General features: G+C 39.9%; 1 pseudogene; it reads left to right on the plus strand.

The window, feature by feature from the left end:
- Positions 1 to 35648: 35648 nt before the first annotated feature.
- Positions 35649 to 100006, plus strand: LOC149245378 (large ribosomal subunit protein uL16 pseudogene; annotated as a pseudogene).
- Positions 100007 to 144179: the final 44173 nt, after the last annotated feature.

Raw genomic sequence — 144179 nt, forward strand, 5'->3', positions numbered from 1 at the left:
AAATGATTCAGGTTTAGGTTATCCCCCTTCAAGTACAAATTTCATCCCAGGTATGGAGGGACATTTGTTTGTAGTACGGTTATCTGCAAAAATTGCACATTTATTAGTTTCTTTAATATCTAGAGGAAATTCTCCTAAAGGATGCTTTCTTCTACATCTAGGACAAAAAATAGACAATATCTCTTGCTCTTCTACAAGTTTTTGATGAAACTTCAAAGAGTCTATTTGTTTACTAACAATATTCATTAGTTCAATTTTCATATTGTCCATTTTTTTTTCTAGTCCAATAATCATAGCATCAGTAGATTCGGTTTTCCTATTTTTATTCTGAATTCCTTTACCGGATCTATATTGGTTCCTCGAGAATTTCCTGCACAAGTCACAATTTTGATCAAAAGTTTTTTGAGCAATATCCCCTTGCCCTAATAGATTTAAGTTATTCGTAGCATCATTAGTAAGCCCACATAAGAACAAGGTTCTAATGGTACTTAGATCAAATTTGTGCTTTGACCTTTGGAGGATGTATAGGAATCTCTCCAAGTAGTCCTCTAGCATTCACCATCATTTTTCATAAGAGTAAATATATCATCTTGAATATCTCTAGTTTTACAATATTCCTGATATTTCGATAAAAAAACTCTCTTCATTTTCTCCCAATAATTTATAGTGTTTCCTCCTAGTCCCATGAACCAGCGGAGTGTTGCATCCTTGAGAGTTGCAGGAAATAACTTTAACTTCTGGGCATCAAATGAGTAATTATAACTTCTACACAAAATATCAAACTCAAATAAGAAAGAACTTGGATCTTCATGTACCTTACCATAGAAATGAGGAAGAGTTGATGGTGAAATATTTTTCATTTGTACTTGTATATTAGGATTCACAATCGGGAATCCGAAAGTGGATTGTTGCTCATTTACCTATTTTTCACCACTGCTTTCTGCATGGTCTTCCATATCTGCCATTGTTGTTCTTCTAGGCGAATCACTCTCAACAGGTCGAGAAGGATGACTATGGATTCCAATAGTCCCCTTCTTCCCCTTTATGGGCTATGTCACACCTGAACCACTCCTACCAGAGCCTAGGTGGACAGTTCCTGCGTGAGGAGTCTAAGTTTATTTGGACTTTATGCCTAAAAAATAATTCCCAATATGAGGTTTTGTTTCATATTTGTCAGTATTTATTTGGCCCCTAGTGGGCTTCAGACCCCTACCTCTTTTAGGCATTCATTTCAAAAAAATGACAAAACGGAATTCAAATAAAAACTACAATTCTCAAAAAATAAATTGAAACCTATAAATTCCCTCAAACAATAGAACCAAACTGTAGGGAAAAATAATATCAGACTTACCCCTATTGCAAAAAAAATGTAAAATTCTTACCAACTGAAATCGCCTCCTTGACAACGACGCCAAAATGTTGGGTGCAAGAATTGCGCTTAAGCAAACTCCTCGACACTTAATTTTCAACCCGAGGGTTTCATAAACTTAGAGATGAAGCACAGGTAATGACAGAAGCGGTATGAAATTTTCCTATTCATAACCCTACTTCTTAAGGGAAATGCTTGCAGAATCAGACAAAATAATCGTAAAGGCAATTAACATCAAGGCAACTCTAGTGCTGGAATGTAAAAGACAATTTGCAAGTAAATGAAGTAAAGGATTTTTCACACGAATGAAACAATCTTAGATGTTGAAATGAAATGCTATGTTCATCTTCAGATGGATGGCTAATAGTATGAAAAGTGGGCCCTTGCAGAGTTCTGTCCTCCTCGTGATCTTCCTTCCACACAAACAACTTGTTCTTGCACTATTGTAATCTGCTTGCACTAGTGCATGTACAATGTCTCTGTGTAAAAGTATATTTGACCTTCCTTACTAAAGACTTGTGTCTTAGTGAATGTTCTCTAAACCTCAGGGTTTAGAGTACTATGTTTCTGTGACAAGAGACCAGCTCTTGCACTGAGGCATAGTTTCCTTTACCCAGTTTCCAAATTACTTTCGAAAGGACTCAAAGATGTGATGAAAAAGAATTGCAACTGTAAATGAAATCCTGAAGTAAATTATCTATGGAAAAGAAAATTCTTTAATTAATTAAACCTTGCAAAGTAAATAAACTTCATGAAATAAAAGAAATTCAAAGGAATCAAATAGTAGTCTAAGTGTTTTTCATGTGTTAATTAACTTTGGTAATGCACTAAAAATGCTTATGTTCTTTGCAAGTATAACATGGTCATGATAATTTTATGCAACTACTTTCATATCCTCTAAAGATGTACTTTTAATGATGAAGACAGTTACTAAGTTAACAATTCATTCACTTGCAAAATAAATAGAAATAGTATGTAGGTAAGTAATTCAATGTTTTCTACAAAACAAATAATTGAACCAAAATGCAGGTAACCACATGCACTGGTGCAGGAAAGAGTTTGTTGCATGATCCAATCGAAAACGAATTAAGACAAGGATTTGGAGTAAAGAAAATGCGAGAAAGGAATTTCATAAATGAAATAGACTGAGCTAACTCTCAAATCACAGATCCATTTCACACTTTAACTACAAAAGAAATTTACATCAGAATCTCAGAAATAAATATTAAAATTGTAACATCACACAACTACAAAGGAAATATTCACAGTGTGTTTCTGAAAAACGAAAGTATGTGGGGTAAATGAGCTGGGTTGGCTGGGCCCTAGCTAACCATCTCGTTCCCCTTCTAAGGAATGAAAAATCTTAGCACTTCAAATATACATCAAAGATAAATTAGAAGTTCTATATGAGAATCATGGCAGTTCTCTTGTATTACTTGATTCAGAAAATGTACATATTAGAGCAAGTCTAGCCCCAGAGCTGAGGTGATAACCAAATTACATAGAACAAAATTACAGTTGATGGTTCGCTTGCTAATCCTACCTATGATCTATATCTTATACATCCTTTCGGCCTTAGCCATTTTCACTAATTACAGAAATTTTTCTATCCAAGCCTTTCGGCCGAATAGACTAGAACCAAAATTACAAAATCAGCGAGCAGTTATAATGCACAGGTATCTCACTTGGCCGTAACCTAATTTTGGAAAAAATTCCCTAATTGCGCACCAACGATTATCCTTCTTCAGTTCATCAACAACTAAACTCAGAGTCAAGGATCGACACCCATCCTCGTGGAAGATTTGGCTCTAGGAAATCTCGGACAATCTTCGTGGCAGTGTAGGGATCTACCTGCACTAGTCATACTCATTCATAATTAATACTAAGTTCCATGATTACTTTAGGAATTTAACATGAGTTACAAGAGGTATGTAAACATGCATGAAATCCATATAAAATGATTAATAAAGTGTTGTAATAAATCATAATTTAAAATATGAGCATGTACAGGAATGGGTAGCTATCTTGGACTAGTGCAGGAAAGAGGGGTATTTATTGAAATAAAACAGAAGCTAATATTTATGGAATTGGGGTAGAATTAGGACAATTTGGGACACCAACATAGTCCATCTGCTTTGTATTGAAATTTTTCTTTATCCATTACTGATGATGATCACAGAACTGTGATGGAAGTAGTAGATTCAGAGGATGGAAAACTCTGGAAAGAGGCCATGGTTGATGAAATGGCATCTTTGCACAAAAATGAGGCTTCAGATCTTGTGGAGTTTCCAGCTATAAGGAAACCCATTGGAAACAAATGGGTGTTCAAGAAGAAGATGGATGCAGAATGCAAGGTGGATAAATACAAATCTTTGTTGGTAGAAAAAGGTTATTCCGAGGTGTCAAGAATTGATTTTCGTGATATTTTTTATCCTATTGCCAAGGTAGCTTCTGTTAGAGCTTAGATTTGTCTCAGGCTGAAAAGACAAGGTTCTAGGTCCACATCAAACCAAGCTCAGCCTCGTAGCTAGCCCTATGAGGACAAGAGAGGGCTCTCTCTGAGTCAATCTCAGAAAAGATAATCGATGGGGCTTGAGACGACTGTAATAAAAGCTAATTTTAGGCTAGATATTAAGTACAAGGATTTGTTTTGGTTTTTGCGGGTTTTGTGTTGGAAACAGGGAAAGGAAAATTAGGCTCAGGGATGAGGCACAGTTTCTGCAGAGTTCTGATTGGGGCAAGGAAGGCAATCTCTTTGATGCTTTAAATTGAGTGAATGAATAGATCGGACTGGTAAGGAGCTAAGGAGAGCAAGAGAGTTTCAAGGATTCTCCTTAAACAGATGAAAACATGGAAATTTAAACAAATTCAAAGGCAGAGCATAACAATTAATGGATTCCACCTCAATCACTCATTTGTTCAAATTCAGAAGAAGAGATAGGAAAATGATACACATAACACTAATGAACTTACAGTTACTTATAGAAGAGCACCATCAAAACATAAAGCCACATAGATCCCAAACAGTGCTGCAAAACCCTGGTCTTTCCTTAGCCAAAAATGAAGAGATAGAATGTACATTGATATGCCAAAGCAATCCCAAGTGTCCAACCCTGAAAATGACTTAGGAATTACATTATATAGACTAGCCCAACCCATTCCCTTGCCTCTAGGGGTCGAGCTCATCATTCTAGGAGCTGTTTCAACCAATTCTAAACAAAGCACTAAAATCTATGCAATCAAAACAACTTGCCTCTATAAGGTAGGAAATTGATTCATTCATTAAATTTTCACTTTTTAGACAATGAATCCTCTAGAACAAGTAACTAAGTGCCAAAATTACATCATGTTCATCCAATTACATCAAGATAGGTCAAAAATAACATCACAAAGCAAAACTAGTCAAACTGACCGAATTTCTGAGCTAGAAGGTGAAAAATTGGGCAAAACACCTCTGTGCCCCGCACCAATTTCTGTATGCGTCGCGCCACTTTGATGCTAATTTTGAGGCACTTTCTAAAGTCCAAATTAATCCCAAGTGTTCTTTTCGGAAATACCTTCCTATCTACTTTCCAACCCAAGTGGAATTTCTGAATTTGGTGCCCATTTACCCCTCCAAAACCTCAATCTCCCAAGACTGCTTCCTGTGTGTGAAAATAGGAGCAGAGAGGTCATTTTTAGGGTGTTTCTGACCTCCTGAGGACTAAAAAATTGCCCAAAATTTTTGGCTATGCACCAATAGTCATGATTTTTCATGAAAAATCAAAAACTATAAACTTTTTTTCATTTGCAGCCTCCAATCATAAGCGCGCGCCACATGGTGCGGCGCATAGTGAGAAAAACATTGTTTTTTGGACAAAAATTTACAAAAAAACCAAAAATGCCCCAAATTTCTTGAAATTTGGGCTGGAGCTTCTTCATTAAGTGTTTTTTTGGGATAAAGAGGCCTTGACCAATATCTGAAGACGATCGAGCTTCCTTTGCCTCTTTTGCTTCTTGATTGCCTTCCTCAATTTCGCCTTCAAATTCTTGATTCGAGCCTTGCACACCTTGTTTCGCGCCATGTAGTGGAAAGCCATGTGTCTCAGCAACGCATGGTCTTTTTCAACCTTGTCCAAAAGCCTCTCTAAGTGCGTGTTAACTCTCTCGAGATTGGCCTCCCGATCCTCATTAATCTCTTGCTCCAATGACGTGAGCTCAACTCTTCTCCTTTGTGCAGCTTGGCGATGCTCACGAATGTTTTGTAGCTCCATGATTGCCTGCTGATCTTCAAGCTATTTGTTCCTCTGCTCCAAGTATTTCATGGTCCACTTAGCCCTCTCCAAGTCATGGGATAACGCTTCAATCTCTGTTTCTTCTCCTGGATGATCTCTCTAAGTTTGGCGCTTTGTGGACCCGTGTCAGTATCATCATCATGAATGAGAATGAAGTCGGTCTCTCGTTCACCTGATGGCTCACCTGAAGGCCCCTCATCCTGCATTTGCTTCTTTCCATTGTCCTGTACCTGTGATGCTGATGGAGGAAACGAGGCCCCTTCCAGCTCGGGTGGAGATAACACTCGCTTTTCTGCTGCAAACAAATGTCTGGTGCCTCTCGGATATGTGATGAATACCGGCACACTAACGGTCTCATGGCACTCATACTGATGAGAAGGTTCACCTTCATGCTTGACCTCTGATAATCCCCGTGAAGCCCTGAAAAAGTCACGAGAGATGAAATCATCCCAAGTGATGCCCTGCAATCCAAGTTGATGAACCACCAAAATCTTAATAAGAGAAAAATGATAGACACTGTTAAGTTGCTGCTGAGGTGTTTTTTGCTGTATAAAGGTGGTCATCCTCTCTATGTTCCAGCAAATGAAATATGGAATGTTCATCATCCGTACTCTGGTGAAATGCATGAGCAACCTGATGTGATTAGCATAGAGACGAGAGAACCTTCCCTCACAGCTGAAATATTTCATGATCAGTCCCATTTCAGATATCAGAACGGGAATACTATCTTGAGCTGCCTCACGAAACTGCTTTTAATGTATGGCTCATAATGCTGCTGGTCAATCTTCTGTTTCTTGTGCCATGGTTCACCAATGTTCGGGATACCGGTTGCTAATGAGACAGATTCTGGTGTAAGTGTGAAGGTGAGACCAGCAAAGACAACTTGATCTCCGTGCAAGTGCAGCACAAAAAGACGAGCCAGCTCATGATGAAATTGGACACTAGCCACCTTTTGACAAAACTCATAGCATGACTGATGCTGAAAACACTGCATAGCAAGAGGGCAGGCCTGGAATTCTGTAAGGGTGATCGGTTCTTCCTTAACATGTCTGCCACTCTTATGAGGCCTCCGAGGTGCCTGTTCTTCCAAGGGTGATTCACTTTGAGTTTCCACTTCGTAGTCCAATGAATGCTCAGATGCCATGACTGTTGTACAATATACCTTGAATAAAATATGTTGTTGTATAGGAATTGTGCTTGGACGGCATTTTAATGATGTATGAAACTGCTGTGTTATAATGCACTATAGTTGGATTCTGCCACCAAGGGGAAAAAACAAAATGCAACAAGGGACTGTTAGGAAGGGGAAATAATAATGAGGAATGGGAATTATAGGGAGAATTTTGATAGGGAAATATGGGAGAGGGTTTGAGGGATTTATGTATGGGAATAGGGTTTAGGGTTTAGGATTGTTGTATAGGTTTAGGAGATTTTATAAGGGCTAGGGTTTGGGATTTTTACATTTGGAAATGTGTGGTATGGAATTGGGAATAGGAGTTTAGCAATTTTTTAGGATAAGGAAGAATGAGATTAAGGAAAAATGGAATAAGGGAGAAGGGAATGATGGAAAGAAGGTAAAAATGGAATGGAGGGGGAACCTTGGTACCAAAACAATGGATTTGCAACCCTAACAACAATTGGCTTGAGGACCTTTAGAGGTAGGGTTTGAGAGTTTTTGTTGCAACCTCTATCACCCATAAATCACCACCACTTAGCACAAAATTTGATGCAACATGAAGAAGAAGGGCCTACCTGGAAAATTCATGCAAGGAATGAGAAATTTGGTGAAATTTGAAACAATTTCAGGCTTTGGAATGTATGCGCCGTACCAAGAACCCAGTGCGTCGCGTGCTCCCAATGCACCACGCTCGTTCAGAATAACACTAAGCCAAACTCCCAGTGTGTCGCGCACTTCCAGTGTGCCGCGCCACCTATTTTGTGTGTCGCGCCAGCTAATTGCAACTAATTTCTCTCCAAAACATGCACTGCTCACCCAATTCGCTTTGAAATGCTTTTCTCCAACCTTGGCATGCAGAATTACATTCATCTTCATGGAAAAACCTTTATAAAGACATCAATTTGATTTTTGGTTCTCCAAAACCCATTTTTGTAATGTTTTGCAATTGGCACTTTTTCACAATTAATAAAACTCTGACATTTTGTTTCCTCCTTGATTTTTGGTTGAAATGACAAATTTTTTGGCAATTTTTTTGCAAGAATAGCTGACATGGAATTTTGCAAAGGAGACCAGGGCTACGCCTGAAGAATTCAAGAACTGAAAATTTTGGAAAATTATTACAAAAAACAAAATGTCGACTTGTCTTCAAAATAGAGTTTGACGATAAAAATATTTGAAATAACAAATTATCAAGGACCTCCCTCCGGCCTGCTGGCTTTATTAGACTTTGTTGAAGACCAAATTGACTAACCCTAGACCTAATGACTAAAATGACTATTATGACCTAGAAACTGAAACAAGACTGCAAATGACTTTTAAGACTTGATTTTGATGAACAGACCCGAGCTAGCAGTGTAAAGCATGAGGGGAATGAATGACAAAATCCCTTCCGATAGATTCATGGCATGCTCCTAATGAAATGAAACTAATCAAGCGAAATGGACACCTAAACATGAAATGAAAAAAGAGTTTTGATCTCTGACGAAGGGATGACCAGACCGACTCTAACAACTTCTATTTGATTACTTTTATCCGTTGCTGCTGCTTTTGATTTTGAGGTAGAGCAGATGGATGTGAAGCAAAAAATTCTTCACCAAGATTTGGAATAAGATATCTACATGAAGCAACCTGAACAATTTGCGGTGAGGGGTAAGAAAGAACTGGTATGCAAGTTAAAAAAGTCTGTGTATGGGTTAAAACAGTCACCAAAGATGTGGTATCAGAAATTTGATGTATTTATACGAGGACTTGGCTTCACCAGAATTAAAGCAAATCATGGCATATATTTTAAATTAATTGGTGACCGTGTTATTTCTTTGGTCTTGTATGTGGATGATATGTCGCTGGTTGGAAATGACAATAAAATTATACAGGATTTGAAGACCCAATTTTCCTCCAAATTTGACATGAAAGATATTGGTGCTGCAAACTATATTTTGGGCATGGAAATTAAGTGAGATCGGGCAAAGAGGAAGCTCTGGTTAAACCAAAGGAAGTATGTTAAGACAATACTGCAGGGGTTTAATATGCAGGATAATAAACTAGTGAAGGTTCCTATTCTTGTAAGTGTAAAGGTATATGCTGAACAATGTCCTAAGAAAAATGAAGAGGAAGACAATATGTCTTGTGTTCCATATGCAAGTGCAATCGGTAGTCCGATGTATGCAATGGTCTGTACTAGAACAAACATTGCACATGCAGTGGGGGTATTGAGCAGGTTTATGTCAAAAATAGGGAAGGAGCATTGGACAACAGTGAAACAGGTTTTTAGGTATTTCCGTGGCACTAGTGATTATAGTTTGTGCTACCTTGGAAGAACAGGATTGGATAGACTTTTGAACATCTATGGGTTTGTTGATGCAGAATGGGCTAGAGATCTGGATCAGAGAAGATCTACAAGTGGGTATGTGTTTAAATTATTTGAAGGTGTAGTTAGTTGGATGAGTGTTGGCCTAGGGGGTCCTGACCCAAGTTCAGATTTAGTTGCACCAAACAAATCCCTACAATACAGGCCCTTTTGGCATCAATCCGCGATGCATGGAATGAAGTCTCACCCGAAGTAGTACAGGGGGATGCTAGAACCAGGTTTCTGTACCCAGAGATAAGTGTGATGTCCCTTTCTTGTCCTAGATATGCCTTCATGCAGATCTCTAAGCCCTTATGGCTTATCACTATAACTTCCCTTAATCGGCCTCTAGATGTTTGCTAATGTCTATGACTAGCTTTTGCGGACCGTGAATAAGAAAATTATCTACTTGCACACACCATAGATTCTCCTTAGATCATTGTTTACTTAGATCTACCTAAGTGTTTAAGAAATTTAACAGGAACTATTATGATCTTCACATAATCACTTAACATTAATTGCATTCAGATAATAAGACAGATCAAGTAAATTCACGCATCAATACATCATTATTTCATATATACATTATTCATCACAACATATATCACATTCATACATGACAGAAGTAAAGAGATAAAACACAAGACTTTCTATGACAATCTTCTTTATTGATCTTCAGTAAAGGCTTATAGACTCAAAATTCCCTTGCCCACTCAGCTGTAGATGTCCGCGCACTCAGCTGCAGACACTACTCTAGGCCTCTGCACACTCAGCTGTAGAGCCTTTCTCCCATCTAAGAATTACTTCTCTGTGCTAGAATTCTTTGCTCATACCCATAGACAAACTTACACCTCTGCCTTAGACTCTCTAAGACACACCTATTTATACAATTCCATGGTCTGCGAACCATAGGTACGTCTCAAAAGCCAACTCAACTTTACATGACTAAGGGTAAAAACCCTTTTTAACTCTTAACTAACTCTACACTCCACGTTCACAATTTGCAGAGACTTTACATCCTTTTACATTAAAAATTGGTCTTTTTCCCTGAGACTAACCCAGGGGACCCCATCCCAACGGGCCCCCAATGAAAAGGTCGTGACTCACCCTCGAGTCACTCGGCTAGCATAGTGATATTGCTGCAAAGATCCATCAACTCCACCTACACAACTGCTACGTTAGTCACGCTCTGCGTGGCTGTCTACTTCACCCTTTCCACCAACTACTTTTGTGGCTGGTCCTTCACTGGCTCGCTTGATCTTATACTATGTAAGCTGTAAGTTTGCCAAATTTTCTTGTATGTTGCCAACACTATGTAAGCTTAGTCCAACCAAGGACCCAACCATGCCTTAAGGACTGCTTCCTTTTTCTGCACTGCTTCCACTTGTGCAAGAATTTTCTTTGCCTCCTGTAACTTGGCGAGGCACTATGCTATAGAAATGTTGCGCGTTGTCACCCTTACTTTGTCGTAATACTACTAGAGCTCATGGATCTCGGTATTCAATATTTTCACGATGGGATATTCCTTTAGGCTCATCACCACTTCCATGGCCTATTCCAACAAAGTTGTATAGTTAATGACCGTGTCATTCATAGTAGCTATCTCTTCCTTGACAACAGCTTCATGTTGTTCCCTAAATTCAGGAGGAGTGGAAGGCTGTGACTTGTGTTCCAACTTTGTGATTTTCATGTTGAGTTCAAACTGAACTTTATCCACCACTAATGTAGCATTGTGAATGCTCGTAGTGAGTTTTTAGATCTTGGCCTATAGTTGCACTTCCATAGGGATGTGCAACTCCGACACTATTTGGCACACCTCTGCAATTGCTATGGCTAACTGTGCGTTCTACTCCTTGATTGTATCTCTTGCTTTCGAGCCTCTGTTTTCTTAGCAAACATTTGTTCATTGTTCACCCTGTACTCAATGATTAAACTAAGAGCATGCTGCTCCTGCACTCTTAATTCTGTTTTCACACCTATCTGCAGTGTGTGAAGATATTCATTAGGAAGCGCTACAATGTTGAGGCCGACGTTCTTCAAAGTGCTCATGACGACCTTGTCATCGGCCGATTTCGCACATAGGGATCCTTCTGGAAACATGATTGTTCTAAGATCCATTATCCTGACCAGATCTATAGCCTAACTGGTCCCTGGTGCTAGGCTCATTTGCGAGGCAATTCCTTGTCTTGTGGCCACCTGAATTCGGCTTGTCTGGATCTGCAGTTTGAGTAGATCCTTCTGAATATTTCCCAAGGCTTGCAAGTGTTGTTGCTCAAACTTCTACAATATTTCAATGGTAGTATCATGCACCTTGTCCCTGATCTCATCGAGATCACCCTCTGTTAGCGTAATGGGATCCAACGGTGGCTTAGTCGCCTTTGATTTCTTCCAGGGCCCCTCCTTCTATTGTTCTTTGTACCTCTTTACCTGGAATGGAGCGCTCTACACATCATCGCCACTACCGCCTTGCACTGACTACTCTTCCTCCTCAGTCTAGGGTGAAGGGGATTTACCACTTTGCTCAGAGTCGCGTTGTTCATGTTTGGCCTGCTGCTTTGTAGCACAATCCTTTTCCAGTTGGGCCTTCTCCTCGGCCTGCTTCCTTTGTTGTGCAACCAACTTTGTACCGCCTATTTCACTGCATCCTTTCTCTTTTTCTCCACTGAAATCCCAACACCTTTGTTGGTACCCATGGCCAAGTCGGACGGATAGTTCCAATCTACTGGCCAGTGCTTGATGACTTCTTGAATTGAATCATCCATGGCAAGATATGGTAGATTGAACCACTTCTGCTCTGGGTCCTTCCGCACCCTGATATAGAAGCGGTGGAAGTATTCCTTCAACTCTATGTACTTTGATAACTTCTCACACATGATCAGGGACAAATGTGGCCACTGGTTGATGGCCATGCCAATTCTCACCTCCATCAAAACCAAGAAGATTTTTGTTTATGTGACCCACGCGGGGTCATTCGTGGCTCAAAGGGAGGAAAACTATGTAGCCTCCAACAAACCCGCCTCCAATGGGAGGAGATAACTGTCCTCCGGAAACTCCTAAACAACCAACACAATAGAGAGTAGAAACCACGCGTAGTGGAAGGTCTTGCTCTCATCTCAAGCCTCATGACAATTCGCAAGGAAATCACTACATAGATAACACACCTAGTTAAACTACGTGCCCTCCACGCATTATGTAGCTAACGAGATCATGGGCGTCGGAACCTCATCCGCGTGACACTCCCTCATGAACTTACTAGCTAGTATCTGCATGGAAATTTTCACTGTGGGGTCGATCATGGATGTTATGGAGTACTCGGGTGGCTTCTTGATAAGTTCAAATTTATTCTTGATCTTTTCTACCAAATTGTGCTCACTTGTCTTTCTGCCAAACTCCCTGGGAAGATTCAAGCCTTCGTGCAGTAGGAGCGTGATTTTGTGGATGAGCATGTCTATGATGGGTATAGGCATGCCAAGCCATAAACACCCATCATGCACTAGAGTCGACAATTTCCTTATATAGTTGGTATTGATATTGAAGTGGTGGTAGTGGGGCACCCACAGGAAGTTCAAAAACCCTTTTTTATTTACTCTGTGGATCCACTCAAATGGCTCCAACCAAGTCATTCTGGAGTCTTTGTAATACACCCATTTCATGTAATTATCCATCGCAAGGTGGGGGAACCTTTTATGGTCAGCCAAATCCCAATTCTCCATCTTTAACAAGGGAACCCGCGCCAGGCACGCACCTTCGAAGGTGATATTTTATGGAAATAGGGGCATATGAATGATGAATTTCTCCACGTTTGGGTCCTTGGTGACCTTCACCTTTCCTTTACGTCGAGGGATATGCTCCAGAAACTTGGAAATGGGCTCTCCACCCTCATCATGTATATCTTCAACGCCCTCTTCGGCCTCTAAATCTACAACCTTCTCAGGTTTCTTTTCCTTCTTCTGGGCCTAGGTAAAAGATTGCTTTCTAGGTGACTCACGCAATGGCATTGACCTCTTCTGCTTGTCTTTCTTTGGCTTGTGGGTCTCACGTACTAGTGTAGGCTTCGGCCTAGGTGACCTTGGCACTGTAGGCATAGGAGCCAGAGCCTCCATGCTCATCACTTCTGGGGCCGCTCCTTCAGGGGCAATAGTTCCTCCGGTGCTTGCAGTCTCACATTGGTCCTGACATAGTGCTACAGATGAACTGTCGGGTTTCCTCAGGTAGAGTATTAAACACATAACTTGTGACCAAATCCTCGAAAAACTTTTGATTCAGAAGCGATGGACAACACAACTCAAAAACTCTAAGGGTGCAAATTGTTCTCTGCTAGACTCGCACATGAAATTTATAGGAGAATTCAAATTCAAATTCAACTGTTCCCCCCAAAATCCATCCATTAATGCTGAATTGGTGACAGATCTCCAAACATTTCAGCCTTAAATGCCACCCCCCTTCTCCTCTTAACCATCTCCTTGCTGTCAAATCATGAATAGTGACCCTAACAGCCATTTTTTGGTTGTGTTGTGCAATATCTCCCTCCATAGCATAACTCCCTTCACGCGGTAACTGCTATAGTGACATCACCCTTTTCCACATAGCTCCTCTGCCACATAGCTCCCAAAATCAGGCAGTGTAGTTTATAGTCCCACGCTCCCCTATAATTACTTGGAGCACTAAGACTATGTTATTGTCATGTAGTCATTGAGCTAGATCTCCTCCATAGGGCTTCAACCGAATTACATTCACCCTTCTTGGAAAAGGCTCTCTATTCATTTTCGCAAGCTGAAGTGCGCCCCCATCTATGATTTCTTTGATGACATATGGCCCCAACCAGGGCATTTGAAAATTTCCTAGAAACTTATCGAACTTGCTATTATATAATAATACCAAATCATTTACCTTGAATATGTTCAGCTTGATGTGTCGATCGTGCCATGTTTTTTCACGTTCCTTTTGTACTTGTTGATGAAATCCAGCCAAGATTCTCTCTTCTTCGAGCTTCATCAACTATGCGAGCCATTATTCCAAGGCTTCGTGGTCCGCTATCCCTATGAAAGCTACTATGCATAGACTAGGCACGACATATTCCATAGGCATCACTACTTCTATGCCATAGACCAGTCGGAAAGGTGTTTGACCTGTTAGCTTTTTACATAGTAGTCCTGTATGCCCATAATACTATCAGTAAGCGCACATTCCAATCATTTCATTGCACATTGCAAATATTTTTCAGCGCATTCTCCAAGATCTTATTGAAGGCCTCAACTATACCATTAGCTTGAGGATGATATGGTGTACTTTTTTATGATACACCTGGAACTCTTCTGTTAGCGTGCTAATCATTTCATTGAGGAAATGCGTACTGCAATCACTCATCAATACCTTTGGGAAACAGAACCTGGTTAACACATATTCAAACAGGAACTTAGCTGTTGTGCCCCCTCTATAATCCTTCACAGGTTGTGTCTCTACCCATCTGGTCAGATACTCTATCATGGTGATGATATAATGCGCACCTGTTTTCTTCCTAGGGGCTAAATTGGACCTACAAACTCAATAGCCCATTTCTCAAATGGCTATAATGACACCTAAGGATTCAGAGGCATCTCATTGCTTCACAATGTCTTTCCAATTCTTTGACATGCATCACACGCCGTACAATATTCTTTGGCATCCTTATGTCATGTAGGCCACCACAACCCAGCACGCAGAATCTTTTGCGTCGTTGCGTTTCCTGCATAATGTCCTCCTACAGCTCCTCCATGAGCTTCAGCGAGGATGCTATTTCATTCAAAATTTGGCACATATCGTTGGAGTATCTCATCTGATCCCATCTTATACAAATGTCCAGAAATTACTGAGAAATTTATTGAGTGCACTACCAGCTCTTTCTTCTGCTAACTAGTGTACCCTTCTGGAGCTGTCTCTGTAGTCAAGAAGTGGATATATAAACAAAGTGGTTATCCACTATGTGCATCATGAAGAGCTGTGTGTCAGGCAACCATTTCTCCAAATTAGTAGGCTCTTCCCCTATCTTAATGCGCGACAAATGGTGAGGTCTTGCATCCAACCTTCCTGGTTTCACAATTACCTCAAAATCATATTCTCGAAATAGAAACAACCATTTGCATATTTCCCCCCCAACACAAGCTTATTGACTAGATACTTCAATGGAGAATGGTTTGTATACATCTTGAAATGTCCGTCGAATAGATAGTGTTTGAAGTTTTGGAGCGCATATACCATAGGCAATCCCTCGTGCTCTGTCGTCGAGTATTTCTTCTTATCCTTTGATAATTTCTTGCTCGCAAAGGCTATAGGGTGATCCATCTCTCCTTTGACAACTTGTGTTAGCACTGCTCCCAACGCAATATATGAGGCATTAATGTTCACATGGAATTCCTTCTTCCAATCCGGGAAGACCAAGATCGGTGCGGTGACCATCCTTTCTTTCAATACATCCATATTGCATTGACATTGTTCATCCCAATAGAATGTAGTGTCCTTCTTCAGTAGCTTCTCCATAGGCGCGGTAATCTGCACATAAGTATTAATTAACTTTTGATAATACCTAGCATGGCCCAACATTGTGCGCATCTATTTGACACTCCTTGGGGCCTCCAAATTAACTATCACTGCGATCTTGGCAGGATCCACCATTAGTCCTTTCTTGCACACCACATGACCCATCAAAATTCCAAAGGGGACACAAAATAAGCATTTATTCAGGTTCAAGGAAACATGGTATCTTTGGCATGTATCCAACATTAAGCGCAGACTCGCTACATGGTGCTTTACTAACCCAAACACTGTTCAATCATCAAAATATACCTCGAAGAATTTGTGAATGAACTCTTTGAACGTTGCAATGACTACGCGAGATAATATAGCCAACGCATTCTTGAGTCTGAATGGCATCACTGTATACTGAAAACAATCCCATTCTATCGCAAAGGTTGTCTTACTCTTGTCTTCTGGTGTGTTCTTAATATGATGGTACCAGAGAACCCATGAGTGAATGAATAGGCCTCCTTCCCTCCAACATTTTCCAGTACCTCATCAGTAAATGACGCCGGGAAAGGATCATGGGCATAGGCATAATTAAGCTTTCTTAGATCTATGCAAATCCTTATCTCTCCCTTCTGCTTCTTTTCTTGAACTACCATTGGGCTCACCCAATCAGATTCCTCCACTGGTTCGATAATGCCCGCTTCAAGCATCTTGTCCAATTCCAAGCAGACCTTTTCCTTATATTTTGGATTAAGGTGATATGGCCTCTGATTAATGGGATTCACGTCTGGTTTCACAGTTATTTTCATCACACCCAAATCACCTATGATGCCTTTCAAGTTCGAAAAATTTGTAGGAAAAATGTCCTAGTACTCATGGAGTAACTCAACAACTTTATCCATTGTGGCATCATCCCAGTAATCCCCAATCTTCGCAAATTTTGGCTCCACTTCAGTACCAATGTTTACTTGCCTAGTCTTCAATGCTGCAGTGATATCTGGGTTTTATATCTGCGGAACTTTGACATTGTGGTGGCCTTTCATTTTTGGGATATTGATATTCCTTAGATCCTCCAAAGGATCCTGCAGCATTCTGAAGATCACTGCCTTAACCTCTTGTAGTGCCTCATCAGTGCTTTCGAATCCATCTTCAAAACTGAAGGTCATCAAAAAGCCTTCCCTTAAGATATCTCACTCTGGGGTGTCGTGGCAGAACTTTGTTTCCAGGTACCAATTCATAGGGATTATATCTAGAGTGTGACAGAATAAGTGCACCCACTCTGGCTGCGGCTCTGTTCCGTATACTTTAGTCCACTTTGCTAAATGATCACGCAGATCATTCCTCCCATCATATTTCTCAGTTAACCGCACTTTAGGATGACCAAATCACATCCTCATCATCCTCCTGTAATCACGTCATTCATCAAATTTGTCGTTGTGCATACCCCACCATCGAGCGGGTATAGCGCGCAGTGCCAAATCCAGAGCTTGAGAACGATGATCCTCCAGGACATCTCTTTCAAAAGCATCCAAAACTTATCTACATCAGTGAAACCATCATAATAAGGTAAATTTCTTACATCCAAGGACACACAGTGCAGTGATTTAGCCATCATATTGCAGCATATCATAGGTACTTCATGCAGCCTATTCTGCCAATGCTCCAATTCTTCATCTGAGTCTGTTGTACAGGAGCTTTCACAGTCCCTCGCAATTCATCCATCAGCTGTTGGATTAACCTAGTCTTGGTCTCGCGCTGATATTTTATAGATCTGATCCAAATCATCATTACTTTCCTCATAGTCATGGATTGGTTCAGTATAGGGTGGTCCTTTAGCAGGGTCCAATGGTACTACAATGCAAAGCGATTTCCTTTCAAATGACATTGTCCACTTCTTCAAATTGATGACCCCATTCATGTGGATAGCCTAATCAATTCCTAGGAGTGTGGGGTATGGATTGTTGTCATAAACAATATTTGTCACTTTAAAATCTACCAGTGTGCTCACACCTTCTATATCTATGGTCACTCCATGCAATCGTCCCAGAGGGATAATCTTCTACTAGTTTTCCATCCTCAATTGAATTGTAGGTATTCCCATTCTTTCCCATGTCTATTTAGGAAAAGCGTTCGCATCAGATCCTAGATCCAGAATAACCTGGTCCATCTCATAGTCTCCTACTTGCACAGTGAGCCTCATCTCGCACCCTGCCCTCATCTTATGTTTGCTGATATTTCTGACTGCATGGTGTCTGTCAAGGGAATTTTCCTTCCCAACGCACTTATTTATCAATTCTTCTAGCCCTTTCACAACCTTTCTATCGCGTAGTATCTTCATACAAGTCTCCAAGAAAGTGGTAAGCACAGAGGGGTCAACCTCTATAGGTACACCGATTGCTAGAAATTTGTCCTAACTTCCTGAGGTAGAGGCCTCAACAAAGCTTTTCTTCACCTCCATAAGTGTTTCCTTCATGTGCTCCAAATCAAACCCAACCAAATTTTCTGGGGCCTTGCAAACCCACCCAGTTTCTTCAGGTTGTTTTCCTTTATCATCACCAATCGTTATTCCACTTCACAGTACGATATTCACATTTGGATCCTCCTCGCATGGCTTTACCCTCATCATCTGTAAGTTCTGCGTAGGATGTTGAGGATGCACCTTCTTCTCCTGCTTCTTGGATATAAATACAAGGCATTGTTCTATTGTATGGCCAAATTGAGTGTAGTATTGACATAACGGGCGTGTCTAACTCATAAACTCCCATGCGTAGTGCCCCAGTATTCCGCAATTATAGCAAATGACCTGTCCACAGCCCCTACCAGGTCCTCCTCCTCAGCGACCTTATCCACGCCCCTGATATCCTTCACGCACTCCCCGAGTGCCCTGATTTGGAGGTTGAGTTTCTCCTTGCATTCGATATGTAGGCATCCTCTCCATCATTAGTTCATAGCTATGGCAGTGGCGCTCATCGTGGCCCACCGATTTATAGAAATCACAGAAAAATTGGTGTGGTGTCCACACAAAGTTTTGCAACAAATGATAGTTATTTGTTACATGCTTTCTAGCCACCTGACAAATAATGCACCATAGTGCGGGCCCCATACTTGGTCCTAGTCGAGCTTCCTACCTAAGGGGCATCGCCTCCCGGGAGATATAATTCACGAACACAAGGAAATGATCCTTATCATGCCCTTGGCTCTTACACTTGAGGCACTAGACTTCTTCGCGCACCTCTGTCCTGGCACTTCTTTCCCTCCTTTTCTATGGATTCAGAACAAGCTTGATTACTGATGAGGGAAAAAGAAATCTACTCTAAGAGAAAGCTTGTCTACTGCAGTATGGAAAATGACTGAAATCCAATGCTAGAACACACCAATTCCTACCTAACTGCTAAGAGACTATGTTTGAGAAAGAATCGCAGATTAACATGTATGAAATTCAACTGTGTTAAGCATGCAAATTCAAAACATCAACATTCTACTACTGTGCATGTAAATGGCTAAAATAAATCTGTTTTTTTCTTTCTTTTCTTTGTCCTTTTTTGTGGAGAAGTGTGGAAGCTAATATTACTTGGTGATGTGGCAGGTGGATTAGGGATGTTGGTGGATGGTTGGAAGGTTTTGGGGACCCTTAGGTGACCTTGTCTGGCTTCCTAGAGGTTTTCCCTCAATTCGGTCTCAAAACAGACCACTATAGGAAAACCTACAAGATGTCCTAAAAACCTATAGGATTCCATGTATTTCTACAGGATAGAGCTGAGAGAAAAATGGTGGGTGCTGAAGGTGATGGAAGGCTTAGGGAAGGTGGTTGGTGGATGGAATGAAGTAATAAAATTGCTAAGATCACTCAGAACTCAAAACCAATTTTGAGAGATGGTTGGATTTTCTCAACATGCTTCGAGAAGTTTCCTTGTAAAAGGATGAAATTAGTGAGGGTCTTAGTGAAAGAAAGGAATGATCATGCATGGATGAAGCTTGAAGGAGGTTGATGGTTATGAGATCTTTCTTTACTTCTAAAACACCCGCGCTGCATTAAATATTGATATTTGCCCAAAAAACATGTAAACAAGGAGAATTTCTATAAGTTAAGAAAACAAAGTTTAAGGAGCTAGCTGTCTATTTCATGAATTAGGAAAACTTGCAGAAAATATGGAGTCACTGATGATATCTACTGTAAGGCTAAAGATGGAAGAAATGATTACTAGGTCCTACTCTTGCAACTTTATCAAATGTTGGCTTAAGTACAGAAAACTCTAAATTCTATGAGAAAGTAGAATTTTGTTCTTTTGGGGCTGCATAGGGGTCCTTTCCTCAAATCATGATCCCTGAAGGGACAAGTGAGGAAAAAACATCTATTGACAATTCTTTGATGGTCCTTTATCCCTTCTAAACTACTGCTGAAGTAAAGCACAAATGGAAGCAAACTAATAAAAAACTAATAAAATCTATGCTACTTACAATGAAATACTTCTAAGGACAATCTAACCATGAATCTATGAAATTAATCTAGCATACAGATACAAGAAGAGGAGCCTTTGCTGGTAGGTTTGAGCCCTAATCCAAGAGCTTCAGCCCTTTGAGTTAACTCAGTGTTGGATGAAGAAAAAGCTCATTCTCACTTCCAAAACAAAAAATTACATAGCAATGTCTTCCACAAGTCTGGAGCTCAAAAGGAACTAGTGTTTTTACAAGAAAAATTTGAATCCTAATGAGGCTCTAGGCATCTTTATTTATACAACTGAAGTCCTCAATGACTGCCTTAAATCTAGTGAGGATCGGCTCCCAAAATTGAGATAAACTAACTCTTTGACTATCACTTGCTCAGCTGCCTTTTGATCTTCATGACTTGACTGCTTGTACTTTGAGATAGTGTGATTGATGGAGGAATATTCAAATGAGGGAGGAGTAAGTGAGGAGAATTTAACTCCTACAATATCTCTTCCTTGTCCCATTCTAGTTTCAGCCATTAATCTTGTGAAAAATCTTTGATTTTCTCTCACGAACTTGTATTCAATGCACATTAGTCCACTAGGCATAATATCTCACTTTGACTCATCTCATTAAACAAAATATGGAAGCTAATATTTCTTGGTGATGTGGCAGGAGGCTTAGGGATGCTGGTGGATGGTTGGAAGCTTTGGGGGATCCTTAGGTGACCTTTCCTGGCTTCGTAGAGGTTTTCCCTCAATTCCGCCTCAAAATAGGCCACTACAGGAAAACCTACAGGAGTCCCTGTATTTCTACATGATACAACTGAGAGAAAAAAAATAGGTGTTGAAGGTGATGGAAGGCTTAGGGAAGGTGTTTGGTGGTTGGAATGAAGTAAGAAAATTCCTAGGATCACTCAGAACTCAAAACCAAGGTTGGGAGATGGTTGGATTTGCTCAACATGCTTGGAGAAGTTTCCTTGTAAAAGCATGAAATTAGTGAGGGTCTTAGTGAAAGAAAGGAATGATCATGGATGGATGAATCTTGAAGGAGGTTGTTGGATATGATATCTCTCTTTACTTTTGAAACACCTGCATTGCATCAAACATTGATATTTGCCCAAAAATCATGTAAACAAGGAGAATTTCTATAAGCTAAGAAAACAGAGTTTAATGAGCTACGTGTCAACTTCATGCATGAGGAAAACTTCCAGAAAAACATGGAATCATTGATGAGATCTACTGTAAGGCTGAATATGGAAGAAATGATGACTAGGTCCTACTCTTGAAACTTGATCAAATGCTGGCTTAAGTACATAAAACTCTAAATTCTATGAGAAAGTAGAATTCTATATTTTTGGCGCTGCATAGGGGTCCTTTCCTCAAATCATGATCCCTGAAGGGAGAAGTGAGGCCAAAAAACCTATTGAAAACTTTTTGATGGTCCTTTATCCCTTCTAAACTACTGCTAAAGTAAAGCACATATGAAAGCAAACTAATAAACAACTAATCAAATCTATGCTACTTGCAATGAAATACTTCTAAGGACAATCTAACCATGAATCTATGAAATTAATCTAAGCATACAGATACAAGAAGAGGAGCCTTTGATACTAGGGTTGGGCCCTAACCCAAGATATTTAGCCCTCTGAGTTAACTCAATGTTGGATCAAGAAAAAGCTCATTCTCATTATCAAAACAAAAAATTACATAGCAATGCCTTGCACAAGTCGGGAGCTCAAATGTAACTAGTGTTTTTACACCAAAAATTCAAATCCTAATGAGGCTCTAGGCCTCTTTATTTATACAACTGAAGTCCCCAACAACTTTCTTAAATCTAGAGAGGCTCAGCTCCCAACCTCGAGATAAACTAACTCTTTGAATGTCACTTGGTCGGCTGCCTTTCGATCTTCATGACTTGGTTTCCTGTACTCCAAGCTAGTGTGATTGATGGAGGCATATTCAAATATGGGAGGAGTAAATGAGGAGGATTTACCTCCTACAATCTCTCTTCCTTGTACCATTTAATTTTCAACCTTTCATCTTGTGAAAATTCCTTAATTTTCTCTCACAAACCTGCATTCAATGCACATTAGTCCACTAGGCATAATATCTTACTTTGACTCATCTCATTAAACAAAATATAATAAAACATGTAATAAATTGTGAGAGGAGTTGATTTGAATAAGCTAGGAGGTGAGTTAAGGTCCATATAGTTACCCAATGATGAGGCTCATTACCATGTCAACACGCGATATTGCAGAGTAGTAACCAACATTGCCTTCTTTATATTATCATCCGTAATATGTTGTGTTGTCCACACAGCCTTCACAACAAACCAAAACTGATATGGATCCTCACTTCCTAAGCCCTTGAAAACTGGCAACTTCATGTTATTCAAAATGTTGAATGGCGACAGCGGTGGTGGTGGTGGTGTGAGCGACGGTGTATGTTGTGGGGCTGAAGGTGGAGGTGGCCTGGACGATATCCCTAGAAAACCATGTCTTATCAACTAGACAATACTCTGCGGTGAAGCTTGTGCTACTCCCTCATCATCACTCGTAGGAGGTCCAATCAATGGGCTATATTCAGGGCATGTTCTTCCAAACATCAAGGAATTGGCATAACCTAATTCTCACATAAAAAAAATCTTAATTCAAGTATTCAAAGATCTTAGATACTTACCTCGTGGTCCTTTGAAGAAGCATCACTTTGCTTTACTGTAACTGACTGAGGTGTCAACCGTGAATTCTGTAACAAATCCTCTTATAACCCAATCAATCCAATGGTCAATAGTGCGCACTATGTTATATTCGGAGGCTTCCAACCTTTGTACTAGCTTCAGAGTCCACACTATTGGACCGTCGAGTCTCCACCTTCCTTGGATGTTTGCCAATTTAGCTATCCACTCGTATAGTTCAATCAGGAAGGTGCAAAAGAAAATTTCATGTATTTATGTGTACAAATATCTATCAAACCACTATTCTTTTGTCAAGCACGAATTCTTGTTATCCAGTGCCGTGAATTCGTGGATCTTTCTATCAAACCACTTCTTGATTTCCTTCTTGGTAAGATTCCTGTGATGCGACATCATAGATCCCTTTATGCAGATCCCAGTCCTGGAAACATAACTATTTGTTGGCTTAGGGGGTCTCGAACCAGGTTCAGAGTTAGTTGCACCAAACAAATCCTTACACTACTCACCCTTTTGGCATCAATATGTGATGCACGGACTAAAGTCTCACCTGAAGCAATTTTGGGGGATGCTGGAACCAAGTTTCTACACCCAGAGATCAGTGTGATGTCCCCTTTTTTGTCCTATATTTTCCTTTGTGAAAATCTCTAAGCCCTTATGGCTTATCGTTGTAACTTTCCTTAATCGGCTTCTAGACCTCCGCGAAGGTCTACAACTTGCTTTTGTTGACCTTGAACAAGCAAATTATCTAATTACGTGCACCATAGATTTTCCTTAGATGAGTGTTTACTCAAATCTAACTAAGTGTTCAATAACTTTAATAGGAAGTGTTATGATCTTCACGTAATCACTTAAAATTAATTGTTCTCAGATAATAAGATGGATCAAGTAAATTCACTCATCAATACATCATTATTTCATAAAGACATTATTCGTCACAACATATATCACATTCATACTTGACAGAAGTAAAGAGGTAAAAGATAGGAATTTCTGTAACAATCTTCTTTATTGATCTTTAGTAAAGTCTTATAGACTCAAAACTTCCCTGTGCACTCAGCTACAGGGGTCCGCACACTCAACTACAGACACTACTCTAGGCATCTGCGCACTCAGCTACAGGGCCTTTCTCCCCTCTAAGACTTACTTCTCTGCACTAGACTTCTTCGCTCGTACCCATAGAAAAAATTAGATCTCTACCTTAGAACTCTTTAAGACACACCAATTTATACAAATCCATGGTCCGCGGATCATGGGTAGGTAAAAAAAGCCAACTCAACTTTACATGACTGAGGGTAAAAACCCTTTCTGACTCTTAACTAACTCTGCGCTCAACGTTCAGAATTTTCGGAGACTTTACATCTTTTTACATTAAAACTTGGGCTTTTTCCCCAAAACTAACCCAGGGGATCCCATCCCAACAATGAGTAAGAGACAATCTGTAGTGGCACTATCAACGCAAGCAAGGAAGCATTTTGGTTGTAGAGATTGTATTCAATTATGGGGTTAGTACAACGAGCTATAAAGATAGACTGTGACAGCCAAAGTAAAAATTTCTTGCCAAAGAACCCTGCTTATAATTTAAATACAAAGAACATTGATGTTCAGTATCACTTTGTGAGGGATATGGTAAAAGACAAAAAGGTGTTGCTGGTAATGGTGGACATTTTGATGAATATTGCAACTACATTAACAATGTCCGTGAGCACTGAGAAGTTCCCTTGGTGTAGAGAAACAATGGGAGTTGCAGGGCCGGATCAATAACTAAGCTCTCCTATGCCCCCCTATGGAAAGAAAACAAGAAGTGGGAGAATGTTCAGATTTTGGACCCTATATTAGGTGGGCGGACCCACCTATGGTTTTGTGCATGGATTTCATAAATGGTTTTGGGCACAATGGTTTGCGGTCCATGGTATTTTGTAGATCCAGTCAAGAGAACTACGATTATGCTCTAATCTAGGGTTAATGGATTGGGGTTAATGGATGCTTTGAAATGTATATATATGTATTGTAAAATTGAAAGGAACATAATGAAAAATCAATCTGGTAGTCCTGGTTTTGGGATCCAGGGGAAAATATTTATGTATATTTGTTTTATGTGTTATGCTCTTGCCATTGCTTATTTTCTATTTTTTGAATTCGTATGAAGGTAATTTTTGTATGGGGTTAAAACCTACACTGGATTCACCACACTCTGGAGTTGGTAGATATCAATCATGTTGGATTGTCACAGGGCTGAAGTGGAGATTGACCTGACAGTCCTGCATTGTATGATTGAGTGAAGCTCCGTGTTGAGGCATTAAGTCTTCCATGAGCCCCATACTGATTTACCACTCCTCCATGCCTTCATTTAATGCTGAATTTAATGCCGACCAATATGCATTCAGATTTTTGTACCATACCACCAGGACTTTACTACATCAGGACTTTTACTCTAAAAGGCGCTACAAAACAATGAGTCCCGATCTCCTTTGGCTTTCTTTGGTTTAACACCTTTCTGCATTTCTTTTCATATGACCGGGGGTTGTGACTTGATGCTTAGCCTTGAGGAGCTAAGGCATTTTGTTCTATATCGAGGGTTAGTTTTCCTTTGTGATTGGTTTAGCACCCATGTAGTTCTTTAAAATTTAAAGATTGTGTTCTAATTCCGATATCAGAGCTCCCTTTATCGAAACTTTAACATATGCCACTTTATACTATGCAAGGTGTGAATGGCTAGGACGGGGGCTAGTTATTTAGAATATTGTGTGATAAAAAATCATCACATGGTGTTGAGAATGCAACAAGATGATGGAGCTTAGTGGAAAGGAGTCGCCTTCACTAAGTGGGCCTGCAGGCAAATTATGGCGCAAAGTCTATTTTTCGACTATGTCTATTTTTAGACATATGGATCATGGTCTATGAGTTGCAGGACGTTGTTTATGGATGATTGGTCATGTTGGGAAAAATATATGGAATTCTATTTCTGGTTCACAGCGGAGTGATCAAAGTCTATTTTTAGACTGCAAGGCTAAAAATAGAAAAGTCAAATATTATTGTCTCATAATAATATTTAGACTATAAACTTTATATTATCCTCTTGGAGCACTTCAGTTTGAGCTATAGATGTGGCACATGTAGCCGTCAGAAGGAAATATGCTTTTCTTATGGGTCAGTTGAGCTATTGCATGCATGACATCAGTTAGAACTCATGCATGTGAGTTCTGTGGAGATGGATGGAGTTGTGTTCAGTTTGACTTTGTTAAACTAGTTGTAATTAGTCTAACTGCAAATAGACTAGTGATGAGTGATGTGAATTAATTGATTAAATTAATTCACTAATTATTAACTCATAATGCAATTGAAGAATGCATCAGTTAACTCAGTGCATGTACAGTTCAGTGGAGACAAGTGTTAGAGGTTGATATTGCTATCATTTGTGAATATAGTTGTGCATGAGATCTTGCACAATCAATGTATTGAGTATGCCCATGAGGATTTCCCAGTATATGCCCGGTGAATAGCCTGTGCTCATGTGATTTCCAGGGTGATTGATTCTCAACAGGTATTGTGCAATAGAGGCAGGCAAAGTAGCGGAGGAAATTTGAACCTGTGACTTGGTCAAATCTGAGCTAGTTTTTTGTGTAACAAGTGGAGATAGTGCTGGATACTTGAGAGGAGTATTGTACTATGTAATGTTACATGTTCTCAATCATTAATATATAGATAGTGTGGGGTTTTCAGCTGTATTCTTTCCCCAGGTTACATACTGTGTTAATGTGTGCATGTGATTGATGTTTCATTGTTTTTTATGCTGCTAAATTGATGATCAATGTAGAGGAGCTTATGTATTGTGCATGAATTTCACAATAGTGCATGATCAGGATAATCTCGGTTGAATAAGTGTCATATTATTCAAAATTTCTACATGGTATCGGAGTTGTTGATCATCAGATCTACTATTCAGGAAGTGTTTACATTCTATTTCTTCAGCTAGAGTCTGTAATCGGGCCAGGTAGCCTCTGGATTCATCCTTCCTTTGGAAGGTGAGATATCCGGTAAAATCCCATACAGTCAATCTTTGTATGAGAAATAATTTTTTCTCACGAATCTTAGATCGTAGGCAGTTGAGTTTGGAGCTGGTGGAATTCGAATTTGTAGCAGTGTTTTCTTGGTATCAACGTGGCAATGTCTTTCAACGGATTGCGATTGGAGTATGCTCTTGAGGGAAACTCTTACTATATTGCAATGGAGGAAGTGTTAGATGATAATGGGCTGAAGGATTTCATAGAGGCTAATGTCCCAAAGCCTACTGATGTTGCGCAGGTTGATGCTTGGCAAAAGAAGACAACAAAGTGTCAAAGGATTCTGTTGGAGGGCATGAAGGATCACATTGTGTCTAGCCTGCATGGAAAGGATTCTCCATACTTGATGTGGAAAGCATTGACAAATCTATTCCAAAGAAAGAGCGATAAGAGGAAGCTGGTGCTCAAGTATAAACTCAGAAACATCAAATGTGAGAAGGGAGACAGTATGCCTAAGTATCTCACGAAGTTCACTTAGTGCAGGGATGAGCTGGGAAGTGTGGGGGTGACTGTCAATGATGAGGACTTGGTGAGCTTGGCTCTCCTTGGTCTTCTGGAGAGTTGGCATTCCTATCAGGACTCTGTTAATGGTCAGGAGAAATTTCCAGGATGGGAGAGACTTTGGTCACATCCTGTGTAGGAGGAGATCAGGCGGAATACCAGGGATGGATCTTCATCAAAGGGAACTCATGAAGAAAATTACACTTTGGCTACCAAAGCAAAGAAGGGGAAGAGCAAGAAAGCTTCTCATTCTGGTGTGAAAGGCAAGAAGCAGGACATGTCCAAGGTGAAGTGTTTTCACTGTCACTAGCACGGACACTATGCCACTAATTGTCTGGAGAAGAAGAAGAACAAGCATGCTACTGGATCTGCAGCAGGAAAGGCTCTAGCCTCACAGTTTGAGCTTGATTTTTCATTGATCGCATGCTTCGTTTCAAGTGTGATGGGATCAGTGTGGTTCTTGGACAGTGGTGCGTCTTTTCACATGACAGGAGATCGAGATTTGTTTTCTGATCTAGAGGACAAAGATCTTGGAGTGCACATCGAGATGGGTGATGATGGTAGATACAGTGCGACCAGTATCGGTACCATTTCCTTTGAGAGGGAGTCTGGTAAACCCTTCGTATTAAAGGAAGTGATGCATGTTCTAGGATTGAAGAAGAATCTTATCTCAGTGGCGATGTTAGAAGACAAGGGATATGATGTTGTTTTCAGCGAGGGAAAGGCTTTCCTACGTAGTAAGACAATTTGAGAAACCCAGAAGATAGGCGTTCGAGTGAGGAACCTTTATCAGTTGCATGTAGATGGATGCGCAGCAATGGCATGCAAGGCAGAAGGATTGGTGAGCTGGGATGATGGCGAGCTGTGGCACAGGAGATTGGGTCACCTTCACCATGGAGCCTTGAAGATACTGCAGCAAATCACTATAGGTCTTCCTAAAGGCACTCTTGCGCAGTCTGATCAGTGCAAGGGGTGTACTTTGGGAAAGTTTGTGAAAGCCACCTTTCACGAGAAGGATAGTCATACCACGACGATCCTTGAGAGAATTCACACAGATGTGTGTGGACCTTTCTCAGTAGCTTCGACAACAAAACACAGGTATTACGTGATTTTTGTTGATGATTTCTCTCGTAAGTATTGCATCTTCTTCATGCAGAAGAAGAGCGAGACATACTCAAAGTTCTGTGAGTTCAAAGCACTGGTTGAGAAGGAGTCAGGGAAGAAGGTGAAGGCTCTTAGGAGCGATAATGGTGGTGAATACATCTCTGGCGAGTTCAAGGACTTTTGCAGTGCAGAAGGGATTCGAAGAGAGCTCATAGATCCCCATAACCCACAGCAGAACGGGGTTGCTGAGCGAAAGAACAGAACGATCGTGGGTGTTGCACAGGCGATGTTGCATGATCAGGGCCTACCCGTTCACTTGTGGGTGGAAGCATGCAATACAACAGTTTATGTGAAAAACCATTGTCCTCACAGGATACTTGGCATGAGTACACCCGAGGAGGCTTATTCTGGTAAGAAGCCTGATCATTCTCATTTGAGGATTTTTGGTGCTAACATTTACATGCATGTGACAAAGGATGCCAGGAAGACGTTGGAGCCGACCGTAGAGGTTGGGATATTTGTGGGGTAAACTGATACACCCCACAACTATCGTGTGTATTTGCCAGACAGTGGTAAGACTTTTGTGCGACGGTATATAAAATTTCAGGAGGAGAAAGCCATGAAGTGATCGCTTGAGAGGGAGTTACACTTGCATGCAGATGAGGAGCTATTAGTTCCTAAGGATGAGCTTCAGGACGTGGATCAGCCACAAGACGAGGTTCATGGAGTGGAAGAAACCACTCATGCAATGCCAACCATCAAAGGGTGAAAGCGGTTCACAAAAGCTGAGCGACTAGCTCAAGATGCAGAGAAAGTTGTAGGACCACCTACAGCCCAACGCAGGCAGAGACAGTCACCTGATCAGTACATTGGATATATGAATCTTGTGAGCAAATGTGTTGTGACTGAGCCATCCTCTTTCGAGGAAGTTGTGGAGGATCCTGCATGGGTAGATGCCATGGTGGAAGAGTATGATTCGATTGTTAGAAATAGTGCATGGGAGATTGTTCCTAGACTGGAAGGGAAATCAGTGGTGGGTTTGAGATGGATCTACAAAGTGATGCAGATGGGGTGGCACATTCATCAGGTGGATGTGAACACTGCGTTCCTTCCTGGAGGTTGGAGGAAGGAGGATGCTACTTCAGTGGAGGTAGTGGATGCCACTGTTTATCGACAGTTGGTGGAGTCACATGTGTGCAGGCTCAAGAGAGGCACATCGGGATATGGATCTTGGTACAGACAGGAGGATGCAGATTGGGCAGGGAGCCCAACGGATAGAAAGAGCACATCAGGAGGGGTCTTCAGTATCAGGTCGACAATAGTTTCTTGGTACATCAGGAAGCAGAGATCTGTGGCACTCAGTTTAGCAGAGGCCGAGTATATGGCAGCAAGTTTGGTTGCATGCGAGGCTATATGGATGAGGAAGATCCTGGTCAGTTTGTTCGGTTCTTACTTGGAGCCTACTCTAATTTACTGTGATAACCAGAGTTGCATTAAACTCTCGGGTAATCCTTTATTTCATAATAGATCCAAGCACATTGACATCAGGTACCATCATATCAGAGATTGTGTGCAGCGGAGAATCATGTTACTTTCATACATTCCAATGGAGGATCAGGATGCTAATATCTTGACAAAGGCTCTCACTAGGAGAAAATTCGAATACCACCGAGGTAGGATAGGGGTTGCTGATAATCCATATCTTGTTAAGAGGGAGTTTTTAGAATGCAACAAGATGATGGAGCTTAGTGGAAAGGAGTTGCCTTCACTAAGTGGGCCCACAGGCAAATTATGGCGCAAAGTCTATTTTTAGACTATGTCTATTTTTAGACATATGGATCATGGTCTATGAGTTGCAGGACGTTGTTTATGGATGATTGGTCATGTTGGGAAAAATAGATGGACTTCTATTTCTGGTTCACAGTGGAGTGATCAAAGTCTATTTTTAGACTGCCAGGCTAAAAATAGAAAAGTCAAATATTATTGTCTCATAATAATATTTAGACTATAAACGTTATCTTATCCTCTTCGAGCACTTCAGTTTGAGCTACAGATGTGGCACATGCAGCTATCAGAAGGAAATACGCTTTTCTTATGAGTCAGTTGAGCTATTGCATGCATGACATCAGTTAGAACTCATGCATGTGAGTTCTGTGGAGTTGGATGTGGAGTTGATGGAGTTGTGTTCAGTTTGACTTTGTTAAACTAGTTTTAATTAGTCTAATTGCAAATAGACTAGTGATGAGTGATGTGAATTAATTCATTAAATTAATTCACTAATTATTAACTCATAATGCAACTAAAGAATACATCAGTTAACTCAGTGCATGTACAATTCAGTGGACACAGGTGTTAGAGGTTGAGATTGCTATCAGTTGTGACTATAGTTGTGCATGAGATCTTGCACAATCAATGTATTGAGTGTGCCCATGAGGATTGCCTAGTATATGCCCAGTGAATAGCCTATGCTCACATGATTTCTAGGGTGAGTGATTCTCAGCAAGTATTGTGCAATAGAGGCAGGCAAAGCAGTGAAGGAGATTTGAACCTGTGACTTGGTCAGATCTGAGCTAGTTTTGTGTGTAACAAGTGGAGATAGTGTTGGATACTTGAGAGGATTATTGTACTATGTAATGTTACATGTTCTCAATCATTAATATACAGATATTGTGGGGTTTTCAGCTGTATGCTTTCCCCAGGTTACATACTGTGTTAATGTGTGCATGCGATTGATGTTTCATTATTTTTGATGGTGCTAAATTGATGATCAACGTAGAGGAGCTTATGTATTGTGCATGTATTCCGAAATAGTGCATGATGAGGATAATCTCTATTGAATAAGTGTCATATTATTCAAAATTTCTACACATGGGACCAAAACATATGCGCCTAGGCATTTATCATATCGAAACTTTGCAATTGGAAATTTCATAACATTGCATTCAATTGCACCCTCTGATATTTGCGATCGCCGAAATGCACAATCGCCCTTGGTTCCTGTTAGCTCTGCGATGCAATGCTGGTTTTCTATGGTCAGAAAAGATCATGGTCTGATTGGTTACGTTTAAAGGGGCCCCTCATGGGTCATTTTCCCTTTTCCTTCTACCCCGCTTTCTCTCTGCCACCTCCATTCCCCTATTTTTCTCCTAAACCCGACATATTAACCCCCTTTGGCCTTAGCCCTAAGTGCCAAACCCCAAAACTACCATGAAACCTTACCCATATGCCCTCACGTGCTCGTAAAACCTGTCATCACTTTCCCACCATTGATCTCCCCCCGTTGATCCAGTGGCTCCCACTGCACCCGATAAAGGCGACCCACTCTACCACTCTCCATCGTTAGATCATCTCTGCCAAGATCTGACGATCTTCGTTCTCATTGCACCGACAACTTGATCGAATGATAGCGCACGATGAGAGTGGTTTTTCTCTCTCATCTGCCGCTACGTGTCGATCACTGAATGGAATCACTCGGCCCCAGGCTTTTACCACCTTACACCCGAAAGTAGTACGATAAAAACCATTACCGCCCGACCATTCCACCTCGCATGTTAAACGTCCATGCAGCTCTGTAGCCTGATGACTGTCCAATCTGTCTTCTGATGATCCGACCACCCTAACTCACCCCGCTCTCACCTCGACCGATAGCCTCTGCCGAGCCATCTCTGCCATCCATTTTCCTGTTCCGATGATCATCTTTCCCTCTCATCCCAACTGTCCATTTTCCCATGCATCCCACGTCCTTGACCACTCTGTTTGCCCAAAGAAGGAGATGACCAACTATGTTAGTATTGGTCACTGTCAGAACCCCAACCACCATATTTAATAGAAAGAATGGCTGAAAGGAGAAAAGGACGAGCACGACCATGTAACTGAATTTATCAGTTATGGACTCGATAGGTACGAGCACTCCAACAACAAAAAAGGATAGCACAACACCTTAACAGATCGGAATCACCCACTGAAGCAAGCAAACACATTCAGAGACTCCATCAGGTAGTTAAATGCGGTTGGTGGTCAATTATGACCCCTCCATACCTAAGCGACCAAGTTCCCTTGTAATGTGAATCTATAAATACTCAGAAACAAGATGTAATCAAGGATGGAATTTGATGTAAGGTTCAACTTTTGGAGACTGTAGACATGTTGTCACTTGCAGCGTCTCGTCTTCATTTTCAGCTAATACAAGATTCTTTTGTTGTTAACTGCTCACTTTCCATTTTCCTCTGTTCCAAGCTTGTGCCCGATATGTTGTTTTCTTGGTCTCTTGATGTTTAACACTAGATAACTATCATCTTATCTCTGTGTTAGAATCTTGTATGCATCACTAAATAGGTTGCCCAGATTTCTTTCTATCTAATGTAGGAGAGCTATCATCTTGTCTTTGCATTAGTAGATTAGATTTATAGGTTTCTTTACTAGTTGCAGCCGACCATCACATGGTCTTGTGCATTTGCTGGTGTGATTATTATTATCCATATTCACCTAATATCTAAAACTCTGAGCATTGGTGGTCTAAAGCCTTGTAGTCTGAGGGTGTTCACGCATGTCTAGAGTGAAACAAAGTAGAAGTGGTTATCTGGCTTGAACCAAACCATCATTCCTTCCATTAAGGTTGCAACAATAGTTGAATTTATGTGTTACCAGGCATCTCAAAGCTACAACCAAGGAAACTTTGTTGGAATCCCAACATAATTGGCACCGTTGCCAGGGAGAAGAGATTGAAGCTCAGCTTCCCTGGGAGAACAACATAGATCCAACTTTGATGATAAACAAAGTCTAGACACATTTTTGGTTGTAATCATCTATCTGTCAACTCTACTGGAGGACCAACCTTTTGGTGACTCCACATCATAGTTCTAGCTCAATTTGTGAGACATACTCGTAGAAATCCTCAGAAATCACCAGCTGACCCAGTGCCTGACCCTGAGAAAATGGTCAAGCAAAGCAAGATATCACGAAAAGGAGCATCAGGATCAGGTAAGCCTAAACAATCTTATGTATCTATGCAAGAAAGGCTTGTAGCTGAGTATGCACATGTTGAAAATATAGAGCCTAGCACTATCAGTGAAGAAATACTCTCAGAGATTCATAGAGCTCCTTGTTCAATAAGTTCCCCTTTGGATCTCACTCCAAAGGAAACCTCCCTTCCAGTCCATAATATTCCTTTAGCCCCGTCAGTCATTTCTCAGCTCCATGTCTTTCAAACTACCAGTACCCTTCCATCTACCCCAGTCATGGTGGGCCCCCAAGCACCCACCAAAATGGAAAGAATCATAGCTGCTAGGTATGGACCCCTCGTCCTACCTATTCCTTTGAATGCCATGCTTGCAGGGGAATATTAGAAATACATGCCTAAGTTCATTGGTACAGAGGAAGTAATAGCCGAAGAACACCTTGAGTCTTTTTATAGTTATGCTAATAACCTAGATATCAGTGAATATGATGTGTGGATGAGAGTATTTATCCAAAGTCTTGATGGAGAGGCTAAAAAGTGGTTTAGAGAGCTAACCCCTAGGTCTATAGCAGACATTGAAGCATTAGATGATGTGTTTTTAAAGCATTGGGGAGATAAGAAAGACATGTTATATTACCATACTGAGTTTGGCAACCTGAAAAGAGAAAATGGGGAGTCATTGTTTGACTTCAATAATAGATTCAATCGTATGTATAGCAAGATACTGGCTGAAGTGAAGCCTACCCCCACCTATGCCAAACTCACCTCTGCCAATGCCTTTGATTCTGATTCTTGCCTGCTATTAAGAGAAAGAAGATGTGCCACTCTAGCTAAAATGCAAGATGTAGCCTTGGAGGTGGAATCCAATATCATGGCTGCAGAGAAACTCAAAGGAGATGCTGATAGAAGGAGGTAGAAAGGTGAGGCTTCTTCCTCTTCTTCTTCATCTTCAGAGCCCAAGATAGACAAAATGAATAAAATGATAGAGTCATTGGCTACTGAAATATCCAAACTGGAGGTTTACCAGAGTCTGGGAAAGCAAGGCTTCCTAATACATTTGCTCCTACAAATCCAAATCCATTCAGAAGAGCAAATGAACAATTGCAAATCATTCAAAGGGGAAAATAGGCCAGTGAAGAACAAAGGGTTAAGGGTCCTTTTCAGAACGTAGTCATGGAGGAGGAGCAGTTGGATGAAGAGGATGAGATCCACTGCATGGAAGACAAGAGCAATGCTGCCTTTTTGACATTAGCTGCCTATGAGGAGTCATTACTCAGGGACCAGACCAGTGAAGAGTGGGACAGAGAAGCTGTTCTATAGACTAAAGATCAGCAGAGATATAACCTGAGGTCAAGAACGAATAATGTCAAAGAAAAATTTTCCCAAAGAGTTGCTATCCCCACAGAGCAGCAGCTCAGCAAATAGAAGAGACCAGCAAATGATCCCATCATCCTCAAAGCACCGTCTCAAGAGGTAAGAGGCCCTGACAATTTCCCTTCCCCTTTCAGTTTTGAATCAGAAGTCTAGAAGCTAAAAATATATGTACCTCTAATAGAACTTGTAAAGAGTGAGGTCTTTAGGAAGCCCATCCTTGATGCCCTTGACCTGAAAGCCACACAAGCATGCAATGACTGTGTGAATTTACAAGATGATAAAGCTGCAGTTGTGCTTAGCCCAATGACTGAACTTGCTTATGATAATTCCCCATCATTTTATGTCTCCTTTACCATTCATGACAAAATCCTACACAATTGTCTACTAAACACACGCGCCAGCCATAATCTGATGCCCAAAGCTATCATGGAAGAGTTAGGCCTTGACATTACCAGACCTTATCATGATTTATTCTCCTTTGATTCAAGGAAGGTGAAATTCCTGGGGTTAATCAAAGATTTGGCTATCACCCTAACTTAGTTGCCCCTGGAGAGCATGATGATGGATATTGTGGTAGCAGATGTCCCCCCTAAATTTGGTATGCTACTTTCTAGAGGGTGGGTTAAGAGGTTGGGTGGGACATTACAAAATGACTTATCTTATGCCACTGTCCTAGTTTTTGGAGGAGAAAGCAGAAGACTATACGGGGAAGCCTAGCTGGCCTACATCATCAGCGATGAGAAGAATCCCACTAATCATCCCATTTACGCTGTGTACATTGATTTTGGAGCATGTATTCTTCAAATTGAAGAATCCCATAAGGCCTCAGTGTAGCTCAAGAAACCAGTAGGCCAGGACATGGAAGCAGTAGGCACACAGGCTTGGGAGATGTTCTTTGATGGAGCCTGTTCAAGGGAAATTGCAGGAGCAGGAGTGGTGCTGGTGTCTCCAAAACAAGAAAGCACACTTCTGTCTTTTAAACTAAATTTTCAAGTCACCATCAATATATCAGAGTATGAAGCTCCGATATTGGACTTAAACACTGCCAGAGACATGGGAATGAGAGACATAAATGTGTTTGGAGATGTTGATCTCATCATTCAACAAGTGAACAAAACGTTCCAAGAAAGGCACCCAAGGATGAAAGCATACAAAGATGAGGTATGGAGACTCAAAGAATCTTTTGATAGCTTTTGTATCTCATACATTCCTAGAGTAAAAAATCAGCTTTCTGATTCCCTTACTGTGTCTACTAGCATGTTCATCCCTCCCATGCCCCCTAAATTGGTTTATGAAGTCCAAATAAAATATAGACCATCCTTGCCTGATAATGTCTATCACTGGAAAGTCTTTGAGGATGATGATGAAGTAAATAGGTTTCTCCAAATCATTGATGAATTCTCTGAAATGCAAATTGATCAGGAGAATGAAACCTTGGAGGAAAGCCCCCAGCCCCAGCTAAGGAACAAAATTGGCCAAGACAAAATTGTTCAATTGCCTAGCAATCATATACCTAAAGGGCTAGTCCCTCTAGAGAAGCTGTTTGACCATAATGATGTGCCTCATAAGATTGCCCAAAAAGAAGATCGGTTTGCAATCCATAAGCATAACATTGGGAGTCTAGATCATCCAAAGTATATAAATCTGTCCACCCATTTGTCTGCTGCCCAAAGTTCTAAGTACTGCACCTTAATGAAGCAATTTGCTGATGTCTTTGCCTGGGAATACAGTGACCTAAAAACCTATGAAAAAAAGATCATCCAGCATAATATCTCATTGGAGAAAGACACTATGCCTTTCAAGCAGAAGCTGAGACCCATAAACCCTTTGCTCCTCCCTCTTATTGAAAAAGAAATCAAGAAATTGTTGGCTGCCAAAATCATAGTTCCTCTGAGATATTCAAAGTGGGTAGCCAACTTTGTAGTGGCGAGGAAGAAAAGTGGAGAAATCAGGCTATGTGTTGATTTCAGTAACCTGAACAAATTCTCTAAGAAGGACAACTACCCCCTGCCAAAGATGGAAAATTTGTTGTAGAAAGTCTCAGGGGCCAAAGTTATGTCTTTCCTAGATGGATTTTTAGGGTATAACCAAGTTGTTGTACATCCAGATGACCAATAGAAGACTGCTTTCACCACTTCTTGGGGCACTTTTATGTACTCTAAGATGCCCTTCACGCTGATGAATTCTTGGGACACCTTTCAAAGAGCTATGGATATAGAGTTTGTACGAGAGAAGGATAAATTTGTTCTTGTCTATCTGGATGACATAACAGTATACTCCAGTAGCCATCAAGATCATTTGCAGCATTTAAATAAAGTGTTTCTAAAGTGCAAAAGGTTTGGGATATCAGTTAATCCCAAAAAGTCACAATTTTCTTTAGAAGAGGGCAAGCTTTTAGGACACATTGTTTTTGCTACAAGTGTCAAGATTGACCCAGAAAGACTGAAAGTGATACAGACCTTGTCTGTTCCAAGATCAAAAAAGGACATCCAATCCTTTCTGGGGAAAATAAATTTTGTAAGGAGGTTTATTCCTAATTTTGCAGAATTGGTAAAACACATCGCCTCCATGTTGAAAAAGGGATCAGTGATCAAATGGAATGATGTAGCAAGAAGATCTTTGGAAGCCATCAAGAGGGCTATTATAGATGCTCCTCCTTTGATCAGCTCAGATTAGAGCAAGGAGTTCCATATCTTCTCATTTGCTTCAGGTGACATCGTTGCAGCAGTCTTATTGCAGAAAGATGATGACGGTTCAGAGCATCCAGTGGCATTCTTCAGCAAAACCTTAAGGGATGCTGAACTAAGGTATGATAATATAGAAAAACAGGCTTATGCTCTGATCAAATCCTTGAAAGCTTTCCGAGAATACATTTTTCACTCCAAGGTAATTGCATACGTGCCCTCTGCTTCAGTAAAATATGTACTAATGCAGCCAGATGTTGATGGAAGAAGGGCTAAATGGATTGCAAAGCTTATTGAATTCAACATAGAATTAAAGCCCACCAAGCTTGTCAGAGGTCAAGGCCTTGCCAAGCTGATGGCTGAAGAAAACTACAGGATGCTAGACATGAATTGGATAAGCAAAAATTCAGAGGATGAACAGATAGAAGAAGCAACAGTAGGACATGACCAGTTGTTGGCTGAAAATCTGTCCTCTTGTGAATGGTATGATAAAATAGCCCATTTTCTGATGAAGTTAGAAGTCCCTCTAGGCCTCAGTCCAAGTTAAGCTAGGACCATTAAGCTCAGGGCAGCCAAGTTCTGTATTCATGAAAATTTGCTCTATCGGAGGAATCCATCTGGAATCCTTTTAAGATGTTTGGACAAAGAACAATCTATGGAGGTCATGCATCAGTTCCATTCCAGCATCTGTGGAGGACATCACTATTGGAAAACCACAACCCAGAAGATCCTCAGAGCTGGGTATTATTGGCCCACTCTGTTTTCTGATGTCTTTTCATTTGTAAAATCTTGTGACAAATACCAGAGGTTTGAATGAAAACAACAGTTGAAATACTTACCGTTGAAGCCAATGCATGCCAGTGGCCCTTTTTAGCAGTGGGGTTTAGATTTCATAGGGGAAATTAATCCACATTTCTAGTGGCCAGCATAGATGGATCTTAGTAGCCAATAACTACTTCACTAAATGGATTGAGGCCATCCCTACTAGGAAAGATGATCATCATGTGGTTATGAAATTCTTGGCAGAAAACATTTTCACCACATTTGGCTGTCCACACAAATTGGTTACAGACAATACAATAGCCTTTAGGGAAAAAGAGTTGGTGGACATGTGTGACTCAATGGGCATTAAGCTAGTTCATTCCACCTCATATTACCTTCAAGGTAACGGTCTAGCAGAATCATCCAAAAAGAGCCTGATAAGGATAATCAAAAAGCTGTTGGAGGACAACAAAAGGAGTTGGGATTCCAAGTTGACGTATGCATTGTGGGCAAACAGGGTGGCCACCAAGAAATCCACAAGGAATTCTCCGTTCAAATTAGTCTATGGTACTGAGGCTGTATTCCCAATTCAGTTGACCCTCCCTATGGCCAAGTTCTTGCAGGAAGAGCAGAATGAGGAAAATGACATGGCAAAGCGGATTAGTGACCTAGATGAAGTACATCAAATCAGAGATCAATTGATTGACAAATCTGCAGCACATCAAAAGAGAATCAAGGAAACCTTTGAGAGAAAGGCAAAGATGGACAATTTTCAAGTTGGAGACTTGGTGCTCAAATGGGATGCACTAAAGGAAAAGAAGGGAAATCATGGGAAGCTCGATGCTCTGTGGACTAGACCTTTTGTCATTGCTTAGGTTCAGGGGAACAACACTTTCATGCTGCAAAGTATGGAAGGAGAAATAGTTTTTGATGGCCCAGTCAATGGGTGGTTTTTGAAAATTTATGTTAATTAAGGCTTCTAGGCCTCAACGTTGTAAATATGTTCTTTAACAAAGTTTTAGTGTAGGCTTAATTAGACTCCATGCCCAATGGAACACTAGGGATTATTGTTGACCTTGTTTTTGTATGAAAGATAGTGGTCTACGGTTCTTGAAACCTCACAGGGAGGATTTCATCCCCAAAAGGAGCCATTGCTAGCTCTGCTATGCAACGTTGATTTTCTAAGGTCAGAAAATTTCATGGTCTGATTGGTTACATTCAAAGGGGCCCCTCATGGGTCATTTTCCCTTTTCCTTCTACCACGCTTTCTCTCCACCACCTCCATTCCCCTATTTTTCTCCTAAACCCGACATATTAACCCCCTTTGGCCTTAGCCCCAAGCGCCAAACCCCAAAATTGCCATGAAACCTTACCCATATGCCCTTGCACGCTCATAAAACCTCTCATCACTTTCCCACCATTGATCTCTCCCCGATGATCCAACAGCTCCTATCACACCCGATAAAGGCGACCGACTCTACCACTCTCCGCCGTCAGATCATCTCCGCCAAGATCTGACGGTCTTCGCTCTCATCGCGTCGGCAACTTGATCGAATGATAATGTGTGATGATAGTGGTTTTTCTCTCTCATCTACCGCTACATGTTGATCGCTAAATGGAATCGCTCGGCCCTGGGCTTTTACCACTTTATGCCTGAACGTGGTGTGATAAAAACCATTACCGACTGACCAATCCGCCCAGCCCGTTAAACATCCATGCAGCTCTGTAGCCCAATGACCATCTGATCTATCTTCTGAAGATCCAACAGCCCTAACTCACCCATCTCTCACCTCGGTTGATAACCTCTGCAAAGCCATCTCTGCAGTCCATTTTCCCGATCCATCGGTCATCTTTCCCTCTCATCCCGACTGTCTGTTTTCCCATGCATCTCACGTCCTTGACCACTCTGTTTGTGTTAGGCCCTATACTACTAGTGTAACCCCTTATTGTTATTAGTACAACCCACTTATTATATTGATGTACCCATGTAGTGCCCATATTGTTACTAATGTGCCCCATAGAAGCCCACTATTGTTATTATTGTGCCCTTACATTATTATTGTTATGTCAGCTCTGATTATGTTATGACCCCTTAGACTCATATATCTAGAAAGGAGGTCTTTTCATTTGTATCATCCAAGAATTGTTCATTTATGTAATTTAAAGGAGGTTTCCCCTTCGAAGAGGCTGAATTCTAAGGCGTTGATCTATCTTTTCTATCTTTTCTTGAGCTGGTTTCATAACATTTGGTATCAGAGCTTTGGATTCTAGGGTTTCACTGCTCCAAACAGGTCATCATGGAATTTTCACTATAACTTTTTTTCTGTGACATTTCAAAAGTCGCAAAAACAACCCATTTGAGAAGAAATCACGCTGAACCTTGAGTCCAAATTATTTGCGGAGATATGATCTGAGGAAGTTGGTATTTTTGCAGACTCCTGAATTACATTCCAAACATGTGACCTTGGGAAAATCGTCATAACTTTCTCTCTGGGGGTCAGATTGAAATTTCGTTAGAAGGTATAGAAAGAGTATGGACTGTAGTTTCTTGTATCTGTTTTTCAGATCCATAGGTCGAAACAGTGACTCGTGGCATGTCGTACAAGTTCGATTTTCTGGAAAGGTCTATAATCAGGTCATCTTGGGCGATTGTGCATAACGCTTTCTTAGAGAATCCAATTTGGATCAGACTGGTGGCATTGGAAAGAGGACACAGAGGGCTACTATAGTTCAAAATTTTAGAACTTAAGGATCTGAAAGTACAAAGGTACAGTTGTTTCAAGGTCGAGCTCCTAAAATCAAGAAAAAGCAAGATGAGGAAGTTTGATGGCAAGGATCCAGTAAATTGGATACTTCATATGGAGAAATATTTTGATCTACATGGTGTACAACTGTTACAAAAGGTATGTATTGCATCTTCATATTTATAACCAGATCAATTTTTATGGTATGAAGGGCTTTGTTCTCGTAAAAAACTTGTTACGTGGTCAATTTTCACGGAGGAAATGATAGCACATTATGAGGATACAAAGAGCAACACCTTCTTTAGAGAAACACCACAAAAATTGGAAAGAGTAAAAGGGCTTTGTGACATAATGGAAAGCAAAATTATGGAAACCAGGAAGCATACTGCTCACAACTATAAAGATGGAAGTGTTGTTTCTCCCAGCCTTCCACAACCTACAAGGGTTACACCACAACAATTGGAAGAAAAAAGAGAAAAAGGGCTTTGTTACAATTGTGATAGCAAATGCACTAAAGGTCATAGGTGTGCTGAGAAGAAATTATTTTACATAGAATATGAAGAGGAGGAAGAAAAGGATCAAGAAACATCAAAAGAAGTGGATATACGCCAGGACACCACCCCAGAGAAAGAAGAAATGAATCAGACCATATCTTGTAAAGCATTGGCAAGAATTACCACTCCTCAAATTCTCAAGATAGAAGGACATATCAAGAAGAAAGAGGTGCAAGAAGTGAAATATCACATCGAGAAAGAAGAAATGAATCAAACCATATCTTGTAATTCAATGGATTAAATTACCACTCCTCAAACTATCAAGATAGAAGGACACATCAAGAAGAAAAATGTTTAAGAAGTGAAAGATCCCATCGAGCATCAAGAAATGAATCCGACCATATCTTGTAAAGGACTGGAAGAAATTACCACTCCTCAAAAGATAGAAGGAAATATCAAGAAGAAAAAGGTTCAAGCAGAGAAAGATCACATCGAGCATCAACAGCAAGTTCTCCAACTTTTAAAAGATAACGCCACTTCGGTGCAAAATCAAACGAAACAACAGGTAGATCAACATCATAGTGAAAAATGTTTTGATGTAGGTGATTGGGTATTTTTACTGCTACATCTGAAGCAAGCTATTTATGAGAAGGAAATGTTGGCAATACTACATGCACTTAAAAAATGACGACCTTACCGAATGGGAAGACTCTTCAAGGATGAGGATGTGGAAGCATTGTTTTTTGCTATTTATATTATCCAACTAGATTGGATAAACGAAGCAAGGGATGAATGGAAGAAGGACGAAGAAGTATGGCCACTTATTCAAAAGTTGCAAAAGATCCCAATTCAAGCAATATTGCTAGAAATTGAAGAGGAAGGAAAAATCATATTGGAACCTGGAGCAGTCATAGAAACAAGAACCCAACAGCTACGAAATCGATCAATTTCAAAGTATCTCATCAAGTGGAAGAACTTACCTGCCGAATATTCCACATGGGAGGACAAGAATTTTATATAGAAGCATCAAGAACTACTCAAGCGTTTAGGACAACGCTTTTTGAAGGAGAGGGGCATGTTAGGCCCCTATACTACTAGTGTAACCCCTTATTTTTATTAGTATAACGCACTTATTATATTGATGTACCCATGTAGTGCCCATATTGTTACTAATGTGCCCCATAGAAGCCCACTATTGTTATTATTGTGCCCTTACATTATTATTGTTATGTCGACTCTGATTATGTTATAACCCCTTAGACTCCTATATATAGAAAGGAGGTCTTTTCATTTGTATCATCCAAGAATTGTTCATTTATGTAATGTAAAGGAGGCTTCCCCTTCGAAGAGGCTGAATTCTAAGGCGTTGATCTATCTTTTCTATCTTTTCTTGAGCTGGTTTCATAACACTTTGCCCGAAGAAGGAGATGACCAGCTATGCCAGTATCAGTCATTGTCAGAACCCCAACCACCATATTTAACAGAAAGAATGACCAAAAGGAGAAAAGGACAAGCATGACTCTGTAACTAAATTTATTATTGATGGACTCCATAGGTACGAACACTCCAACAGCCAAAAAGGACATCACAGCACCTGAACAGATCATAATCACCCACTGAAGCAAGCAAACACATTCAAAGACTCCATTAGAAAGTTAATTGCGGTTGGTGGTCAATTATGACCCCTCCATACCTAAGCGGCCAAGTGCCCTTGTAATGTAAATCTATAAATGCTCAGAAACAAGATGTAATCAAGGTTGGCATTTGATGTAAGTTTCAACTTCTAGAGACTGTAGACATTTTGTCACTTGCAGCATCTCGTCTTCATTTTCAGCTAATACAAACTTCTTTTGTTGTTAAATGCTCACTTTCCATTTTCCTCTGTTCCAAGCTTGTGCTTGATATGTTGTGTTCTTGGTCTCTTGATGTTTAGCACTAGATAACTGTCATCTTATCTCTGTGTTAGAATCTTGTATACATCGTTGAATAGGTTGCCCATGTTTCTTTCTATCTAATGCAGGAGAGTTGTCATATTGTCTTTGCATTAGTAGATTAGATTTACAGGTTTCTTTACTAGTTTCAGCCAGCCATCACATGGTCTTGTGCATCTATTGGTGTGATTAGTATTCTCCATTTTCACCTAACATCTAAAATTGTGAGCATCGGTGGTCTAATGACTTGTAGTCTGAGGGTGCTCATGCATGTCTGGAATGAAACAAAGTAGAAGTGGTTATCTGTCTTGAACCAAACCATCATTCCTTCCATTAAACCTGCAACAATAGTTGAATTTATGTGTTGCCAGGCATATCCGAGCTACAACCTAGGAGAGTTTCTTGGAATCCCAAGAGTTCCTAGCCGTGTGCCTTTCTTGCTTTAATCTATTTACAGCTATGGACTAGCCCCTAGATCGGAGCTCCTCTATTAGCTAATTTCAATCGACGATTTCATTTTGATACATACATGCTACCACCTCTAATCGTGATCTCCAATATGTGACATCGTCACTACCATGTGTCACCTTGTGAGTGGTCACACGTGTCACCTTTTTTTGGCCTCATAAGACCCTTGAAAATTATGAATCTGTCTACGACGTATCCATCATACTACCACATCATGATGACTTCAACCACCACATGGCCCTTATCGGAACCAATCATGTGCTACCTAGTGTCATGCATCAGAACCAATCATGTGTAACCACGTTTCATTTATCAGATCTAATAATATTCAACCACGCGGACCCCTAGAGAAGAGAGAAAAGGCCAAACCTCTTTTGGTTTTGTGACTGATTTCCTTTGTTAAATGTTTCAAGGTATTCATGGTGCTTTAACACTAAAGCCCCAAATCTCAGTGATTTAATGTTATTGGCATTCGACAATCGGAAGTTTGTTAAGGTTGAAACTTTTGAAAATGTAGATCATCGTTATGGCCTTGACCTCTGACATTGTGAGACCTTTGATGTGCAACCCTATCGATATTCCATGCTTCCTTGGACCTCTGATATGCGAGATCACCAATATGCATGATCGCCAATTTGCGCGATTGCCGATATGCTGGGACCCAAGATTTTACCATTAGGCATTTTCTCCTTCATTTTTTGGTTTTTCAAAGGGAAACTTCAATCTGCTCTAACGTTTGATTCTGGGGTTCATTTGGGGAGTTTCACGTGCCATTGGAAAGATAATTCCAAGCAATATCTGATGGAGGAGGTTTGATTTAGCTTTGAGTGCTTCTGTGGATGGGAATATGGTTGTAAACGTTTCTATCCTATTGCACCTTTTTGACATCTTAGGACAATTTTTGCAGAGGGTGACAAAAAATGTATTGGATGCTTATTGTGGATTAATATAAGAGTTTATTTTCTAGTATACAACTACTTTTGATCTCTTCCTACTCTCTTCTATATATGAGATGCATGTATATCTTTAATTAGTATCTCCTTTGTGTTGTACCTCAGGAAAGAGTTCTTTGCTATGGGGGAACCAGTGCCTGAGACATTTTGAGATTGGATAAATATAATTTGAAATCAATGAAAGGAAAGACAAGTCATAAGGGCTTCGAAGAAACAATTCTTTGTCTAAAAGCCTATCCTTCTAAAGAAGAATGGTGAGAGAATATGAGAGTTGCAAGGTGGAGATGTAAAGTAGAAAATGAAGGAGACAACATTTTGGCACAAGAAATTAAGAATCTATGCTTCAATTTTGTAGAAAGAACAATGGATGAATACGAAAACGTATGAATGAGATTCTCGGATGTGGAGCACTTGATTAAGGGCCTCAAGATTAATTTTTAATGATTACAACGAAATTTTAATGAGTACAATGAAGTAAATTCATTAAGAACATAAACTAAAGTGCCCATGCATCTTACACTATCTAAGAGAGGAAAAACACAAATGAATGTTGGGACACATGAGAAAAACGATCACTGCAACACCAATGCTGGAATGAAACTGCCATATCCTATTCATATTTTAGAAAGAAATTTGACTACATTGTCAATCATGGGTGATTTTTCCCTTCCGAACCCCACCAAATCCAATTTTTGGGCTTTTATTTCTGCCTCATAACCTAACTATTCTCATTGAATCTTGAAACTGTTTCAGGAACTGTTTCTTTCTCTTTGTAAAATGCTTTTTGAAATAATTACAAAAAGGTAGATTTAATATATATATATATATATATATATATATATATATACCTCTTAAAATAAACCCCCACCTCCTTTTGAAAATTTACAAAATGAATACATATATGTCTAGCTTTTAATTATGGGCAAAAATTACAACATGCTAATGTACTAAAAATTAGTGTGAGTCTAGCTTGGCTAACGTACATGAATGAAGAGAATGCAATTAAAGTTGACAAGACGCGAGTCCCAGCTATTTGTATGTGTCATTATTAATCCAAATCCTAAAAATGCTTATGGGGCACCTTTGGTGGTTTCTGAAAAGGAGAGGAGTGCTACAATAATGAATAATAAGCGTTGATCTTATGATGGGTGGTTTTAAAAAAAATTTGTGTGACCACATTTCGGTGTAAATCCTGTGCAAATTGTGCCACCAAGATTTACCGTTGATTTGTTGATTAGCGATACACTAATATAATCCTTTCATGAATTTATCACCCATTGAGCATTTTTATCAATATCCCTCATAAATTCTTGTTAAGGTTTGGCCGTGTGCTCCTCTTCCTCTTGGTTCATCATAATATGAATCCTCACACGTTCTTGTCCAAAGCATGCTGTTGGAGTAGACTTGGTGTTTAGAATAATATTAAAAACTTAACTTTTACTACCTTCCTTTGTGATGGGAATTTCTGATAATTCCAGAACAAAAACCAACAGAGAATAATGCTCTGTTTTTAACACAGAGAAAACAAAAAAAAATGTTTCCAGAGGACAGAGTTTTACACACACAAAAGACTTCTATTCATTAATAAAACTGACTGTTACAAAATTCGCTCACGGAAGCTGCAAATCAAAAACAAACATCAGAGCGTGCCACGCCTGTGTAAAACTTCCTACAATCACTGGAGCCCTCTGCCTCTGCACTGTTGTGCATTACAAAAACACTTTGTCTCCTCTGAAAAATTAACACTGTTGTATGTGTAATTTTTCTTTTACTTCTTACATACGCGTTGCTGCATATTACATTACATTCCAGAACAAAAAACATTACGTTTTACTTGTGCTGTAAAAAAATGACTCCCGTGAATAAAAAACAATAAAATTAAAAGTCTTCACCTACATTTACCAACCGCAGTAAATTTCCATTAATTACTTCACATGGCGATAAATTAATTTCTCGTCCTTCACCTCTGGTTCGAGAGATCCATTCCCTAGATCTTCGACGATAGCAAACGTTCCACTTCCAAAAGCCTCCAATCGTAGCAGCTACTACACCCACAGTTATCCCACGCACATTAGATCTTTTGGGCCTGGAGGTCCTCCCGATAACAACAAAAAAATGTGCCGCCGCTACCATATCGCACGACAATATCGCACGGTCAAACTATACGAACTTTACACGCTGGGGAAAGTTGTTTTGCAAAACTGCTCAGGGCACATGTCGGCTGATGAGTGTACTCGCTGCCCCCGGAGAATTACCACCATTCAGCAAAAAGCAGTGCGAGGAACTGGCGGTTTTGCAGTCGCTTTTTAATGGCAGATTCCGGAAAATGCTGCAGTTGAAAGTAATATTTCAACACTCCTGTTTAATTTCAACTGTTGGGTTATCAGACATACCCAGAAATTTCCTCAAAAACTCAAAAATTTTCTGCCCCAATGGTTTGGTCAGAATATATGCAACCTGCCCTTGAATTCTGCAGTGTTCTAAAACAATTTCTCCATTGTTTACCAATTCCCTGATGTAATGAAACTTTGTGTCAATGTGTTTCGTTCTCTTATGAAACACAAAATTCTTAGATAATGCAATAGATGAGCTATTGTCACAAAAAATCACAGTTCATTTTGATTTCTCTTGGCATAAACTCCTTAACATCCTTCTCATCGAAATTGCTTGACATGTTGTTGCTGTAGCTACCACATATTCTGCTTCTGCTATAGACAATGATACAATAGGTTGTTTTTTAGAAGCCATGAAATGGCTCCTGAACCCATGTGGAAAACATAACCGGATGTGCTTTTCCGATCATCTACACTTCCAGCCCAATTACTATGAGTGTATCCAATTAAATCTAAACATTTTGAAGCAGTATATAAAATGCCAAACCTTTTAGTACCTTTAACATACCTCAAAATCCTTTTTGCTGCCTGCCAATGTGCTTCTTTTGGCCTCTCCATGAATCTAGAAATTAAACTAACAACGTGCATTATATCCGGCCTAGTTACAGTCAAATACATGAGGCTGCCAACTATGCTCTTGTAAAAACTAGGATCAAAATCCTTGTTGTTGTCCTCTTTGCTGAGTTTTAATCCCATCACTGTGGGAGTCATTGCTGCCTTGCTCTCCTGCATATTAAATCTTTCCAACACTTCATTAACATATTTCTCTTGTGAGATAAAAATCCCATTTCCATTTTGTTCTACTTCTATTCCTAAGAAGTATCTCAGCAAACCCATGTCAGTCATTTCAAATTCTTCTTTCATGACTGTTTTGAAATTTTCAATAAGGTAATCATCATTACCTATGAAAATAACATCATCAACATATAACACAACAATTAGTATTTTACCATCCTTTTCTTTGATGTAGAGGGTGAGTTCTCCCTCACACTTTTCAAATCCATTTTCCAATAGATAGGAATCTATCGTACTGTACCATGCTCTTGGTGCTTACTTCAACCCATAAAGAGCTTTCTTCAATCTGCGCACTTTGTGCTCTTGACCTTTCTTTTCATAGCCTAGAGGTTGTTTAATGTAAACCTCTTCCATTAACAATCCATTTAGGAATGCTAACTTCACATCCATTTGGTAAACTTTCCACTTGTTTTGTGCTGCTATGGACAACACTGCTCTCATGGTTTCCATTCTAGAAACCAGTGCAAAAGTTTCCTCATAGTCTCTCCCATATTGCTACTTATATCCCTTGACAACAAGTCTTGCCTTGTGTCTTTCTATTTTGCCTTCAGCATTACTCTTGGTCTTGTAGACCCATTTAACTCCAATGAATTCCTTTCCTTTTGGTGGTTCAACTAAATCCCATGTCTTGTTTCTTTCTATGGCATTGATCTCCTCATCCATGGCTTCTATCCATTTCCTATTTTTAATTGCTTCTTTGAAATGAACAGGGTCATCAACATGACAATATAAAGAAAACAAAGAGTTCATACTTTCATTTTTTGCCTCTTGTTCATAAATGTCACTTAAATTTCTGAACTTCTTACCTCTTTCATTTGGTGTATAAGTGCTTGAAGAAGCACTTGAATTTCCTCCTTGTGGTGTGCTTGGAGAAGCACTTTCATTTCTCCTTAAGGGTGTCTCTTGCTGCCCTTGTGTTGGTGCTGCTGTTTGGGGATGTATTTCAACCATCTCCTCATCATCTTCATCATGAGAAAAAGAGTTTTTAACATTCACCGTTTTCTCTATACTTCCATCCCAAACTTCCTCCTCAATGAGCTGAACATCTCTACTCACAATAATCTTCTTGGTGGATGGGTTATACAACCTATAAGCTTTTGATTCCTCATTGTATCCAATGAAAATACATTTCTCCCCTTTGCTGTCCAACTTCTTCCTTAGTTGATCTGGAATGTGTGCATATAAGCCACACATCCAAAAACTTTCATGTAGGTGACTCATTTCTTTGTCTCACTCCATGCTTCTTTCGACACTCTGTTCATGACTGCTTTTGTAGGGCATCTATTCAAAATGTACGCTGCACAGTGTACAGCTTCAGCCCAATAATCATTTGGCAAATGCTTTGCCTTTAACATACTTCTCGCCATATCCATGATTGTCCTATTATTCCTTTCGGCAACTCCATTTTGCTGCGTAGTGTACCTAGTGGTAAACTGCTTATGAATTCCATTTTCTCTACAAAAACATAGAAATTCTTTGGAGATATACTCACTTCCTCTATCAATTCTTAGAACTTTGATATGCAGCCCACTTTGATTTTCTACAAGTGCTTTGAAATTGCAAAATCTTTTAAACACTTCATTTTTGTTCTTCAGGAAATAAACCCAAGTTTTTCTAGTAAAAACATCAATAAATGTTAGCATATAGTGGTTTCTTGCAAGTGATGGAGTTTGCATCAGTCCACACAAATCTGAGTGGACAATCTCTAAGGGTGCTTTTGCCCTTATGCTTTTCCCAGATGGAAAACTTTCTCTGTGTTGTTTCCCCAAGATACAACCTTCACAAAGGCTATCTGGTTTCTCTATCAATGATAATCCTCTTACCATTCCTTTTCTATTCAACAAGTTAGGACCTCCAAAGTTGAGATGTCCAAATCTCAAGTGCCACAACCAATTTTCATCCTTTGGTTTGCTTTGGAAAGCCTCTTGTGTCACTTCTGCTATTTCTTCTCCATTTTTTAAATCTTCTTTCATTCTAAGAGGGAACATCCTGTTTCTTGTCATCTTCACTTCAACAATACATTGTTTGCTGGGTGTTTTATCCATGATGGTGCATACATCATCCACAAAGAAAACATTGTACCCCTTTTGAATAAGCTGCCCAATACTTATGAGGTTACATTTCATTCCAGGAACATAATAAACATCTGCTATGGTTTTCTTTTCACCTTTCTTTGTTAAGACATCTACTTCTCCTTTTCCCATAACAAAAACTTTATTATCAGTCCCTAGTGTGACTTGTGACTTCACACTCTGATCTAACATAGAAAATAGGGCTATTTTTCCTGTCATATGGTTACTGCAACCGAAGTCTAGGAACCATACATCTTCACTCTTTGCTTCAATCATATTATAGGCTAAAAACAGATTATCTTGGCTGATATTTTCTCTAGTGAAATTTGTGCTAGTTCTATTACTCATATCATGTTGTTTATTCCTACATTTATTTTCATAATGCCCATATTTTTTACAATAGTGACATTGGACATTTGATTTATCATACCTTTGTCCTTGAGCATGATGTTGTCCACTTTGTTGGCTACTGCCTTGGCCTTGGTTCTGGTTTGGATTACTGCCTCTTCCTTGAGCATTTGCTGGACTTTTCTTCCACTTCTGTTTTGGCTTCTGCCTCTTCCTTTCTTGTTTCCTCTGCCTTGACCTCTTCCTCTTCCAAAGAGCATCTGGGTCTTAAAGGCATGCTCTAGAGATGAGTTTTTATTTCTACTCAATCTTTGTTCATGTGTTATCAATGATGCATATAGTTCATCAACTGAGAAGCTTGTGAGATCCTTTGTCTCTTCTATGGTGGTGATAATCACATCGAACCTTGAGGGTACGATCCTCAATAGTTTCTCCACTATCCTCCTTTCTTGAAGAATCTCTCCATGATACCTTATCTGTGTGACCAGACTAATCACATTTGTGAAGAATGAGTCAATATTATCTGACTCCTTCATGCAGAAAGTCTCAAAATCTCTCCTCAACAACTGTAGTTTTGCTATCTTCACTTTCTCCATGCCTTGATTAGCTATCTTGAGAGTTGGTCATACTTCTTTAGATCTCTTGGCTGCTGTTATCATTGGAAACACACTCTCATGTACTGCTTGATACAAAAAGTAGAGGGCTTTAGAATCCTTCTTGTTATTTCTCTTCAACAGATCTTTCTCTGTCTGAGTTAAATTACTAAACTCATTTTCATCTATTGGTTCTTCAAAACTATCCTCAACAAATTCCCATAAGTCTTGGGAAGCAAGCAAATCTCTCATAGTTATTGCCCAATAGTCATAGTTTTTTCCATTAAATTGTGGGAGCTGAGTATTACAGATACCCATGCTAGTGCTGGCTTCAGCCATTCTTGCACTCTTAACTATACTTCAAAATACTTGACTGTGTATTTAAAATAACTGACTGTCCTCAACAGTAACACAAAAAACTAACTTGAGAAATACCTTGGATTCTTTCTTGACTGAGTCTTCAATTTGCTGGAGAAGCTGCTGTAATAAGAAATCCTTTGTTAGGCCCCTATACTACTAGTGTAACCCCTTACTGTTATTAGTACAACCCACTTATTATATTGATGTACCCATGTAGTGCCCATATTGTTACTATTGTGCCCCATAGAAGCCCACTATTATTATTATTGTGCCCTTACATTATTATTGTTATGTTGGCTCTGATTATGTTATGATCCCTTGGACTCCTATATATATAAAGGAGGTCTTTTCATTTGCATCATCCAAGAATTGTTCATTTATGTAATGTAAGGGAGGTTGCCCCCTCGAAGAGGCTGAATTCGAAGGCGTTGATCTATATTTTCTATCTTTTCTTGAGCTGGTTTCATAACATTTGGTATCAGAGCTTTGGATTCTAGGGTTTTGCTGCTCCAAACAAGTCATCGTGGCATTTTCGCTATAACTTTTTTTCTGCGACATTTCAGAAGTTGCAAAAAAACCCATTTTAGAAGAAATCGCGCTGAACCTCGGGTCTACATTTCAAAGCTTTTTGCACTATATTTGCGGAGATATGATCTGAGGAAGTTGGTCTTTTTGCAGACTCCTGAATTACATTCCAAACAGGTGACTTGGGGAAAATCGTCATAACTTTCTCTCTGAGGATCAGATTGAAATTTCATAAGAAGTTATAGAAAGAGGACGGACTATAGTTTCTTGTATACATTTTTCAGATCCAAAGGTCGACATAGTGACTTGTGGCACGTCATATAAGTTCGCTCTTCTAGAAAGGTCTATAATCAGGTCATATTGGGAGATTGTGCATAACTCTTTCTTAGAGAATCCAATTTCGATTAGACTGGTGGCATTGGAAAGAGGACACAGAGGGCTACTATAGGTCACAATTTCAGAACTTAAACATCTGAAAGTACAGAGTTATAGTTGTTTCAAGGTCGAGCTCCTAAAATCAAGAAAAAACAAGATGAAGAAGTTTGATGGCAAGGATCCGGTAAATTGGATATTTCAGATGAAGCAATATTTTGATCTACATGGTCTACAACTGTTACAAAAGGTATGTATTTCATCTTCATATTTAGAACCAAATCAATTTTTATGGTACGAAGGGCTTTGTTCTCGTAAACAACTTGTTACGTGGTCAATTTTCACGGAGGAAACGATAGCACATTATGAGGACACAAAGAGCAACACCACAACAATTGGAAAGAGTAAAAGGGCTTTGTGACATAGTGGAAAGAAAAATTATGGAAACTAGGAAGCGCACTCCTCACAACTATAAAGATGGAAATGTTGGTTCTCCTAGCCTTCCACAACCTACAAGGGTTACACCACAACAATTGGAAGAAAAAAGAGAAAAAGGGCTTTGTTACAATTGTGATAGCAAATGCACTAAAAAAATTGATGGTGTACTCCTTCACATAAAAGATTGCATGGATGATCCCCCTATTGAATTTATTAACTGTGGAAGAACACATAACTTTGTGGAAACATTTTCCAAAGATTCACATGATTGAGAAATTATTTCAAACTAAATATAGGAAAACCATATCAAATTGATGACACAATATTCCCAACTAATTGTAGAAGTCAGAAGAGAAGTATTTTGAGAGTTGATCATGAGAGTATGTGGGAGTTGATCCTAAGATTGGAAAAAAAACTATTCAATTTGATCAAATACTCTAGTTGGCTAACCATTTTGATCGATAAGTTGGTTAGCACCACTTGTCCATGGAACCAAAGCAATTTTAGCTTCATAGTTTCCAAAAATAATAATAGGATTCAACCACATTCCCATTTATGAGGGAGATGAGGATGCAGAAAAGCATTTCTTTGTATGTCATTTATTTTCATGTTAATGACATAGATGATGAAGAAAAACAAATGGAAAAATTTACAAGATCTCTCAGAAAAATAGAACTCACATGTTTTATGAACTTCACAAAAAATTAGACCAAAACAAAATATGAAATCATCTTCTAGCCTAGGGAGAGAAGAATTATGATAATATGAAAAATGATTCAAGGATTTATTAAGTAATATCCCATATCATATTAAGGAATACCTCCTTTCCCAATGGTACATAGTTGGACTTTTGCAAAGTATCTTAAGATCATTTTTTATGCACGAAATCAATTAATGTGAGGAAGCCTTGAGAAATCCCCAATGTATTGAAACCAATGAAACTAGATTGCCAACTTCCTCATCGATAGACAAAAGGTTGGAAGAAAAATTCAAGCAACTTCAATGAACTATAAAGAATCTATTGATATGATGGAATGAGTTATGGTGCACCAATTGCATAAACAAATATCACACCAAAGTTAATTGTAAATTGCATAAACAAATGTCACACGAAAGTTAATTGTAAATTTGTAGACACCTTTGAAGATGTTTTTCAAGTACAATTCAACTTATACTGTAGAATCTATTATATGTGAAATTATCACACCATAAGGTATTTTTCATATAATCTTGAAAATGTAAAACCAAAATGGTGTACTATATGTGAGAAAGTGAGCCATTGTACATAAAAATTCTACTTCAATGGGAAAAATAAACCTAATTATCATGCAATATATCATATGATGTGTTGGATATTGGGTTCAACACTCCCATGTGTTTCAAGACATGGACTAACTACCTCTCATGGATCCTAACTTTGGAGATTGTAGGAGAGACTAACACCTGTGGGTTTTGGTCTAACGAAAATCTTGATTCCAACAAGTGGTACTAGAGCGAAAGGTCTTGAGTTCAAAACTCACTCAGCTCACGTTGGGGGAAGATTGTTGGAAATTGGGTTCATTGCTTCCGTGTGTTTCACAACATGGACTAACTACCTCTCGTGGATCCTAACTTTAGAAATTGTAGTGGATACTAACACCTACGGGTTTTGGTCTAACGACAATCGTGATTCCAACATGATGTTGAAAAATTCAACATGAAATTCTCAATTTCATTTTTGCCTTGATTAAATTGAGAAAATTCAATTTCCACATCAGCAGACAACTTGGATGATGTTAACTTGTGTGACATGGCTTGTGTCACCCATTTTACTCAGTAAATTTGAGTTGGAAGAGTTAGAGTTCAGTTATGCATGTGTGATTGTTAATCTATAGCAATCAAAGTCAGTTATCTCAAGTTATTTTCAATTAAATTAGTTCCAAATTTTGGAGGAACTAGTGGAAGGTCTTTGGGAATTAGGTTTACCCAAGTACCAATTCCCCAGAGTTCATATCTTCCCATAGATTATCCATTATTTCCATATGAACTATAGTCCCAGCCAAAGAGCAGTGATGACTCCTGACCATTCTGCATTATTTACCATCACTGCTGAATCCATAAATGAAATGATGTAGTTGCAATCAGACCAACACTTGACTCCCCTTTCTATTGGAGACATGCTTAATAGATTCCCTACACTCACCTCCATCAAACTTGCTCAGTTATTCCAGACCTTCATTAGGAAAGAAAAATACATTCCAAAGGACCCTCCCCCATACATGTCAACCATATTCTCTGATCTTGGCCGAGACATCATAGAAATGACCATCCAGGATACTGAGCTCAAAAAAACTTAGAGAAAAAGTGTCAAGTTTGGAAACTAATTGCAAACTTGCACAAATACAACAGAAGGAAGAAGCTCAGAAGAATCAAAGAATGGGAGAAAGAATAAAAGTCCTTGAAAGGGACTTGACATTGCAACAGCCACTAGGAGATATAAAGGAAATTATTTGGGCCAACGTCATTGACTCTATCAATGATTTTTAGCCATCTATTCAAGTAATTTTTGAACAAATTGATCTCGTAAAAGTGGCTACAGAAGCAATTCACAAGACAATGGAAGAGTTGGAAGATAAACTTGAAGAGGCCAACCAATTGATAGCATTTTTTAAGAACAAAAACATATATCATCTGGATGAACTGGGCATAGAAGATAGAACAGGAACCATCATAGAAATCAAAAAGATTCTTACCAAGAGGAACCTCATGCTCAGTCTTGAGAAAAAATGCCAGAGCATCCAAGCTGACATTGATAGATTTATGACAAAGTTTGGTATTTTAAGAGAAAAAGGACTTCCCAGTCCTATGGTAATACATGAAAAGCTGATGACCCAAGATGATTATGTTGAAAGACTAAACAAGTTGGCTAGTAGCCAAGCTAGTACTTTAGGGGTAAAAGCTCTGCCCACTGGAAAGGTATTATATGATAATCTGGAAAATCTATTTTTTCTAGAGCATGAGGTAAAGCACTTGTTCATCACAAGCCAAATTTTTCCAAGTATACCAAAGTTGATGAGATATATAGAAAGATGATAAGGATGAAATTACCTGAAAGTGAATGGTGGATGAAACTAACAGATTTACTATAAAGTTACTATAGTAAATCTATATGGTAGCCAGGTAAAACAGGTAAAACAGAGTCAAAGTGTAGCAGGTAAAGAGTATCAGTATGTAGAGGACATAAAATGATTCCAGCACATAAGTATCAAGCAACTGAAAGAGCCAAATATGAATTACAACATCCAGCACAGTCACAATAAAGGAGACAGCAAGAAAACAATTCTCCATCTGTCTCTATCTTCATGCTTGAAGATATTTTCAGTTTCCTAGAATAATTCTCATATTATTATGAGATATTTTGTAACATTTTTGTATAAATACTTCAAAAATTGAAGTAATTATGGTGGATTAAAATACATTTCTGTAGGCATTTTATATCAAGCTAAGGAGCTATTGTATTCAAGACTCGACTCTTTTTGTTGGGTCATGAAATAAAGATAAAGACATTTCACTGGATTCTTGTGCACAGTTGGAACCAAATAAGTATTATCTCTTCATGTTTAATTATTGTTTTCTTGTCCTGTTATAAATATTCACATGTTTTCTCTATGAAATCTGAATAGTAAACAAGGAATGATATCTCAGAATTAGCTTAAATGATCTCTATTTTGACTGTTTACTTTTTCATTCTTTTCTGCTAAACTATCTTGGTCTCGGAATTCTTAATTGCTCCCTTACTTCCATAGTTTCCCCCCTTAGGTCCGTAGTAAAGGATTCTTAGTTGCCCTTTGCTACTGATCTCCTTTTGTTCTTCATCTTGATCCTGGTTTAAGGATTCTTCATTGCCCTTTTACCCTGGTTAGGACTACCTCATCCATTAAACCTGCAAAATTGCTTTTTGTTGTGCTAGCCTACCCTATGAACTCTTCCTTTAGTAATTGATCTAATCTAGTTAAGCCACTCTTTGATTGACTCCATAGCCTAATGGCCTAAATACTTGTTCTTCCCATCTGTTTTCTTAATTCCAACACCCAAACAAAACCAAAACACCATGAGCATTAAGAACTAGCCTGAAATCCTACCCAAAACAAAGTTAAATTATAAAGAGAGAGACCTCTCTAGACTTAGGTTGGCTAGAACCTGAGTCTAAAATATTAGGTTTGTGGTTACCTTGGATTATTCCTTCTTTTATAACTTCTAGGGAATACTTTTGAGTGATAACAGATGTCCCAAAAGGAGAAATTGAGCAGCATGATGTATGCAAAGGATGTAATTTGGGGAAGTACAAAAAATCGACATTCCATGATCAGAACAACAAAGCACATGCAGTCCTTGAAAGGATCCACTCTGATGTCTATGGAACTTTCTTTATGGCCTACACTACAAGGCACAAATATTTTGTCATTTTTATTAATGACTTCTCACTTAAGTGTTGGATATTCTTCATGTGAAAGAAGGATGAGACATTCTCCAAGTTCGTAGAATTCAAGGAATTGGTTGAGAAAAAAACGAGAAAGAAGGTGAAGGCTCTAAAGAGCGATAATGGAGGTGAATATGTGTCGAATGAATTTAAAAATTTATGTGAGAAAGAAGGCATTCAACAAGAGTTAACAATACCCTACAACCCATAGCAGAATGGGGTTGATGAGAGAAAGAACCGTAGCATTGTGGGAGAAGCGAGGGCAATGTTGCATTGTAGGTTTTAACCCTATACATAAATTACCTGCATATTGATTCTAAAAAATAGAAAATAAACAATGACAAGAGAATAAAACATAAAATAGATATACACAGAGATTTCCCATTAATCCCAAAATCGGGATTACCAGATCGATTTGTCATTATTTTCCTTTCAATGTTACAATACATATATATAAATGTCGAAGCATTCAAAAACCATAAACCATTAACCCTATATTAGAACATAACTTTAGTTCCCTTGGCCAGATATACAAAATACCATGGGCAGAAAACCATCATGCCCAAAACCATGTGTGAAATGCCCATATAAAACCATAGGTAGGTTCGCCCACCTAATGTAGGTTCCAAAATAAAAAAATCACGGGGCACTACCCCAAACCCCATAGAGGAGGGGTACCGCCCCCCTCAAACCCCCTAATAGGGGGGTTGTTGCCCCCTTTATGACTCCCCCGTTACGCCCAACACAATGAAGTGGAATCTGACTGTGCGTGGGGCTAGTCATGGAAACAATATAACACACACCCAAAATTCTCCCACTTGTCGTTTTATTTTCCACACATGGGGTCACAGGAGAGCTTATTCATTGGTCCATCCCTCCAATGCATATGTAGTATTCTTCAAAGTGTCCACCTTTACTACCAACACCATTTTTTCCTCAACCATATACCTCACGAAATCATATTGAACATCAATGTGCTTTGTCTTTGAATGATAAGATGGATTATTTGCCAAGAAAATTTCACTTGGTTGTCACAGTCTATCCTTATAGTTTTTTGTACTAACCCCATACTTGAACTCAATATCTGCAACCAAAATTCTTCCTTTATTGCATGAGTGGTTGCCATGTATTCTTCCTCTATAGTTGAAAGTGCCACTACAAACTCTCTCTTACTCTTCCAAATGATTGCACCTCCAAATATGTTAAACACATACCCACTTGTGGATCTTCTCTAATACATATCTCCAACCCAGTTTTCATCAACAAATTCATGGATGTCCAAAACTATATAAAATTATGGTCTTCCTTAGTAGTCAAAACCATAATCACTAGTGCCACGTAAATACCTGAAAACTCGCTTCACTGATGTCCAATGCGCCTTCCCTGGTGTTGACATAAACCTACTCAATACTCCCATTACATGTGCAATTTCTGGTCTAGTACAGACCATTGAATACAATATGCTACCAATTATACTTGCATATGGAACATGGTACATGTCCTCTTCCTCTTCTTTTGTCTTGGGCCATTGTTCAGTAGATAACTTTACACCAACATGAATATGAACCTTCACTGGTTTACTATATTGCATATTAAACCTTTGCAGTATTGTCTCAACATAGTTCCTTTGGTTTAACCAGAGCTTCCTCTTTTCTTGATCTCATTTAATTTCCATGCCCAAAATATAGTTTGCAACACCGAGATCTTCATGTTGAATTTGGAGGACAACTGGGTCTTCAAATCCTAGATTCATTCTTTGTCATTTCCAATCGGAAACATATCATCCACATATAAGAACAAATAAATAACAAGGTCACCAATTAATTTAAAATACACATAGTGATCTTCTTTGGTTCTAGTGAATCCAAGTCCCCATATAAATGTATCAAATTTCTGATACCATATCCTTGGGAAATGTTTTAACCCATACAAAGACTTTTTAAACCTGCATACCTATTCTTTCTTACCCTTCACCGCAAAGCCTTCAGGTTGCTTCATGCAGATCTCTTCTTCCAGATCCCTGTGAAGAAATGTTTTATTCACATCCATCTATTCTACGTCAAAATCAAAAGAATTAGAAACTAATAAAAGTAATCTAATAGAAGCTACCTCAACAAAAGGAGAAATAATATCACCAAATTCAATTCCCAACACTTGGGAACAATATTTTTCTACCAACTGAGCTTTATATTTCTCCACCTTTCCTTCTGTATTCATCTTCTTCTTAAACACCCATTTGTTGCCAATGGTTTTCCTTCCACTCGAAAACTCCACCAGATCCCAAATCTCATTTTTGTGCAAAGAATCCATTTCATCAATCATCACCTCTTTCTAGAGTTTGCCATCCTCTAAATCTACTACTTCCCTGATAGTTGTGGGATCATCATCAGTAATAGATAAAGAAAAATTTGAATAGAAAACAGGTGAACTATACATTTCTGATTGCCTTTTGTCTTGAACCGATCTTCTCACAACTGGGGTTTGTGGTTTGTCATATTCTGATTCCTCTACTGTTGTAGAGTCTAATTCTTCTTCCTTTAGCTCAAACTCTATCTTCTCAAGTTCCTTTGGTAGGAATTCATGTTTAATAACATCTTTCATCTCTCTAAACACCACATCTTTGTTGTACACAACCTTCCTTGTTTTTGGGTTCCAAAGCTTATAAACTTTTAAACCATCCTTATACCCAATAAAGATGCACTTTTCAAATTTACTATCCAACTTGGTTCTTTTCTCCTTTGGAACATGCACATATGCATCACAACCAAATATGATTAGATGTGAAAGAGAGGGTTTCTTATTAGTCGATATCTCTTATGGAGACTTATCCTCCAATTTTGATCAAGGTGATCTATTAACTCAATAACATGCAATTTCCACTGCCTCTACACAAAATTTTTGTCATAACCCAACACCAATGAGAATTTTTCTTGCCTTTTCCATCAACGTCTTGTTCATTCATCCTGCAATTCTATTTTTCTGAGGTGGGTATGGCGTAGTAATTTGTCGTGATATACCACACTTCTTACGAAACTCTTCAAATTCCTTCTTGTAGAACTCTCCATCATTATCTGTCCTCAACACCTTTATCTTCTTATTTGTCTAGTTTTCCACCAGAGCCTTAAATTTTTTAAACTTGCCAAAGACTTCAGATTTCTTCCTAAGGAAATATCACAATGTGTTCCTTGAGAATTCATCTATAAATGATAAATAGTACACAAACTTACCCAGTGATGGAACTGAAACAGGTCCAAACACATAACTGTGCACAAGCTCTAATATCCCTTGTGCCCTCTTAACACTAGAGGGGAAACTCACCCAATTTTGCTTCCCATATACACAATGTTCACAAAAATCGAAATCCATATAGAAATTAATCATACCTTCTAACATAAAATTACCATGAAGTATCCAAAGGCCCTTCTCTCCAATATTTTCAAGCCTTTGATGCCATAGCATGGTCTTTTCTCTAGAGGCCACAAGGTTTTTTGTTCTAGTTTCAGTAACCATAGAACTATTGCACCCATCAATAGCAATGCTACCTAGAAGCTTGTATAGAGTTCCAATCAGAATTCCCATGTCAACACCATTTCTCTCCAAACCATTTTGTATGTATCTTTCTCAAACATTTTTTTAACACCTGCATCATCCGTCTTTCTTACGAAAATTAAATTTATGGCCAATGCAAGAATATGCAGAACACCTGAAAGTGTTCTAATCATTCCACCTTGCAACTCCAACTTTAATTTTCCATGACCGATGATTCTAGCCTTCCTGTCATCCCCTAAGAAGACATCACCACCATCATATTTCTCATATTCTTAGAACCAATCCCTCTAGGGAGTGAAGTAAAAGGATGCAACTGAGTCAATCAACCATGCTTCATGATCTACATGTGTACTTGAAGAAGAAGCAAAGTAAACATCCCCACCTTCATCTGAGGTTGTATTTGCCTCTACAGAAGGAGCATCATCATATCCATTTCCTTTCTCATGAGCTTTAGATCTACAATCCTTTTTGAAGTTCTCTTCCTTTCCACATTTCTAGCACACCTTTACAGGTTTTCCTGGAGATTTAGATATCCCTCTAGATTTAGATCTCCCACACGAGGACTTATTTTTATTTATTTTTTGGGACTGCCCTTGTGTAGACAAGGCATCTCAATTATTTCCCTCCATATTTTTCTATCTCATCTCCTCCGATAGCAAGGATGAGACTATTATAGAAAATCTTGTAGATTCACAAGCTCATGCAATGCACTAAAGCATAGGACAAGAATCTACTTCTACTTTCAACCAGCAAAAGCCAATAGATCAATGAAAACAATATGAACAAGAAGAAGATAAATCAATGGCACATAACAAAAGATGTATGTAGGGAAAGCCACTGCCAAAAACCCCGCTATATGTATTTCATATTAGAAATATGAGTAAAGATACAAAGCTTGTTCTCACTAGAGCAATTCTACACAAGTATGCTCAACTCTCTCATCTCATAAGATAGCTCTTGGCCAGCACTTAGCCAATTATGCAGCTCTCCAAGCCCCTAATATCTTTTGTTATTCCTAGGATGAATAGCCTGTATTTAAAGGGAATTCATGATTCCGAAACTACACAATCCAAACATAAGATATACACTTTGTTTACACAGTCCAGTAAATAATACCATCGATAATACATTGTACATGCACTCTAGTCTCAACTAGGTCTTTCTTTGAACTAACATGCAGGAGTTTCTCATGAGGGAACATTTAGTTAACTGGAGTATCACTAGTGGATGCAATATTAGTCCTCTATTAGTTGCAAAAACAATTTAGAACTAATTTAACTGAACTTAACTCAGTAAATTGAGTGATCTAATTTCCAAATCAATTTAAGCTCATACTGGACCCGTAAAACTTAGGGAGAACATATACATGACTTTAGAAATACTTCTAACTCGAAATTACTAAGCTAATTAAGTTAATTAAACTTAATTAAATATTTACAAGTTGCTATGAGAATATAATTCGATTTTAGTTCCCAATTTAATTAAAGGACAAATTAAACTGGAATTTCTTATTGTTAGGTACCTATAATACTAGTGATTCCCCCATTACTATTTTTATTGTAGCCCTTATTGTTATTTTTGTGCCCCTATTGTCCCCATATTGTTATTATTGTGCCCCATAGAAGCCCACTATTGTTATTTTTGTGCCCTTATATTATTATTGTTATGTCGGCTTTGATTATATTGTGACCCCTTAGACTCCTATATGTAGAAAGGAGGTTTTGTCATTTGTATCATCCAAGAATTGTTCATTTGTGTAATGTAAATGAGGTTTCCCCCTCGAAGAGACTAATTTATAAGTCGTTGATCTATCTTTTCTATCTTTTTGAGAGATGGTTTCATAACATTTGGTATTAGAGCTTTGGATTCTAGGCTTTCACTACTCCAAAACAAGTCATCATGGAAGTTTTACTATAACTTGTTTTATGTGACGTTTCAGAATCTAAAAAAAAACCCATTTGAGTTGAAATTTCAATGATCCTTGGGTCTGAGTTTCAGATCTTGTCTCTCTACATTTTTGGAGATATGATCCAAGGAATATAGGGTTTTTGCAGGCTCCCGAATTACATCCCAAACAGGTGACCTTGGGAAAATTTTAATAACATTCTCTCTGAGTATCAAATTTAAATTTTGTAAGAAGTTATAGAAGGAGGAAGGACTGTAGTTATCTGTGCATAGTTTTCAGGTCCGAAGGTTGAAATAGTGAGACATGGAACTTCATACAAGTTCATTCTACTAAAAAAGTGTAGAATTAGGTCATCTTGGGAGATCGAGTATAACACTTTCTTAGAGAATCCAATTTCATCCAGAGTGGTGGCATTGGAAAGAGGACTTAGAGGGATACCACATTTCTCAATTTCAGACCTTAGAGATCTGGAATTTTAGATATATATCATATACAATATCGAGCTCCTACAAAGTGGAAAAGATGTGTAGTTTTTTTTCAAATTTTGCATAATTTTGGTTTGAAAAATTAGTTTGAAGGAATTCAAAGGGAATAGTGAAGCATAATTATCATTAATTGATGCCTCGAAGAAAGAAAATGGAAACACCTAGTAAGAAACCTGAAATGTCTATCATGACTCATGAAGAAGTGGAAGAAATTCAACATGATATATCAAAATTACAAGACCAGGTGCAACAAAATTCACTCTCACAAAAAGTAACGAAAGCTAAAATGGATGGTTTAAAGAAAAGCGTGGAAGCTAAGATGAATGACGTGGAAGCTAAGTTGGAGGGTGTGGAAGCTAAGACGGATGGTTTAAATAAAGGCGTGGAAGCTAAGATGGATGGTTTAGAAGAAAAATTTAAGGTAACATGGAAGATTTGAAGACATATTTGATAAAGTTTCTACAAGAAATGCTTACTAATGGTGAAAGGGTAGTAAAGGAAACTCATGATGAGAAAAAGATAAATGTTAATCATGATTTCATAGACTCTAACATTGGATTGAATACCCACCATGTTCCAAAGATCGATATGAGGAAGTTTGATGGCAAGGATCCCGTAACATGGATACTACAGATGGAGCAATATTTTGATCTCCATAATGTGAAAAACACACAAAAGGTATGCATTGCAACTTTATATTTGGAACCAAATTAGTTTGTATGGTATCGATGGATTTTCTCTCATAAACCAATTTTTACTTGGGAAATTTTACAGATGAAATGGTAGCACATTATGAGGATACAAAAATAAACATTTTTTTAGACAATTGATAATTATTAAACAAAAGGGTTCAATGATGGAGCACATTGAGGACTTCCAAAAATTGAACATAAGGGTAAAGGATATTCTAAAGGAGAATAAGATTAATGTGTTCATAGGGACTTTAAAGGATACCATCCAACTTGAGATTCACCTTTGGGAACCTGATTCATTGGAGAAGGCATTCAGGTTGGCAAGAAAAATGGAAATAAAAATTATGGCAACAAGGAAGCCTATCACTCACAATGATAAAGATGGAAGTGTTCTTGCCCCTAGCCTTCCACAACCTACAAGTTTGACACGATAACAATTGGAAGAAGAAACAGCAAAAGGGCTTTGTTATAGTTGTGGTAGCAAATACACTAAAGATCGTAAGTGTGATGAGAAGAAATTATTTTACATAGATTGTGAAGAGGAGGAAGAAAAGGAACAAGAAACGTCAAAAGAAGAGGATATACACGAGGAACAAACCCTAGAGAAAGAAGAAATGAATCAGAACATATCTTGTAATGCATTGGCTGGAATTACCACTCCTCAAACTATCAAGATAGAAGAACATATGAAGAAGAAAAAGGTAATAGTGTTGATTGATTCGGGTATTACCCATAATTTTATTCATTGTAAGATAGCAAAGGAATTGAATTGCTTCCTATATCCAGCACCAGAGTGTCAAGTGATGGTTGCAAGTGGAGGAACCATAAATTGCTCTAGAAAGTGTCGTAATATCAAGCTATCCATGGGAGCATGTGTATTGAATAGCCAAATTCTTTCCATTCCAATGGGTGGTTTTGATGTTGTACTAGGAGTCTAATGGCTATAATCCTTGGGTACAATAGCTTTTAATCTTCAAGAACTTTTCGTGAAATTTTATTCAGAAGGAAATGAATTTGAATTAAGGGGTATTGCAAGGAAACCATGAAATATAATCAGCTCTAACGGAATGACAAAGCTTCTAATGAAAGAAAAATGAGGCATAATTGCATAATTATGTTCTCTAGAGGTTCCCACATTGAAATCATCTATTTATCCATATCTCCAAAAAGTCTTGGACAATCATTCCAAGTTATTTGAGACTCCCAATGGCCTCCCACCTATTCATGATCATGATCATGCTATTCAATTGAGTCCAAGAAGTGTTCCTCCAAACATTAGGCTTTATAACTATCTCTATGCCCAAAAGAGTGAAATTGAACGTATGGTTGCAGAAATTCTAGAGGCTGGTATAATTCAACCTAGTCAAAGTTATTTCTCTGCTCTAGTAGTATTGGTTAACAAGAAATATGGATCATGGCACATGTGTCTAGATTATAGGGTGTTGGGATGGGGTCCTCTGGGTTAATTTTGGGGAAAAAGCCCAAATTTTGATGTAAAAAGATGTAAAGTCTCTACAAATTATGGATGCGGAGCGCGAAGTTAGTTAGGAGTCAAAAGGGATTTTACCCTCATTCATGTAAATTTGAGTCAGTGTTTGAGATCTACCCATGGTCCGCGTACCATGGGATTGTATAAATAGGTGTGTCTTAGAGGGTCTAAGGCAGATCTATGTTTTTTTCTATGGGTACAAACGAACAAGTATAGAGCATAGAAGTAAGTCCTAGAGGGGAAAAGGCTCTACAACTAAGTGCATAGAGACCTAGAGTAATGTCCGTAGTTGAGTGCGTGGACCCTGCAGCTGAGTGCGCAGGGAAGTATTGAGTCTATAAACCTATCCTAAAGATCAATAAAGAAGATTATTACAAAAATTCCTATGTTTATCTCCTTTCTTATGTTATGTATGATTGCGATATATGTTGTGATAAAATGATGTATTTATAAAATAATGACGTATGGATGCGCGAATTTACTTGGTCTGTCTTATTATCTGAACAAAAGTAATGTTAAGAGACTACATGAATATCATAACACTTCTTGCTAAAGTTATTGAACACTTAGGTAGATCTGAGTAAATATTGATCTAAGGGTAATCTATGATGCGTGTAAATAGCTAATTTTCCTGTCCAGGGTCTGCAAAAGCCAGTTGTAGACCTTTGTGGATTTTAAGAGGTTGATTGAGGGAGTTACAACGTTAAGCCTTAAGGGCTTAGAAATCTGTGTGAAGGTAGATCTAGGTCATAAAAAGACATCACACTCATCTCTAGATGCAGAAACTTGGTTCCAACATCCCCCCATACTGCTTCAAGTGAGACTTCAGTGTACGCTACATGGGTTGATACCAAAAGGGCCAGTAGTGTAGGGATTTTTTTGGTACAACTAACTATGAACCTAGGTTAGGACACCCTAAGCCAACAAATGGTTCTATTTTCAGGACCCGAATCTACATAAAGGGATGTGTGATGTCGCATCACTAGAATTCGACCAAGAAGGAAATTGAGAAGTGGTTGGATAGAAAGATCTACGAATTTGCGGCACAGGAAAACATGAATCCATGCCTGAAAAAAGAACAATGGTTGGACAGATATTTGTACGCAGAAACACATGAAATTTTCTTCTGCACCTTCCCAATTGAACTATACGAGTGGATAGCTAAATTGATAGATGGCTAAGGAAGGTGGAGGCTTGACGGTCCAATAGTGTGGACCCTGGAGCTAGTGCAGAGGTTGGAAGTCTTTGAAGATAAGATCACACACACTATTGACCATTGTCTTGATCAGGTTATAGGAGGATTTGCTACAGAATTCGTAGTTGACACATCAGTCAGTTACAACGAAGTAGAGCAACGCTTCTTCAAGGGACTGCGAGGCAAGTATTTGAGGTCTTTGTATATATGGATTAGGATGCTCTTGTGTGAAAAACGAGTTATTCCATTGCCTTGATGTTTGGATCTACACAAAGTGGATGGAGCTTTAGAAACCAAGAAAAGGCAGGTCCTGAATATAGCTCGTTGACTGGACCTCCCTCAAGTGACAATGAAGGAGCAGTGCAGGCCTCACAACAAAGCGTTGTTCAGTTGATAAGGAAAGTTTTTTCGTAAATAAATCATCCATCCACACAACCTCCATCTTCACCTCCACAACATACACCTTCACCCACACTACCACCACCATCGTCGCCATTCAACATGTTGAATACCATGAAGTTTCCCATTTTTAAGGGCTTATGAAGTGAGGATTTGGATCCGGTTTTTTTTTTTACGAAGGCTGTGTGGACAACATAACAGATACAGATGATAATATAAAGAAGGAACAGTTGGTTACTGATCTTCAGGATCACGCGCTAACATTGTATGTTAAGGATTGCACTAATAATTCGTTGGCATCATCAATATATACTCATACCGCTTTGAACAAATATTTCAGTAAACCTAACTCTGCCTTGCAATCGGTAATTTGATTTAAGGAAATAACAATGACGTTCAGTGAAACAACCCAGGAGCTAGATCAAAGATTGAAGTGCAGGATCCATGAAGCTAATATGAATCTCATAGATCGTTAGCACTAGGATTGGTTTCTATCCGCGCTCCTGCCCCACATAAGGATTGCTTTATCATAGCAAAAGATATGAACTTAGGTGGAAGATTTGGAAATCACGATGAGATTGGATGAAACAGCTATTTAGGACGCTTCTTTGGGAGTCCAACAAATTCAATCGCAGTTGCAGAACCTCTGTTTGGAATTATAGAGCTTGAAAATATAAAAGGAGGCCAGGACTGAGGTGCGCGAAGAAGTCCATTGCCTCAAGTGTAAGAGCCAAGGGCATGATAAGGATCACTTCCCTATCTTCACGAATTATATCTTGGGGGGGGGGATGCCCCTGAGAGAGGAAGCTCCAGCATGACCAAGTATGGGGCCCGTGCTATGGTGTGCTATTTGTCAGGTCACTGGAAAATATGTAACAGATAACTGTTATTTGCTGCAAAAGTATTTATAGACACCACAAAAATTGTTTTGTGATTTTTGCAAATCTGTGGGCCAGGATGAGTGCCACTATCATAGCTATGAACTAATGATGGAGAGTACACCTATGGATTGAATGCAAGGAAAAACTCGCCCTCCAGATTAGGGCACTAGGGGAGCACGCGGAGGATATCAGGGGCACGGATGAGGCCGAGGAGGAGGAGGACCTAGTAGAGGTCGGGGATAGGACTTTTGCTATAATTGTGGAACATCAGGAAATTACAACCAAGAGTGTATGAGTCAAACAAGCCCATCATGTCAATACTGCACTCAGTTTGACCACACAACAGATGAATTCCCTGTATTAATAACTAAGATGTAGGAGAAAAGTGCGCAACCTCAACAACCTACCTAGAACTTATAGATGATGAGGGTTGAGACCCGTGAGGAAGATCCAAATGTGAATATCGTGCTGCGAAGTGGAATAACGACTGGTGATGATAAAGGAAAACAATCTAAAGATGGTGGGTGGGTCTGCAAGGCCCTAGAAAAGGAGGTTGGGTTTGATCTCATGTGCGCGAAGGAAATGTTTATGGAGGAAAAGAAAAGCTTTGTTGAGGCCTCTACCTCAGGAAGTCAGGAGAAACTACCAGCAATCGGCGCACCTATAGAGGTTAACCCCCCTGTGCTTACCACCTTCTTGGAGAATTGTATGAAACTACTGTGAGATAGAAAGGTTGTGAAAGGGCTACAAGAATTGATAAATAAGTGTGTTGGGAAGGAAAATGACCCTAAAGGACACCACGTAGTCAGAAATATTGGAAAACATAAGACAAGGACATGACACAAGATGAGGCTCACTGAGCAAATAGGAGACTATTAGATGGACCAGGTTATTTTAGATCTGGGATCTCATTGAGTTTTTTTCCTAAAAAAACATGGGAGAGAATGGGGAGACCAGCACTGCTGTGGTCTCCAATTCAGTTGGGGATGGAAAACCAATAGAAGATTATCCCTATGAGATGTCTGCATGGAGTTACCATAGATACAGAAGATGCGAGCATGCTGGCTGACTTTTGTTAAATTGGCAACTAGGGCCAAACTCCATGTGGGTCAGATTATTTATGGCAGCTGATATTTTTATTGGATCCCTCTCGTCGAGAGGTGTAGGATTGATCCAAAGATCATCTGATTCCGATAAGTATTTATGGAGATATGAATTTATTTTGTTTATGTAATTATTATCAAGCCGACCAGCTCTTATGTAGGCTCTAGAAGCCCAGCCGACGTGTCTATTCAAACTCTACGTTTTTAGTATAAATAGAGGAGGATTTGATGTCATTTGGTAACTCACCTCAAGTGATCTCCTCTCCACGTCTTGGGTTTTTGGAGAAGGAGATTCACTATGGATTACGCAGGCCTAGTATGATGATGCCCTAATGGAGAACGCAGTCATAAATACTCAGGCATATAAGGATGATCTACGCTGTCCAAAAGTCTGATACGCTTGCCCTAAATCTAAACATGGCTATGGAGGAGAAGCCTATATGCAGGAAGAAAAGGCTCTTCATTCGGTCTACCGTGGATGAAATGATACACCTAAAACGCAGTCAAAAGAAGACATCTAACACGCAGTCAAAGGAGACTTATTTTCAGAGTTATAGAAGAAACAGAACTTCGCATTCCTCTCTAAGATTTCCACGTGAATCTTGTACAGGTATATAATGGAAGGACTGAGGAACATAACTCAGGTTTTATGAATGAATTAAGGAGCAGGTATATGATTACGCAAGGATAGACCTAGTTGCAGTCATAATATATGAACCACGCTGTTTATGAATGATTATAATACGTTGTTCATGAAGGAATATAATACACTGCTCATTGAAGACCTAGCCGCAGTTATAAACACAGCCGCAGTTATCTAAGGACCTGTCCATGGTCTTTATAATACCCTTCACGTAGTTAAAAGGAACAACCTTGAACGCAGTCAAGGGAGACCCTTATTACGCTATCCAGATGTATTAAACGGAAGCCCTAATATGAAGACCTCTAGCCTAATACACAGGTCATGAATAGCATGTAAGGGTAGCTGCAGTAAAATAAAGGAAGCTACAGTCATAAGGGTAGCCGCAGTGATATAAAGGAAGGTGCAGTCAAGACCTGGCATGTATGGGAGCAGATCCGCACTACAAAAAGAATGACGCTGATCTCAGGTGAGTATAGGTTCTTGATGTCAAGGTGCAGGTTCAATATGTCTCAGCTAAACATCACTTCAGACCTACCTTCTAAACAACCTAAGCACATGGATATAAATGTATATGAGTAAGCATGCTCTAACACTGTCTTAGCTAAATGGAGATCACATTAAGTGATTATCTCGGCGTTGCATATATATATATATATATATATATATATATATATATATATATATATATATATATATAGATATAGATATATGACTGTCTTGGCATAATAGCCATAATGATGAACAACGACAATGATAGAACTATGATGGTCGAGAGATCCTTGGTATGCTTGTAAAAGGACTCAACATAATGGAAATGATAAGGATGAACAGTCTCAGATCATAATGATAGAAGCAACATCATGGGCATGTCAATAAAGGGCAGCATGATGATGCATGAGCAGCATGAAGTATGAAGTCATGGACAACTTGATGTATGGGCAGCACAGTGATCATGAGCAGCATGAAGATGCATGATGCAGCATGATGGTGTTACACGGTAAGGTGCAGCAGATGAACGAAATGGATAGGTGAAGTTGTCACCTTGGAGATTCAGTTGAAACAGAATGTCTTCAACTGATCTCATCATTATAAGAAATGATCTATGCTCAGATCCAGATAAGTCAAAGTGTTGACTTCTGTTGTAAATGTATTATCTCTCTTTCTCTCTCTTTCTTTGCTGAACTTTGAAGATAAAAGAAGATTTGATCAAAGGGTTTCCCCACACATTGTGGGGTTTGTCCCTGGCTCATGCCATATCTTGTGTCCTCTTGTCTTGGCTTGTCTTCTGCTATTTTATATTTATGTTCTATCTGCAGTTTATTGTAATGTTGATGTGATTGCTAACTGTGAAAATTTAAATAAATTTCTCTAGCATAGAACATACCTAAACTTAACAACTTTGAAGTGATAGAGATCATTGATGATAGAAATCCATACCCCACGATCCTTGCTATTGATTAGGATATTGACATGAATGGGGTCATAAATTTGAAGAAGTGTACAATGTCGTTTGAAAGGAGATCACTCCACATCTTAGTACCATTAGACCCTGTAGAAGGACCATGCTATATTGAACCAGTCTGTGACTATGAGGAAAGTGATGAGGATTTGGATCAAATCTACAAAATTATGGCGTGAGACAAAGATTGGGTTAATCCAAAAGCTGATGGATGGATTGCATGGGACTAAAAAAGCTCCTGTACCTCAGACTCAGACAAAGAATTGGAGCATTGGCAGAATAAGTTGCATGAAGTATCTATGATGCGCTACAATATGATGACTAAATCACTGTGTTGTGTGTCATCGGAGGTAATCAATTTACCTTATTACGATGGTTTAATCGATGTAGATAAGTTTTTGGATGCTTTTGAAAGAGAAGTCCTATAGGATCATTGTTTTTAGGTGCTAGATTTTGCACTATGTGCTACACCCGCTCGATGGTGGGGTACGCACAAGGGAAGCTTTGATGAATGTTGCGATTACAGGAGGATTATGAGGATGCGATTTGGTCATCCTAAGGTGTGTTTAATGGAGAAATATGATGGGAGGAATGATCCATGTGATCACTTAGCAAAGTGGACTAAAGTGTACGGAATGGAGCCACAGCTAGAGTGGGTGCACTTATTCTGTCACACTCTGGATATAATCCCTATGAATTGGTACCTAGAAATAGAGCTTCACCACAAAACCGCTGAGTGGGATATCTTAAGGGAAGGCTTTTTTATGACCTTCAATTTTGAAGATAGATTCTAAAGCATTGATGAGAAGCTACAGAAGGTTAAGGTAGTAATCTTCTGAATTCTGTAGTATCCTTTGGAATTGGTTCAACTGAATTGGAGCACCTAGCTGTGCCATGTGCTGGAATTCTATAATGTCACGATAGAAGGGGAGGATGATGATCCAAGGAGTATCAATACCCTAGAAATAGAAGGCCACCATGAGGTCAAAGCTTCGCATATAGAGAGTTCAGATATCACTGCATCATTGAAGACTAGGCAGGTAAACATTGGTACTCAAGTGGAGATAAAATTTGCGAATATTACTGGGATGATGCCACAATGGATAAAGTTGTTGAGTTACTTGGCGAGTACTAGGATATTTTTCCTATGAAATTTTCAGACTTGAAAGGCATCATAGGTGATTTGGGTGTGGTGAAAATAACTTTGAAACCGGATGTGAAGCCCGTCAAGCAATGGCCACATCGCCTTAAACCCAAATATAAGGAAAAGGTCCGCTTGGATTTGGAAAAGATGCTTGAGTTGGATGTAGATTATATTAATGGGGGTGTGGTGATAATGGGGTACCCATAGCAGATTGGGTAACCCCAAGTGCTCCGCACTGCGAACCCATTCCCCTGTCTCTAATACTGTCACACTCGATTCTCCATAATAAGCCCTTCTCATATACCTATTTGTCTCCAAGTGTGGAAACCTAGCATGATCTGTGAGGTCCCAATCCTCCATTTCAATAGTGGGATCCTTATGAGCTGTGAACCTTCGAAAGGGACCTGCTCAGGTAGCAAGGGCATGGAAGTGGTGATTTTTTCAGAATATGGGTCCTTTGTGATCTTCACCTTTCCCTTCAGCAGAGGGATATAATCTGGTAGCCTGGTTATGGGTTCTACTCCTTCAGTATCAATGTCTTCTATTCCCTGCCCTTCTTCTGCCTCCAAGTCGATTACCTTCACTGGATGCTTATTCTGCTCTGTCTTATATGTTTCAGAATGCTTTCATGGGGAAGCGTAGACTGACATCGAATTCTTCTACCCGTCTTTCTTTGATTTGGTTGATTGGGTTTCTCTAATAGGTGTAGGATTCGGCCTAGGTGACCTCGAAATCATAGGAATAGGTGTCAGAGCTTCCATACTTACAAGTTTCGGGGCAGCTCCCTCAGAGGCAACATCGCCAGTACTCACAGTTTCAACAGGACTGGGAGTAAGAATTTTCTCTACAATAAACCTATGATTTATCTCAGACAACTTAGCAAACAAGGGGTTTGCGCTAAATCTTACCAAGTTGATAAGCTCATAGGTGACATACAATAAATCTTATTAGCAATTTTGATACCATAAAGTGTTCTCTGTTGGACCGACTCGCATACTTTATAGGGAGTTTTGAATTCAAATCCGATCTTTCCCCCCAATTTCTGATAATAAATGTTGTTTTGGAAACAAATCTTCAAAGATTTGTGCCTTAAATGTTGTCATCCCACTCCTCTTAACCATCTTTTGGCCGTCAAGTCATGAACAGTGACTCCAATGGTCACATTTATGCTGTGCTATGCAACACCGCCCTCCATGGTGTAGATGCCTGCATGCAGCTTCATAGGTTGCAACTTCGTCACTTTCCACATAGCCTCCTTGCTGTGTTGTCCTTCAAACTAGGCAGTGTAGTTTATAGTCTTGTGCTCCCTTGCAACTTTCTGGAGCACTAAGACTATCCTTCCTCCATATAGTCACTGCACAGGATCCCTTATATACAATTTCAACCTGCTCCCATTCACTCTCCTCGGAAAAGGTTCCCCATTCAGCTTTGAGAGTTGAATTGCACCTCTATCTATAATTTCCTTGATAATATATGGCCCTAGCAAATGCATCTGGAATTTCCCTAGAAATTTAGTGAATTTACTATCATATAATAGGACAAGATCGTTTACCTTGAAAGTGTGAAGCTTGATGTGGCGATTGTGCCATGCTTTTTGCATTCCTTCTGTACTTGTTAATGAAATCCTGCCAAAATTTGATCCTCTTCAAGCTCCATCAACTGTGCGAGTTGTGCCTCCAAGGCCTCATGATCCGCCATACCTGTGAGAGTTGCTATGCATAGACTAGGCAAAATATACTCCATCAACATTTGAAGGCTTTAATAGTTCCATTGGCATGTGGGTGATACAGTGCACTCTTTTGATGGTATACCTGGAATTCTTCAGTCAATGCGCTGATCGTTTCATTCAAAAAGTGTGTATCCATGTCACCCATCAACACTTTCGGGTAGCCGAACCTTGTTAAGACATAGTCAAACAAAAACTTAGCCGTCGTATCCCCTATACAGTCCTTAACTAGTTGTGCTTCCACCCATCTAGTTAGATACTCCGTCATGGTGATGATATAGCACGCACCTATTTTCTTTCCTGGGGGATGAATTGGCCCAACAAAATCAATCGCCCATTTCTCAAATGGCTACAAAGATACTTGAGGTTGTAATGGAAATTCATCCCTCCGTGATGGTTTTCCCATTCTATGGCATGCATCGCATGCCCTACAGTACGCCTTGGAATCCTTGTGTAGTGTTGGGCACCATAGACCTGTGTGCAAAATATTCTGTGCAGTTGCCTTTCCTACATAATGACCTCCCACATCTCCCTGAGCTTCAGCAAGAATGCAATTCCTCTCAAAATTTGGCACATATTTTCGCAATATTTCATTTGCACCGATGTTATACAAATGTCCCGCAATGACTGAAAAGTCTACTGTGCCCACTACTAATTCCTTCTTTTGCTAACTTGTATATCCTTCCAGTGCCATCCTCATAGTCAAGAAGCGAATAATATTTGAAAAATTATTATCTTTGATGTGCATTGCAAGGAGCTACGCATCTAGCAACCCTTCCTCCATATTATTGGGTTCTTCACTAGTTTCGATCTGTGACAGATGGTCAGGTCTTGCATTTAACCTCCCTGGCTTCACCATTACTTCAAAGTCACACACCTGGAATAGTAATAACCATCTGAAGATCTTCCCCCCCCCTCGACATAGGCTTATTGACCAAGAACTTCAAGGCAGAATGATCTGTGTACATTTTGAAAAGTTCTCCTAACAGATAGTGCCTAAATTTCTGCAATGTGTACACCATGGCCAATCCTTCGCACTCAGTCATTGAATAATTATTCTTAGCCTTCGATAATTTCCTACTTGCAAAGGCTATAGGATGGTCCATTTCTCCTTCACTGGCCTACATTAATACTGCACCCAATGCAATACAAGAGGCATCCACATGTATGTGAAACTCCTTTTTCCAATCAAGGAATAGCAAGATCAACGTAGTGACCATATTTTCTTTCAATACACGTAAGCTACACTGACATTCTTCATTCCAATAGAATTTTGTGTCCTTCTTGAGCAATTTCTCCATGGGCACGATAATTTGAGCATATTATTTGATAATTTTTCTGTAATATCTCATATGTTCCAGCGTTGCATGCAACTACTTAATGTTCCTCGGACCTCCAAATTCAAATTATTGCAATCTTCATAGGGTTCACCATCAACCCTTTCTTGCACACTACATGACCCAACAAGATCCCAAAGGAAACATAGAATATGCATTTCTTCAAATTCAGCGTGATATGGTACGTTCGAAACATATCCAAAATCAGGTGTAGACTTCCTACATGGTGTTTTACTAATCCGAACACCATCCAGTCATCAAAGTATACTTCTAGTAACTTATGAATGAACTCCTTTAAAGCCGCGATGAATACGCCAAAAAATATCACAAGCGTATTCTTAAGCACAAGCGGCATAGAGTGTATTGTAAAAAAACCCACTCCGTCACGAAGGTTTTTTTGCTCCTATCCTTGGGTGTGATCTTAATCTGATGATATCCAGAGAACCCATTAGCAAAAGAGTAGGCATCTTGCCCTCCAACATTGTATAGCACTTCATCTGTAAATGGTGTTGGGAATGGGTCATGGAAACACACATCATTAAGCTTCCGTAGATCTATGAAAATCCTTATCTCACCCTTTTGTTTCTTTCCCTGAACCACCATCGGGCTCACCCAATCAGATTCTTCAATAGGCTCTATGATACCTTTTCCTTCTATTTAAGATTAAGGAAATATGACCTCTGTTTAATAGGCTTCACATCCGTCTTTAGAGTGATTTTCATAATGCCCAAATTGCCAACTATGCCCTTCAAATCCGAGAACTTGGTAGGGAATAGATCCTGGTATTCATGGAGTAACTCAACAACTTTATACGTGGTTGCATCATCCTAGTAATCTACAATCTTCACAAACTTTGGTTCTGCTTTAGTACCAACGTTTACTTGCTTGCTCTTCAATGGCACAGTGATGTCTAGAATAGTAATGTTCTTAGATCTTCATCTTCCTCTTCAATGGTCACGTTATAACATTCTAGCACATGGCATAGCTGGGTGCTCTTGTCTCATTGGATCCATTCCATAGGTTCTTGCAGCGCTATGAACATAACTTCCGTAATCTCTTGTAAAAATTCATTGATGCTTTCGAAGCCATCTTAAAATTTGAATTTCAATAGGAATCCTTCCCCCAATATATCCCACTCTATGGTGCCATGGTAGAGCTCTGTTTCTAGATACTAGTTCATGGGAATTGTGTCCAACGTATGGCAAAATATGTGTACCCACTCTGGCATTAGTTTTGTCCCCCATGCTTTAGACCATTTTTCTAGGTGATTGCATGGATCATCCTTCCCATTATATTTCTGAGTCAATCAAGTGTTAGGACACCCAAACCATAACTGCATCATTCTTCTATAATCTCTCCATCCATCAAAGCTATCTTTATGTGTACCCCACCATCATGCGGGCATATCGCAGTTCCAAATCTAATGCTTGGAAGTGATGATCCTCAGGGACTTCATGCTCAAATTCATCCATAAAATTATCTATGTTAGTTAAACCATCATAATAGGGTAATGTCCTTACCTCCGATGAGACACATCGTAGCAACTTTGTCATCATATTGCATCACAATGTGGATATTTCATGCAAAAAATTATGCCAATGCTCCAACTCTTCATCGGAGTCAGAGGTACAAGAACTCTCTCGGTACCATGCAATATATCCATATGTTTTTAGATTGATCTAGTCCTGGTCTCGCGCTGTTATTTTTTAGATTTGATCCAATTCATCATCACTTTCTTCATAATCGGGGACTAGTTCAGTATAGCCAGCCCCTTTTGCAGGGTCCAATGATACTACAACTTGAGGCGATTTCCTTTCAAACGACATTTTCCTCTTCTTCAAATTGATAACCCTATTCATATCAATGGCCCAGTCAATTCCTAAGATTGCAGGGTATGGATTCCTATCATCAACATTCTCTATAACGTTAAAGTCAGCCATTGTGCTCGCACCTTCTATATCAACTATTGCTCCATATAATCAGCCCATAGAGATGATTTTCTATTGGTTTTCCATTTTGAGATGAATCAGAGACCACTGCAGCATAGGTCTCCCCATTATTTCCCATGTTTGTTTTGGTAGTACGTTCACATCGGACCCAAAGTCCAAGATGACCTGGTCCATCTCACAATCATCTATCTATGCGATGAGCCTCATCCCACACCCTATTCGTGCCTTGTGTTTGCCATTTTTTTAACCACCTGGTGTCCATCAAGGACCTTTTCCTTGCTGGAACATTTTTTTATTAACTCCTGTAGGCCTTCCACAACTTTTCTATCATGCATTTGTTTTATGTAGGTCTCCAAAAGCGTAGTAAGCATAGAGGGATCAACCTCTATAGGTACATTGGCTTCTTGTACCTTGTCCTAGCTTCCTGAGGTGGAGGCCTTAGCAAAGCTCTTCTTGGCCTCCATAAATGTTTCCTTTGTGTGATTCATATCAAAACCAACTTCTTTCTCTCGTGCCTTGCGGAACCATCCATCCTCTTCAGGTTTTTTACCTTTATCATCGCCAGTCATTATTTCACTCTCCAGCACTATAGTCACACTTTGATCCTCCTCATGGGGCTCAGCTCTCATCATCTTTAAGTTTTGGGTAGGTTTCTAAGGTTATGCTTTCTTCTCTTGCATTTTAGTTATAAGCACCGGGCATTCTTCTATAGTATGGTCGAACTAGCTGCAATATTGACATGTTAAGCATGTCTGATTCTAATGCTCTAGCATGTAGTGCCATCACTATGTACAGTTGTAGCAAATGATATGACTGCGACCTCTACCAGGTCCTCCTCCTCCTCGGCCTTGTCCTCGACTTTGATAACCTTCACATGTTCCTCTGACACTCTACTCTGGAGGCCAAGTTTATGCTTGCATCTGGTATTTAGGTATTCTTTCCATGATCGGTTCATAGCCGTGACAGTGGTGCTCATCACGGCCCACCAATTTGTAGAAGTTACAGAACAACTATTGGGGTGTTCGGACAAACTTTTTAAGTAAATGACAATTATCCATCGCATGTTGTCCAGTAACCTACCAAATAGCACACCATAGCACAATCCCCACGCTCGGCCCTACTGTGGCTTATGGGTTTAGGGGAATTGGCGCCCCTCCTATAATATAATTTGAGTACATAGGATAGTGGTCTTTGTCATGCCCCTGGCTCTTGCACTTCAGACACCAGACTTCCACGCACACCTCTGGTTTAGTCTCCTTGTCTTTCTTCAAGCTCTGCAATTCTAAGTGCAAGCTTTGTAACTGAGAGTGGATCCACTGTACCCCCAATGTCACATCCTGAATAGGCATTGCATGCAACATCATCGGGATTTCAAAAGATTTCCCCTGGTTTCCTATCTTCTATTATGACATAGAAATTCTTTGGTGGGGTAGAAGTGAATCTATAAACCATTCACAATGCTGACTATCTATGAGCTACATGTTAGCTTCTCGAATATGACACTTCAACCTTTGATCTAATTCCCAAGGCATCTCATCGACCCTCATCATGATTTATTTGAATCCAATAACTGACTGTGAGTCATAATTAGGCTTACTAAACTCCTTGTTTAAAGCCACCTTAGTCTCTGCTAGTGATGCAAGATGATTATCAGAACAATACCTGATATACCAAGTTAGTGTACGATCTTGTAGAGTGGTAACCAATTGTGTCTTCTTTAAATTATCATTAGTAATTTTGTGCGTAGTCTAAACAACATTCACAAAAAACCATAACTACTTTGTATCTTCACTCCCTATTCCCTTCAAAATTAGTACTTCATCGTGTTCACCATGTTGAATGGTGGTGGTGGAGGTGGAGGTGTGAGCGAAGATGTCTGCGGTGGAGGTGGAGGTGGAGGTGGAGTTGATGGATGATGTGTTCACGGAGAACCCTATGATATCAGATGAGCAACACTTCGTGGTGAAGCCTGCACCTCTCCTTCATCGTTGCTTGAAGGAGGTCCAATTAACAAACTATATTTTGGACCTGATCTTTCTCAATCTCTAAAGAGTCTTCCATTTTTTGTAACTTTGAACATCAAGGCAATGGCATCACCTGTTTTTCACATAACATCATTTTAATCCAAGTATTCAATGATCTTAAATACTTACCTAGTGGTCCCTTGAAAAATCATCACTCTGCTTCACTGTAGCTGACTGAGGTATAAACTACAAATTCTATAACAAATCCTCCCAGAATCTGATCGAACCAATGATCAACAACTCGTGAGATCTTGTTTTTAGAGGTTTATAGCCATTGCACTAGTTCTGGAGTCCACACGATAAGGATATCGAGCTTCCACCTTCCTTGACTATCTGTCAATTTAGCCAACCACTGATAAAGTTCAATGGGGAAGGTTCAGAAGAAGATCTTGTGTATCTTTGTATATAGATACATGTTCAACTACTCTTCTTTTGATAGGCATGGATTCCTATTTTCTTGCGCCACGAACTTGTGAATCTTTCGATCCAACAAATTTTCAATTTCTCTCTTGGTCAGATTCCAATGATGCAACATCACACATCTCTTTCAGGAAGATCCTGACCCTAGCAATGGAACCATTGTTTGGATTATGGGGTCTTGACCCAAGTTTAGAGTTAGTTGCGCCAACCAACAAATCCCTACATTACTGGCCTTTTCGGTAACAACCCACCTAGCGTAGGTTATAGTCTCACCCAATGTTTTTGGGAAAAGTGTCTATTCAGAACGACCCTATCCCACTGGGTTGTGACAGTGACCTCAGAAACAAACAAGGAAAACTACTCTTGTATTCTCCTTTAAGAACTATAAACGAAGATGATTAAGATGAACCGACCTGTGTCTTGCGCTATTTGTTCGATCCAATCTATCCTCTCTTTGCTAGCTTCCACCGATCTGCTCCCTCACTTGCCCAGCGTCACCAAGTTCCTGCAAGTTCACAGAAGAGGGAAAACTACACAAAGACATAGATTTATGTTCATAAAAAGCTTAGGATCAGATTTAAGCTAAACATACAAATATAACACACATCAGATATACAAGCATGTAGGAGAAACTCAAGTAGTTTTATTGATAAAACAAGAAGATCCAGGAGGAGTTACAACCGATGATTCCTGATCCAGCATCAGCCTCCCAGCATAGAATCCCTTCTTCACCTCCAACAAAGCATAAATCACCCAATACTCTGATATCTATCACAAAACCAACAACAATTCTCTGCAATGTACAAAATTCCAGCCTCTGGATCTCTTGGTGAGGGATCCATTTATAGATGTATGCAAAGAGGATGAGTCAGCTCTTGAATTGATTAGTGACTTCTCTCTGTCAGTTCTTGCTTCCACTTGGAGACTGAGAGCCTCTTACTCATCACTGGTCGAATTGGAGAAGATTCTGGAAGCTTCCATTGTCTCTCCACCTCGTTGAATGACTCTACCACTTGTCATTTCCCGCTCAACACACCCTGGTAGTGCATTCAACTGCGTTGCAACGCACCTAGCCAGTGTATTTGGGTGCTTTGCAACGCAGCCAGCTAGTGGAGCACTTGAAATGATCCTGTTTTGACTAGTTTTGAGCAGTTTCTGGTGGAGAACTTCTGGGAGAAGCTGTAATTTGTTGACCTTGTTTCTTTAGGAGCTAGAACAACACCTTTAGGGACTTAGGATCCCTTGGTTTATGGACATTTCATGCTTATAGCTGTAAGGTACAAAAATGTCTATAACAATTGCCCCCTAAAGTATGAGGCCGTTTAACGGGTGAAATGCTTTATTAGGAGGATCTGAAGTTCTTCTAATGCTGGAGAGGAGACCTGTAATGAGATACAATACAATATATTATTTTCATAATTTTTTCATGATCTAGCTGAGGCAGGCATTCCCATGCTCAGCTTTATAAATTCATTTTCATGTACATAGGACAGACAATCGTCTGATTGTAGACTGATGATTCTGGTGAAGTCATCATCCTTTTGGTAGGATGATTATCTGTGCTGCAATGCTGTACATTTCAATGTCTTTATTTTTCCTGAATATATATCGCAGCCCGGATGGATGAAACTAGATCCGGGGTCTTCAATCTCGTCCGATCTTCACTCCAAGTACAAGTCGATCCTTGTGAGAAATGTTTTGAAGTCGAACATGGAAAGACATCGCTTGATTACCAGTCAATGATGTAAACTGTTAACAAGCGCGAGAGGAATCACCAATAATGATAATGACCCTCAAGGTACTGCAGTACAATTCACGTGGTGTGAATAAAGGACTTGGCGTCGAACGCCATGCAAAATCTTTCGGTCGAAGGTCATTGATGTATACCTGTCGCCGGAAGTGAGAAACTTGCCATTGAGGTATGCAAGCTTCAAAGTACTGAAGGGGTGTTCCTAGATCAACTTATTGGATAATGAGCTGATGTCGACAAGAAGCGATCTGTCAAAGGAGGGCCTTAATGAATCCCACATCAATGAGACGGAACAGAGCAAATGATTTTGATGGAGGTGAAAACGATCTGGTGACATACGGTTCAGGGTGGCGGTCATGAAAGAGTATAATGTATGGTAGTGGATGGGACACGGGTGACTTCTCTGGATGACTTCTCTTGAACATGTCAGTGACACTTAGGTGATGGATCGGTAGCATTTACCCCAAATGTGGATGGTATGGCGTGACCATGGTGATGTGACCGGTGAATGAAACAACCCATCCCGACTCTGGCACGGAGTGGAAGTGTCATGTTCAAGAGCGACTTGCTACCAATAAAGTTTCTTTGAGTTTTCTTCCCAATTTTTCCCCAGTCATTTCTGACCAGTACCTCTTTATCTTTGTCAAGCTTGAGGAGGATAACATATGCTTGTTCTATAATTTGCCGTTCGGGTAAACCCATTGCTATGTTTTAATGACCCTAGCAATAGTGAAACTCGTTCTCGTCTAAAGACAAGTTTGTCGCTATTAATATTTTTAACGAGTCTAACGACAAAGATAACTCGGTCCTTTTCCTTTCTAGGGAGTCTGAAAAGGTACGTAAAGATAACTCCGGAATTCCTTTTTCGTCATCTAATCCCTTAAGTCCGAAAAAGTATAAAACAATACAGAAGGGATGAATTTTTGATAGTTTTAATGAGCCGAACAAAACAAGCGCTCGATCGTTTTGTGCAATAATCCCTCAGGTCCAAAAAGATTAAAATCTAGAGGAGGGATAGCACTTCCTGTCGCTTTAACGAGCTGGAAGGCCAAAACTCGGCAATCTTTTCATATTTTACGAGTCAGATGAAAAGAGCTTAAGGAGACTCATCTTTTGAGGAACGAGTGATGAAATGGGTAGGAGCTGATTCCAGGTAAGGTTCGGAATTCTCCAATAACGGTAGTGTCACAAGGATGGCTACTGAAATCACTCTTTGCAGCTGTTCCTCAAAATGGGTAAACAATCAAATGGAGGTGAATGATCGGCCAAATGAAAAGTAGAGGTGACGGTGCAAACACGACCAAGGCTTTAATGGCTGAAAATGCTTCTTTCACGGTGGTTATTTACCGGAGGATAGCTCATTTTTGAACGAGCTTAAACGCGGGTGGAAACATTTTCTCGATCTTATGTTTATTTTTTAACGAGCTTGAACTATGCGCTAAAATTGCTCGATAAGTGGTCTTATTTTGATTTTTACCATAGATAGCTTTGTCCTTCCAAATATAGTACTGTATTTTCAATTGCTTCATCAAACTAGTTAGAAATGATCAATATTTGCTTGGAAAACGAGATTAAAACGCTAATACTTAACTTTGAACTACGTGAAAGTAATTAAAAAGTGTTTTTTGCCTCTCATTTTACCATTTCATTTGAACTTGGTTTGTTGGAGCTTTGGAGGTGTTTTCCCCCTCGATTTTCATTAGCTGATTTTGGGAGATTCTGTGGATGATTCTCGGTGCCGTCTGGACCAGGTAGGGGCTAAACCCGAGCCCTTTCATTTCATGGTTTCCTTTTGGCATTCTGTGCCCTGTTCCCTCCTTTTCTGAGCCCCTGGGGTTTGATGGGCTTGTTCTGCCATCAACGCACCCTGGGTACATCAAAACCTACGTTGAATGTTGGTCCTCATGAAGGCAGTTTGACATTCAACGCACCTGTAACACTGCTGCAGGTGTGTTGGGCGCATAAAGGAAAGTTATTGCACAGTTTTTAATGGATTGTTTCCCTGTTTCTCATCAAAATCAGGATCTAATCTCCTCTCTTGTTTGTTTTTGCAGAGATATTGGAGCAAAATGACCCTTACATGGCGAGAACGAGAACATGAAGAAGAGGACATGATTGCCCTACATGATCCTGTTACAGTGAACGCACTGCGGAACTGTGGTTTGCTGAAGTTCTTCCGCATCTCTAGCATGAAATAGTAGATTAACTTGTTGAAGTATTTGCTTGACTCTTGGGATCCTATCAACCAGGTTTTCCAGATTAGGGGCAAATCTATCCCCTTCATTGCAGTAGACATCTATTTCTTGACTGGCTTGTCGAGGCGGGGTGCCCCCATCTCTTTGTCAGGTTCGGTCCGAGGAGGCGATTCTGTGAGAGATTATGTCCATCAGTATTGCAGGGAAGGATATCAGCCGAGTAAAGACGACAAGATCATCATCTGTGATGTCACTGATAGGTCCCTTAGGACTATCCTATTTACTTTTGGTAGGATGGCTGGTAGCGCGTCTCTTCATGTAGCCAACAGATCCTATATGCAGCATGCCTTGGAATGCCTCCAACCGAAGGTATTCAACTGGTGCGACGCAATACTTCTAGTAATGAAAGAACAATTTACCAAGATAAAGAACGGGAAGTTGAAGAACTTTGGGTTCGGTTCTATTTTGACCGCCTTTGCCTTGGAGAAGATACCACTGATGCAGCCGCAATACATTGCATTCGACTTACCTTCTCCTACTGAACCACGCATGTAGAGATAGGTTGACCATATGTCTAGGCATGCTGGTCAATCTCAGATTTTGTTTTTTGATACCTTCTTCAGGTGGTTTGATCGTCAGGAGATGGTCTATTCCGAGTATCCATATGCCGGTATGGACTTCCGGGGTGATCCAGATTTGGTACTGCCGGATGGTGAGCAGTGGGGTGCTATTGGTAAAATCTCTGACCATATTTCTGTTTACTATTTTTGTTTATAATGTCCTTGTGCTTTCTTCTGTCAAGAATCTAATCAAACTCATGTGTACATGTAGATGTCGGTCCTGTTTGTCCAGTAGCTCGCGTGAGAGTACTAGCTGTTGTCCCAGCAAGAGAGGCCACCGGAAGGGTTATTCTTCTTGACCTTGATGTGGCCGAGACTCTTACAGCTGTGCAGGAGCAGGTGGAGAGCCTTACTCTCAGTATCCCGGATGTGAGGATTGATGAGCTACCTTTGCAGTTACAGCGGCATACTACTGGTGTGCCTCGACGATGGACTCGTCTCTTACGCATGATCGCACAGGCTGTGACTTGCTATCACGAGCATCATTAGACTAGGGTTCCCCCTAGCATTTTGAGTTTTGGGTCTTGTGACCGATTTTGTCTTGGTTACAGAACATTATGTGTAAACCATAAATAGGTATATATGTATTTTTGATTTTTGGAGTTTTATTCTGGTTGAGTCATATGATCCACATGTAGAACATTTATGATGTGTTTCTTTTTATAAATGTTGCAAATGTCTATCTAACACATAGTTCGCTAATGAGTCGGTTAATGTGTTTAAGTTTCTGGAAATGTGCTGGTATTGAATAAGATCAAATTGTCTTTCCAAAATCTTAACCCTTAGGAACATGCGATAAATAGCTGTGTTTCGGACGGAATATATATCATTGAGTTGTAGTATTACGAGCTGTGAGTCTAGCCTGACGATTAGCCGGCGTATACCATGAGTGATAACATCAGAAAGAGGTTCTATCAATGCACTATATTCAGCGATATTGTTTGTTGATTGACCAATACATACACCTCTGAAACTTACTAACTCGCCACTTGGATCAAAAATGGCCCAGGCTGCGGAGGACAGGTTCCGCGAACTACGACTCGCTCCGTCGGCATATCCAACACATGGTTCCAATGGGTTTGACATCTGTAATAAATGTAAAAAGGTGGATTACTTGACCAAAACAAATACTCTTAGCGAAAAAAAAACTATAACAAAAGCATATTGGTTACTACTAGGCGTAGTAACGCTTGAGGTACAACCCATTACGAGGTTGCACCAGTGGAATTCCGTCCTAATCCATCAACTCGTAGGCTCCTTTTGCTAACACCCGTTTAACAATGTAGGGGCCCATCCATAAAGAGTTAAATTTACCTGCTCCAAATTTATCGGATTCTTGGTCGTAAAGCAGGACCAAGTCACCTTGCGAGAAGACACGGGGTTTGACATTTTTGTCGAACTGCGCCTTGACTCGTTTCTTATGGGCTTCGTTGGCCAACGCGGCGTCACGATGGGTTTCATCCAATTGGATTAATTCCAAGAAACGATCTTCTTCTTCTGAAGTTCCAGGGAGGAGATCAATTGCGAGTTTGAGAGACGAGATTTCACACTAGACTGGTAAGACTGCTTCCAGGCCATATACCACTTGGAAGGGTGTGAACCCGGTCGCATTCCTTACCGATGTTTGGTAAGCCCACAAAGATGAGTACAGGATTAGGTGCCATCTTCTTTTGTGAACTCCGATCATCCTTTGCAGCAGGCGCTTCAGGACTTTGTTGATTGCTTCAACTTGTCCGTTGGCCTGCAGATAATATGGAGTAGAGCTGTCATGAGATAGCCCTAGTTTGGCAGCTAATTCAACCATCATGTGATTGTGAAGATGCGATCCATGATTTGTGACTATACTATGTGGTACGCCGAATCTGGCAACTACATGATTGAAAAAGAAAAGGGCAGTTGTTTCACCAGTATTATCTAATGTAGGCATCGCCTCGGCCCATTTGGTAAAATAGTCCACTGCGACTATAATATACCCATGCTCCCCGGTCGAGGTGGGGTTACATGTCATGAAATCGATGCCCCATTTGGCGAATGGCCCGAAAACAACTATTGGCTGTAAAGGTGCAGGTGGTCTTCTGGTTTTGCTATCAAAAATTTGACAAGCATGGCAACTTCTGACTGCGGTTATGCAATCTTTGAACATGGTTGGCCAGAAGTATCTTTCTCGTAAGATTTTTTGTGCTGTAGCATATCCAGATTGATGCCCTCCACACACGCCTGAATGACACTCATTCAGGGCTTTTTCGGCTTCCTCATGGGTGAGGCACCTCCTCAGAACTGTATCAATACCACGACAGTAAAGTGTATCACCGACGATCATGTAGTCTTTTGCTTGGTATCGAATACGTTTTTGTTCAGAGTGAGATGTATTTGGCCTGAATTTTTGGGTCTGGAGATAAATCATTATATCTCCATACCACTCATTGCTTACGGATATCAGAAACAAACTTTCATCCACGATTGATTCTTCAGATGTTTCATCGTTGGATGACGATGGGAGATCGCATAATAATTCTGTGAAAACTAGAGCTTTCTTTGACTTGGATTTTACAAATTCCAGGTCAAACTCTTGAAGGATTGCTATCCATTTTGACTATTTCCCCCCAGCAACTGTCATGACAATATATAAGTCATGGGGTTGCAATTTGACAGAATGGTAGTTTTCCGAAAGAGGACATAGTGTCGAAATCTTTGTATCTCTTGAACCGCTGCAAGCGCTAGTTTTTCAACATAAGAATATTTGCTTTCTGTATCATTTAAGTTCTTACTTAAATAATAAATAGGATGTTCTATTCCATCGACTTCTTGAACTAAAACCATTGCGATGGTCGTATCTGCTGCTGCCAAATACAGGTTAAAGTCTCTTTGATAATCAGGGGCATACATTAATGATGCTTTCCTTAGGGAATCCTTTAAAGCATCAAACGAAGCTTGCGCGACTTGATCCCAGTTAAAGGGTACCCCTTTTTCAAAAGACGTGTATAACCTTTAGCAAGTTCGGCGTGATTTGGAGTGAACCTCCTCAGAAAGTTTGCTTTCCCTTGGAGTTTCTGAATCTGAAGCAAATTCGAAGGTGGAGGCAAATTTATGACTGCCTGGACCTTACAAGGGTCAAGACGAATCCCATCCTTGGAGACTACAAAGCCAATTAAACGACCAGAACTGACGTAAAATACACATTTGTGCGGATTGAGTCGTATCTTGTAGTGTCAGCAACGTAGAAATATCGCTCTTAAATGCTGCGGATGATCAGTCCGCTTTCGCGAATGAGCCGGAAGGTCGTCGAGATAAGGTTGAACGATGTTTTTGATGTCATGGAAGGCATAATTCATTGCCCTCTGAAACGTCGCCCCTGCGTTCTTTTAAACCAAAGGGTAATTTTCAATATGTGAATGTGCCCCACGGACAAATGAATGCAGTCTTTGACTGGTCCTGTGGGTGGATATTTATTTGATTATACCCGGAAAATCCATCCATGAATGAAAAGATTTTTCATCCGGCGCATTCATCAATTATCTGGTCAATGAAGGGTGTAGGGTAGTTGTCTTTTGGACAAGCTTGATTTACATCCCTATAATCGACGCACACTCTAATTGTCCCCTGTTTTTCCATAACCGGGACAATGTTCGATACCCAATCAGTTAGCAGAACCAGGTAGATGAAACCAGCGTGCAGGAGTTTTTCAACTTCTGCCTTAATGGCAGTGGCTTTCTTGGGGTGCACCTGCTTCAGCCGTTGCCGTACCGGTTTAACATTTGGATACATCTTTATTTCGTGTTCAACGATACTCGAGTTGATGCCTGGCATTTCACTGTATGACCAGGCAAAGACATCTCTGAATTCGTGAAAAAGAGCATTATATATTTCCAGTTTTGAAGGAGAACAACATTTGCCGACATAAATATTCTCTACAACATCTGTTTTGGTCGAGATATTTATGGCTATAGTCTCTTCAATGTTGGACAAGTTTCGCTCGGAATCCACCGTATTTACAGTATTTGATAGAAAATCAATTACTGAAGGATGGTAGAGGTCATTTTGAGTATCTTCTTCGTAATTTGGAAGAGAACGATGGTGGGAATCATTCCATGGCGCTCCTTCAACTACCATAGCTTGGAGAATTCCTTCGTCGGTGTCATGCACTTGCGACCAAGGATCTGAAGGAGTAACATATTCTCTAGACCTATCCATCCAAACGCTTGATGAGCGTTGATTTGGGTTCACCTCCCATGCCAGAAACATTGATTGCTATAATATTTCTATTGGGCTTGGGGGCAAAACCATTGCATGATCCATGTGGATATCGTTTTTTGAGATCTCTGCAGAAGATATCATATTGCAGGTTCCTATCGACGTTATTTCCGCCAAATCAATTGGAGGTGGAAGAGCGAAAGTTCCCATTAGTATAGGATCTTTTAGTAGGCCTACTCCGATATTCTGAAGTGAATGGGGGCTTCCATGGATCATGGGAATGCTTCCTGTAACTTGTGAACCATTGGGGAGGAAGTTTTGTTGGTCGACGATTGTAATCCCTCCCTGAAAGGGAAATGCAATCTTCCTAAAATAGGTCGACACAACAGCTGCCATGGCATATATCCACGGTCTTCCTAGTAGGATGTTGTAATCAAGATTCCCATCGATGACTTCAACATCTATTTCTACTATTTTCCCTCCTAGTTCAACTTTCAAGTTATTTAGGATACCGTACGGGGTATACTTCCTTCCGTCGAATGCCTTTAATGTTGTTGCAGATCGCGACAAGGTTGGAGATCCTAAAGTTTTCCAACAGCTCATCGACGTGATACATGTAGATGCCCCCTCATCAATAATCGTTCGGTGAACAGTCTTGTTGAGGGCTTTCACTTGAACAAGGAAAGCTAATTGAGCTGGTAACTGAGGATCGTACCCTTTGTGGTCAAAGGATACAAGATTGGAATCCTTTGGATCAATCCCACCAATGGCGGATAACAAAGCCTACCTTTGGGATGGGCAGTTTTGTAGTACTTCAAGAGTCGACATAGCGGATGGCGATTGGGCCAAATCTTCCACTATGTTATAATGCTGCGCCGCTCTAGCGTGAGGATTAAATGTCGACTTGTGTACTAATCCCTTTGGCGGTTTTATTGTCAATTCAGGGATGGTGAGTGGTACAACTTCTGTCGAAGTTGTTGTTGAACTACTTGGTTGATCCTTATCCTTGTTGTTCGACAGCTGAGGATTCCCGTAATCTTTGTTCCTTGTCGAAATCAAAGCATCATTTTGCTGTTTCGAAATCGACAAAATTAGCACTTGAGACGGGGAAGCATTTCCACTTTCAACCAGATTTGTTCCTGGATTCGGAAATGGATCGGTTAACACTGCTGAGGTTTTCGAACTTTTAAAGAATCTCTTAAGCTCAGCTTTGTATGGACATTCTCTTGTCCAATGATCCTCGTCGCATATCATGCATCCTGCAGAGGGTTTCCTATTTCCAGGAGGGTTTGAAGAAGATTTTTCGGGAGATTGCTCATCCTATTTCTTCTTCTTCCCTTTTCCTTTCTTCTTGCTTCCTGGTTGTTTGGTTTCTTTGCCTTTATCTATCGATATGGCATTTACTTCCGAAGCAAGAGGTTCATCTTTTGCATTTTGACCTGAAACCTTACGGGCCTTTTTGGATGTGGCCTTTGTCGATTTCGCATCTGTCGTGCCAATCACGCCATCGCCGGCATGAGAGTCATTTTTTGATTTAGGAGGAGGAGGAATCGGGGATTCCGGTCTAGGGGCGTCAGGTGTTTTGTCATAGAGCATGACGGACTGAGTGTAAATCAAATCCAGATATTGTGCACGAGCAATCACTTGCTCTTCTGTTACGACTCCCCCCTTTGCGACATCTTCCATGATGGAAGGCAGTAATGACTTGATAAACCATTTAGCTAATAGCTGATCGGGAATGTACGTTTTTACCATCCTACGACGATGCCGCCACTCATGTATATGATCAGATATGTGAGTGGCTGTTGTCTGTTTAAAGTTGGTAAGCAGTTCTGTTCCCGTTTCATACCTTATAGGTAATTGAAAATGGGTTAAAAAGGTTGTGGCTAAGGTTCTGAAGTTGTCGAACGAAGCTCTAGGCAATTCAATGTACCATTTTGTTGCCGGACCTATTAATGTCCTCTAAAAAAGGCGAAGCCTTATCGAATCATCATTTAAAGTGTTTGATGAACACCATAGATGAAATTTCATCACGTGATTCGATGGATCTTCACCCGGATTTCCATTAAATTTAGGAATATCTGATGGAAGTTTGTGTGGAATCGCTGGCCACCAAGGGGCGTAAGCAATTGGATCGTTTGTTAGCCGGTTTAAATCAGGTAACTCTAAAGTTGCCACGAACGGTAACTGTTGATTCAGGTTAGGTGAAGCATACCCAGGATACGATGGAATCGCCTGAGCAGTTTCTCTTTGCATACCGGCATAATGCATTTGATGCTGATATGTTTGGTAAGGTTGGTGGACTTGGCCATTATAAAATGGTTGATTTTGACCGTTTTGAATGTACGGCTGTCCACTGTTTGCAAAGATCTGTTGCTCAGCACCTTGGTATACTTGTTGGAATTGTGGTTGTTTGTATTGCACCAGCCACGGTTGTGAAGCCATGTGTTGTTGCCCGATACTAACCGTTTGACCAAGGTGAGGGGTAATTGTACCCGTTTGGGCCTGTGTCGCCCCACTAGTTGGCGACTGTGGTTTAGTCGCAGGGTCAATAGGCTATTGTATTACAACTTGAGAAACTTGAGGTTGACACACAATAGGCAGTGCTTGAAATTGCGACACAGTCACAATAGCTGGTGTAGTGGGTATGTTCGACACAGGTACGCATTGTTGCATCGAATATAAAACCCTTGGTTGTTGGGGTAGTATAGGTACCCAACCACTTGATGTAATTCCAGTATAACCTGAATGCTGTTGTGAACTCCCGTATGGATATCCTCCCGGAGGTGGTAATGAAAGGGCGTACTGGCCCCCATACGGTGGTAATCCAAAACTCAAGGGACCGGACTGCCCAAATTGACCTCTAAATGGATCAATTTTTTGAGACTCAACATAAGAGTTTCCGGGTATAATTCCATATGAACAAACAGGAACGGACCAGACTGTCGACATAGCCCCTGGATGGACTCCTTCTAGCGGTTGTGAGCTAGTTGGGACAAATGGTATGCCGGAAAACATTGTCGGAGTGACAGCAGGGAGTTCCGCCGTCGCTGTGTCAGAAGACACAGTCCTAGATGTTGACGGTTGTTCAGACATTTGTAGTCTATCCAAAAGATTACCTAGCGATTCTACAGGAACTTTCGCTGGTGGTAGACTAACTTCTGATGTCGAAGGAAATAGAGTGACCCCGACTCCAAAATGTGTTGGAGTACTTGCTTGCGGATCTTCTACAATTTCCTCTATCGCAATCAGACCAAGTGGAAGGGGAAGACCGTCAGGTCCGTAAAATATTTCTGGTGCCGAAGAGGCAGCGAAAGATGTTTGAAAAGTAAGACTCTCTGAACCGGTTATGGATGGAACTGGTTCAGTAACACAAGTGCTTGTTCTCAAACTAGGATCAGTATCACTGTCCTTCTGTGGCTGTCGAACTTCTTCTGTTGAGGCGGGGATTCCAGAAATTCTTGGAGTAACCGGAGTCTCTAATGTCGTTGGAACACTTGTTCTAACTTTGATTGGAGATTTGGATCCGGTTAAACGAGTCTTCTTTGTCCGTACTGATTTCGCTTCTGGAGACAAAGACGGTTGACTCGTAAGCCTCCGCGAACGACGGGGTTTCAATTGACTTTCTTCCACGATTGCAGATTACTCGATCAAGTAAAATAAAAGGGAAAGTATGTTTCTGTGTTAAATGAATTTTAGACGCTTTTGACACAACTTGCTTTTTCAGTTTTAAAGAGTCGAGAAAAAACAAAAGATGACTCTAGTCTCCTTCTATTTTTAATCAGCCTGAAGTGACAAGTGCTCAGATGGACCTTTTCCGTTAAGGAGTCTGAAAAGGAACGAAAGGGATTGCTCTGGAGGTCTAGGTAGAGGGAGTGCCAAACCAATCGCAAAACCGCATAATACTTTTTAGGGTACGGCGGTCAATCTTCCTGAATGCTGTGTTCAGTGCATTGCGATCAGTAGGGCAACTGACACGGCTTCCTATGGATAAAGGTTTTATGCCTATAGGGGTCTCCCAATATATACTCGACGGTACGTGGGAGCACAAGTCCGTACTGGCACTTATCGTCTCAAAGTGGAGGAATCACCCAACCAACAGTGAGGACAACAGTTACCAGGCTTTACGATGCCGGAATACGTCTCTAGCCTAGACCTCTAGATGTTGTGCGTTAAGTTACAAAGCGTTGTTAAGTTCATTGAATTTATTTTAGGTTGATCTTTCTTATGAAGTTTGCCTTTTGGGTTTACCACGAGATGTAGATGTAATTCCTAAAATGCAGTCTAAAGATGATAAGCAAGCTTTTATCTCTTTTCAGCAATGAAAATCCTAGCTACAAGGAGAAAAGAAAGACACAATCTTTTCTCAAAGAGCAAAGAGCACACTGTAAATGCACTTTTCCTAAATCAAGCCATACAAACTGTCAATATGCAAATGCACTTGTGCATGTATTTGTTTTTCACTTTCTAAATATTGATGCCTAAAAAGAAAGTTGTTGTACAAATTTGAATTCAATTTCAAGTGAAAAACACAAACAAACTTCTTTTTGAAATCAAAAAGTAGAGATGATTACGACACCTTATGATTTTGAAGTAAAGACTTGTTTCGACACTAGAAATTCACAAATTCAAACCAAAGGCAAAATTAAAAGCGTAATCAACTGTCAACAGCAAATAAACTTTCTCCTAAGATCAAAACGACACTTACGACAGATCTAGATCTAAGGGCGACAGTATGACCAGTTTACTTTTGCAATGGGAAACTGTAAATGATGTAACAAATACACAAAAACAAATACAATTTCTTTTATACAACTGAGGCAGAATTAAGGCAAAGAAAAGGGGCTTTTAAACAGACAAACACACCGATCACAGGCTGCAAAAATCAGAGGCAAAACTGGAAAAAGTGAGCAAAGAACCTCAGTTAGGCAGGGCTAGGCTGATCAACGCACCTGCTACATAGAGAAACTGAATTGCAACACCGGTAGCCCTCTCGGGAACTGCGCTGAAATGCAGAGTCTCTTCACAGAGCCTGCGCTGGAGCAGAAACGAGAATTCTTTCTGGGTTCTGGGTCACGGTTTGCAGTTTAATCTATGGTTTTTGGCCGGGTAAAAGCAATCAATTGTGCAGAAACAGAGGGTTTATTTACAAGAGGTTTGAGAGCTATCACAAAGGGTAATCAGATCATTTGTGATTCAACTGTTCAGATCATAAACAGGCCTAGTGAATGGACTAGAGTAGTAGATTTCTACTTTGCATTTGTAAATGGCAAATGTAGTTTGATTCGCCACTCCTAAGTTTATGAGATGAACAACAATAGAAACACAAATAAACTAACTAGACACGATCCCCAGCGGAGTCGCCATTTTGTTTTCGGGAAAAGTGTCTATTCAGAACGACCCTATCCCACTGGGTTATGACAGTGACCTCATAAACAAACAAGGAAAACTACTCTTGTATTCTCCTTTAAGAACTATAAACGAAGATGATTAAGATGAACTGACCTGTGTCTTGCGCTAGTTGTTCGATCCAATCTATCCTCTCTTTGCCAGCTTCCACCGATCTGCTCCCTCACTTGCCCAGCGTCACCAAGTTCCTGCAAGTTCACAGAAGAGGGAAAATACACAAAGACATAGATTTATGTTCATAAAAAGCTTAAGATCAGATTTAAGCTAAACATACAAATATAACACACATCAGATATACAAGCATGTAGGAGAAACTCAAGTAGTTTTATTGATAAAACAAGAAGATCTAGGAGGCGTTACAACCGATGATTCCTAATCCAGCATCAGCCTCCCAGCTTAGAATCCCTTCTTCACCTCCAACAAATCATAAATCACCCAATACTCTTATATTTATCACAAAACCAACAACAATTCTCTGTAATGTACAAAATTCCAGCGTCTGGATCTCTTGGTCAGGGATCCATATATAGATGTATGCAAAGAGGATGAGTCAGCTCTTGAATTGATTAGTGGCTTCTCTCTGTCAGTTCTTGCTTCCACTTGGAGACTGAGAGCCTCTTACTCATCACTGGTCGAATTCAGTGAGGCAAGTGTCATTGGAGAAGATTCTGGAAGCTTCCATTGTCTCTCGACCTCGTTGAATGACTCTGCCACTTGTCATTTCCTGCTCAAAACACCCTGGTAGTGCATTCAACTGCATTGCAACGCACCGAGCTAGTGTATTTGGGTGCTTTGCAACGCAGCCAACTAGTGGAGCACTTCAAATGATCCTGTTTTGACTAGTTTTGAGCAGTTTCTGGTGGAGAACTTCTGGGAGAAGCTGTAATTTTTTGACCTTGTTTCTTTAGGAGCTGGAACAACACCTTTAGGGACTTAGGATCCCTAGTTTATGGACATTTCATGCTTATAGCTATAAGGCACAAAAATGTCTATGACACCCAAAGCAGTATGGGGGGATTCAAGAACCAAGTTTCTGCATCCAGAGACTAGTGTGATGTCCTTTGGCACTTCAGATCTACCTTCACGTAGATCAATACACTCCTAGGTCAAACTATTGCAACTCTGTTAAACAACCTTCAGACCTTCGCGAAGGTCTACGATAAGTCTTTGCGAAGCTTGAACTGTCAATCTATCTACTTATGCGCAACGGAAAGCAGTCTTAAATTAGGGTTCGCATCAGTTTATTTAAGTTATTAATAAACATCTGAGGATTCATCAAAGTCTTCACAAAATTACTTAAGTATTCATTGCATACATCATTAAGAGTTATTCAACAGAATCACACAACATTCAATCAATATTCCGTAAAACACATCATTCATTGATAGCATATATCATAGATAGAAGTAAACATAAATATGTAAGAATTCTTCAGAAATTGTCTTTATTGATCTTCAATTCAAGATTACAGAATCAAAACTACCCTGCACACTTCGCTGTAGGGGTTTGCGCACTCAGTTGCGGACTCTGCCTAGGCCTCTATGCACTCAACTGCAGAGACTTTCTTCCCCTATCTGATCCACTTCTCTTCGCTATTATTGCCTATCCATCACTATCCAAAACATGGCATGGCTTAGACTCTTTAAGACACACCTATTTATAACCTTTTTCATACAATTCCATGGTCCACGGACCATGGGTCAATCTCAAAATTGACTCAAAATTTACATAAAACAAGGGGCTGAACCCCTTTGATTCCTACTCATCTACGTGCTTTGTATCCACAAATCGCGAAGACTTTACATTAGTTACAAAAATGTATCAAAACTTGGGTTATTTTAACCCCAAAATTGACCCAGGGTGTTAGAGCCTAGATTTACCTCAGGCTTAAAAGGTAAGCTTCTAGGTCCACATCAAACCACGCTCAGCCTCGTAGCTAGCCCTACAAGGACAGGAGAGGGCTCTCTCTGGGTCAGTCTTAGCAAAAGATAATCGATGGGGCTTGAGATGACTGATTTAAAAACTAATCTTAGGCTAGGTATGAAGTGCAAGGATTTTATTTGATTATTTGGGGGTTTTTTGTTGGAAATAGGGAAAGGCAAATTTGGGTCCGGGGATGAGGCCAAATTTTTGCAGAGTTCTGATTGGGGCAAGGAAGGCAATCATTTTGATGCTTTAGATTGAATGTATGGATGGATCAGACTAGTGAGGAGCCAAGGAGGGCAAGAGAGTCTCAAGAGTCCTCCTTAAACAGATGAAAACATTGAAAATTAAACAAAATTTCAAGGCAGAGCACAACAGTCCAGTGAATTCTACCTTAATCACTCATTTGTTTAATTTAAGAAGCAAAGAGAAGGGAGAATGATACACATAAACATCAATGAACTTACAAGTACATAGAGAAAAACACCATCAAAACACAGAGCCACATGGATCCCAACAAGTGCTGCAAAACCCTGGTCTTTCCTTAGCCAAAAATGCAGAGATAGAATGTACAATGATGTGCCAAGCAATCCCAAGTGTCCAACCCTGAAAATGACTCAGAAAATACATGATATATAATATCCCAACCCATTCCCTTGCCTCTAGGAGTCGCGCTGATCATTCTAGGAGCTACTTCAACCAATTCTAAACAAAGGACTCAAATCTAGGCAATAGAACAACTTGCCTCTATATGATAGGAAACTGATTCATTCATTAAATTTTCACTTTTTAGTGAATGGATCTTCTAGAACAAGTAAATATGTGCCAAAATTACATCAAATTCATCAAGTTACATCAAGATAGATCAATAATTACATCAAAAAGTAAAACTAGTCAAAACTAGGCGAATTTTTGTGGTGCCGAGTGAAAAATAGGCAAAAATCCTCTATGCGCCGCGCCTAAAACCTGTATGCGTAGCACAACTTTGAAGCTGAGTTTGAGGCACTTCCCAAAGTCCAAATTGAGCCCAAGATAGCTCGTTGGAAATTCTTTCCTGTCCACTTTCTAATCCAAGTGGAATTTCTGAATTTGGATGTCATTTTCCCCTCCAAAACTTCAATCTCCCAAGACTGCTTCCTGTGGGTGCAAAAGGTGGCAGAAAGGTCATTTTTAGTCTCCCAAGAAGTAATCCAGTTAGTTCATGAACAACAAGATGAGATCTTTGTTCAAGTAAGTGCAAAAGTTTCCTTGGATGAATCATTGGTAGATGATAGAAATGTCATATTTGAGTATCAAGAACCATCTGAAGTTTCTTTTCTTATGATTGATGAATGTACTGAGAATTTGGCTGTCATATCATATGAAGATGATCAAAATAATATTCACACTACATGAGATCAGAACATTGAGGATTGCCTTTCATATTCTTCTTCATATGTCTCATGTTTTGAAATGTTTTTCCAAGAGGAGATCTGCTCATCTACTTGTTCAGAATTTTTTGAGGACCAGGAACATACTTTTACTGAAGTACATTATGAAGGAAGCTCAGAATCAAAAGAAAAGGACACCTTATTTCTTCAGCAGGAGGTAAATCTTCATGTTTTTCAAGATCCTCTGGCAAATCTGTTGCAGTCAACAGTGAAGGTGATTATTGCAGTATTCAGTGAGGAAAGAGATCATGGTCAATTATGTTTTTGGATGCCCAGTTACAAGTATCTATTGTTGACCAAGAGATATGATCAGGAGAATCAATCAAGAAGGCATCTGCTTGATTGGTTACATTGGAATTTTGATATAGTTTGATGGTATATTGTCTTGTAAGAAACACAGGTGGTCATGTATTACCACCAAGCTTTAAGTTTTAAGTTCAGGTCTTAGTATTTTGAGTTAATTTGTTAGAGTCAAGTTTTTTTTAGTCATTTCAATTTGCATCGAGTTAGTTTGAGTCAAATTTTCAGTTAATAAATCAGTTAACAGTCTGGTGTTGATTTGGACTCCATAGCCCAATGGATGAAGGCACTCTCTGCTCTCCCAAAGATCTGCCATTCCTGGCACCTCTAGGAAGCTACCATCCCCATTGGAGCCAATGTTAGAGTTGGTCTTTACATCCCTCTGTCAGAGACCATTTCTCTTATTGCATTTCATTTTTAGGTGTCTGGCTTGATTCACTCAGTTTCATTCCACTAGGGGCATGCCATAATCTGACAGGAGGGTCTTGTTATTCATTCCCCTCATGCCTTATCTTTCTAGTTTAGGTCTGTTTGTCGAATCAATTTTAAAGTCATTTATAGTCCTGTTTGATGACTAGGTCAGCAAGAGTCATTTCAGTCACTAAGTCTAGGGTTAGCCGATTTGTTCTTCAAAAATGTCCAATAATACCAGCAGGCCAGAGGGAGGTTCAAAATATGTTTTCATTTTGAAAATTTCATTGTCATACTGATTGATCATGACTTTTCTTCAAAACCATGTTTTGAAGAAAAAGTCGTCTTTTCATCTTTTGAAATAATTGGCATGTATATTTTCAATGTTGTTTGGTTGAAAATGTTCAAATACAGCCTCTGGTCATTTTTTGCTGAAATCCGATGCCACCATCCCTGCAAAAATCAACCGAGAAAATCCATCATTCAAGCTCAGAAAATCAGTGAGGAAACCAAAAGATAGAGTTGTATTAAATGCAAAAGTGCCAAAGTTTAGAAAGTGGGTGTGCACAAGTCAAAAATCAAATCCCTGTCATAAGAGACATTTTTGTGTTCCAACATTTCATTTGCATGCCAAATAACATCAGAGAACCGAAGCGAAAACATGGAGAAGCAAATTCAGTTTTTGGAGATCATCTCTGTTTCATGTGAAGCAGGATTTTTTTCTTTGTGTTTGGTCCTTCTGGCTGCAGATCATGCTGCGTTTGACCATAAGAATATTGGATTTTTCATGATTTGTCTCCCTCTTCTCAGCTTTATAGCTCAATTGATAAATGAATGGCATGCTCTCACAAGACAGCTTTTGGAGGTTACCACCAACAAATGCGTCAGTCATATCAGGCTTGAAAATGATGGGTTGTGGCTTGCTGATGGTCATAACGCCTCAAAGGCTATGGAAAGATCGTGCCTGCCTTTCCCCCTCGTCTGCAAAGAAAAGAGAATCAAGTGAAGCTCAGCAAATCTCCCTCCCATGCAGAGAGGACTTGACTATGGATAATGATTCTTCGACTTCATCAGTTCCAACCAAAATATGTTCCAGGGTAAAGAAGCCAAGGTGAATTGTGAAGAAGCTGAAACTGTGAGTTTAAAGCTGAGACTGTATGTTTGGAGTGCGCGCGGCGCATTGGGAGAAGGCACGACGCATTGGGAGGTCGCGGCGCACAGGGCCTCTTTCCACTGTGTATTTTCCAACTAGCGTGGCACATACAGCCCGCGTGGCGCACTGGGTGTGTGCGCACCGCACAGGGCTAACAAGCCAGTTTTTCACCACTGCTTCATCAAAATTTCAAACTAAATCAATTTCCTATTCTCCCTAACTGCAGGTGTGTCGTATCATTGTTTTTATTCATGAAGGATTCATCTCCATTACGGGCGTTTGGCTCACTGTTGTAAATTATAAAGGATGTTTCAGCAAGATGTTATCGTCAGATTAAGAACAAGCCCTACCCGAAATCTCGATACTGTCGGGTGTTCCAAATCTCAAAATCCGTATATACGATGTTGGTGCCAAGAAAAGAGCAGCCGACGAGTTTCCTTTTTGCATTCGCCTGGTGAGTTGGGAGAAATATAATGTAATGAGAGAGGCACTGGAAGCGGCCCGTATTGCTTGGCCAAGTTCGCTAGAAAGGACGCGTTCCATCTGTGTGTTTGTCTGTAGCCATTCCATGTTCCCCGTATTAACAAGATGCTTTTGTGCGCCAGAGCCGAGAGGCTTCAAACTGGTATGAGAGGAGCATTCGGAAAACTGCAGGGGACTTGTGCACACGGGGCCATAGGCCAAGTGCTCCTTTACTATGGAGGGACAACCACTCAAATCATGTCCAAGAAGCTCCACGTCATGCCAAAGTTCAAATTCCCTGTCAGACAGATAATTATGGTCAGCAGAAAATAATTCATTGTTATATGCATCGTTTAGGGGGTTCACCAAGTATATCGGAGCTGACTACTTGAAGTGGAAGTCTGAAAACATAATTATTCCCGATGGTGTGCATGCCAACTTGCTTGGTTGCCACAGTCGATTGTCCAACCGATGTCCTGGGCAGGCATATGTCAAGCCAGATCATGATCCATATGTGTTCGCTGGTATTGAAGGAGATATTGTTGAGTTTAGCAAAATTGCAGCTGGGATCATTCATTGACAATACATTTTTCCCTTTATTAAAGGCGAAATCTTAGTTCAAAACCATTTTTATTAAAAGACAGTTTTTATTCAAATGGAAAAAGGGTAGGTGAACAGTCAAAGACCGAAAGCCAAATTTAGAATGAAGAATATCTACCACAGCAGAGAGATAAGAACGGATTGCCTATTTTTGTCCTCAGTCATGATTCAATGAGATTCGTGCTACAATTTTCACCTTTTCATTGGTCATCAGAAATTTTCAAGTGGAATAATGTAACGTTGTTTTGTCTTTAGAACAGATAAATGACTCTTTTTCTATTTTCATGATTTTAGTTGAAACAGCTCCCTATTTTCATCAATCTATTTTCCCACCTCTGAGTTTATGTATTGTATTGTAAATCATTTGTAAAGGGTTGGAGTTCTAGGAGTAGTGTGGAGGAAAAACTCAGAGCTTCACTGTACAATCTTGGCAGAGAATTAATGAAAAGATGCAGCTCTGATTCATGAGATTCATGTGGTATGAGTTTGGCATATGTGTCTTCTTACTGTTTCATATGTATCTTGTAATGTTTTATAGTTCATTTATAATCATTTCCAGTTGAATGTTTTTAAGTAAGAAAGGTAGAATCCAGTTTATTGCTCTGCCTAGAAAAGCATTCATCCTCTGTGTGTCTTCTTATGTTTGAAAAGGATTCATTGTTTATGCCCTTTTCAACCTCTCAACAGTCTTTCCACTCCATATTACTTCAATTTGATTGCTAAACCTCCTACCTATATTCCCTCACGAAATACTCTACGTCTTTCATTCAATTTCCCAGCTCATGTTGTCCTTTGTCCCATACAGCCCAGAAAATTCAGTCATTCATTAAATTACCTCTTTCATATTTATTTACTAGCCTAAAATCAGTATTCATTTTGAGTCATTCAGACCATATTGTTTTTTTTTTACTGAGCGTGACCCGGAGAGAGCCCTCTCCTATTCTGGGAGGGCTAGCTACCAGACTGAGCGTGGTTTGATGTGGACCTAGAACCTTGTCTTTTTAGCCTGAGGTAAATCTAGGCTCTAACACAGGGGACCCCATCCCAACAGGCATTACACACCTCTCCCTTAGGAGGGCACTCAGGATTTCTAAAAAATTACCATATGGTTAAGAAGGAATTTTTATGGGATTGCCTTAAATCAGATATTCAAAAGTTTGTGGCAGAATATTTGGTTTGCCAACAAAATAAATTTGAAACAATTAAGACCATAGGTATATTATAACCTTTATCCATTCCAAGCCAATGTGGGGAGGAGGTTTCAATGGATTTTATCATAGGTTTACCCAAGTTTGAAGGAAAGAGTGTTATCATGGTGGTATTTGACAAACTTACTAAGTATGCACGTTTTTGTGCATTATCTCATCCATCTAAATCAAGTACAATTTGTACTACATTTATGGAAATAATTCAATAGCTACATGGAAACCCAAATATTATTGTAAGCGATAGAGATCCCATTTTCACTAGAAATTTTTGGACAAAATTATTTTCTTCTCTTAGTACTTAGTTAGCTCATATATCATCTTATCATCCTCAATATGATGGGAAAACTGACATAATAAACAAATTTTTGGAAGGATATCTTCGTTGCTTTGTATCTCATAAACAGACATAATGAGTCAAATGGTTTCCTCTGGCTGAATAGTGGTATAACACTTCCTTCCATACTGCAGCAAAAATGGCCCCATTTATGGCACTTTAGGATATCATCCACCATCCATCACATCATATTTAAGAGAAAATTATAAGGTTCAGGCAGTGGAAGATCACATTGAGCATCAATAACAATTTCTCCAACTCTTAAAGGATAAAATCACGTTGGCACAGAATAGAATGAAACAACAGGTAGATCAAAATCACAGTGAAATAAGTTATGATGTAGGTGATTGGGTATTCCTACGACTACAGCCTTATAAACAAATGTACCTCAAGCAAGCTAAGAAGGATAATAAATTATCACCAAAGTATTATGGTCCATACAAGGTGTTGCAAAATATAGGTACTATGACATACAAATTGGAGCTTCCTGTAGCTTCCCGAGTGCACCTAGTTCTCCATGTTTCATGCTTAAAAAAGGTTATAGGTGACAAGCTCCTAGTCCAAACAATATTGCCAGAACTTTTTTTTATTTTTTTGTTCTAGTTAAGACTAACCTAAGTACCCATGGGGGATTTGAACTGGTGACCTATCACAAGGAGTGCCTTAACAACATACCCATTCAATGTCAATCCAAAGCCCTATGGGCAATATTGCCAGAACTTGATGAAGAAGGAAAAATCATATTGGATCCTGAAGTAGTCTCTAAACAAGAACTCGATAGCTATGAAATCAATAAATTTCAGAGTATCTCATCAAGTGAAGAATTTACCCGTTGAAAATTTCACATGGGAGGATGAGAATTTTATACAAAAGCATCCAGAACTACTCAATCTTTGAGGACAACCCTTTTTTGAATGGCAGGGGCATGTTAGGTCCCTATAATACTATTGATTCCGCCATTACTATCGTCATTGTATCCCTTGTTATTTTTGTGCCCCTATTGTCCCCATATTGTTATTATTGTGTCACATAGAAGCCCACTATTGTTATTTTTGTGCCCTTATATTATTATTTCTATGTCGACTTTGATTATATTGTGACCCCTTAAACTCCTATATATAGAAAGGATGTTTTGTCATTTGTATCATCCAAGAATTGTTCATTTGTGTAATGTAAAGGAAGTTGTTGCCTTGAAGAGGCTGATTTCTAAGTTGTTGATCTATCTTTTCTATCTTTTTGAGAGTTGGTTTCATAACACTTATTGCCATTTCTCAACACTACCTCTCAACAAGGAAGGTATTATTAGATACCTTAATCCTATCCCTGTGAAACTCGAATTTACATCTTGATAATGCCTTTGTCAAAATGTTAGCATTTTTCTCCTTTGTGGGAATGTACTCTAAAAACATAATCTACCTAAATACACAATCTTTGAGATGATGATATCAGATATCAATATGCTTGGACTGATCATGAAAAACTAGATTTTCAGAGAGTCTCATACAAATTTGATTATCGCTGTAAATCATAGTTGGATCCATTTGCTCACCAAACTAGCCAACCAAGATCTTCCTCATCCAAATGACCTCACATGTTGCTTGACTCATAGCTGTGTACTCTACCTCTGCCGAGCTGAGTGAAGCTAATCTTTGTTTCCTTCTATACCAAGAAATTGCCACTGACCCAATATTGAAGATCCCTCTTGATGTTCTCTTCCTGTCATATGGAGTCCCTACCTAATCTGCATCGGTGAAGCCTTGAAGATTCACTCCCTCTTTCCATTTGTACCATAATCCATATTAAGAAGTGCCCTTGAGGTATCTCAACACATGATTTTCCACCTTCCAAAATAGCTTGGTAGGCCTATCCATCGCTGAATAAGATGGTTAAATGCATAACACATATCCGATCGTGTGTTCACCAAGTACATGAATGAATCCACAAGATGCCTGTAAACAATAGCTTCCACTACTTACCCTGAGGTAGCATCCTCCTTCCTCTAGTTACTTTCTAGAGGAGTCTCCATGGGTTTGCTGTTCTCCATTCAGAATCTCCTGAGTATCTCATTGGCGTACTTTCCCTGAGACACAAACAATTCCCTATCTCCTTTCCATACCTCTATGCCAAGAAATTAATGCATGAGCCCCATGTCCTTAATCTCCAACTCTCTTACAATATCCTCCTTGCAAGAATTGATCAACTGATCATCACCTGTCAGCATGAGATCATTAACATAAATTACAATGATCAACAATTTACCTTCCACCACTGTGTGGAATAGGTGGTGAGCACCAGTATTGCAGCAATAATGCTACAACTCCTGGGCTGCCTACTTTACTCTTATCAACCTGGTAGTTCGTAGAAAACTTGGAAGCAACAGTGCTGTATGCACAAGTACTAGTTCTTACTACAAGCTGTCACTTGGTCAGCTGGCGCAAGATCACTAGGAGCTCAAGCCAACTTCTATGGATTCTAGAAGAAGCTTTATGTGTGATGAAAGAAAGGAAAGTTTACTCTGCAGAGGCTACTCTAATTGCAGAAAGGAAAAATACTGAAATGTAAAGTAAACCTAGCAAACCCTACTTAACCAACTAATCCTATTTTTGTAGAAAGCACTATAAAAACCATGAAATGAATTCCATTACATACTCAAGGAAGTAAACAACATGTACTCAAGCTATTTCTAGAAGTAAATCTTTCTGGATTTTTATTATTTGTATGTGAAATTGACATGCATGTATTTTATTGTGTGTGAAGGTGGAAGCGAATAGGTGGTGTTGAAGGGAGACTTTGGGGTTTAAGGAGATGTAGGATGGTGTAGATGGGTCCTAGGAGGTCTCAGGTGGCCTTCTAGAGGCTTTTCACACACTCAACCTTCAAAAGAAGCCTACAGGAAAATCTATAGGAGAACACAGAGGATCTACAGGAGGTCTACAGGAGGATGTTGAGAGCCGTTTTGAAGGTTTTGAAGGTGTGAGAGTGGGTCGAAAGGGTAGATGAAGGCTGGGATGATGTGTTAGGTCACCTAGGGTTCACCAAGGATCACTAGGAGAGTGAAAGATGGTCAGGAGAGAGGAAGAAATCCTATGGAAAAACGCAGAAAACTAAGGCAGATTTGAGGTGAACTTTGGGCGACCTATAGAGCATAAATCAGGGAGAGAATGTGATGGCTGATAGGCTAACCTACTATGAGAAGAAATATGCTGCAAAAGAACTGACAGTCAAACAATGAAATCAAGAAAGCAAAGAAATTAAGTACATCAAAAAAATAGAATTTTGCATCAAGCTACTCTACATTATGAACTATGGAAAGAAATGCTATAATGAGATAAAGCATGGAAGAAGACTTATTCTAAAGATAGAAATGATCTTGGTGAAAGAGATCTAAAGCAAAGCATTAACCTTCTAACAAACTGCAATGCTAAAAATCCTATGGAGAAGGAAAATCTGTGTTTTTGTGGCAGCAAGAGGGTCTTGGCTTCAGTTCATGGTCCCAAAGGGAGGAAAGGAGGCCAAGGCACTATTGTTGGCCTTTTGTATCTTCTTTCTTTCACTGCTTAACCTTCTATAGAAAACACAAATGGAAACAACCTTCTAAATCACCAAAAGCAACCTATTCTTAACCAAGAAAGAAATTCATCTAACATCAACTAGTCTATAAAATGAAACAGAACATATAAATATAAACAAAGAGGAGGTTGGATGCTTGGATTGGGTCCTAACCCAAGAGCTTCAGCCATTTGAGGTAACTTAGTGCTAGCTCAAGAATAATCTCATCTCTGTTATCAAAATAGTAATAGGATTACATGAAACTGTCACAAAAAGTAAGCTCAAAGTTGAGCAGAGCAAAAACGCAACAAAAATTCAACAAAAATTTGACCTAGTGAGGTCTTAGGCCTCTATAATTATACAATTGAAGCTCCCAAAACCTTCCTTAAAATTAGTGAGGCTTGGATCTCAAAACTCGAGATAAACATAAGTTATCCTCCACTTGCTCGGCTGCTTCCTAGTGCATTGATTTGGCTGTTTGTGCTCCGAGCTGCATGAAGGAGAATTTGAAGTGGGGAGTAATAAATGAGGAGGATTCCATCCTATAAATCCTCTCCTTTGTCCACTTCGAATTATTGTTGCCAATTTTCCATTCAATTTTTGAATTTGTCTTCAAAATTCACCAAAAATCTGCATTAAACACATATTAGACCTCATGGCATCATAACTAACCCAACTCACTCCATAAGCATAAATATAATAAAAAAACATGAAATAAGCTAAGAGAATGGTTGATTTAACTATGTTAGGAGGCAAAATGAGCCCATATAATTACCCATTTATGGGGCTCATCATCACCCCCCTACTGAAGGTGTTTCTCATCCTTTGAGCAACTTATTCCATCTCCTCATCTTTGATGGCCTTGGTGACCTCCCTAACATCCCATACTTCTGATGTGATCTCCTCTTCTTTGTCATGGAATCTTATCTTTCTGTCTACCTCTTCCCACTGTTGTTTCTTCTTCCTCTTTTCTGCCTTCTATCATGCCTAGTAGTAGTGGGGGACTAAATTTGAGGCCAATCCAATTGACCTTCAAACTATGCATGGAGCGCTTATACAGTGGCACTCTCCTTAATGCCTCCTTCATTCTTGTTGCGGAGTGATACTCCCCGATCTGCAAATTGTGTGGTAGGGTGTTCCACCTCCTCATATAAGCATGAATACAGTCATCCCCAAGTAACCTTTCCATATCCTCAAAATGTGTAATGGCTTGAGCTTGATCATTGATATATTTAGGGGCAATTTGGGGATTATTTGCAAGTAGGTTATGTGTTCTGATGAGTGCCATGGGATCTAATGGATTAGCTCTGATCATTAAGGGCTCATTCTACTCCTTTATCATCAACTTTCTTATTTTTGCTTCCCTTAACTCTTCATGATTCATCCATGAGGCCATGGCCATTAGTTGCAAGTCCCCTAGCCTAGCATTGGGATCCCACACATTCATGTCTATGAGGGCCATGTTATGCAGATATACTTATACTATTTTTGCCTTGTCTTCTGATGAGCTTTGGTCACACATGTCCATAAACTGTCTGTAATCTTGAAAAGGCATTGTGCCTCTCTGTGCCAAAGTCTTTATATGAAATTGTAGCCATTTTTCCTTGAGGTATAAATCATACGATTTTGCTGGTGTTCTACATTGCAGTGCCTCCATGGACCAGCTGGCCATGCATGCCAATTGTGTCTCTTTTTCTTACAACTGTCTTCTTAGCAATTAATTTTCCATTTCAAGGTGAGTTCTTGTGATTGCTCCTCTATGTATAACAACACTTAATTCTCTTCCCATTTCTTTGAGTTGATTCTCCATATGGCCAATATCCTCAACTCCCCTGGATTTTGCTATTTGCATCCACCTATGGGTCCTTATTCTTTCTTTCTCCAATTCAAAGAATAGTGGAATTGCAATTTTTTTTGGAATGCCTATTCCCCCATCAACAACATTGTAGTAAGAGCCAAGACTAGGCTGGGGGCCAGGTTCTTGTGCCTCTGTTGCTTCCTCCTTCCCCTGTGGCTGTCCTTCTATCCTTTTTTCATGTTTTACGGTCTCCTATAGTCTTGACAGGGTCTCCTATAGAACATTTTGTGCCTCCTGTAGAACTATTTTTGAGTCCTATAGTTCTACTTTTTCCTTTCATGTGGGAGATCTAGGAGTCCCCCTTTCATAAGTGATAGATGCCTTGGAATGGGATTCCTTTCCTTGGGCAGAGGGTGAATCTTCAATAACAATATGCACTTTAGAAGAAGGTTGGAGTTTCCCTGTTTTGATCCTTGTGCTCTTCCTAGCCCTCAAATACATTGACGTCTGCCTATTCCTCTTTTGTTTTGGTTTAATTGGGGTGTTGAGGGCAATGAGAGTGGTTGCTACCTCTCTTTCTAGGGTCTTAGGATACACTTCTATCTTTTCTACCCCTCTTTCTCCTCCTCCTGTCTTTTTCTCTATCTCTGTTTATTTTGTTTCTTCTTACTTTGCCTTGGTTTCTTCCTTCTTCCCTTCTTGTTCCTCAATTTCATCCCCTTCTCCCCCTTGCTGCTCTTCATCCTGACTATCATAAGGATTGATATCATAGGTGAGGACCTTTATGTCATCTTCTGCTATCATGATTCAGAAAATTTCCCATGTTATGGGGATTTTGAATGTATGGAGGGCTTCTTCCACTAAAATTTAATTAACCCATGGTGAGCCAGCTGATCTGGACTCCTTGCCTTGAACTTAATGCTGGAGTCTATGAGGGACTGTAGGAGGAAATAGGGGATGTTGAGTTTCTGGGGTGTTGGACTGTCCATGCCATATCTCATCTCATGAAGGATTCTAAAATGGTAGCCATATACAATGCTATACCTCCCTTCAAAGGAAACATACTTGATGATTTGGTAACTAACCTCATCCCAAGGGTAGGGTTTGCTTGTCCTTCTAATGCCACTTTTATCTTCTACAGGATGTTCATTGTTTTGGAAGAAATTTTTCTTCGCAGCTTGTCCAATTGGTTTTTCATCTTTGCTCCAAGGAAATCCAAGAGGAAAGGTAGTAATTATACTGATAAATTCTGGGGTGATTTCCATGGAAAGACCTCTAAGAGTGACAGTGGCATGGGTTCTTGAGTGAGGGACTAAAGAAAGGGAAAACTCCTGAGCAACTTCCTCATCAAACCCTCAGAACTTCTTAAAAAATGTCATCCAATTTGCTCACCTCACTGTAGCTGATGGTTGTGTCTACCACGAACTCAGTGATAAATCCTCCTATTATTCAGTCAAGCCAGTGGTCCACATCTCACGCTATCTTCTCTTTCGAGTCTTCTAGTTTGCGCACTAGTTCTGGAGTCCACACAATTGGTTTGTTGAGCCTACACCTTCCTTGGCTATCGGCCAATTTTGCGATCCACTCATATAGCTCAGATGGAAAGGATGCAAAGAATATTTTGTGGATTTCAGTGTACAAGTAGCGATCCAACCACTGCTCCTTAGATACTCGTGGATTTCTGTTTTCCTGCAGCGCGAACGCGTGAATCTTCTTGTCCAACCACTCTTCAATTTCTTTCTTTGTAGGGTTCCAGTGGCACGACATCAAACATCCTTTATGCAGATCCTGGTCCCAGTAATGGAACCATTTGTTGGCTTAGTGGGGCCTGACCCAGGTTCGGATATGATTTAGCCAAGTAGATCCCGGTACTACTAGCCCTTTTGGCAATAGTTCATAGAGAGGGGATTGAGATCTCACCTGAAGTAGTATGGGAGGGTGCTACAACCAAGTTTCCGCACCCTTGGGATGTTTGATGGGCTTCTGGAGGTCCATGGTCTGACCTATCAGTGCATGCACTTGTGATCCCTTCGCAACCTATGGTGCAGCTTCCATGCAGCCATGCTTGGGGTGCGACCCATATAATACGCAAGATCCTTTCTTATTAACCATTTACTTAGCTTATGTGTGTAGGATTTAGGGTTATTATAGCATATCCTGTAATTATATCAGTGCACATGATGCATAAATGATCATAAACATAAAGAAGATAAGCACAACAAATACATAGAATTAAGAGACTCGAGTCCACCTTGTGCACTCAGTTGCAGGGGTCCACGCACTCAGTTGCGGACTCTACTAGGCCTCTGCGCACTCAGCTGCAGAGCCTCTTCCTACTACTACAACCCAAGACACTTAGACTTCTACTCTAAGGTCGAACCATTCCTTCGTTGTTCTTGCTATTCATCACCGACTTTACAACTTAGAGCCTTGCTCTATTTATACAATCCCATGGTCCGCGGATCATGGGTAGGTTGATTTTACACTAATTTACAATACAAAACTTAGGGCGGACAACCCTATGACTCAATTGTGCACTTTGCACTCTACGCCCGCAATTCGTGGATTTCTACACCATATTTGACCAAAAGTTGTGCTTTGAGCCCCAAAACCTACTGTGGGGGGGATTCCATGCCCAACAAGCCCTAGAAGGATGCAGATCTACATGATGGAAAATCTGAACTATAATAGCTTAAGAACCATTTATCACATGTCCCTCGATGAAAAATCCTGATTCTAACATCCCCCAATACTGCTTCTGGTGAGACTGCAGCCTGCGCTATGCATGTTTTTGTTGGTACCAATAGTTAGGGTTTTGTTGGTTGGTGTGAACAATTCTAAACCTAGGTCAGGCCCCCTTATGCCACCAAATGGTTCTGTTGCTAGGACCAAGATCTATGTAAGAGAGGTGCAATAAATGGTTTTCTACGAAGAAAGAGTTTGATAAATGGATTGATCGAAAATCACATGCATTCAAGGCTCAAGAAAACATGAGCCCTAAATTATCCAAGGAGCAGCGGTTGCAGAGGTTTTTATACATGGATGAAACTAACACGTTCTTATGTTTCTTCCCTGAAGAGCTATACCAGTGGTTGTCTAAATTGGATTATAGTCAAGGGATGTGGGGGCTCAAGCATCCTATAGTGTGGACTCCTAAACTGGTGCAACATTTGGATGCATCAAAAAGTAATATCACATGTGTTGCGAATCACTGGGTTGATCGCACGTTCAATAGTTTTGTGATATATTTCGCAATCGATAGAAATATCAACTATAGCCAACCAGATTGAAGGATCTTTAAAGGACCATAAGGTAAGTATTTGAAATCATTAAATACCTATATTAAAATGTTTTTATGTGAAAAGAGGGTTATGCAGTTACCTTGATCTTTGGGGCTACGCGAAGTGGGAGATTCTTTTGAAGAAATGAAGGATCTAGCCCAGAATATAGTCCACTCATTGAAACCCCTTCAAGCCACAATGAAGGGACAACGCTGACTATGCCATAAAGTGGAGTTTAGTTAATAACTCACGATATTTTGAGGATATCTCATCCATTCATTGCACCTCCACCTCTACCTCCACCTCATACACCTTCACCTTCACCTCCACCTCCACCTCCACCCCCACCATTCAACATGGCAAACAAAATGAAGATGCCGATTTTTTAAGGGACGGGAATGAAGATCCAAAATAGTTTTGGTTTATTGCAGATGTTGTTTGGTTAGCACAATAGATCATAGATGATAATATTAAGAAAGCACAGTTGGTTACAACTTTACGACCGTGCATTAACATGGTATATCAAGTATTGTACTGATCACCACAACGCATCATTGGCAGATACCCAGCTATCTTTAAACAAGGAGTTTAGTAAGACTAAGTCAGAGGTGAAGTCAGTAATTGAGTTTAAGGAAATCTAACAGAAGGTTGATGAGATACCTTCGGACTTTGATTGAAGGTTGAAATTCCTGATCAGGTAGGCTAATATGCAAATCTCAAATACCCAACATCACGACTAGTTTATAACATCGTTCTTGTCACATTTATGAATACCTCTATCACAACAGGAAATAGAAACATAAGCAGAAGCCTTGGAGATTGTGATGAGGCTAGATGCATCACTAAGGAAAATTTTAAGGATGGAAAATTTTATTGAAGTTTAAAAACATTGGTGAATCTCAATAATCTTATTATACAAATTATAAAATGTTTATTGATATATTGTAAAATTATTCAAATTTTTAATGACTTATATATAGTCTCTATATAATGTTGGCAGTTTTTTAGGTAAAATAATTTTATATTCTAAAATTTGGGAGAATCGTCTTTTATAAAGATTGGAAATTGGCGAATATTGTTTTTGGAAAAATCATGGAAAATTAGCCCATTTGACTAATATTAGCCCCTAAAATTTTCCATGTGCATCACCTATTTAGGATACAAACCTTGGAGTACAACGGATTCACTCCCATCTAGAAAGTTTGGAATTGGAGTTGCAGAGCTTGAAGAAAAGAAGGGAAGCTTAGTGGGAGGTGCGCGGTGAGATCTGGTGTTTGAAATGTAAGAGCCATGGACATGATAAGGATCATTTCATAGTCTTCACGAATTATATTATACAGGGAGGGCCTATGCCCCTGAAGCTTTAGAATAATGTTGGGACAAGTGCGGGAGATGTGCTATTTATCAGGTTACAGGACAACATGCTACTAATAACTATCATCTATTGCAGAAGTGTGTACAGATCCCTCAACAGTTATTTTTCAATTTCTGTAAGTCTGTAGGACAAGATGAACGTCATTATAGGAGTTATAAGTTGATGATCGATAGAACCCCTACGTATAGAATTCAGTTAGGAAACCAACCTCAAGATCAAGGCGCAGGAGTAGTGCACAGAGGATTTCAAGGCCGAGGACAGAAAGAGGTGCGGGGCTACGATGAGGGCATGGGAAAATAATCTGCTATAACTATGGCGAAGCAGGGCACTTCACATGAGACTGTTCAAATCCCGCGTATCCCCCATGCCAGTATTGTTGATAGTTTGACCATGTCATAGAGGAATGTCCAATCCTTATGGAAACGATGCAAGAGAAGAATGTGCAGCCCCAACAACCTATGCAGAACATTCAAATGATGAGGGTTGAGCCCCACGAAGAGAATCAGAGCATCAATATTGTGTTGTGGAGTGGTATGACGACTGACGTAGACAAAGGTAAGCAACTTGAGGAGGACAGATGGGTATGTAAGGCTACTGAGAAGGAAGTTGCCTTTGATCTAAATCGTGCTAAAGAAAATTTCTTGGAAGAAAAGAAGAACTTCAATGAGGCCTCCACATCAAGAAGTTAGACAAAATTGTTGGAGACTAATGTCACAAGAAGTAGATCCTTCAATACTAGCTACTTTGTTGAAGACTTTTATGAATTTGTTGCATGATAAAAAAGTCGTTGAAGGATTGAAAGACTTAATATATAAATGGGCCAATAAGGAAAAGAATCCTACTGAACAATGCACAACAATGAATATTAGTAAGATTAAGACATGAACTAGGCATTAGATGAGGCTAACTGCATAGATAGAAGAATATGAAATGTACCAAGTAATCTTAGATCTGGGGTATGATGTGAATGTCTTGCCTAAACAGACATGGGAAAGGATGGTGGACATTGAGGGTGCAAATTCATTGGATGACTTTGAATTCATTGAGATAGTAGATGACAGTAATCCATACCTCGAGCTGCTAGGAATTGACTTGGCTATTGATATGAATGGGGTAATAAACTTGAAGAAGTGAAAGATGTCTTTTGAGAATAAGTCGCTCAGGGTTATAGTTCCACTGGATCCTACAGAAGGTGTGCGTTACACTAAACTTGTGTGTGACTATGTCGAAAGTGATGATTACCTTGACCATATCTACAACATAACAATGCAATATGAGGATTGGATTAGTCCTACAGCCAATGGACAAATTGTGTGGGACAGGGATAGCTCCTGAGCCTCAGATTCATATGAAGAGTTCGAACATTGGTAGAATAGGATGCATGAGGTATCTATGCTCTGATGTAATATGATGACCAAGTCGCTGAGGTGTGTCTCAATTGACGTAAGCAACCTTCTACATTATGATGGTTTGACTAACGAGGAACTATTTCTGGATGAATTTGAAAGGGAAGTATTGGAATAACATCCATTCTAGGCCCTGGAGTTGGCACTACGCCTACCCGTTGGTGGGGTGCACACAAAGAAAGCTTTGTAGGATGGAGAGAATACAAAATAATGATGAAGTTAAGGTTCATCTATGATGATACTCAAATGAAAGAAAAATATAGTGGGAAGGATGATCCACGCGATCATTTGGCCCGATGAACTAAGGCCTGGGAAACAGAGACACAAATAGAATGAGTGCATATATTTTTTCATACCTTTGACATGATCTCAATGAACTAAAATTTCGAGATAGAGCTTCGTCATGGGACTGCTAAGTGGGACATTTTAAGGGATATTTTTTTATTAACCTTCAACTTTGAGGATGGGTTTGAGAGCATTGATGAAGCACTACAAGAAATTAAAGAAACCATATTTAGAAAATCGAAGGAACCGACAGAATGGACTCAGGAAGATTGGAGTACACAGGTATGCCACGTGCTGGAATGGTATAATGTGACTGCTGAAGAAGAGGATGATCAGCGGAATATTACCATTCTTGAAACTGAAGGACAATGCAAGGTCGAAGGACCAAAGGTGTCGAACCCAGACATATAAGAGCATTTGAAACCTCGAAAAGTAAACATTGGATCAGAGGAAGAAGCTAAGTTCATGAAGATAAGAGACTATTGGGATGAAGATATAGTTGATAAGGTAGCTGAGCTGCTACGTGAGTACCAAGACTTATTTCCCATGAAGTTTTTATATTTAAAGGGATTATCAGTGATCTAGGTGTTATGAGGCTTACATTCAAACCGAATGCCAAACCTATTAAGAAACAACCTTATCGATTGAATTCAAAGTATAAGGAGAAGGTGCACCTAGAACTAGATAAGATGCAAGAAGCTGGTATTATTGAACCTGTAGAAGAATCAAATTGGGTAAGCCCATTGGTAGTCCAAGAAAAGAAATAGAAGGGCAAGATCCCCATATGTTTAGATCTAAGGAAGTTGAATGATGCCTGTGTACATGACCCATTTCCAACACCATTTAACGACGAATTATTAGAGAACATGGGTGGACAGGAGGCATACTCGTTTGCCGATGGATTTTTAGTTTATCATCAAATAAAGATCACACCGGAGGATGAAAGAAAAACAACCTTCGTGATTGGATGGGGTTGCTTCGAATATACAATTATGCCATTCAGATTGAAGAACGCACCTGCAATGTTTTCTCTGGTAGTGATCACAGCGTTCAAAGAGTTCATTCATAAATTTCTGGAAATATATTTTGATGATTGGACCGTGTTAGGGTTGGTGAAGCACTATGTTTCGAGTCTGTGCCTTCTGATGGATACATGTCGAAGGTATCAAATCACGTTGATCTTAAAGAAATGTATATTCTATGTGCCTTTTGGGATTTTTCTCGACCATGTTGTCTGTAAGCAGGGATTGATGGTGGACCTTGTGAAGATCGCTATAATTGTGAACTTGGAAGCCCCTAGGAATGTGAAATAGTTGCACACAACATTGGGACACACTAGGTACTACAAGAAGTTTATCAAGGCATATGCCTAGATAACCATGCCAATGGAGAAATTGTTAAAGAATGATGTGATGTTTTGCTGGGATGAATACTGTCAACGCAACTTGGATGTCGTGAAGGAGAAGATGGTGACAACGCCTATTTTGGTGTTTTTAGATTGGAAAAAGGAGTTTCATGTGCATGTCGACGCCTCCTGCATTACATTAGGAGAAACATTAACACAAGCAGGTGAGGGACAGATTGATCATCCGATAGATTTGGAGATTAGGAAGTTATCCAAAGCTGCGAAGAATTATTCCACAACAGAGTGTGAAGGGCTAGCGATGGTCTACGTGCTCTAGAAGTTTAGGAGTTATTTGTTAGGTGGACATTTCAAAATTTATACAGATCACTCCAAGCTAAAATACCTTGTCAATAAGCCTTTTTTTTTTTTTGGGGGGGGGGGGGGATTTGTCAATGGTTTCTATTCTTCTAGGAGTATGACTTTGAGGTGATTGTGAAGCCTGAAAGGCTGAATGTAGGTGCAGACAATCTATCCAGGATTGAAATAGGTAAAGAACCAAGTAGTTTGGAGGAAGGACTCCAAGACACACAACTCTTTGCAGTGCATGTTGCAGACGATCATTTTGATGATATTAATTAGTTCTTAACAATAGGAACAAATCTAGAATGTTATTCCACTCAAAAAAAGGAGTTAGTAGTTCATGCGATATATTTTTTGGTAATTGCGGGTCATCTATATAAGATGGGGTGAATGGGATATTGCAAAGGTATGTTCCAGAGTTTGAATGTGCTGGCCCATGGAGGAGTGGAAGGAGCTCACTATGCAAGGAAAGTGACTACACATATCATTTTGCACATTGGGTTATGGTGGCCTACATTGTTATAGAGGAAAATGACCTTCTCATAAACTAAGAAGACAAAGACATGATGATTGAAGGACTGACCAAGTTTACAGGCCCAGTTGTCAAGCTAATGTTGTCTAGACACTAGAAACCTTCTTTATAAAGTTTATCAACAAGATTAAGGGTGCGCTAGTGCCTAGGGTAACTCTAGTCTCTACCTTAGGAACAACGTTAGTGAACCTACATCAATTTATATGGGTCAAAGGAGTGAATTTACTGAGAATATATCCCTATATTCTCTCCTATGTCAGCTCATAAAAGCAGGGAAACATTTGAACTCAACCTGTTTGGGGGAATTACTAATTCCTGATGGAGTATGCAAATAGGAAAGAACAGTAAAGCAAGAAACATGTATGCTTTTGACTAATGGAACTCATGAAGGACTTGGAAACCCTAAACCTAGATGTTATATATGCAAGGCTTGGGACATCGTGAAAGAGGTCAAAACATTTGGAAGGATTTCCTAGTTGACTGTTGAGCAAAGTCTTAGACTAAAGCATCAAGAGAGGTTAAGAAGGGAGAGAGAGAGAGGAGCTAGAGGGGTAAGGGAAGGTTGATGCAACTGATGGTTGTAATCAATCTTTCTACGTTAATATAGAATTGTAGTTGTGTTGTCCACTCTGTGATGTTGGTAGTATAAACTTGTTTATATGTTGATCTAATATCTTCTAGCATGAGTGGCTTAGTTATATGCAACTAGATATCTTTTATATGTTCATGCATTTGCCTATCAAGGTTTTAAGTTGTGATATTAGGCATGTCTTTTCTTTGTGTAGGTTTTGATCTGGAGCTGGCTCAGGGGTCTTCTCGCTTTGATGTTCGTTTGTTAAACATAGATATGCAAGTACCTTTGTGACAGCTATAGCTAATCTGACTATCTATCGAGGATCCCGCGAAGATCCTTAATGGCTTTCTACATCACCAAACACCCGTGCATTAATCCCTATAGAAAAATTAGTGACTCTGCTGGGGACTACACTTAGTTCCCAATTTTTCCTAGAAAGTTCCTAAATCTCTCTTTCTTCCAAGCCTTCATGTACTTCTTCATTCCCTTTCCGACCACTCAGGACCAATACAACACCCTTCTTTTAGTGCTCAACCCTAGATATGATCCCGAAAACCTATTTTTTTAAGTGTTTTTCCTCACTAATACATGTTACCAGTGAAAATATTGCTTTATAAAACATTGTGCCCTCAAAAGCAGTGTGTTAGTGCTAAAACTAATTCTCTGTAGCCTCTAGTACAAAGCGTTAGTCAAACATTTCTTGATAAACAACTTATCCTATGAACTCATGGGTTAGGAAATATACTGAAAGACTGAACAGGGATCTGCAGTTGCACTTGTTTGACTGATCTATGTCCTGAACATTTTTTTTAAAGAAAATAACTTTACTTCTTAAAGTTTTTGTTTTCATTAAAAGAAAAATACAAAAAAGTTATTGTTTTCTTCTTAGCTGGTTAAGTTCTGCATTATTTGGTTTTAAAATTTGTTAGTGAGCATTGAAGTTCTGCCATTTATTCTAGTTTTGTACTGAATAGGATGCATGGAATGAATATTGATATATGAATGACTCTCCCTTTGTAGAAGAAACTTATTCATTGAAAGTGAAAATTTACATGCATTGTTTTTGCATGATTTGAGTCAAAGTCCCATATAATTTCATACATCAACACCCCTACAGAAGAATCTAATGAGGTACATTTAAAATCTACCTAATAAAATCAATTAGCAACTCCTTTTACAGTAAGCACACTTTAGTCTAAGCTAGGAAGTTGGGATAGGTAGTGTGAGTTAACTGCCCAAGATCATACACCAAAACTAGTGTCATTGAAAGAGAGAAATACTTCTGTACTCACACTATCTAGGACCAGTCCAGTAAAATTAAAGCTAAATATGAGAAAACATCAAACTATAAGTGAAGGTAGCTATCCTTTGCTTACATCTCCTTTGTTTATTCTATGTATCGGGGATCCCTTCAGGGATATCAGAGCTGAGTTAGTGACTCAGGTATCTGACCCACACAGCGTACTATTTGTGACTATGTGCCCCCCAGTAGTGTCTATGATTTGAGGTATCCTTAGTGGCCATACTTTTAGGGACTAACAAAAGGTAACAAGGGTGGGTTTCCCTGGTACCTAACACAGACGGACCTACTCTGTCTTAAATTTTTGGGAGGTTTCTCATCTTCATGAGAGTACTTGGCCCCTCAATCTGAGGTTTGGGTGAAGCTCTAGAGTAACTGTAACTGTACATTTGGCCAGCTCTCTCTGTTATTCATTGTGATACTGGGTTTCATCTCCAGTGATCGGTGCTTTTCAGACAGTGTCATTTCCCTCTGCTTGTTGATTTATTTATTTAGTGTATTTTTTATTTTTTAGGTGTCAGAGCCTTATCATTGAGACTTTAATAAACATCATTGTAAAATTTGTTTTTAAACATTATCGTCCACTGTGGCTACATCTAGCCCTCGTTGTCAATATAGATGGTTGTTAGGACTTCCCCCACTCACTATGGAGGCTCTGTTGAGCTCCAGTGAACTAGATTCCCTGTCTTCGGTAAATTAGTCTCCGAGATCTCACACAGAAGCAATTTGGACATCCCATGATTCAAGATTGCCAAAGGATTTCTTTACTGAAGGATTCTTCGTCCATACAATCCTTCGATCACAAATCCATTGGGCCCACTCTTGGTTCCCATTGCATCTGTACCTCCTTTGTCTTCAGTTGGAACACTTCCACCCATCCCGTCGATGACTAATGGGTCATGAGACTTTTTGGACACTTTTGGTCCCCCACCACTCCCCTAGTCGACAATCAATACCACACCTTTGATGGTGAACCCTGATATCCCATTTGTCCTAGGTTCAAACCTTATGGTGACACCCTCCACGAGTGGAACCCAATCTATTTTGGGTTCTTCTCTTTTTGTGTCAACCCTTGTACCTTTGATAAGTGCTACATATAGCACTCCTTATAACGCTCAATATAGCATAGTTAGCATGGGTCATTTCAACCAATAATATGGTTTGCATCCATTGTATAGTTATAACCCCCAGATTCAGGTATATGGGGGCACTCCCAATATGCATATACCGACTGGGAGCATAACAGTTCCCCCTCCATTTTCAGGCATGCATGGTCAGTCACTGATTGATATGAACCCTCCTTATGTTAGTCAAGGACCTATGGCTAGTTATGTGGTGAGCACGAACCCTCAAGGAGGTCCCAATCAATCCATGGGGGCACCCTTCACAACCTCAATTGAGTCAAAGGGGCATTGCTTATCATGGGGCACTTCTATCCCCCAGCCTAACAATCCCTATGGAAATCCACAATACAATGCCATACCCCAAGGCACCTACTATACCACACAACCTGCGTATAATATTTGGAACAACACGATGGGAGGACTACAAGGATCCTCAATTCATTTGTCATTGCCTTGGCCCAATATAGGGGCATCAAACACTTTTCCTTTCTTGGAAACACTTGATATCCCCGACTTGTACAAAATCACAAATGACCTCATCTATCATAACTTACTTTGGCCGCCAATCTCGCATAAAATACCAACATGCATCCCGAAGTTCGAAGGGAAGAAGGGGAGGATCTGGGTACACAAATCACCACCTATCATCTGTGGTGTGTGTCTAACTCCATGGTGGATGATAGTAACTGGTTACATCTCTTTCCCCACACCCCTACTAGAAACACAGCCAAGTGGTAGATTGAGTTACCACATGCGTCAGTCAATACCTTTGGAATTCTAGTGATGGAATTGTTAAAGCACTTCCAGCTACCCATCCGCTATGAGACTGGGACAAAACTCCTGACTTCATTACGTCAAGGTACCACCACCCACATCTCTAATCATATACATGAATGGAGACGTAGGCGGAGGTTATTCAAAGCTCCAGTCCCAAACTATCTCTTAATGGATTGGTTCTGCAAGTCTCTACTCACCCAAATCACTAAGTATGTCGCCTTAGGTGGTACGGTCATAGAAGACCAAACCATTCATCATGCCCAACACTTATATATGATATATTCATAGTCTAGCACTCTATATGATGTAATTCCTAATGCCCCTTGCAACGCCAATGCTCCCGCTACTCAGAAACCCAGAGCGCATGCCGATGGGATTATCAGTGCAACCTCGAGGGCTATTGTAAAATAATTCAGTGGTCACATTGCCCAAATGTCAGTAGACCCTTGTACCAAATCGACTGCTTTTCCTACCACCGCAATCGACTCTATGAAATCTACACAAAAACCCAGTGGTAAGAACAAGGAGAATAAGAAAAGGATCGATCCTTCTGAAGAGCAGTCAACAAAGTAGAAAAATCAAAAGCAGAAGCCTATTGTGCCCTTTGATGATGGAAAGGATAAACCCATCAGATTCCCTTGCAAAATCTATGTCGAATACCATTTAACCTATCATTTTCTGTGTCTTTAGGAATTCACAAATTTCATTGCTAAAAAGGACACTGGTAGGACCCTTGTTGTCCTGAATAATCCTTTCCCTGCTCAGCAATAGCAACACCTTATTGCAAACCAGCCCCAAACACCATAAGTGTTGTGGGGAAAAATGCCTATGCAGGACGATCCTATCCACCTAAGGTGTGACAGTTCCTTAGCAACAAACAAAGACAGCTATTCTAGTATTCTTCCTTTATGAATTAAGAATGAAGAGAGATAGATGGACTAACCGGTATCTTCCGTTTGTCCCTCGATCCAGAACCTCTTCTCTTTGGGTGTTCACAGCTACTTGCCTCCTCGCTCGCCCAGCTTCAACAGGTCTCTGCAAGATCACAAGAGAACAGCTACTTGCGACAAGAGAAGAACACAACACAAAGATAGATCTTCACATTCATAACTGATTCAGGATTAGAAATAAATCAAATACACTAATGTAATCATACATCAAAGATACATCAGTATATAGGAGAAAACCAAGATAGCTTTATTGATGAATAACAAGATTCAGGAAGAGATACAACCCAGAGGGCTCCAATCCAGCATCTCCTTCCCAGCAGAATGGAATTCCTATCTTCACCTCCCTTCAAAGCATTAAGCACCCAATGATTCCAGTCTCAAACCAACAGCAATTCTTTGTAATAATAAAATTCCAGCCTCTAGATCTCATGGAGGAGAGATCTATATATAGATGTTTTGGAGAGAGGATGAGTTAGCTTGAGACCTGACTAGTGTCCTCTCCCTCTGTTAGTTCTGGAGTCCACTTGGAGGTTCTTGCTTCCACTTGGAGATTTGGAACCTCTTACTCATCACCAGTCGAATACCCTGAGGCAAGTGTCATTTTGGAAGCTTCCTGGGTTCTGACACCTTGAGGAATGAGTCTTCCACATGTCCAATCTCGCTCAGCGCAGGTAGCCAGTGGAGCCATTGACATTCAGCGCAAATGGTCAGTGGAGCAGTTGACATGATCCTGAATTGACTTGTTTTTGAGCAGTTTCAAGTGGAGAACTTCTGTGAATTGCTGTGGTTTGTTAGCCTTGTTCCTCTAGGGGTAGGAACAACATGTTTAGGGACTTTGGATCCCTTAGATTATGGACATTTCATGCTCCATGCTGTAAGGCACAAAAATGTCTATAACAATTGCCCCCTAAAGTATGAGGCCGTTTATCGGGTGAAATGCTTTATCCAGGAGGGTCCGAAGTTCATCCATTTGCTGGGAGGAGACCTGTAATAAGATACAATGCAATGCATTATTTTTCATACTGCTTTCATGATCTAGCTGAGGCGGGCATTCCCATGCTCAGCTTTATAAATTCATTTTTGTACATAGAACAGACGATCGTCTGATGGTAGACTGATAATTTTGGTGAAATTATCATCCTTTGAGTAGGATGATCATCTGCTGCAATGATGTACATGTCAAATGTCTTTATCTTTCCTGAATATATATCGCAGCTCGGATGGATGAAACTAGCTCCGGGATCTTCAAATTCGTTCGATCTTCACTCTAAGTACAAGTCAATCCATGTGAGAATTGTTCTGAAGTCGAACATGGAAAGACATCGCTTGATTACCGGTCAATGAGGTAAACCATTAACAAGCGCGAGAGGAATCACCGATAACGATAATGACCCTCAAGGTACTGCAGTACAATTCACGTGGTGTGAATAAAGGACTTGGCATCGAACACCACGCAAAATATTCTGGTCGAAGGTCATTGATGTATACCTGTCGCCGGAAGTGAGAAACTTGCCATTGAGGCATGCAAGCTTCAAAGTACTGAAGGGGTTGTTCCTAGATCAACTTCTTGGATAATGAGCTGATGTTGACAAGAAGCGATCCGTCAAAGGAGGGCCTTAATGAATCCCACATCAGTGACACGGAACGGAGCTAATGATTTTGATGGAGGTGAAAACGATCTGTGACATATGATTCAGGGTGGCGGTCATGAATGGATGAAGGATAATGTATGGCAGTGGATGGGACCCGGTTGACTCTTTCTGAACGACTTTTCTTGAACATATGGCGACACTGATGCGATGGATCGGTAGCATTACCCCAAATATGGATGGTATGGCGAGACCATGGTGATGTGACCGGTGAATGAAACGACCCAACCCGATTGTGGTACGAAGGAAAAGCGTCATGTTCAAGAGCGACCTGCTACCATCAAAGTTTTCTTGATTTTCTCCCAGTTTTTCCCCAGTCATTGCTGACCAGTACCTCTTTATTTTTGTCAAGCTTGAGGAGGATAACATATGCTTGTTCTATAACCTGCCCTTCGGGCAAGCCCATCGCTATGTTTTAACGAGCCTAGCGATAGTGAAACTCGTTCTCGTCTAAAGACAAGTTTGTCGCTATTTAGTGATTTTAACGAGTCTAACGACAAGGATAACTCGGTCCTTTTCATTTTTAGAGAGTCTGAAAAGGTACATAAAGTTAACTCCAAAATTCCTTTTTCGTCATCTAATCCCTTAAGTCTGAAAAAGTATAAAGCAATACAGAAGGGATGAGTTTTCGATAGTTTTAACGAGCCGAATCACACAAGCGCTCGATCTTTTTGTGCAATAATCCCCCAGGTCCAAAAAGATTAAAATCTAGAGGAGGGATAGCACTTCCAGTCGGTTTAACGAGCTAGAAGGCCAAAACTCGGCAATCTTTTCATATTTTACGAGTCAGTTGAAAAGAGCTTAAAGAAGACTCGTCTTTTGAGGAACGAGTGATAAACAGGGTTAGCAGCTGATTCCAGGTACAGGTTGGAATTTTCCAATCACGGCAGTGTCACAACGATGGCTAGGTGAGATCACTCTTCGCAGTTGTTCCTCAAAATGGGTAAACAATCATATGGAGGTGAACGATCGGACAAATGAAAAGTGGAGGTGACGGTGCAAACACGACCAAGGCTTTAATGGCTGATAAAGTTACATACACAATGGTTATTTACCGAGATAGGTTCATTTTTAAACGAGCTTGAATGCGGGAAAACACTGCTCAAACTTATGTTTATTTTTTAACGAGCATGAACTATGTGCTAAAACTGCTCGGATCTTGCGTTTATTTTTTAACGAGCATGAACTTTATGCTAAAACTGTTCGTATATACCAGTCATGTGATAAGAGTGTCTCATTGGAGATGCTATTTTTATGGAGCTTCATCTCATGTAAGCTTTGCTCCACATTCTTTCGTTATGCAAGTTCGGAAACGACTAATCCTACGAGTTTAAAGGGTTAGAGGTCCTAAAAATTAAAAAAATAAATAGCCGCCCCTTGCTTGCACTCCAAAAGGTTTGTATGCCCCCAGGCATAAAGTACGATTTCAAGGTTACCTCTACTTCACCTCCGCCAAAACATTTGTCTTGCCGAGAGAGGCCTACCTCTTTCAGGTTACCCAAAGATTGTTTCGTTCGAAGCTACGAATAAAACACTTCTTCGGCGATGTCTACCAACGGTGAGCGAGGATGCCCGCCAACTCAAATAACTTTGATAAAAGAATCTTATTCTAGAACAACCCTCTTCCTAGAAGGACGGGGTACGGACTAGTCATATTCTCCCGCGGAAACCTACCCTATACCCAAAGTTTCCCTGCCAAAGCAGGCCAGGACGCATGCCCCCTGGGTTCCAGTCATATCCTCCTGGATTACTCGCGCTCATCAGGAGGATGGACCGTGGGTTGAGACACTTCTTGCGTGAATAGACCATTTAGGGATGGTTCATGACTATTTGCGATGCGTGATCCGAGGAATGAAAGTTGGTCCACGAGCTTGACCATTCTTCCTTCATGCGGAAAACACATTACTCTAAAGAGTGATGAGACGATGGCTCCCATGCAATATGTATAGTTTCGTCCAAGGAGTAGGTTATAATCCAAGGGTCCTTGAACGACCATCACGTTCATTTGAACGGTCTTCCCTTTCAATGTGATTGGCACATTGGGGAGGATCCCTAAAGGGCGACTGGTCTCTTTATCAAAGCCTGATAGATTTCTCATTTCAGGCAAAAGCGCAGGCGAACCAAGCGCTTTCCAAGCAATAGAGGAAAGGATACTCACATATTCCCCTTCATCAATAACTGTGCCAGCCATTACCATTCTGTATATTTGGACAATAATTCTGAATGGTATGCTAGCTGGCAAGCGGGGTCTCCCTAGTTGGTTCCAGTCAAAGGACACAGCCAGGTTGCTTGGTGGTGGGACCGAGTAGATGGCCGGATATCTCTCTGACGAACTTCCTTCCTATGATAAAGGAATGGTGGCATTGCCCCCTTGTTCATCAGAGTCAGTGTTGATGAAGAGAATTTGGATGGTGTCATCTTTATTCTCCTCTGTGATGGTATCATTCGAAGATAGAGCCTCTGAAGGAAAAACCGGGTCAACTGCTATTTCAACCTTTATACTTTCGTCAGGTATGGATTCAGACGGTTCATCTTCAATGAGAGGTGCTTCGGCTGACCACCTGGGCGGGTCAGCCAGGTTCTCAACTAGCGAAGGACTTGGCAAGAGTTTTTGATATCCAGGAGGAAGTTGCGCTCGTAAAATCAGGCGATCTTCCAGAACTCTTTTTGCCTCGTCTAAGAAGGGACAACGGTGGATGGCATGATCGCCTTCACACAGTCTGCAGGGAAATTTAGCTTTCCCTCTCTGTCCTGGGGCTTCACTCCCACTAGTTGACGGTGAGCAGTCAACATGGCTATCAGAGGTCGATGCTACCGAATTGTGCAAACGCGGGGACCAGTCCCTTAGTATCCGAGGGATACAGGGACAATCTCTGTGGAAGTGGTCTCCCTTGCATATGACGCATGGCGATTTAGGCCTTGCGAGTGCTGTGTGTGGATTTTTGTCAGACGACACTTGTTTGCCCCCAGTCGCCTTTGGCTCCTTCTTCTTCTTCTCTTTCTTCTTCTTCTCCTTCTTCTCCTTAGGAACTCAGTTTTTTGTTCTACCAGTTCCGTCAAGCGAAGATGAAGGAGGAGAGGAAGAATTATATGAAGTTGAAGGCTGGTGGGCAGCTCTTGTCTGGTCTAACTGTTGACTCGACTGTTCAGGAATTGTGGTGTTCTGAACGACATTGGTTGAAAAGAGCCAAACTGGTAGGTCAATTGTCAGTCCTGGAAGCGACAATGTGGCCATGTGGGGCGCACCAACATCTCCCCAAGAGGAGAAGGGACTAGGATTTCCACCAAGGGGAATTCCTTGGTTGTTGTGCTCCATCTTTTCAACCTAAAGATCAACGCGGGAATAAAGGGTGATTGTTCCATTTAAAATAAATTGTTAACGACGCTTTAGACACAACTTGCTTTTTCACTTTTAAAGAGTCGAGAAAAAGCTAAAGATTACTCTAGTCTCCTTCGATGTTTTAACGAGCCCAAAGTGACAAATGCTCGGATGGACTTTTTCTGTTATAGAGTCTGAAAAAGGCCAAAATAAACTGCTCTGGAGTTCTAGGCAGAGGGTGTGCCAAACTTTTCGCAAAACCGCATAATACTTTTTAAGGTACGGGCGGTCGATCTTCCTGAATGCTATGTTCAGTGCATTGCGATCAGTAGGGCGGCCGACACGGCTTCCTAAGGATAAAGGTTAAATTCCTATAGGGGTCTCCCAATATATACGCGACGGTACGTGGGAGCACAATCCGTACTGGCGCTATCGTCCCTCAGGAGGAATCACCCACCTTCCACGAGATCGACAGTCACCAAGCTTAACGACGCCGGAACACGTCTCTAGCCTAGACCTCTATGTTGTTCGTTATGTTGCAAAGCGTTGTTAGGTTCACTCAGTTTATTTTAAGTTGATCTTTTTAGAATATTGACTTTCTGGATCACCACGAGATGTATGGTACAATTCCTAAATGCAGTCTAAGATGATAAGCAAACTTTATCATCTTTTCAACTTTGAAAATCCTAGCTACTAAGGGAAAAGAAAGACACCATCTTTTCTCAAAGAGCAATCAACACACTCTAATGCACTCTTCCTAAATCAAGCATGCAAACTTATCAAAATGCAAATGCACAATGCAGGTGTTTGTTTTCCGCTTTCTTAGTATTGATGCCTACAAAGAAATCTTTTTGTACAACTTTGAATTTGCTTTTAAATGACAAGTACAAACAAGTTTACTTTTCCGAAATCAACAAGGGTAGAAGAGATTACAACACTTTGCGACTTTCGAAATGAATACTTGTTTCGACACTTAAAAGGGACAAACTCAAACCAATAAGCAAAAGTAAATGTATAATCAACTGTAAACAGCCAATGAACTCTCTCCTAAGATCACAGTCAACAGATCTGAATCAAGGGCTACAGGATGATTATTTCACTCATGCAAAGGAAAACTGTAAATGACGCCAAAAAAACATAAAAACACTTACAGTCTTTTTGTACAAAAGGAGGCAGAATTCAAGCAAAGAAAAGGGGTTATCAGACTGGTACCTATGTTGGTTAAAGGCTGCAAAAACTGAGATCAAAACAGGGCAACAGAGAGTAGAGAACCCCAGCTGCACAAGGCCACACTGGTTCAGTGCAACCTCAACACTGTGGTTCTGACATTGAGCGCAGGTAGCCTTCACGGGACCTGCGTTGAAATGCAGACTGCCTTCACAGCAGTTGCGCTAAAGGAGAAACTCTCGTCTCTCCTGGGTTCTGGGTCACAAATTGCTCAAAAATCAACAGTTTCAGGCCAAATCAGAAACACAAGCAAGGTACAATCAAAGGGATGCTTTGAGAGGGTACTAAGATCTATCACAAAGGATCATCAAATCATTTGTGAGTCCATTGTTAAGATCATAGACAAAATCCAATGAAGGATCAAGGCAGCAACTGTCTACTTTGCAGAAGCAGTTCGATTGTTGCTGTTGAGTCTATGAAACAAATAATGATAGAAACACAAATAAAATGACTAAAACAATTCTCCCCAGCGGAACCACCAATTTGCTGTGGGGAAAAATGCCTATGCAGGATGATCCTATCCACCTAAGGTGTGACAGTGCCTTAGCAACAAACAGATACAACTATTCTAGTATTCTTCCTTTATTAATTAAGAATGAAGATAGATAGATGGACTAACCGGTATCTTCCGTTTGTCCCTCGATACAGATCCTCTTCTCTTTGGGTGTTCACAGCTACTTGCCTCCTCGCTCGCCCAGCTTCAACAGGTCTCTGCAAGATCACAAGAGAACAGCTACTTGCGACAAGAGAATAACTACTTGTGACAAGAGAAGAACACAACACAAAGACAGATATTCACATTCATAACTGATTCAGGATTAGAAATAAATCAAATACACTAATGAAATCATACATCAAAGATACATCAGTATATAGGAGAAAATCAAGATAGCTTTATTGATGAATAACAAGGTTTAGGAAGAGATACAACCCAGAGGGCTCCAATCCAGCATCTCCTTCCCACCAGAATGGAATTCCTATCTTCACCTCCCTTCAAAGCATTAAGCATCCAATGATTCCAGTCTCAAACCAACAACAATTCTTTGCAATAATAAAATTCCAGCCTCTAGATCTCATGGAGGAGAGATCTATATATAGATGTTTTGGAGAGAGGATGAGTCAGCTTGAGATCTGACTAGTGTCCTCTCCCTCTGTCAGTTCTTGAGTCCACTTGGAGGTTCTTGCTTCCACTTGGAGATTTGGAACCTCTTGCTCATCACCAGTCGAATTCCCTAAGGCAAGTGTCATTTTGGAAGCTTCCTGGGTTCTGACACCTTGAGGAATGAGTCTGCCACATGTCAATTCTCACTCAGCGCAGGTAGCCAGTGTTGGAGTTGACATTCAGCGCAGGTAGCCAGAGGAGCCATTGACATTCAGCGCAGATGGTCAGTGGAGCAGTTGACATGATCCTGAATTAACTTGCTTTTGAGCAGTTTCAGGTGGATAACTTCTGTGAATTGCTGTGGTTTGTTAGCCTTGTTCCTCTAGGGGTAGGAACAACATGTTTAGGGACTTTGGATCCCTTAGATTATGGACATTTCATGCTCCATGTTGTAAGGCACAAAAATGTCTATAACAATAAGGGTGAAATGGTGGTTTGCAACATCCTTAAGCTGGTGAAGGACCCTCTACCATTTACACCTTTGAAACAATATATCTACAAACCAGAGCCAAATCTTATGGAGTTCCTATCGCTTATGCAGAGGAACCCTCCTCAGTTCAAAATCCACCGTCGCCTAACGATCTTCATATTGAAAAGCCAATTATTGACCTTGTGATTCGCCCCCCTAAAGGGGTACTTCAACGCACAATGCACAATACATCTGCACGTGCTACCCAAAACTATAGCATTGTAGAAGACTTGGCATAAGCGTTGTCAGCTATGTTGGTGATCAAAGTATTAAAAACATTTCCAGCACAAAAGAAAGTTTTGCTTTTCACCATTGGTGGTATCGATCCACATGATTCCATGCTTGCAATTTTCGACATGAAAAAATGTAAACCTCCCCTTTCTGACCAGCTTGCATTTCAAGAGTAAATATTTTCGAAAGGTAAAGGTATACATAGAATAGTTATTGACGAAGGTGCTTCTACCTGCATAATGTCAGCTTCATGTTGGCTCACTTTGGTTTCCCCTACCCTATCCCCATCGTCGAATTCCCTTAAAGCTTTGGATGGCCACACATTGATCCCAAAAGGTTACATAGCTAGCTACCCCATCACCTTGTATGAAAATGGTAATGGTCGACATCGAAGTTGTAGATAGAAATCTCGACTATAATCTCTTGTTGGGTCGCAATTGGACTTCCTCCATGACTGCCATTGTGTTTATTTTCTTTCGCATCATCCTATTTCCATTGGATGGAAAGGTAGTCACAGTGGACTAGCTATCCTTTTGCACCCCTGATTAATCCCTGTTACCAAGCAGCTCTGTACCCTTAGTGGGTGGTGTACCTGACTCTTATGTCAATATCAATACCAGTGTACTAAAGGGCTCTTCCATGATGGGCTGTTTCCCTCTTTTGCCACCAACGGTTCCACAAACGATCAATATGGTTTCGTCCATTCCTCACGAACTGACCGATCCTTGGATCCTACCAGCCCCTTCAGATGTTGACACTTACGGAGAACAAATGTCATTGTCACCATATGAATTGGCTTACCAGGCCATTTAATCTGCATCCGAGTCTCTGATCACTTTGGTCACGACTAATGGTACCACTACCCCTCCCATAACTACTCCTTACGATCCCCTCAATCAATTCCTACCTATGGATGAAGCTATTAGAGAGATCATGAGTTTAGAAGAGAGAGCTTGGGAGGACTTGAACCATCGTGTTTCGATATCTGATTTAGACATTGTTGGGTTGTGTTATATTCTTTCCACGAATAGCACACATAGTTAACTAGGGGGTTAGAGGAGGGGAAGAACCCCCCCTTCATTGCGCCGATTGAGTAGCGAAGGGGTCAAAGGGGGTTTTAGGGTTGCATGTAACCCCCCTCTATGGAGTCCAAGGCAACACCCTAGGAAATTTTGTTTTCTGGACACTATCTTAGGTTGGGCGGACCTACCTATGGTTTTTGTACCTCACAGGGGGGGCGGCGTTAGTGCTTGAGGGCACACCCCAAAACCCCAGGAAGTCATTTAATATGCATTTTTTCCCCGTTTTCACTGAATTTTGGGTTGATTTGTGCAGTATTTGAGTCATTATGACTAGTATATGGAGAAAACGAGCCCATGATGGACAAGAATTGTTGATGTGAAATGATCCTGCTTGCATACTTGCATTGCACCATTGTGGGTTGATGAATTATGCTAAGTTGGACTTGATGAAAGCGTAGGATGACTTGTTGAGCTAGATTATTCAGCATTGGGATGAATATGAGTAGGTGTTCAGGATTAGAGATCATGAGTTGGCCATTTATAACGATGAAATATACTTTTTGACTAGTTTTTTGTGTGGAGGAGCACGAGTAAACTTGATCGGGGGTAGGCCTGATCCTTGATCCTCACTAGAGCTGGTTCAAGCTTATTGTATCCCTAAGAGTGCACTCATCGGCAATAGAGTCCCCATAGAGAGGCTTAGGTATAGATCTATGAGGGCCATTTTATGGTTGATTTTGCATTTGGTGGGGTCAAAGAGTCCTCATGTTGCAACAAAGGCCCAACTATTGCTTGCAGTTGACTGTGTCCAACCTCAAATGTTCGACTTGTGTGAAGTAGTGCTTTGCCAGTTGAAGTTTGAATTGACTGCATGCAAGACTCAAACCCAATAGAGTTTTGGGTATGGCACTCTCATTGTCTCATTAGTACTTGAGAGGCTACCTATTATGTGCCTGAGGATGAGCTTAGGTCCCTTTGATCCGAGGGAGATGAGGTAGGGGCGATGGGCATCACTTCATCCTTGCACAGGAGGAGGACCTATCTGACACTTCCTCGAGGAAGATTTATTCAAGTGGCTTAGCAACCAGATTGTGATAATTGATGACTCTACCTATGAGGGAATGGACTTCACCAGCAACCTTGACTTGATGCTACCTCCCGAGACCAATTGGGGTCGTCAAGGTAAGGATGATTTTTGAGAGTACTTAAAGTATTTTTAAGCTTTTGAATATTTATGTTATGTTTTATTTTATTTTATTTAATGGGTGAACAAGTACTAACATGAACCTTTTTTCTTCAAACAAATGTGGCATCTGTATGACATGCAAGTGAACCTCGCCAGGTGAGGCAAGGAGGCTTACTACCTGATTGGGAGGATGATGCTGGCAGTCTTCATGAGGTTCTGAGTAACATGGAGGGCTTGAGCATGAGTGTGCCCCCCCTTCCGATAAGGGAGATCCCCACTTATATGCAGCGACACACTATCGGTGTACCTAAGTGGTTTCTGGTTCCTCTTTGGAGGATAGCTAGAGAGGTGTTATCCTTTCATTATCAATAGGCTCTTTTAGCAGGTGCTTTGGTATAATGAGCAGGTGTTTATAGCTAGGCTTAGTAGCCATTTTGTACTTAAAACACCCAAGTTTTGGAATATTTTGATGTAAAAGGTTTGAATCGACATATCTATATCTATATATCTATATCTATATATATATCTATATATATCTATATATATATATATATATATATATATATATATATATATATATATATATATATATATATATAGATATAGTTAAAAATATTTTTGGTATTTTATGATGTAAATGTTTTTTAAGTGTTTTTGTAAATTTTTAACTGTGTAAATATTTAATTTTCATACATGTATCTATAGTGAATGAGACTGATGCCAATATAACACATATTTTTCCAATGAATCAACAACTATATTAGATTCTCTAGGAATTTCATCATATGTGATAACTTCAAATTGACATTCCAAGAGTCATACCCTTAAATAATGACATAACAAGATTGGATTACGAACGTGATAATGATTTTTAAATTGCATAACAACAAGATGAGAGTCTAACCTGACCACTAGATTGGAGATGTCCCTTAATGATGCTTCAGTGAGAAGTGAACTTACGAACATGTACTCAAAAACATTTTTGGTGGCAATACCAAGAAAGACTCCCCTGGAGCAAAACAATTCTGACTCAGGTGTGTAAATGACCCAAACAACTAAGGCAATGTGCCATGTGTGATGACTGACACCATCCACGTATCCTACGTATGCTAAGGGTAATGAAGGCATCTACATTACGAGAAAGATGTATGAGACAAATACTTCAATAAATACCAAAAAATCCAATCGCATAAAAAAGAATCAAAACTTATAAATACATAAAATTACAAAGCATATGCCTAGTGCAGTACTAGGCATAATACTTTTTCAGATAGAGCCCATTTCGGGGCTTAGTGAGCGAGACTCCTTCCCAGTCCTAAAGTTCATGTGCCCCTTTCGAGATGGATTTCTTGATGACATATGGATCGAGCCATAAGGTTTGAAGTGTTCCTACCCCCAAGAGGTCATTCTTTTTATCGTAGAGTAAAACAAGATCGCCTTGTTCAGTGTGGAGCATGATTATTTAGAGGTCTTTGTTTCAGCCAGATGTATACCCCAGGAATAAATTACATCCCTCCATGCGGGGGGGGGGGGGACTTGTATTGGCTGGGGGGTCCGTGGGCCAGTGGTCCCCTGGCAGGGTTTCGGGGGTAGCGCTCCTGAAGCTAAAAACAAATGTAAATTTGCCTTGTAAAAGTATAGTAATTTCTAGTCAATCTAGGTCGTTCATTAGGTAGATGATCTGACAGTAGAATTTATGCTTAGTTTAGGGTTTTTTTTCCCTAGAAGGAAACCCATCTCTTTGTATGAGTGTATTGTATTGAGGCTATGGAATATATGTATTCTCAGAGAAAGAAACAGGGAGGTGAGACTGTGAGAGAAAATAGAGGATATTGCAACAGATGTGCTGTAGGTTGTGTCTCTTCATTTTGCTAGATAATAGAAAGGAAGGACTGGCTCGGGGTGGATGTAGCGCAAACTAGGTGAAGCACATATATTTGTGTCTCTCTGGTTTTATGTGTTTGTGTTTTTACACATATTATATGTCTTGCATTTCTCTGTCATATATAATTTTTCCAACACTCCCTCTTGGTAAGAACGAGGCTTGACCTTTTTGTCGTACTGGGATTTTACCTGACGCTTGTGGGCCTCGAGTGCTAATTCAGCATCTCAATAGGTTTCATCTAGTTGATTTAGGTATAGCAGGTTCTCTACTTCGGCAATAGTGTCGGGCAAGAGTTCAACAATGATTTGTAAGGAAGGAATCTAACACTTGATTGGTAAAACTACTTCCAGGCCGTAAGCCAATTGAAAAGGTGTGAAGCCTGTAGCAGTGTTAATTGATGTTTGGTATGCCCATAGTGTAGGAGATAACATTTGATACCAGTGGGCTTTATTATTCCCTACTAACCTACGGATCATGGTTTTTAAGACACCATTGACAGCCTCTACCTGAACATTAGCTTTGGGGTAGTAGGAGGATGATTGATCGTGGCGAGAACCTAGTAGCAATGTTAAGTCAGACATCATGTGATTTTGAAAATGAGACCCATGGTCTATAACGATTGTGTGGGGCACACCGAATTGACAGATGACCTGATTAAATAGGAATAATGTCGTGGTTTCCCCATTGTCTTGGAAGGTGGGAAGGGCGTCGACCCATTTCATAAAATAGTCCACAACTATAATAACATAGTTGTGTCCAGCAGAGGAAACAGGGTTGCAAGTTACAAAGTCTATCGCCCATTTGGCAAAGGGGCCGATGAAGATAATTGGGTGTAGTAGGGCTCGAGGAGTGCACAATTTCTTTGTAAACACTTGAAAAGGATGGCATTGCCGGATAGCCTTGATATAATCTTTGAACAAGGTCGATCAGTAGTAGCCTACGCGTAAAATTTTCTATGTAGTAGATATGCTAGAAAGATGATCACCACATGCCTGAGCATGGAAGTAATTTAAAATGTGTTCCACCTCTTCATGAGTGAGGCAACATCGAAGAACTATATCTGCACAATGGTAATATACTGTATCTTTAAACACTAATTAGTGTCACACTTGGTGGTGGATGTGACGATGGTCACTTGACGATAATTTGGGGAAAAATCGTTGCGCTTGGAGGTAGATGATAATATCACCATACCAAGGGTTAGTAGTGTCAATAATATAGACAGCTTCATCCAAAAGAGGATCGTGGGAAGATCCGACAAAAGTTCGGCAAAGACTAAGGAATTTCTCGCTTGGCAGCAGTGAAAATCAAATCAAATTGTTGGAGGATCACGATCCATTTTGAATATTTCCCTACAATTACTTGAAGAGACAAAATGTGTCTCATGGGATTATCCAAGGAAATTACAGTAGTCTGGCATAGCAATATGTAATGTCAGAAGCAGTTGACAATAAAGACAACTGCCAAGGACAACTTTTCCACATGTAAATATATGAGTTCGGACCTAGCCAGGCCTTGTTGGCCCTTAGTTTTGGTCTATTTTTTGCTTAAGGAAAATTACTTAATCCTTATATTTTCCATCCATTTTCCATCTCATTTTAATGTATTTTATGCATATTCGTGTGTTTAATTTTAATTTTTCAATTTCTAGAAGTTTTTATGAAAATTGAGTTTCAAGTGCAATTTTGGACTGAATCAGAAATTCTTGTAATAGCTATGTTGATGACATGCTTGCAATACACTTGGGCTCAAGTTGGATGCATGAATGGGAAGCTTGGGAACTAGGAATGAACTAATTCCACTTGGTTCTATTAGAGCCTAGATTTGTCTCAGGCTGAAAAGACAAGGTTCTAGGTCCACATCAAACCATGCTCAGCCTTGTAGCTAGCCCTACGAGGACAGGAGAGGGCTCTCCCTGAGTCAATCTCGGCAAAAGGTAATCGATGAGGCTCGAGATGAATATATTTGCAATTAATATTAGGCTAGGTATGAAGTACAAGGAGTTTGAGGTTGATTTTTGAGGTTTTTGTTGAATCAAAGGGAACAACAATTTTGGGTGCGGGGATGAGACATAGTTTTTGCAGAGGTCTATTTGGGGCAAGGTAGGAAACCGTATTGATGATTTTAAAGAGAATGAATGGGTAGATCTGATTGGTGAGAAGCTAAGGAGAACAAGAAGCTTTCAAGGATTCTCCTTAAACAGACGAAAACATGAAAAATCAAACAAACTTAAAGGCAAAGCATAACAATCTATGGATTCTACCTTAACACTTCATTTGTTCAATTGTAGAAGATGAGAGAAGGAAAATGATACGCATAACAACTTACAATTACTGAAAGAAGCACACCATCAACACATAAAGCCACAAGGATCCCAAACAATGCTGCAAAACCCTGGTCTTTTCTTTGCCAAAAATGCAGAAGTGAATGTACAATATAGTGTCAAGCTTTTCCCAAGAGTCCAACCTTGAAAATGAATTATAAATTACATAATATAGGCAAGCCAGCCTCTTCCCTTGCCTCTAGGGGTCAATCTCATCATTCTAGGAGCTGTTTCAACCAATTCTAGACAAAGCACTACAATCTAGGTAGTCAAAACAAATTGCCTCTATAAGGTAGGAAACTGATTCATTCATTAAATTTTCACTCTTTGGTGAATGAATCTTCTAGAACAAGTAACTAAGTGTCAAAATTACATCATATTTAATCAATTACATCAAGAGAAGTCAAAAATTACATCACAAAGCAAAACTAGTCAAACTGGCCGAATTTCTGAGCTGAAAGATGAAAAATTGGGCAAAAAATCTATATGCGCCGCACTGCCTGTTATATGCACCATCCTACTTTTTTACTGATTTTGAGGCACTTTATGAAGTCCAAATCGAGCTTAGGTTGGCTTGTTAGAAAGCCCTGCCTGTCTACTTTACAACCCAAGTGGAAGTTTCTAATGTGGTGTCCATTTGCCCCTCCAAAAGTGCATTCTCCCAAGGCTACTTCCTGTGTGTCAAAATAGGGGTAGTGAGGTCATTTTTTGCATGTTTTTTGACCTTTTGGGGACCCATAACTCACCCAAATTTCTTGTCCAAGTACCAAAATTCATGATTTCTCATGACAAATCCAAAACTGCAAGCCATTTGTAATTTGGAGCTCCCAATCCTAAGCACCGCGCAAGGTGCGCAACGCATATAGGGAAAAAAACTGTTTTTTACATAAAAATTTCCAAAATGACCAAAAATGCCCCAAATCTCTTGAAATTTGGGCTGAATTTTCCTTATCAAGTGTGATAATGGGCTAAAGAAGCCTCGGCCAAAATCTAAAGACGATCGAGCTCACTTTGCTTCTTGATTGCCTTCTTCAGTTTCGCCTTTAGATTCCTTATCCGAGCCTTGCAAACTTGGTTCCATGCCCTGTAGTGGACAACCATGTGTCTCAACAATGCATTATCTCTATTGGCCTTGTTCAGCCGCTTCTCCAAGTAAATTTTGACCCTCTCGAGATTAGACTCTCGATCCTCATTGATCTGTCGCTCTAGAAAAGTGAACTTAATCCTCCTATGTCAGGCAGCTTGGTGATTCTCACGGATGTTTTGCAGCTCCATGATCGCATGCTAGCCTTCAAGCGGCTTATCTCTCTGCTCCAAATACCTGATGTTCCATTTGGCCATCTCCAACTAGATTTCCAAGGCTTGAATGTCTATTTCTTGCTCTTCGATAATCCTTCTATATCTGGACTTATTTGAATCTGTAGCTGTCTCATCATCGGGAATAAGAACGAAACCTGATGGCTCACCTGAAGGCCCCTTCTCATGCTTGGGCTTCTTGCCTTTGTCTTGTACCTATGCTTGTGGTGCTGATGTCGGAAGTGAGGCCCCTTCCACGTCGGGTGGAGATAACACTCGCTTTGCTGCTACAAACAAAGGTCTGGTGCCTTTCGGATAGCCTCTCTGATATGTAATGAAAATAGGCCTGGTCTCATGATGCTCATACTGTTGAGAAGGTTCACCCTCATGTTTCACCTCTGATACTCTTCGTGAAGCTCTGAAGAAATCACGAGAGATGAAGTCATCCCAAGTGATGCCCTACAAACCAAGCTGATGAACCACCAAAATCATTATAAGAGCAAAATGATAGACACTGTTAAGTTGCTACTGAGGGGTTCTATGCTATATAAAGGTGGTCATTCTCTCTATATTCCGGCAGATGGAATACGGAATGTTCATCATCCACACCCTGGTGAAATGCATGAGTAACCTCATGTGATAAGCATAAAGACGAGAGAACCGTCCCTCACAGCTGAAATATTTCATGATAAATCTCATGAGTGGAGAATATTCATCTTTCAGGTATCGGAACAAGAATACTCTTTTGAGCTGCCTCAAGAAATTGGTTTTGATGTATGGCTCATAATGCTGCCGATCAATCTGTTGTTTTTTGTGCCATAGTTCACCAATATTTGGTATAACTGTTGCTAACGAAACAGTTTCTGGTGTAAGTGTAAAGGTGACACCAGCCAAGGTAGCTTGATCTCCGTGCAAATGAAAGACAAAAAGACGAGCCAACTCATAATGAAATTGGACTTCAGCCACCTTTTGACAAAACCCATAGCATGATTGATGCTCAAAACACTGCATAGCAAGAGGACATGCATGCAATTCTATAAGGTTGATTGATTCTTCCCTGACATGTTTGCCACTTTTACGAGGCCTCCGGGGTTCCTGTTCTCCCAAAGGAGAATCACTTTGGGTCTCTGCCTCATATTCAGATGAGTGACCAGATGACACCACTGCTGATATGCAAATTGCCTTGAATGAATGCTGATATGTGAAACTGCTATATACAACTGAATGTGAACTGCTCTTTTGATATAAACAATGCTATGACCAAGGGGAAAACAAATGTAACAAGGGAATATTAGGAAGGGGAAAATATCAGGGAATTAGGGAATTTTGAAATAAAATGTAATTAGGGAGAGGAGGGGAAATGTATATATGGGAATACAGTTTTAGGGTTTGGGATATTGAATAGGGTTAAGAAGTTTTTTATAGGGGTAAGGGATTAAGAGTTTAAGGATTGTAGTGTAGGATTGATGAGTAAGATTTGGAAATGAGGAACAAAGGGAAATGGGGAAAGGAAAAAACCTTGGTGACAAAACAGTGTTCAAAACCTACAACAAGTTTCCTTGTTTGCAAAGGGAGGTTTTCAAAGTCTTGTTTCAACGGCCATTATCCATGAACCAATCACATTCACGGTGTGCTTCTTTCAGTAATTGTAAGTTGTTATGTGTATCATTTTCCTTCTCTCATCTTCTGCAATTTAACAAATGAAGTGTTAAGGTAGAATCCATAGATTGTTATGATCCGCCTTTAAGTTTGTTTGATTTTCCATGTTTTTGCCTGTTTAAGGAGAATCCTTGAAAGCTTCTTGCTCTCCTTAGCTTCTCACCAGTCAGATCTACCCATTCATTGTTTTTAAAAGCATCAAGACGATTGCCTACCTTTCCCCAAATAGATCTCTGCAAAAACTGTGTCTCATCCCCACACCCAAAATTGCCTTTCCCTTTGATTCAACAAAAACCTCAAAAATAATTTTCAAAATCATTGTATTTCATAGCTAGCCTAAGATCAATTGCCAATTTAGTCATCTCGAGCCTCATCGATTACCTTTTGCTGAGATTGCCCCGGAGAGAGCCCTATCCTGTCCTCATAGGGCTAGCTATGAGGCTGAGCGTGGTTTGATGTTGACCTAGAACCTTGTCTTTTCAGCCTGAGACAAATCTAGGCTCTAACATAGTGGCGACCATACTAGGGACAAACAAAATAGTTTGCTTGTTGATTTCATTTATTTTATAAGCTACAGACGGAGCCTGAAGATTAGCCAGGTAGCCTTCGAAATGCTTTTGCTTTGCATTAGCGCAAGTAGATAAACGCTACTTCAGTCAATCTCCGGTCTAGCTTGTAATCGTGACACTTGAAACACCCCAGTACATCTGCAAATTCTAAGCTTCTGGATGATAAGTTTAGGGTTTGACAGGCTGAAAAAGTTGTTTATGTTCCTTTGATTTCTTGAAAATAACATGCTGGCTTCAAAGAGATATACCAGAGCTAATCCAGATCCTAATCCTCCTCCTATTTATGAAAATCCCAATTTGATTCCGAGACTCCTTCGTCAAGAGAGCTCTGTGACTCCCGTGCTTAAATCTCATTCATGTCCTGCAATTTTTAAGTATCTTGAAGAACTTGATTTTGATGAGAAGTTTGAATTGTCGTTGTTTAAAACCAAATCTGAAAGTGTACTTGATTCTCTAGTTTCAAATCTTAACTTTGCTGTAGCCCTTGAAGTTGAAAGAAACAATAAGTTGATTGAAAATTTTATCTTGCGGCACCTTCAGAGAGACATTTAGTTTTCAAATCTTGCTGATTTCCTAGAAGCTGCATCTGAAAATATTGGATCTTCTATCACGGCTTCCGGCTCAAAAATTCCCACCGAACCACCTTTCATTCCCACTATTCCCCTGCAACCTATAATCACATATCAAAATTCTACAGCAAATTCCCCTTTTTCATCCCACATTGCTTCTCCTCCACATACACCTCTTCATACTCCTCATACTTCAGCTACACCCACTCCTCCAACAACCCCCAGACCAAATCCGCCAAGAGCAATGGCCACCCGGTTTTCACCTCTCACTCTGCCTCAAGTTTTGAATGACATGCCCACAGATTATCAAAGTAAAATTCCTTTGTTCGATGGCACACCTTAGAATATCACAGCTCAACAACATGTCGAAAAAATGGTGGATTTCTTCGATCTCCATGAGATTGATGAAGAGAATGTGACTATGAGGCTATTCATGTAGACCTTTGGTGGAGAGGTAAGGAAATGGCTCAGAGCTTTGCCTGCTAGAAGTGTTCCTACATTAGAAGATCTTAAGAGACAGTTTTTAGAACATTGGGAAGTAAAGAAAGATCCGCTGCAAATCAAATCTGAATATACTAAGATCAAACAAAATGCTAGAGATTCTGTTCAAGACTATTGCATTAGATTCAATGCAGTATATAATGCAAATCCTAATGATTTAAAAACAACTAGAAAATCAACGTTGCTTAAGTTCCCAGATGGTTTTGATCCAGACATGGCTTATCAATTAAGGGAGAGAGATCCAGCTACCTTAGAAGAAATGCAGAAAATTGTTGTTAGTGTTGAGGCAAATTTGAATGATAAGAGAGCTAGAATGAAAGCCGAGAAGAAAGTCTCAATAAAAGAAGAGGCCTCTACATCAGACCAAGTTCTCCGCAAGGTAGAAAAGATGATTGAAAGGTTAGCTCTTGATAAGCCTGAACCGCAGATTCAGAATCCTAATTTTCGTGGCCAGCAACAGCCACAATTTAGGATCAAACAGCGTGAGCAGCGAGCACAAGACACGGAATCACAACAGCAGCAAGTAAAGACACCTCTTCAGTAGAACTTCATTGGTCCTGAGTCAGATGATGAAGATAATGTAGTTGGAGAAGAAAATCACTTCTTTACTCCTGATGATATGCCCACATTTATCACTGAAGAGGATGAAAATACAACAAGTTCAACAGTACATCATGATGTAGATTTTATCTTGGCAAATGATATAGCTCTTGAGGAAGAGTCGGATGAGTATCAGACAGGTTATATGCATGCTTTTTCTACCCAGCAGCATCAGTATTCACTTAGAAACAAAAATGTTGCCATCAATCCAATCCATAAAATAAAGGAAGTTCCAGCATCTAAAGATGAAACACCGGCTCCACCAAAGAAAGGAAAAGAGAGTGCTGACCCTATGACTAGCAAGCCTCCACCAGCAAATGAAAAGGTAAATCAACCCATTGTGTCAAAGGATAAACCTGAAAAGAAAGATGTTCTAGCCAAAGAGGTGGATAAGACTTCTACCTTTAGTTTAGAGAATGAAATTTATAAATTGCAGGTATCCATTCCTTTGACTGAGCTCATGAAGAACAGCAGTTATAGAGGTCAAGTCTCCAAAATTCTGAATTTTGACCCAATGTCTGATATGGTGAGTGTGGAGGATGATCAACCGGAATAGACATTTGGACTAGCATTGAGTGGTGAGTCTGAAGTACCTCCTGTTTATATCAGTTTGAGAGTGCATGAGTTTGTGTTGCATAATGCTATGTATGATACCGGTGTCTCCCACAATCTTATGCCGAAAGCTATCATGGAGAAGTTGGGTTTGGACATCACCAGGAAATATCATGATCTTTATTCATTTGATTCTAGAAGGGTGAGATGTATAGGGCTAATTAAAGACTTGGTTGTAAGTTTGGATCAGATCCCTACAAAGAATGTCTTGATGGATGTTGTTGTGGCTGACATTCCTCCCCGCTTTGGTATGCTCCTTTCCAGATCTTGGGGAGCAAAATTGCAAGGAACAATACAACTTGATTTCTCCTATATAATGATTACCGTGTTTGGCCAAATGAGAAAGCTGTACCGGGAACAGAAAATGAAATACATGATCACCAGCAAGGAGAAACCAATTAATCATCCCATCAATTATGTACATACAGATCTAGAGTCTTTCGTTTTGAATTCAGATAGTTTTAATGATATTGATAGTCATTTAATTGTAGTAGATGATATTCCCAAAATAGTAGAGAATTTCAGAGAAGTTTTGAAGAAAGAATGACAAGAACAACAAAACATCATTGAGCAATCAGCTGAAGGTAATGGACAACAAGCAGAAAAAACACAGAAAACAACATTTTAGCACTTGGTAGAAGAGGAAGATGGTTTGTGGACCATGGATTTTGATGGAGCAGTGGGCAATGACAGTGCTGGGATTGGTTTTTGGGTACATAGTCCTTTCTCTGCTTGAGACAAAGTGCCTAGTAATGTGCGGGTATGTTCTTACAAGCTTGCTTTTGATTGTTTGAACAATGAAGTTTAATACGAAGCTTTGATCGTTGGCCTGAAAATTCTAAGAAAGCTAAATGCTAAGAGGATTGCAGTATATGGTGACTTCGAATTGGTGATCAAGCAAGTTAAGGGTGAATATCAAACAAAACATCCTCGGATGCAGGCATACCGGAATGCTGTTTTAGATATATTGAAAGTGTTTTCAGATTATACATTGACGTGTGTGCCTCGTATTCAAAATAGCATTGCAGATGCACTTGCTAAGGTAGCCAACAATTTGAGGATTCCTATGAACTCAAGCAATAGATTTGAAATCCATGTGAAGCACCGTCTGACTGTTCCAGACAATCAGAGACATTGGCAAGTATTCCAAGATGATGAGGAGATTAATGATTTTCTGAAAAACAAAGGTAAGTTCAAGGATACTTCAATGTATGTAGAACATGATGATGGTAGAGATGATGTGCAGATAAATCAAATGGAAGTGTTGCAGCTCAAGGATAATGTGATTCCTAAAGGCTTGATACCTTTAGAGGAGCTCTTTAATCATGATGACGTAGCCCGCAAACCGACATTGCAACCAACAGAAAAGGGAGTTGAAGACGTGAATCTTGGAACAGCTGAGCATCCGAAGATGATAAAGCTCTCCAAAACGTTGCCACCAAAGGTAAAAGCCAAATATATCAATTTGTTGTCATCTTTTTCCAATGTGTTTGCTTGGGACTGTTCTGATTTGAAGACATATGATACAAATATAATTCAGCATACCATTCCTATTAAGCCTAATCAAAAACCTTTCAGATAGAAGTTAAGAAGGCTTAATCCAAAATTGCTGCCATCAATTGAGAAAGAGATAAATAGGTTGTACAAATCAGGAATCATTGTTCCCATCCGCTTTTCTGATTGGATATCTAATTTGGTGCCTGTGCGAAAGAAGACTGGTGAGATTCGTTTGTGCATTGATTTCTGAAATCTCAACAAAGTTTCATTGAAGGACAATTATTCGTTGCCCAAAATGGATCACATACTACAGCGAGTAGTTGGAGCATACCGCATGTCACTACTTGATGGTTATTCTCGATATAACCAAATTTTAGTCCATGAAGATGACCGAGACAAAACAGTGCTCACCACTCTGTGGGGAACCTTTCATGATGCGAAAATGCCTTTTGGTTTGAAGAATGTGGGTGCTACTTTTCAGCGGGCAATGGACTTGGCTTTCGCTAATGAAAAATATGTCTTCTTAGTGGTGTACCTTGATGATTTGACCATGTTTTCTAAATCAGATGATGAACACTTGCTTCATTTGAAAATTGTCTTTGAAAAGTGCAAAAAATATGGTGTGTCGCTGAATCCTAAGAAGAGTTTGTTTGCCATGGATGAAGGCAAACTACTTGGGCACATTATCTCAAAGGATGGCATTCGTATCGATCCAGCACGTGTGGAAGCAATTCAGCAAATTGACTTGCCCCAGAATAAGAAGGAGATTCAATCATTCAATGGTAAGATGAATTTTTTGCACCATTTTGTTCCTAATCTTGCTGAGAATCTTAGGGAGATTACAAACATGATTAAGAAGGACAGTCAAGTGTCATGGATGGAAGAGGCTGTGAAATCTTTCAATTTAGTTAAATTGGTTCTTTCTTCAGCTCTGGTTCTAATCAGCCCAGATTATACTCAGGATTTTATATTCTTTTCTTTTTCTTCAGAGCATACTATGGCAGCTGGGTTAATGCAGAAAAAATATGAGCATGAAAGACCCATTTCTTTCTTCAGCCGGACCATAAGAGATGTTTCTTTGAAATACAACATTATCGAGAAACAAGCCCTTGCACTTGTAAAAGCACTAAAAGATTTCCGTGTGTACATACTGCATTCTCATATTTTAGCTTATGTTCCTAATGCTGTTGTCAAAGATGTTTTGGTTCAGACCGACCCAGAGGGAAGGCGTGGCAAATGGATAGCAGCTTTGCTGGAGTATGATGTGGAGATAAGGCCCACGAAGCTTGTTAAAGGTCAGGGATTGGCGAAATTGATCGCTGAATCAAATTTGCACGTCCTAGAAATGTTTGTTCTTTCTCCATGGTATTCGGATATCATATATGTACTTCAAAATTTATCCACACCACCTGGTATGGCTAGAAACAAAGCGAGAAATCTTAAGTTGAAGGCTGCTAAGTTTGTGTCTTGAATTTTGCACTTTATTGGAAAGATCCTGGTGGTGTTTTTTTAAATTGTTTGGTGGAAAAAGAAGCGAAGCAGGTCATAGAAGATCTCTATAAAGGGGATTGTGGCGGTCACCTTTTTTGGAAAACAACGGCAAATAAAATTTTGAGGGCTGGATACTATTGGCCGACATTGTTTGCTGATGTGTTTAAGGCTGTCAAGAGCTGTCATAATTGCCAGATTTTTGAAGGGAAACAAAAATTACAGCCTTTTCCGCTTAGGCCCATTGAGTTGAGTGCTCCTTTTCAGCAGTAGGGGTTGGATTTTATTGGTGAAATTCATCCTTCTTCTTCTTCAGGTCAGCATAGATGGATCCTCACAGGAACGGATTACTTCACAAAATGTATCGAAGCAATTCCCACCAGGCAAGCTACATATGCGGTAATAGTTTCATTCCTTGAGAATAATATTTTGTCTCGTTTTGGTTGCCCGAATAAGTTAATCACTGATAATGCAACAACTTTCAAGTCAAAAAGGATGGTTGAGTTTTGTAGTAAATATCATATTACTTTGGGGCACTCAATCGCCTATCATCCGCAAGGCAATGGATTGGCGGAGTCTTCCACTAAATCTTTGGTTAATATCATTAAGAAAAAATTGGAAATGAACAAGAAAAGTTGGCATAAGAAGCTGGTCCATGCACTTTGGGCAGAACGAGTGAGTCAAAAGAAAT

This window comes from Pinus tabuliformis, chromosome 7 (assembly GCF_031772625.1).
Source record: "Pinus tabuliformis cultivar Carrire ecotype Pingquan chromosome 7, CPIR1, whole genome shotgun sequence".
NCBI classification, from domain to species: Eukaryota; Viridiplantae; Streptophyta; class Pinopsida; order Pinales; family Pinaceae; genus Pinus; species Pinus tabuliformis.